Below are 144,179 nucleotides of genomic sequence, written 5' to 3' on the forward strand. Positions count from 1 at the left end.
TTGTATTGTAAAATTTATCTTCTAGATGCCAGCCAAGAGATTTTTTTATGAAGATGATGATGACTAGGATCATGAAAATGTTAGAGTTCCAAAAAAATGTATTTAAAATTGTAAATTTATGTACGAATCTTATTGGTTGAGTCGTAAGTTTATCTTTTGGTTATTATTAAAAGGTTTTTTCAAACTTGTAAGTTGATGTAGTAATCCTATCTACTGTGATGTAAAATATAGATGCCGTAATGTAATGTCTTGTTAAATATTTTGACTCCATCAAATTACATTAAAAAATAAAAACTAAAAAAAATAATAATTGTAATTACCAATAAAACATTTTGACTCTTTCTAATTAGATAAAAATAAAATAAAACAAAATAAAAAAACATAAAATTAATAATGTACGAATCTTATTGGTTGAGTTGTAAAGTTTATCTTCACGTTATTACTAAAAGGTTTTTCAAACTTGTAAGTTGACGTAGTAATCCTATCCTTTGTGATGTAAAATATAGATAACGTAATGTAAGGTCTTGTTAAATATTTTGACTCCATCAAATTACATTAAAAAAACAAAAAACAAAAAAATGCTAAAAAATTAATAATTATAATTACCAATAAAACATTTTGATTCTTTCGAATTATATAAAAATAAAATAAAAAAACATAAAATTAATAATTATAACTAATAGTTAAATTAGTCAAAAGCCATCTTAACCCTAAATTTACCTATCATCTGGAAGATCAAATATTTTAATATAAAGTAAAAAAAGTTTAATCCCTCTAAAAACTTGGTAAATGAAAATTTAAGATAAATATAATCTTATTTATTTATATATGAGTCAAAAACTTTTTAAAATATAATTATGAAAATGATGATAAAACCCTTGAAAATATTAGAATTCTAATTAAAAATCATTAAAAGCTGTAAGTCTACGTACCGAACTTCTCAACTACACTGTAAAACTCATCCTCTCATAATGGTGAAACTTATTTTCACTATTATAAATAAGAATAATGGATGGTTATTTTTCAAGTAATGAGGAACATATTTCTTCATTTCTTCCATGACCTTTGATCATCAGTTTGATCCTTGAATATCTTCTTGCACATCTCCTGTATTGCTTCCAGCCCTCCAGCCACAATGATTCCAATCGGATGGGCAACAGGGTTGGTATATTGCTCGCAATAATTTCTCGATTATCTGGAGTTAGACGGGAGCCAGACTAACGACCAGAAAAGTTAGAGATAATAACTGGGTGGCCCTCCTTCAAACCCAGGATACGCAGTTGCAAAATATAGACGTACCCACGCTGAGAATTCTGTTATAATTTTCCACAGGCTTTCTTGAACGTCACGATCAGTACTGTCGGCATTGATGACGGATCTGGATGGGAGGTTCAAGAAAGCCATGGAAAAATATAGAGGGATTCAATAACATTGCTTTAGTTATCAACGCCGTTTGTGGTTACCCAGGTCCAGAATTTCACAGTATTCAAGGCTCACAATGCTCACAGATGAAATATAGGCTCCGGCTACTGGTTAGTTATTTCTTATCTTAAATATTATTTCACTCTTTGTATTGTTACAGATGAAATAAAGAAGTACTCACGCCGAGAATCCTGTTATATTTTTCCACGGCTTTCTTGAACGTCATGATCAGTACTGTCGGCATTGATGACGGATCCGGATGGGAGGTTCAAGAAAGCCATGGCAAAAGATAGAGGGATTCAATAATATTGCTTCGGATATGAACCCGGTTTGTAGTTACCCAGGTCCATAATTGCACTGTATTTAAAGAATCTTCGACTCTTTGTATTGCTCCTTGTCATGCTGTGGCATAGATCTATAATATCATGTGCTTGCTTTATTAAGCATCTAGGCGGATTGATGAAATATCAGGTGCAAACTTGTGGTCAGTTAAAAAATACTTGTTAACGCAGATGCATCATAGGTTTTTCTGTCACTCCGAGGATCTGAATTTTATGATGCCCCCTAGGCCGTATGAGCACCTGCAATTAGGTTGCTTAGAACGCCTATCTCAACTAAGTCATATATTTGTATCATTAAAAGTTGAAAGAGAAAGTGCGTAAGAACTTGTGGGTTGAGTTCTTTTTCCCAAATTTCTTGTCTCTGGTATTACATTGTGTCTGGTATTATCTTATCTTTCTTGTTTTCTTATCTTTCCTTTTTCTATGAGAAATCTTATCATAGGTTTTATTTGGAAGTTTGATTTCATAGTTCCATAATTTGATTCATCTGTTGGTTTCATGTTTGAAGCTTAGTATCTGAATATCATATGTATATTAATATCCTATGTGAAGCTGAGAATTTTAAATGGTTGATGGGGTTGCACAAATTGAGTCACGGATGCTTTGCAGTAAGTTTTGCATACAAATAATACCCGCGATATCCTATGCACATCTCATTATGAATCGAAGGCAGAAAACAAGATCAAGTTGAGTGTATATCTATGGTAAAATTAGATTGCTTATTCTCAGATTGGTGAATCCTACCATGTCTGTTGATTGTGATCAAGAAGTGAAGAAGCAAAGGCTATGTCAAGCTTTAAACAAATTGCTGCAGAACTCGAACTTTGTGCTACATCTGTCTGTCAAACAGCAATTTTAGGTGTAGCACTGGTGACCAGTGTTGGCCTGCCTACCTTAGACTCGAAGTCTCAGTTCAGGGGTGCATTTGGTAGAGGAATTGAAACAACGCCGTTCCTGTGATGGAAGCCGCCATGGATGCGAATATGGGCAAGATTGTCGTTCTCGAGCAATGGAATGTGGATTTCAACCAAGAGATTTAATGGATGGCTGCATTCCACGCTTAGAAATATTTTGTGCAGAAAGAGGTGGCATGGTAACAGCCCTTGACATATGACAACCATGCCCATTGCCAGAGAAATGCTGTAAATTTTATGGCTCCAAAGAGCTCCCCGAATGAACAGAGTAATGTTGTGAAAAATCACTTGTTCTATCGTTGAAAACGTTTGCATTGAAATTTGGCTGCTAGACAAATCAATTAGAAATAAATCTCTATTTAGATTCACTGTTGTTGTGATTTAAAGCGAATGAATTATTCATGCTTTATAGTGGATATCCTGGATGAGAATCATCAAGACTGTGCTTTCAATTTAGACCCGAAAGAGTGAATTTCATTCCAAATTCTGTCCCCAATAGAGATACATTAGTTTTTCCGGACAGATAAATTCCAAGAAATTGCTGAATGTGTAGAAGTAGAAGGGTCTCTAACAATACAATGTTTTTGTAGACTAGACAAATATCTCTCTTTTCCCGGATCTCTCTTTCTCTATCCATACTCTCTTAATCTCCCTCCTCTCTTCTCTCTATCCTCCCTCCTTTCCCTCTCACCCTATACACATCTCTTTCTTCATTCCTCTATATTATCTCCATCTCACTCTTTGTCATCCATCCCTATGCATCCTCCATGTCTATCTCTATCTCCTTCTCTCTATCCCCCTCATTATGGCTCTTCCCTTCTCGCCCATCACTCTCTCTAGTCTCTCCATATCTCCCACTCTTTTTCTATCTCTTTCCTCTCCCCACTCCACTCTGTGGACATCCCTCCCTCTCTCCCTCTCCCTTTGTCTTTATGCCCACCTTTCTTTCTTTTTTCCTTCTCTATTTCTCTCTTCTTCCACTCCCTCCCACTCACTATCACTCCTTTCGTAATCTTAGTACCATTTGTACCATCCTTCTTTCCTTCATTTATTCATATATCGTTGTCTATTTCTATTGGTCCAGTACTCTCCATTTGTCTATTTCCATTATCATATTCATGTGTTTCTCTTTATCTCTTCTTCCATCTATCTATCTATATCCCTCCTTCACTGCCCCCATCTCTTTCCCTCATTCCTTCAATCTCACTATATGACTCTCATTATCTCTCTCTCCATGTATCATCCCCCCCTATCCTCTTCTTTATATATTATCCTCTCCATATCTATATCTCTCGCTCTCCCTATGTGCCATCATTGTCTCTCCATATATTTACCCCTCCCTCTCTCATTTGTCTATGTTTTATTCACCTTCCACTCTCTCCATCCTTTCCTTTCTCCTCTCTCCATCCTTTCCTTTTCTCTCTCTCTCTCTCTCTCTCTCTCTCTCTCTCTCGTTTTCCTTCTCTATCACTTTCTTCTTCCATGCTATATCCCTATTTGTCTATCCTTCCCCCCATCCAGTTCCCAATTTCTCTCTTTCTTCACCCCCAACTCGCTATCTCTCTATTTTCATTTAAATATTTTTGTGTATCTCTCTCTCTCTCTCTCCTTCCTCATTTTTATCTCTCTCCATGTCCCCTTTTCTCTTTCCCACCCTAGTTCTTTCACCTTTTTCTATTTGTCTCTATCTCTTTGTTTCTCCTTATCCCTCAACTCTGTCCATTCGTCCTTCTCTTACTCTTTCTCTCAACCTCACTCTCACTTCTTCCCTCTTTGTCTCTCTCTTCTTCCACTCTCTCTCCCTCTCTCTTCCCTCTCTCAAGCTCCCTCCCTTCTAGAAATTTCCTTCCCCTCCCTATCTCCTTCCTTGTCTCTCTTTTTCTCTCCCCCCACTCTCCATCTATCTAATTCAACTAATATAATTTCTATGTGTCTTTTCTATCCTCTCTGTATTTCTCTCCCTCCCTCCCTCCTTCTCTCTCCCACTCTCTCCATCACCATCTATTTCCCTCTCTCCACAATCACTCTCTCTCTATCTACCACTCATTCTTTGTCATTGTATCTCTTCATCTCTCTCTCTCTCTTATTCGCTCTCTCCACCTTCCATCTTTATCTTTATATCTCTCTTTCCCTCCCTCACTCTCTCTCCATCACTCCCTCCCCCTCCATCACTACCTACCCACCAACATTTCTTCTATCGCCTCCTCTCTCTTTCTCCATATCTCTCTCTATCTCTTATTCCATCCTCGTCTCACTTTTTCACACACTCCATCCCCTCCTAATTTGTTTCTATCCCCCTCTCCCCCCACCACTCTCGCACACACACTTCACCACCCCCTACTCTCTCCCCCTCATCCTCTATTTCTATATCCCTCACTCCCCTACCACATTGTTTATATCCCAACCACCCCCACCCCGTGCCTCCTCATTCATACATGCACACACACTCTCTCCTTATCCCACTCTCTCTCACAGTCCATCTCGTCATTCTCTCTTCCCCATCCTCTATTTCTATACCCCTCCCTCCCTCACATAGTATGTTCTTGAAAACAACTCTCTCTCTCTCCCTTTCCCTTTCTCACACACTCACTCTCTATCTCTCATTATCCTTCCCTACCTCTCCCTTTCTCACTCTCTCTCATTCTCTTGCCCCATATCATTTCATTGTCTTTAACTCTTCCTCCTCCTCCTCCTCTCCCTCCCCACTCCACTCTCTCTTTCTCTTTCTATATCATCCTATGCATTACTCTCACTAACATATCCTCCCTCTCTCTCACAATCACGCATTCACAACATCCCCTCCAACTTTATCTCTCTCTTCCTCCATATCACTTTTAGATTATCACTCACTCTCTCCTCACTCACCCAATCATTCTTCCCCACCCTTCCCCTCTCTTACTCGGCCCCTCTATCCTACTCACGCTACCCATCACTCAAAACCCAAATGACCCATTTTCCATCTTTTAAAGTCACCAGGTAAACGAATAAGTGCATATTCATACAACAAGAAATCCGCATGCATTTTTTAGGCGAAGAATACACACACTCTTAACAAACACACACCACTAACATGGACACATTTTTTTTTAATTTAATTTTTTCGAGTAAAAATGCTACGTGCACAGAGACTTTGTTTCTTCGCATATAGATTTGAGATTATTTACCTCGTGGTTTGGTTCTCACAACGTGAAAACATCAAATTTTGAAACATACATATTTTTATTTTTCACATCATTTTTGCCAGAAATTAGTTATTTATCAAACTATATAACCATATAAAGTCTACTTTTCACATTCTAAATATAAAATATTTTAAAAATAATTTTCACTTATTTTAATATATTTTTCTTTTTACATAGGTTAAAATATTAAATACACCCCTAATCTATTTCCACAATAATCTTTTGAGGAATTAATCATTTGGAAAAGAATTATAATATATAGTAGAGGACATTAAAATGTAAAATCCAAAAACAAAATGAATGTTTCATAATAGTATGATCTCTCTAGCTTGCATTGATTAAATTTTTTGTAAATTCAAGTATATAATGCCTTTCATAATTTGAAAAAAAATAAAAATAAATAAATAAATAAAAATAAAAAATAGTACAATTACAAAAGTTTATGTTAAAAATTCCATCATTTATACAATCAAAATTCCATATAATGTCTACTTTTCATATTCTAAATATAAAATATTTTAAAATAGTTTTCACTTATTTTAATACATTTTTCTTTGACATATGTTAAAATATTAAAATACACCCCTAGCATATTTCCACAATAATTTTTTGGGGAATTAATCATTTGGAAAAGAATTATGATATGTAGCAGAGGACATTAAAATGTAAAATCCAAAAAAAAAAATGAATGCTTGATAAGAGTATGATGTGTCTAGGTTGTATTGATTGAAATATTTGTAACTTTATGTATATAATGCCTTTCATAATTTGAAATAAAAATAAAAAATTACAATTACAAAAGTTTATGTTTAAAATTCCATGATTTATACAATCAAAATTGCATCAACAAAATAATATGGATTATATTTTGTATGAAAATTAACATACTAATGTTCAAAAAATAAAAAATTTCATAGTTAAAAGCAATTTCCACAAATAAAATTTACATATTTGGAAAGTCAATTCATATTCTTATATTTCATTATATTACACCATCTTAAAATTCACCAGGTAAGTACCTATAATTATTCTATCTCTCCACGTTTACATATTGTTTTTTTCCAATTTTGTATATAGATTTTAGCTACGGGTCTAGGGTTATGGATCTAGCAAACCCTGAAAAGAGTAGAATCTCTTTAGGTGAGAACATCTTTTAGAGTGAAAAACTTGAAAAAATGTTTACATATTCAGGGATTTGATCACTTTTGTCCATTTTTCATTGTTTAAATTATATATTTTAATAAATAAATCGATTAAACTTCTTGAAATCTTCATGGACACTTGGATTGTGGACTATATGTCTTAAACTTACAATTCCAACAAATTTTTATTGCTTTCAAAACTCTTAAAATTTGACAAAATTATAAAATAATTAACCTATTTGAAATGTTTTTACCTTAATAAACTATTTCTTTAGTTACATTATATAATATATGTGTTGTTCTCTTTTAACAATATATAATATATAGATAATTGACATTGGAATATTTTACTTAACATAAGCATTGAAACATTTTATTCACGGATTATATTGACCAGACTAAAATAATTTTTTAATTATTCTTATATTTTTAGACACAAATTAATATTACTTAACTATAACATTAAAATATTTTATTTATAACCTACATTGGTTTCTTTATTATAATTGATACTTTTTAAATGTTACATATTAAATTTTTATTAATAATTAAATGAATTATACATATCTTCCTATTATTTTTAAAGTTAATCTTCTTTACTTTCAATTATATCTTTTTAGTTATTAAAATAATTTGTTAAGATTTATATATATTTTATATTGAAATAAATTAATAATATAAATATTCAAATAATTTATTTATGTTCGATAAGAAAACATATTTTAAAAGTATGAAATACTTTAAAAAAAAATATTATATATATATATATATATATATATATATATATATATATATCCTTAGACTCAAAACTAAAAAATATAAGATCGTTTTATTTTTAATTACTTTATCTTGATTTAAATTCGATAAAAAAAACTATATTATGTTTATACTTAAAAGTCAAAGTAGGCATTTTCTTCATAATTTTAATATTATCATTCAGCATTATAAGAATGAAATTAGTATTTTTTTGTACTAATAATTAATGCTAATAAAAATTGTATATTCATTTTTATTTTTCGATTATAGTTTTTAACGGCTTTTTTATTTATGATTGAGAACAAAACAAATTACACCTCCCTTGTATCAGCAACAACCATTGGATCGATTGCCTAGCAGATCAGCGACGTAGAGGTAGCCACCTAGCCCGCCTATCCCATCAAACGTTCTACCCTATGGTACATAAAAGGAATTACACCTCCGTGGATGGTAGAATAAATGAATGGGATAGAAATTTTGTTCTTTATGTTATTTTGTTTGCCCCGCCTAATGGATCTGAAAGGCCCCTCCATTTTAAATTTACAAAAGAATCTAACTATAGGAGGAAATATATATTTAAATATATATGTTAGTTGGATTTGGATTCTATTTAATCAAATAAAAGAAAAGAAATTAGGAATTTGAAATAAAAAATAAATTAACTTAAATTTTTTGTTAATACTATAAAAGAGATAAATAAATATTATTAATATTTTTTTGATGCGTTGATAATGGAGATTTAAAGGTTTCTTCTAATTTGAAGCTTGTCACTTTACAGTTAGAACAAGCATTTATAGAGGTGGAGGATAGATTTAGAATTATAAATATTGGTTGAAATTTTTCCTTAGAGCTTTCTAGGATTTTATTCGGTCCTTGGGTGATTAAAATCAAGGGTTTTGTAGTAGTGGGGTGGTTTTGTCTTTTCAGATAATAAAAGATCCGAGTCTTGGCTTCTCTATTTGGAGGTTCAATGATGTATGTAGTTAATTCTAGGGAGGATATCATAACTCTTTCTCTGTCAAATTCAAAGTGTGTCTGGAGTTGGGTCCAATTACATGGAGGTATTGGGATGACCTAGCTTGTTGTTTCATTGGTTATGCCATCTTTGGGTCCAATCTAGTTTTTTGTCCCTATGGAGGTAGAGGCTCATACAGAAGGTGCTAAGTCTTGGGTCGTGCTCCTACCATGGAAGCGAGATAAAATGGGAGTTAGTGGGTGTGCCTTGCATGGGCAACATGGTGCTCAACGTTTTTTCCACCATTTTTAACATTGTTCCACCAGAAACCTGCATAGGAATATGCAAGTTTGAGACAAAGGCCAACATAGAGAAAATCACTTTCAAATTCAGAAATGATGTAGGAAATGCCAACTTGGGTTCTTGACCATAGGCTTTCCAAGGACATGAAGAAGTAATACCTCAATTCGATGGCACTCCTGTGGCAAATGAAGACACTCCTTGGCCTAGTCTTGAGGAATAAACAATTCGAAAGATATGACATCTTCAATTCTATGGACAAGATGAAGAGAATGTTAAAGAATGATAGGTTTTGTTTAGACATATTCAAGTCTCAACTCGCCCATACTGAAAGTCATATTCCATGTGAATATGATGGCATGGACTTGATGGATCCTATTGGATCTAGTGCAAGGCCTCTTGCTATTATTTCTTCATTTGAGAATGATGAGAAAATGCATTTGGTTGAGCGGTGGCATGGGGAATCTTCGCACTACATACTAGTGGGTTAGGATGGGAATTTAGTGTGCCTATTCAACTCTTGTTTGCATGGTGTTCTCTATAGTTACCTTTGAGTTCATTTTCTAGTCTTTTTAGTTTGCAAAATATTGGTTATGTTTTGCTTTGGATATTTAGTTCGGTATAAACTTTTCTTTTTCCTTTTGCTTAATGACATAGCTTTAGGAATGTCCCTTTTAACCTTAAAGCATGGAACCTTATGGGTTTTTTTTTGTATGTATGTATGGCCACTTCGACAAGAGACTTTAGAAAATTTATTATCCCTATTTATTTGAGTGACTCCCGAAAAATGAGGATTTGGTGTGTTAGTCTCTATGGTTCTGAGCTTCCCCAGGTAATGGTGATTGTGAGATTTTGCTCAAGATCCATGAATCCTCCACATATTGTTTGGATATCTATGTAACATCATGTATTTTAGATGTCTGGTAATATAAGTGCATTATCTTAACAAAGAAAGAATATAATTAATATTACTTATTTTCTACTTAATCCATTTTTACGAAAGAAGATGAACTAAAATAGGAAATATTCTTCAAGATAATATTTTTCAAGTTAATTTTTTCTTTAAAAAAATTGAAATAATTTATTAGAAAATACTTCATAAAATAAAATATGTTATTGTACCAAGAGGTGCTTTACAATTCAATATTGTGATATAAGGATATGTTGTAGTGGCACTGGACATGAAACAATGAAGCATTAAATCAATAGCTAATAATAAAACAACATAATGTCAGCTAGTGTACTTCAACATTTACATAAAAAAATAATAATAAAATATAATGCTGACTACATTTGAAATGTAATAGAAGTAAAAAGTAATCAAAATAATAAATCAAATCATTTATGTTAGATACCTAATATATTTGAGTTGTTGTGGGAGAATGTGAACCATCACAGGGATTTAAGATTCATTAGAAGTTGAAACTAGTGAACACAAGAAATATATATATATATATATATATATATATATATATATATATATATATATATTGTAAGCTCGGTAGGACTACATATTAATCATATCCAACTTCTCACCCGATCACGATGATAGCACAAGATTTGAACGTAAGACTTCTTCACCGAGGCTTCATTTCTACGGCCAATGCCGATTGAGGTATCTAATTGAGCTATCTGATTACCACAAGAAATATATTAATTTGTATACCACTTGAGTAAAAAACGAAATATGAACTTTGCTAATCCATTGTCAATTTTCAATAGTGGGTAGCATTGAAATCTCATACATGTCCCTATGCATGTCATTTTCTCCCTTTCTTTTCATGAGAATTTCCGCCCTTGGCCATTTCACTTAAGTTTTTTTTTTTTTACTTTCAATTATATCTATAGTTGATATTGGAATAAATTAGTAATGGGAACATTCAAATAGTTTTTTAATATTCTATAGTGAAACACTTTTTAAATGTATCATACATATTTCTTAGACTTTTTGACATTAATTACGTTACATCTCTCTAAAATTGGTAAAAAAGATCATGTTATTTTATATGGAGGTCAAAATAATTTATTTATACTTCATGAGTCTATGCTTCATGGTAAACCTTTATGTCATGCCTTCTATTGTTCAATGGATCCACCTATCCTCTGCTTGCTATATCAACCATCGATCATATACTTCCATCATTCCCTATCTCTGTTTGACCCATTGCTCAAAATTTATCTCCAAAACAAATCATTCTTGTCTTGTTTCATTTCGAATGATGTAGGACACCTTATTTCCTACCTTTAAACATGTCTCTTCCTATCGACTTAAACACTCTATCTGGGAAGCAGATCCAAAAACATATAATTACCTTGGAAATTACAGTTATTAGTCGCAGGTTACCTTGTTTTTTATTGGGGGTTTTCATCATTGGCTCCCAATTGAATGATTCTATGAGTGTTTGATGAAAACATCATTCTTCACACGTCAGATTGTATTGCACATCTTGGAGACCATCATCATTACCAATGTCCATCCTTGCATTTGTTAATAATTTTCATTATTTACTGCTAATCAGACAATTTCTCACATGTTTGACATCAACTCCTTTATTCACATGTGCCAAAATATTATGTTCAAATAAATCCATGAATAAGACCTTGGGTAGAGGATCGCTTCACACAAACGTTTTTCCACTCCCAAGCTGTGTATATTGTTTTCCGAGATAGCTCCTCAGGATCATCATATTATGAAACAGTTCCACATTATACTTATCGGTGGACATGATTGTCATACCTCTTTTGAGAAATCAGTTTGAAATAGCTACTGAGCATGGGAATGCCTGACTGAAGACATGATACTATATTTTTGTCATATGTGGTTTGTTTCAGGTTTCCCGCAGTCCTAAAGCTCTGATCCTCTCTATCCTTTTCCAAACAAAATTTATAAAGTATTTTAGCCATTGTCTTCATCTCTAACCTCACACTTTAGGGGGCATATGTTATATAGGAAAATGACCTCCTCGTTAGCTTAGAGGAGAAATAAAGTTTGGTTAAAGACATGACCTAATTCACAGGCCTATTTTCTAAGGTAACGCCCTTCAGAAACAGGAAAGAGGAGTTAGGATGCTCCCCATGCACTAGCCAAGGGAGTTAGTCCATAGGTTTAATCATTGTTTTGCCTAAAGGGCAGGGTTAACCAAGATTCGTGAGATTCTGTAGGTCAAAGAATGAGTTGACTGACTAGAACTCCAGTTTTCACTCAAATGTTAGCCCCAGAAAGTAGGACTAGAGGAAGGAGAGAGAGAGAGAGAGAGAGAGAGAGAGAGAGAGAGAGAGAGAGAGAGAGAGAGAGAGAGAGAGAGCTTGAGGACTAGAGGAAGGTTGATCCAGCCAAGATGTTTGTAATCATTATTCTTCAGTCTAATAATATATATCTCTTATTGTGTTGTCTACTTGATGGTGTTAATGTAGTGTTTATATACATGTTGATTAAATACCATAATTTATAAGTAGCTTAGATGCATGTTGTTTTATATTTTTATATATGAATGCCTTGATTACCAGAGTTTATATGTTGTAGGATTACTCTCCATCTTTTTTATGTGTAGCTTCTGTTCTAGGAGATAGCAAAGGCATCTTCTACTTTGCTACATTGTGTTCTTCAGTAGGGTTGCACCAAGGACTGAGGTAATATCACTTCTTATTTTTGATTATTAAGCATTGATATAGATATATTTATACTACTTTGTGAAAGTTTCACTTAATCTGAAATAGTCTACCTTGGATCCCAAGAAGATCCTTGATGGTATTCTAGCCACAACTAACTGTCCGTTAATCCCTATAGCACTAAAACCATGTGAAAGGAACTAAGTGTTGTATAATTTAGAGTTGGCTATTCTGGTATGTGCTTAAAATATGTGGAGGCACTACCTATTGTCTAAAAAGTTTAGCTTGATAACATATCACATTAGCTTAAAATATTTGTTTCAATCAACTAGGTCTTAATTCTAGACTAGCTAGGTGGATGGATTTTCTGGGTGATTTTGAATTTGATATAAAGCACATTAAGGGTATAGAAAATAAACTAGAAAATATCTTACGTAGACATGCAAACGCTATTATGGAAATTTTTGCTAGCAGTGCCATTACAAATTTCACTGAACAGATCCGAAAGTCAATACAGGAAGATCAAATCTATCAACAAATTCAACATGAATTGAAATTGGTAGAAATTACAGGTTATACTAAAAATTTAGAAAATTTGTTAACCTAGAAAAAAAATTGTTTGTTTTAGATGCAAGTGTTCTAAAATAAATGATATTAGATGAGCATAAGAAATACTACGCTAGATGAATGTCAAAAGATGATAAGGACACTAAGGAAGGATTTTTATTGGCTTCGCATGAAAAGGGATACAATAGAATATTTGTCTAAATGTTTAGAATGTTACTAGGTGAAGGTAGAACACAAACACCAAACTAGACTATTGAATCCACTACCCATCCATGAATGTAAATGGGAGGTGATCTCGTTAGAATTTATTACAGGATTCCCAAAAACTAGATTTCAACATGACTCCATCATGGTGTTTTTGGACACACTAAGGAAGGCAACACACTTTTTATCTCTATAGTCTACCTGTCAAATAACTCAGACTGCAAATATTCTTATGAATAAGATTTTTCGACTACATGAGATACCAAAAACGGTAAAATCTGATACAGGTGATAAATTTACTTCCAAATTTTGGAAGGCTTTGTTTGGAGGAATGAGGACACGACTTAATTTTAGTACTGCTTATCACCCTTGAATTGATGGACAGATGAAGAGGATCAATCAAATATTATAGGATATGTTAAGAATGTATTTAATGGACACACCAAGTAAATACGAACAATTCATACACTTAGTCTGATTTTCCTACAACATTTATCAGGACTATATAATCATGATTCCCTTCGAGGCCTTATACCACAAAAAATGTCACACACCTTTCAACTAGATTTAGTTGGAGGACAAGTTAATTTTGGCACTAGACACATTACAAGAAATGGAACAAGTAGTGAAAAAAATTAAGTAGAACATAAAAACTGCACATGGTAGACAAAAAAATTACACTAATAGAAGGAGAACCCACAAGGAATTTAAGGTTGGAGAACATGTATACAGAAGAGTTAAACCAAGGAAAAACAACCTTAAGGATGGGAACCTCTGCCAAATTTGCACCACAGTTTTGAGGGTCTTTTGAGATTCTGGATAGGGTTGGACCAATAGCATATTAGCTGGCATTTCCTAGCCATATAAAGTACACAATATCTTTCATGTATCTTTACTAAAAAAATATGTCCATGATAATTCTCATATAATTGATTGAAACTTGTTAAAGGTGGAACTTGAAGGATATTTCCTCGTAGAACCACTTCTTATATTATATAGGAGATAGATCTTACTATGGAAATGAGCCATCACTCATGTTAAAGTGCAGTGGACACACTTTACACCTAAGGAGGCCACCTAAGAGATTGAGAGAAAAATGTAGGAGGCCTTTCCAAAACTATTATAAAAGGAATGAAATTGAACATCTAACACTAAGGACATTTTTGAATAAAAGGGGGGAAGATGTAATACCCCTTTGTTTTCTATGTTAATGATTGTCTATTTTTCGATATGGGTTGTTTTAGATTGAATGGCTAGGAAGGCATTATAGACTTGTGAAATGAGGTGATCAATAATGTTATTGTGATCTAATTAATAGATTATTATCAACAAATATAATGCTGGAAATTACTCAGAAAGTAAGAATTATAGTTATAGGATTCTTTCCAAGAAGGAAACAATTATTGGTTGTTAAATTTCAAGATATATATTCCCCTAAATATCTCCAAAAAAAAATCCCTAGGAAAAATAGACAAGATTTAATATGATGGGAAAGAAATATCTATTAAATGACATAGTTGGAGAAAGATAATAATTGGGGGTGAAAAAAGTGTTGTGGGAGAGAAAGGTAGACCTTAGGAAAAGGAAAATAACCTTTTTTCAAAAAAAGAAAAGACAAAAAGGACTAGGAAAATGCATTGAAAGACCCAAAAGGCAAGACAATGATAAATGAAAATCTACTCGAAAAGAAAATTATAAAATAAATAACTGAGGAATCAATGTGGCTTGTTGATTCCATTGGCAAACATAACATAGCTTGGGGAAATTGGTGGAGGTGGTTCATGGCTAGGAGGAACGTGTTTCAATCTTGGGTAATTTTCAAGTAGTGAATATGGTTACAATTCTAGCTATACTATTTTATTAAAAGTCTTTGACAATTGTTAGGCATATTTTATATGTTTTATTTATTCTTTTTAGATGATCATCAATAAATGAATGTGTATTCTAGAAGTAGAATCGTATATGTACTCAATCAATTATGCATGCATGGTAAACACCTTACTTAAGATGTTTTGATAACTACTATGTAGTTCTCGGTTAGATTTCACTGCTCGTTGTGGATTTTCTTAATTTCCTTACATACGCAAGTGCATGCATTCAATATTAGATGGTTCTATAGAATTTCAGAGGTATTAAATAAGTTGGAGAAATATTATTAGTATGTGATCATGCCTAGAATTATTGTTTATGCATACAATAGGTCTGAAAGATTTAACATCACTTATACAGGTTGTAACTCCACTAGGACTTAAGATTGATGAGAATACATGTTATCCCCTTTAGAAGTAGGTATGACTTGAGAGAGGAAGTAGGGTCAGGTAATAAATTAATCCCATAAGAATTCTAAACTATGTGTTCAATATTCAATGTAGGACAAACCCATCATACCCTTAATAATGCTTGGGGAAGAGATAATTAAGAAAAAAATCTTATTTAATACTACACTTAATATTGGACTACATGACCATGTGCTGTGAAAATGAAGATAAATCATATCGACAAAACCTATAAGCAATGCAAACCATAAATACTATGAAATTTGTGATCAAATAAGAAAAAGAGGTTCACAATTTGTTACAACATGTAAGAAAAAGAATCAAAATCCAAAATCCTAGTTGTGGCATACTACCAACATACTGAATATAAGAATTCCTCATATTCTACCATATAACTCATATGCGATGCAAATAACCAGTAAATAATGTGTGCTAAACTTGTATAAAAGAGAATATAAAAGAAAACATTGAAACTATCAATACTTAGTTGCTCTAAGAACTGTGGATACAAGAAAATGGTATAACAAACTGTGAATATACTAGATATACAAGTACCGCCAAATACGTACAATATATATTTTATATTATAGTCAAGTAAGAACTTACTATCAACAATAATATTTATCAAGAGTGAGTTACCTTCTAGTGCCATTAGTTGCGAAAAAAGTAAGGAAACTAGTAATTTCATTTAAATACGAAACTTAACACAAATTGTATAATTATTCACTAGGTTATAAAACCCCTTTGTTCAAATATTCCAAAATACATGTCTAAATACTATCGTCAGAATTGGAGCGTCTATTTTATTTAAATAATAGAGTTACAGTTTATACACACAACCCACTTTAATGAAACTCATTCCTAACATTTTGAATCCGCTAGGATAGATGTAATATGAAAATAACTAACACGTGTATTGAATGCACTATTGAAACAAAAAGAACCTCGACATAGTAGGCTGACCTCGGAACCAAAAGAATGGAGAAACTATTTCAATACAGGAGGGAATATGGAAGCTCTTACAATTTCATTTTATTTGTGCCTTGGTAATGAAAAATTTCATACTAGTAAAAAATAAGCAAGAGTTCTGGTTAAAGAAAACTAAACTATGTAGAAAAGAACTAGTATGTGTGTAAAGGTAAGAAGTTATTTTATTACATGGGATGTAGATGAATGCATCCTATCCAAAGAGCGTGTAGCACCAAAATAGAAAGAAAAAAATGACTTCAATAACTTTCGCGCCAAATATATATATGTAGGCATGAAAAAAAAATAATTACAACATGTTATTATTCAAGGAAAAAAACTGACTAAAATAGTTGAGTACACTCTATTGCATGAAAAAGGTTGGTGCCCCACCATGGCAACAACATAGTTGGGTTTGTTTCTCACTATGAGGAATTGGAACAAAAACAATGAATTTCCATTTTTCCTTAGAAGCAGGTATGAAACCTGCTACCATAATTTAGGAAAGGAATAGGGGGAAAATGAAGAGAAAATATCTTAAAATGAGTGGGAGAGGATGCACTATATTTTTGGTAACACCAAAATGAAAACCCATAATTTCTATAAGCTAAACTGCAAATTGTTATACCAAGATAAAAATTATGTTAAGTACGAAAGTGGAAGTCCGAAGAGTACCTCCATTCATTTAAGCCAAGGAAGCCTGCGTTCCACTGGAACAAGAAAGGTAAATCTCAGAAACCCAAGGTGAACCCCATGAAAAAAAAACACGTAGAAGAAAAAGCAGAGAAACTAGTCAAACCCAGGTGGAAGGGGTAAAATAAGGGGAAGGAAGCAATACAACCAAAGTACTAGCTAGAGTAGGGTACCAACTGACACATTTTGCAAATTTAAAGAGCTGATGCAGAGAGAAATTTACAATTTCTACTTCAATATGTGGTGTGATGGTTTTGGTGAGTGCCAAGTGCTGGAACATTATCTCTCCAGGTGGTAGGGAAGTGGATATCCTCTGTAATACATCACAATTGCAAGGAATCCTTTCTTCCCTATAATAGTGCTCTACATAGTGACAAGGATGGAATAGAGGGAAAGGAGCTTCAGGAAAACAAATTTAGGGTTAGATGGAAACCCCAAAAATAACCTCGACCTTTCAATGCAAACTAGGCCACCCTCACCGTTGATCAGAACCATGAGTGGGGGAATGTGAACACCATGTGAATTCCAGTGATGGAGCTAGTAAAAAATCAGCATGTGTGCCATAATAATATTATAAATACAATTAAAAAAGTAAATCTCTTAAGATCTAACATTATTTCTTTCATATTCAACTGATTTCTAGGTAGGATGAAGTTAAATAGGTGAATGACCAATACATTATACAACAATACAATTCAACATAACCCATAACACAAATAAAAAATCATTTTAATAAATTTGTCATTTAGTTAGTCATTAGGCCAGGGAAACACATGATCATGATACCCCCATATGGATTTATTTCCACTAGTCACAAACCATAAAGGAATTAATGCACCACCATTTCCATTTCACAAACTATCCTCTGTGATAGGTATAGGTCAAACTAAAAGAAATAAACAAAAAAATATTGTGGAGAATGGGGATGCAACTCTCAAGGAAAATAAGCTATTCGATTGAGCACTTGGGAAGGAAGTTGCACATGCCTCTATTTTGAGTAGATTGTTTCATTGTATTACATTTAACATTAAGATTTATTTGTGACTCAAATTCGCCTATAGTTAGATCACATAACATATCACATCTATTTTATAATATAATAGAGGCGGAGGCAAAATGCGTGGGAAAAAGCTGAATGGGTAAGTGAAAATGGCAGCAGAAGAGTTGAATGAGGTTGCGCGAATGACATATTCCAAATATATGACACAACAGAACAAAGCTTTGGATTATCTCACTGATCATGTCGAGGATAGACAACTTAACTCCATGAGAGTTCACGATGGTTCAAACACTGCTGTACGGGATCTCTTATGAAGAGGGGAACACAACCTGTGGGCATGATGGGGCCAGGGGTTTCATGCTAGCCTGGCACACAAGTATAAATTCATGAGAGAATTCACTGTGCCTACTGACTGCAATGTAGAGCCCATTTCTACTACCTATCAAGATGGGGTGCTGACTGTTATAGTTCCCAAGCTTCTTCCACCGGAACCGAAGAAACCTAAGGATATTGTAAGGCACGTGTTTTTACACCATTAGATAAGTAGTTGCATTCCTTATAGAGAAGAATAAGTTGTTTTTTGGATTGTTAGAAAATATTATGTTAATGCATGCAGTAAAAGATTGAATATTTTATATGTTTTCTTGGTAAAGAAAAGTATTTTAATGCATGCAGTAAAAGACGATTATTTTATACGTTTTCTTGGTAAAGAAAATATGTTAATGCATGCAGTAAAAGATTGAATATTTTATATGTTTTCTTGGTAAAGAAAGTATTTTAATGAATGCATATAAAATAAATAGCAGTTAAGTTGGATTTTATTGAGAAGGGATATATGCTTTATTGCATTGGGATATTAGCTAATTTCAAAGTTTTTGTGAAATAGTTATGCATTGCATGCATAATAGAAATTGCTAATGATGTGCTTCTAGGCACATAGGTAATCATACTAACTTTCTTGAAGAAAGAGTATGTTTTATGTACACATAAATATAGTTTAATTTTAGGAAAAGAGTGCATTCTTCATGTGTGAAAATAATGGCTTTTATGAGAGATCTCTTGAAACAAAAATAGGGATTCTTTTCTTAAAAGACACATATGAATAGTGTTCATACAAGAAGAAGAATCCATACTTGTTTCATGAAAATATTATGTGCATTGAAGTAAAAGTAATTGTGTTAGGAAAAACACATGTTGCATGCACATAAGGGTAGCTATTGTGACATTGGGAATATGATTTGGTGTGTACGTAGAGAAAGTATTATGTTGAATTTCTTGTAAATAATGATAATTGATGTTAACATTCTTGGAAATATTAATCTCTTGAAAAGATTGTCTTGCTAGATGAGAATTACGTTGACTTTCTTGTAAATAATGATAATTGATGTTAACATTCTTGGAAATATTAATCCCTTGAAAATATTGTCTTGCTAGATGAGTTGGATCGATTTCTTGATTTTGGTGCATAAAGGGTTAAGTTAACATTGTTATTGTTTCTTGATTTTTTTAAACATAAAGATGGGCATCTATAAAATTTCTTGAAAGGGAAGCATGAGAAGCTTACATATAGGAAGATAGAGAGATGAGGTTATAAAGACTTTCTTTAAGAAAGAAGTATGTGAAATGTTACATGAAATGATGGTAGTATTCTAGTGAAGGGAACATGTGTTGCATACATTAAAGAAGGGCTATTATGATAAGCTATTGTATGCACAAAGAATAGTCATTGTGATATAGAGTTATGTTCTTTGTATATTAGAGAAACTATGTTGAGTTCTCGAAAAATAACTATGTGAAAAGAACACATGTGCATAAACATAGGAACAACAGTTTATTACATATATGAATATATAACTATTGTGTTATACATTTTAGTAGAACTAATGGGTTAGATCTCTTAAAGAGAATTATGCATTAATGTGAATAAACATTGTGGAAGTAAAACAAGTATTTACTTGAACATATGTACTAGTTAATTAGTATGACATGCTTGCTCATGCACATGAGTATATGTTAAAAGATCACTTTTAGAGGTTGAGTATTGATTGATTAATGTTGTATCTAATCTTATTAACAAAGCTTGTTGACGTCAACATTGACAGGAAACGAAGGCAGTTGGTGCCAAAGGAAAGAGATGTTTAACATTGTGGCAGGAAAAGGATTAATGCTCCATGCAGATGAGTACGAGCTGCAGAATCATACATTGCTAGAACAATCATGCCACAAGGAATATTGCACGTGGTCGTACGTAAGTAAAGGGTTACATGGAAAATGTATTAGATTTTAGCTAGTTATGTGACAACTTAATGATAATTCATTGTAATAATTTTATCACAATGGTTAAGGGATGGAATCCCTTATAAGCCATTGAGTGAGGGGTGAAAACCCTCACGAGCATTTAATAATAAGATTAAGCGTTTGCTAGTTTTCACCCTACGGGGTTTCCAGGGTATATCAGTGTTCAATGTTGTGATTGCTTATTGTGTCAGTTGATGACGTTGAATCCTTGATGATGATGATTCTTTATTTGATGTGATAATCATAATGTCCAAGTAAGTGATTAATTAATATGGTTAAGGAAATCATGAAATGGATGCAAGGTTCATGAGACAGTTTATGTTATTACACTACAACAGTGGTTGTTAATGGTTATGTATCTTAGTGACGCTCTATTGTAATTATTTTATGTACTAATGAACATTATATCTAATGGTTAATGAGGAATGTGGAGTTTTGATTTGGATAATTACTTGTGGGACATATGCTATTTCCTTTACAACATCTAGTGCAAATGCTAGTTTTAAATCTCTCATTAATCGATTTTAAGGAACAAAATTATTTTTATAAATATTACTAAATTTTATTGTAGAGAATTATTTTATTGTATTATTCAAAGCTCCACATGGTAAGTACTTAGTATGAAGTATAACATTGGTTTTAAAGCATCTTAGATTTTGTTTTTATAACATCCATCCAAAATATAAAATCTTTTATCAAAACATATTGTCACGATCCTACCCTAGATATAAAAAAAATTATTAATCTTTACCTTCATAAACTTTACCATATCCCTTTTAATCGCACACACTCAGCCACATCAAACAATCTACTCGGATCATCAAATATCGTTAGGGAATATTCGGATCATCGAAAGTCTAGTCAAATGTCTATATTTATGGTTTTGTTTGTATGCATCGGATATGTTACTTGGCAACTGGATAAATGTGCTGGAATGTTTACATGGTGACCGGAGTCATAATCCGGCGTTGAGTTGTTGAGCTGCAATAAATTTTAAGGACAGTTGTTTATTACTCTTCAGTACAACTGGCCTGCCTTTTCTGCTCGGCCATGTGAACGGGCAGGGCCCCGTACCCTCATTCCCCGTGCCTTTGGTTCCCGCTCCAATTCAACGGTGTGGATCAACCAATCTGGATCCAAGGGTGGAGGTTTGCGGGAGGGTTTTAGAGTTCATATTAAGTTGTTTTGAGTCTTCGTTCGGCTCATTTGGACCTGGCGCTGCTCCCAGGTTTGGCTTGTCTCTCTGCGCACAGGGGATTCTCCTATTCACTCATCCACTGAGGCTCCATCCGCTGCACAAGAGTTATTCAACTGTTTCCCGGGATTTACCTGTGCAGGTAATGGCATTCTTTCACAGTCAATTTCATGGTTGTTTCTATTATGAATACTCTTTCCCTACAGGTTACACCGATGAATTTGTATATGTTAATGGTTTTCGTATTTCTTTGTTGTGTGAAGGTGGATGCTACAACCATGGAATTCTCCAATATGCAGAACGACAGGTCCTCGGCAACCTGGCCTACCTCGCCGCATATCAGGTAGGCATCCCTGTTCGATTGATTCCTGGTGCGGGTATTTGGGTTTTCCTTTTTGACTGCTACTGCTACGGGATTTATACATACTCGTTTTTCTTTGCTTTCTTTCAGATTTCCATAATTTGAAAGAAGTACCCAGGAAAGGGTCCTTGGGGTTTGCCTCCGAGGCTACTCGTGGTTTTATTACTCTTAGACTTTGTTGTCTCGACTGGCCCTGATTGGGTTGTGAGGAAGTAGTCAGTTCCTTTAAAACGGGAGGTGCCTTGGCAGTCCTAGTAGTTTAAGTTATCCCGATTTCCTTTCTGTGTTTCATATACCATTTATCCAGTTGTAATTATTTAAGAAATAGAGTAGTAAAGACTACTAGCTTGGACCGAGTCAAGAATTATGGAACCTCTCTGTTTTCCAATGAATGTTATTGTTTATTTTGGATTCGCAGCTCCCTGGAATGATTACTTAACTCTGTATATGTAAATTTATTTCTTGGGTTCTTCAGGAAAGTTTAATAGCAGACTAAACTTTACTCTTGAGAGCCTTGGCTCCGGTACTTTGTGAACTCAACTTTCTGAAAGTAATTTATGTGTTTATAATATCATTACAGTCGTATATTTTCTCATAGTTCTATGTTACGGCGTAACTGCCATTGTCTTTAAGAAAAACGTAGGCTTTCTGTTCTGTTTCGACTTAATGTTATTCTTCGAACTGCTAGGGTTCCTTACTATTGAGATATAATAATTATGATGAAAGGGTTATGTTTATTACTGAAAATAAATGTACAGTTGGTTTCGAATGGTAGATTTCCATACTGCTGTCGCATTTTGCTACTGTGATTATGGTGATAACATGCAGTTTGCAACTTCGATGTTTTATTAAATAATGATACAGTTAGGGTCTGGTTCATTGCTTTCTCGAACCTCCCCCTTAGGATTACTCATCCCTTCGCTGTCTACCAGTTACCTCTGTCTAGCGGTATGTATTTTTTGTTTATGTTATTTATATCCACTCTACAGTTTGTGCATACTCCCATATATGATAAAATTTCATATGGGCTCCCGAACTCTTTTAATGGACATCCACTCTGTGGCCGTTAAGGTTATTAGTTCCGATGAGTTTTTCTACCACAGTTCTGGTAATCCCGGCTCGAGACCCGCTACCTTACCCTCTGCTAAACTTAACAGACTCATCTTCACCGAAAACTTGCTTATTTGTTTTCTTTATATGTGTAAATTAACTCTTCAGTATTCTATACAGTGATGATTGATCTCTGTTTTGTGTTTTGAAGTACCAATAACTGTAATAGAATTAGGCCCTTCTTATCAGTCATTTATTGGTACCTCTGTAATATTTGTTTTAAGCAGATAGCATCACAGCATGCATAATAACGATAAAAGAAATGTATATTTTCAAATAACTTCACTGCTATTCTACTGTATTTTGGCTACTGTAATTTTCAGTTCACAATAATATCATGGAAGTATATTCACTATTGAAAATAATTTCTCCAGAAGCTTCTACTTACCTGGTCCGCCTGGGTTTCTAGATGCGCTACAGAAGTTCACCTGTATCCTTTTTTTACTCTTGACCACCCAACCATGAGATCCGTCTCCAGGACTGGGATCTCCCCCGAGCTATCTTGCAGGCCCACAACCCTCAACAAGATGCATGCAACTTGTGCCTGGTTATCTGGTCCTTACCAGACTTAACCAATCTTTTTCTTTCTGCCTGTCCTTACAGCCCAGAATTTTGCCTCTCCCTTCCCTTTTTCCCTAGAGGCCTTTCCAGTTAGGGAAGGTAGTTTTTGTGCAGTTTTCACAACTGATTTCTTCTTCCAACTTCCTTTCAGAAGTTGCCAGCATTTCAAGAAGTATATATTTTTAATATATATTTTAATTCACAAATAAAAAAAATATGATTAAAGTTTTTAAAACAGTCTTCCAATTCTGTCTTTTACCACAGTAAAATTCCAATATTTATATTCTCCGGGGTCATCACATCTCCCCCTCCTAAGATTGGACATCGTCCCGATGTCTGATTTTCACAAACAGTTCCGGGTAAGCCTTTTTTATGAGCTCTTCATCTTCCCAAGTGGCCTCATCACGCCCATAGTGCTGCCACTGCACTTTAACTTGGGTAATAGCTCGCTTCCGCAGCTGTACTTCTCTCCAGTCGAGGATGCTCAGTGGCTCGACTAGAACCTCGCCTTCTGGTTCAACCTGCAATCAGCAACATTTCCAGTCATTTTCTTTCTAAAATAAATTTTTAATTAGATCAACTGGATTTAGTTCTTACCCATATGTCTTGCCATTTGATCACATGTTTAGGGTCGTAAATGTATTTTTTTAGTATAGAAACATGGAAAACATTGTGGATTCTAATGTGGCTTGGCAGAGCGAGTTGGTAAGCTACCAGCCCAACTCTTGCCAAGACCTGGAAAGGTCCAAAATAACAGGGTGCAAGCTTGGCACAACCGCTCCATTGCAGGGTACTCTTTCTGGCTTGGATCCTCACATAAACATGGTCACCGACCTGGTATTCTTTGAACCTTCTTTTCCGATTAGCAAAGCTCTTTTTTCTGTCCTGAGCAGCCTTTAAATTAGTACGTACCCTTTTCACCATGTCCTCCATTTCTTTGAGCATTTCTGGCCCCAATCTTAATTTGTCCTCAGGTCCACCCCAGCTTGAGGGTGTACGGAATTTCCGCTCGTACAAGACCTCAAAGGGGCTCATTTGTATTGACGTGTGATACCCATTATTATATGCAAATTCAACCAAATGTAAATATTCCTCCCTCTGCGTTGGTTTCTGCATTATGCATGCTCTTAACATGTCCTCCACCACATGGTTCACTCGCTCTGTTTGACCATCGGTCTTGGGATGATAAGCTGTGCTGAAATTCAGCTGTGTTCCCAGTTCTGTAAACAATGCTCTCCAAAAGGTTGACGTGAATTTTTCATCATGGTCAAATATTATTGTCTTCGGAATTCCAGGCAGTTTAAACACATTCTGCATAAAAATGTGGGCAATTTGCACAACCCTGTAGGTGGATTGCACGGGTATAAAGAGTGCTGCCTTACTCAGTTTGTCTACCACTACCATAATAGAATCATTGTTCTTCTTTGTCCGAGGCAGCCCTGTTATGAAATCCATAGAAATAGTTTCCCATTTCCATTCCGGAATGGTTAAAGGTTGTAATAACCCCGCTGGGTGCAGATGCTCTGCTTTGATCTGTTGACACTCCAAACACCGCGCTAAATATTCAACTACATTCTTTTTCATTCTTGGCCAATGGTATTCTCTTCGAAGTGCGGTGATCATTTTCTTGGTACCCTGGATGTCCCGCATAGTGGCTGATGTGAAACTCATCCAAAATCAGATTTTTAAGACTGTTTTTACTAGGTACGTACAACGTCTTTTTATAATGCAGCATTCCAGCATCATCTAATTCATATCCCTGCTGATTTTTTTCACTGGAAAATTGTTGTACCTGTTATTTTATTTGCTGGTATTCAGCATCTTGATCTGCTGCTGTTTTATCATTTCTTTCAAGGGATTCTTCCATTTACTGGACAAAATTTCATACAAACATTGCACCTTCCGACTTAACGCGTCGGCTACGCGGTTTTCCTTCCCTTTCAAATGCTTAATATCAAAATCAAATCCGCTAAAAAATCTGCCCAGCGGGCTTGTCTCGTATTTAAGGTAGGCTGGCTGAAGTAATTTGTTAAACTGTGGTGGTCTGTTAACAACAGAAATTTTCTCCCCATGAGATAATGCCGCCACATTTTCAGTGCGTGTATGACAGCTGCTAATTCTAAATCGTAGGCAGAATATTTCTGCTCATGCTCCTTTAGCTTTCTTGATTCGTAAGCGATCACTCTTCCTTCTTGCATCAGCACACCGCCCACACCCTCCTTACTTGCATCAGTACATACCACGTAATCCTTATTAGGATCAGATATACTCAAGATGGGTGTTGTGGTGAGGAAATGCTTAAGTTGCTCAAAGCTTCGCTGACACTCTGAAGTACATTTGAATGCCCTTCCTTTTTTCTGTAAGGAGGTGATAGGGTATGCTACCCTTGAAAAACCTTCCACGAATCTTCTATAATAACCGGCTAATCCCATAAAGGACCTAATGTCTGCCACATCCTTTGGTACGGGCCATTCCATTATGGTCCTTATCTTTTCAGGTTCCACTGCAATCCCCTCTTTTGTGATTATATGGCCCAAATACTGTATTTCCTCTTTGAAGAAATCACACTTGCTGAACTTAGCATACAGCTGGTGTTCTTGGAGAGTTTGTAGTACTAACCTGAGATGCTCCTCGTGCTCCTCCTTAGAATGAGAGTATATCAGAATATCATCGATGAATATCAGCACAAATTTATACAAAAATTGATGAAACACGCTGTTCATTAAACACATAAAAGTGGCGGGGGCATTGGTCAACCCGAAAGGTAGCACTACAAACTCGTAGTGCCCATACCGTGTTCTGAAAGCTGTTTTAGCGATATCTTCCTCCTTAATCCTAATCTGGTGGTAACCTGATCGCAAATCGATCTTAGAGAACATTGTTTCACCCTTCACTTGATCGAAAAGTTCATCGATCCGAGGTAAAGGATATTTATTTTTGATTGTGAGCTTGTTCAGCTGACGATAATCTATACACATTCGAAGAGTTCCGTCTTTTTTCTTGACAAATAACACTGGGGCTCCCCATGGAGATACACTGGGGCGAATATAATTTTTGTCTAGTAGTTCTTGTAGTTGCATTTTTAATCCTGTTAACTCAGGTACGCTCATTCTATAAGGTGCTCGCGATACTGGTGCTTCCCCTGGTGTCAATTCGATGGTAAAGTCTATATCCCTTTTAGGTGGCAGCCCGGTTATCTCCTCTGGAAGTACATCCGCAAATTCTTGTATTACGGGAATGTTATCCAGCGTGGCTGTTTTATCCTTTGAATCTGCATAGCCTACCTGAATGGCATAAATTTGACATCTTTTTCTGATACATTTAGCTAGTTGGGATGTAGTGATCGGTCGGACCTGCACTGGTCGCTTAATCCCTTGCATTTCCTGCTTCTCTCCAAAGTCATCTTTGTAATAAATGGTTTTCGTCTTGCAGTTCACTAGTGACCAGTGCTTTTCTAGCCAATCCATCCCAATCAGAACATCATATGAACCAAGAGGGAGCACATTCAAATCTGCCACTACTGGCTGTCCCGCTATTGTTAAAGGGCAGTTATTAATTTTTGCCAACACTCGTCTCTTGGCCCCCGTAGCTAACTGTACCAGCCATGGATTCTTGAATTTTTCAGGTTGTAGCTTACAATGTTCTACTATCTTTGGGCTAATATAACTTAAAGTAGCTCCTGGATCAATTAGAACAGCTATAGAAAGATCTGAAATTTTACCTTCAAACTCCACCATGGTCGGCTGGTATTCCGCCTGACGATCGTCCAGGGCTGCGTTAATCCTTGGCACGCTACGTCCCACATCGCCAACGGTCGATGCCTCATGGATCTGGGATATCTGATCAGTTCCCTTCCGCTGCGGGCAATTTTTGACGTAGTGTGGTCCTCCACAACCCCAGCATTGAACTGGGGGTCTGGCTATTCCTTCGCCCTCCAGCCTGACAGACTGTTCGCTCACTCTGGATTCACTGATTGGCTTGGACCTGAATGAACCTCTTTGTACAGTTCTGTTGTTCTGCCCTTTACTAATTCCCTTACCTCCACTGCTGCGACTTCCTTTACTGTTCCCAACTGTTTTATTACCCCTTTTTTCATTCCATCTTTTGTTTGGAGCATCTCCTTTCTGTTTATTCAGCTGGTAGCAAATTCTGGCTTTGCGGATAGCTTCATCCATCGTCCTAGGATTGTCAAACTCAATCCTTTCTCGTATGTATAGGGGTAAACTACTGACAAATATTTGCACCTTACCCTTTTCTTCTTTAATATAGGGCACATAGCGAAGTAGGGAGGTGAAATGGTTGATAAAATCGTCCATAGTCTGCTGTCCCAACCGTAAATCGTGGAATACCCTTGCCTTTTCATCATAAAAGCGCTCGGTCAGATATCTTTCTTTGAAGTACTTCTGAAACTTCTCTCACGTTATGGTCCGTTCGCTTACCCCCTTGACGATATTAACTTCCTCCCACCACAAGGTTGCTTTTCCTTGTAACTGAAAGATGGCCAGTCGTGCCTTCAGGTTGTGGTCATATTCATACAGCTAAAAATATTTTTTCATGTTAATTAGCCATGCTTCAGTCGCTTCCTCCTGTTCCCCATCAAAGTGTGGGGGTTTAATTTTTTGAAATTCTCCCTGTAGTTCCACTCTTTGACGTTTTGAAGTCTACTGTTCAGATGCATTGTCAGAATGGTCCTCCCCTCTTTTGATTTTTCAGGCTCTGTTTGATAGTTTTGTTCTTCTGACATCCTCTGTTGTTCCGCGCTCGGATTAGCTAGTGGTGGGTTCTGCCTGTCAGACAAACTCTTTAAAATTCTTTCTTGCTCCACCGTCAGTCATGCATTATCCTCTCGTAATCATGCCATCTCATTCTTCAGTTCCTGGACCGTCTCTAATATTGCAAGGTTCGTGCTACGTGTCTCCTCGCCAAGCTGTACCCACAGCTCTGGGTTATCCCTAGGATTTATTGCAGGTTCCTGACCTGCTATCAATCTGTGCAGAGCGTTGCCAACTCTCTGCATACTTACTGTTACTGTCTATTGTCTATTGTCTTGCTGTTGTTTTCTTTTGTCTCAACCTAAGAAATGGAACCAGAAGAGGAGTTAGCAATATTAGTTGTTTTTCTTACAAATATAATAAGATGGTTAACTGTACATTGCTTGTTTATTTTTCCTCCAGTTTTTTTTTTGTTTAAACTTCTTTACATGTTGTCCTAGAGGTCACAGTATTGTAACCTCGCTCTGATACCAATTTGTCACGATCCTACCCTAGATATAAATTTTTTTTATTAATCTTTACCTTCATAAACTTTACCATATCCCTTTTAATCCGCACACACTCTGCCACATCAAACAGTCTACTCGAATCATCAAATATCGTTAGGGAATATTCGGATCATCGAAAGTCTAGTCAAATGTCTATATTTATGGTTTTGTTTGTTTGCATCGGATATGTTACTTGGCAACTGGATAAATGCGCTGGAATGTTTACATGGTGACCAGAGTCATAATCCGGCGTTGAGTTGTTGAACTGCAATAAATTTTAAGGATAGTTATTTATTACTCTTCAGTACAACTGGCCTGCCTTTTCTGCTCGGCCATGTGAACGGGCAGGGCCGCGTACCCTCATTCCCCACGCCTTTGGTTCCCGCTCCAATTCAACGGTGCAGATCAACCGATCTGGATCCGAGGGTGGAGGTTTGCCGGAGGGTTTTAGAGTTCATATTAAGTTGTTTTGAGTCTTCGTTCGGCTCATTTGGACTTGGCGCCGCTCCCAGGTTTGGCTTGTCTCTCTTCGCACAGGGGATTCTCCCGTTCACTCATCCACTGAGGCTCCATCAGATGCGCAAGAGTTATTCAACTGTTTCTCGGGATTTACCTGTGCAGGTGATGGCATTCTCTCACAGTCAATTTCACGGTTGTTTCTATTATGAATACTCTTTCCCTACAGGTCACACCGATGAATTTCTATATGTTAATGGTTTTCGTATTTCTTTGTTGTGTGAAGGTGGATGCTACAGCCATGGAATTCTCCGATATGCAGAACGACAGGTCCTCGGCAACCTGGCCTACCTCGCCGCATATCAGGTAGGCATCCCTGTTCGATTGATTCCTGGGTGCGGGTATTTAGGTTTTCCTTTTTGACTGCTGCTGCTACGGGATTTATACATACTCATTTTTCTTTGCTTGCTTTCAGATTTCCATAATTTGACAGAAGTACCCAGGACAGCGTCCTTGGGGTTTGCCTCCGAGGCTACTCGTGGTTTTATTACTCTCAAACTTTGTTGTCTCGACTGGCCCTGATTGGGTTGTGAGGAAGTAGTCAGTTCCTTTCAAACGGGAGGTGCCTTGGCAGTCCCAGTAGTTTAAGTTATCTCGATTTCCTTTCTGCGTTTCATATTATCTAGTTGTAATTATTTAAGAAATAGAGTAGTAAATACTACTAGCTTGGACCGGGTCAAGAATTATGGAACCTCTCTGTTTTCCAATGAATGTTATTGTTTATTTCGGATTCGCAGCTCCCTGGAATGATTACTTAACTCTGTATATGTAAATTTATTTCTTGGGTTCTTCAGGAAAGTTTAATAGGAGACTAAACTTTACTCTTGAGAGCCTTGGCTCCGATACTTTGTGAACTCGACTTTCTGAAAGTAATTTATGTGTTTATAATATCATTACAGTCGTATATTTTCTCGCAGTTCTATGTTACGGCGGAACTGCCATTGTCTTTAAGAAAAACATAGGCTTTATGTTCTGTTTCGACATAATGTTCTTCTTCGAACTGCTAGGGTTCCTTACTATTGAGATGTAATAATTATGATGAAAGGGTTATGTTTATTACTGAAAATAAATGTACAGTTGGTTTCGAATGGTAGATTTCCATACTGCTGTCGCATTTTGTTACTGTGATTATGGTGATAACATGCAGTTTGCAACTTCGATGTTTTATTAAATAATGATACAGTTAGGGTCTGGTTCATTGCTTTCTCGAACCTCCCCCTTAGGATTAATCATCCCTTCGCTGTCTACCAGTTACCTCTGTCTAGCAGTATGTATTTTTTGTTTATGTTATTTATATCCGCTCTACAGTTTGTGCATACTCCCATATATGATAAAATTTCGTATGGGCTCCCGAACTCTTTTAATGGACATCCACTCTGTGGCCGTTAAGGTTATTAGTTCCGATGAGTTTTTCTACCACAGTTCTGGTAATCCCGGCTCGGGACCCGCTACCTTACCCTCTTCTAAAGTTAATAGACTCATCTTCATCGAAAACTTGCTTATTTGTTTTCTTTATATGTGTAAATTAACTCTTCAGTATTCTATACAGTGATGATTGATCTATGTTTTGTGTTTTGAAGTACCAATTGTTAGAGTCGGTCTAGTTATCCCTCCGTCAGAGATCAAAGCTCTTTTTTTGCATTTCATGTTTAGGTGTCCCATCAGTTTCGATTAGTTGCATTTCGTTAGGCATGCCATAACTCTGACGGAATGGTTTGTGTTACTCATTCCCCTCGTGCTTGGCACTGCTGGTTCAGGTCTATTCATAAAAACAAGTCTTCAAAGGTCATGTACAGTCTTGTTTCAAATTTCTGGGTCATAACAATGGTTCTTGGTCATTAGGTCTTGGGTTGAGTCAGTCTTGTTTTGCAAAGTCTAAGAAGACCAGCAGGCCAGAGGGATGTCCTCGATAGGTGGTTACTTCAATAATTTTCATCATTATACAGATAAATTAGGACTTCTCTTCAAAAATCCATTTTGAAGATAAGTCGTCATCTCATTTTTGTAAAAATCTTCAAAAATTTCAATTCTTGAATCATCCAAGCGCAGCCTTGGTCTCCTTTGCCAGATCATATCAAAGCTATCCCTGCAAAAAATTGCAAAGAAAATCATCATTTCAATCAAATTTAAGGAGGAAACTAAAAAGGTCAGAAGCCTATTAATCTTGAAAAAGTGTCAACGACAAAACATTACAAAATGGGTCATGGACCAAGCAAAAACCAAAAGGGAGTCTTTATAAAGATATTTCATGACATTTTCAACTCATTTTTCATGCCAAGAGTGAAGAGCATCGTTCCAAAGAGAAATTGTGAATTTGTAAGGAAGTTGGAGCAGTTTCAGGCGCGCGCGACGCGTTGGACTAGGCGCGTGACACATCAGGGGCATGCGCCGCATCAGGCAAGAAATTGCAGTGCAAAAATACACGCGTGCAGCGCATCAGAGGCGCGCGGCGTGTTGGGTAAGGCGCGCGGCGCACTGGGGTTTAAGCCCAAAATTTGATTAGAAGCACATGAACTCGCCTCCTCTCCGCACAAATTTGCAGGTAGGCTTACATCCACCACTTGTGCTTGGCTTTTGAAAGATAAATGTAATGGGTTCATGATATGTTTGCCTTAGAAATCCAAGTGGAAAGCCCTCCTTTATCAATGAAATGGCTGCAGGGTTTGAATGAAAAAAAGTGTTGTAGGGTTTCAAAAACAGAGTGTAACCAAGGTTGTCATTATTTCCCCATTTCCCTTTGTTTCCCATTCCCAAATTCACCCTTATTTTTCCCCATTAATTCCCTCCTTCATCCTACACTATAATCCCTCAAATCCTAGTCCCTCACCTCCTAAAACACATTATCCTTACCTAACATCCCAAAACCCTAAAATCCAAGATTTTCATTTCCCTTCTCTAAGTCCCTTGTTTTTATTTCCAAATTCCCTAATTCCCTAATGTTTCCCCTTTCCTAATATTCCCTTGTGCATTTGTGTCCCCTTGGTCACAACATTTTTAGAGCCAAAGAACAGTTTACAAGCGATTGAGCAAGGCACTAAAACGGCGAAAAAGCCCGATCCACTCCAAATTTTGGTCAAAGCCTCTTTGGCTGAGCATGGTACTTGATTGGGGACCCCCAACCCAAATTTCAAGGAATTTGGAGGAAATTTTGTCAATTTTCAATTTTTTGGCTCTAAAAACAGGATTTTTGGCTCAACGCGTAGCGCGCAGCGCGCGACCCATAAGATTGGGAGGTCCAAATCACAAATGGTTTGCATTTTTGGATTTTTCATGATGAAATATACCTGCTCAGCTATTTCCAAGGCATTTCATCAAGGTTTTGGTCCCCAAAAGGTCAAAAAACATGCAAAAAATGACCTCACTGCCCCTTTTTGGACACACAGGAAGCAGCCTTGGGAGAATGCACTTTTGGAGAGGCAAATGGACACCAAATTGGAAAATTCCACTTGGGTTGGACAGTAGAAATCCAGGGCTTTCCAACAAGCCAACTTGAGCTTAATTTGGATGCCGGGAAGTGCCCCAAAAGCAGGTGTAAAGGCGCGCGGCGCGTTGGGTCAGGCGCGGCGCATCACGGTTTTTTGGCACAATTTTCATCTTCAGCTCAGGATACGAAGCCAGTTTGACCAGTTTTGACTTGTGATGGATTTTTTCACTCCTATTGATGTAATTAATGAAACATGATGTAATTTTGGCACTTTATTACTTGTTCTAGAAGATTCATTCACTAAAAAGTGAAAATTAAATGAATGAATCAGTTTCCTACCTTATAGAGGCAAGTTGTTTTGACTGCCTAGATTGTAGTGCTTTGTTTAGAATTGGTTGAAACAGCTCCTAGGATGATGAGCTCGACCCCTAGAGGCAAGGGAATGGGTTGGCTTGCCTATATTATGTATTTTCTTAGTCATTTTCATGGTTGGACTCTTGCGGAAAAAGGTTTTGAGACTCTATTGTACATTTTACTTCAACATTTTGGCAAAGGAAAGACTAAGGTTTTGCAGCACTGTTTGGAATTCATGTGGCTTTATGTCTTGATGGTGTGCTTCTTTCAGTACTTGTAAGTTGTTATGTGTATCATTTTCCTTCTCTCATCTTCTGCAATTGAACAAATGAAGTGTTAAGGTGGAATTCATAAGCTGTAATGCTCTGCCTTTAAGTTTGTTTGATCTCCTATGTGTTCATCTGTTTAAGGAGAATCCTTGAGGTTTTCTTGCTCTCCTTAGCTCCTCACTTGTCTGATCTACCCACCTCATTAGCTTTTAAGGCATCAAACAATTGCCTACCTTGCTCCAATCAGACCTCTGCAGAAACTGTGTCTCATCCCCGCACCCAAAATTGCCTTTCCCTTTGATCCAACAAAAACCCCAAAAAATCACCTTTAAACCTCTGCACTTAATACCTAGCCTAAGATTAGTTACAATTTCAGTCATCTCGAGCCTCATTGATTATATTTTTCCGAGATTGACACGGAGAGAGCCCTCTCCTGTCCTCGTAGGGCTAGCTACGAGGCTGAGCGTGGTTTGATGTTGCCTTGAGTTTTGCCTTCCTCAGCCTGGGGAAAATTCGAGCGTTAACATAGTGGCGACCATACTGGGGAAGAAAAATGGTTTACTTGTTGATGTCATTTGTTTTATAAGCTACAGAGGGAGCCTGAAGTTATGCCAGGTAGCCTTCGAAACGCTTTTGCTTTGCATTAGCGGAAGTAGATAAACGCTGCTTCAGTCAATCTCAGGTCTAGCTTGTAATCGTGACATCTAACTTATTAATTGCCCCAATACATGTATCAAGTTCATATCTGATTGTTGATGGTGGACAACAATCAGACACTGGAAAGGCTGAAATCATTCACCTGGCGACTCTAAATCATTTTCGAGATCAGATCCAAAGACTCCACTGGAGGATGATCCCAACCAGCGAAAACATGAAAGGACAACATGGACAAATCAGGTATTCAAGTTGGAATTTCATCCAAGACATTTTGTTCTTTGTCATAAATTATTTCTTCTCTTTTCCCAAGAATGTCAAGAAGGCTTTGCAAAGTATACTGTATTTGAGAAGAGATCCTCGGCCTGCAGTTGATTCTTTCCCTTTGAGGATGGTAAATACCAAAGTTTTTCATACCTTTGAGCTTGATCAAGACCTTTCTTCTAAATGTTGTGATGACCGTCTTAAAACTGATGAACCTCAAGAGACCAAGACTAATTCTATACCTGTTGTACATACCCCTACACCTTGTAAAATTCCAGATCGGTATAAACCTCTTCTTTTACCTTCTGTTCTCCATGCTTTCCCCAAAAACTATGATCTATACTTGCCAAGGTTTGATGGTGAAAGTAAGAATGTCAACGCTGAGCAACATGTGCAGAATTTTGAGTCTTTTCTTGACCTTTTTGAAGTTGATGAAGAAGATGTCAGTATAAGGTTTTTTGCTCTTTCTTTGCAAGCTAAAGTGAAGAGTTGGTTCAAAACCCTGCCTGATACGAGCATCTCAAATTTCCAGCAGTTCGTCAAAGTTTTTCTCGACAGGTGGATGATCGGGCAGAACCTTTTCTTGATTGTAGAAGAGTATAACCAGCTGAAAAGATTGCCAGGGGAGACAGTACAACAGTTTTCGGCCAGATTTAATCAAGTTTATTATTCAATGCCAGTTGAGATAAGGCCTACTCCTAGATCTGCTCTCTTGCACTATCCGGGTGCCTTTGATCCAGAAATGGAGTTTCAACTGAGAGAAAGGAATATTGCAACACTTCACGAGATGCAGAACAGTGCAGTAAATGTAGAGGCGCATCTGCTGATCCGACGGGCAAGGTTGAAGGAAGAAGAGATGAAAAACATAGATCCGGAGGAATCAACATCTCTAGAGGTGAAGCTTGACATTTTGGTAAGTGCAGTGGAAAAGATGATGGACAAGATCAATGCAAGGAATGATTATGATGTTCAAGCCCATGGCTTGTTGATTGAAGAAGAACAAATGGCCGCTCCAAAACATTTTGTTTCTTATCCTAGTTGTCATAGATCTGATAATGATTGTTTTGTAGATCACCTTGGCGAAGAAAGAACTGTTGACATGACATGTATGCTTGATGATGTCATTCATACTGATGATTTGCCTCAGTTTGATCAGTATGATGATGATTATGTTCTCCAAACAGAAGCTAATCTTGCAAACAAATCAGCAACTAGTTTGTGGGAGGAGGAAGTTCACTTACAACAGATCGAGTACAATGATCAAATGATGCATATCAGCTATGACATTGACGAGGAAAGTGCAGCAAAGTTTGAAGTAAGTGAAGGATCTTTACCTTTTTGCTTTGATTCATGTCAGTTCATCAGAGACAACTTCCATGTAATCAGAAATCAGCTATCAACTAGTCTTGATTTGGATCCTCTTGAGCGCGATGAAAACTTTGTTCCAGACTTTTCATATTCAGATTTCCAGCCCCCAAATGCCATTGATTGTCAAGATGCACATGAAGATATGGAAGCTGACACATATGATCAAATGATACAAGAAGATTCCCTACCTTTCTGTTTTGAATCATGTCAGTTTTTGAAGGGTAAATTGTATAGTAAATCTTCAAATGAGCAACCTGTAGGAAATCAACAATCACGCAGTTTTAATGTTGAGGATGAAGGTCAGATTACAGATGAAGGTGTGGCAGCCAAAATACATGATTTAATGATGCAAGAGGATTCTATACCCTTTTCTTTCGAAGTATTTCAGTTTATAAGGCAGAATCTTCGTAAAATCTCTCAAGAAAAAGATGAATAGCTAGAAGGATGTCATACATTTTCAATGGATACATTACAACAGTCTTTTCAAGTTTTTCATGATCCAATAGCTGATGTTTTGGATGAGGTTTGCAGTCAAAGTCTTTCTCCATTGACTACATGTGAGCTTGAAACATGTGCTGATATGAATTTGATCCGGCAGCTGGTTTCTTTCTCATTTTCAGCAGAGGTCTCGTCACAAGGCTCAGATCAAAGTTTGCATTCATGGTATGAGGAAACGAGAAGTAATCCATTAGATGAGCTAAGTTCCAGTGTGCTTGAATTTCAAGATCCTTATGCAGTGTTTTTGGAGGTGGATAGAGAATTCATATCATTCTACGGATCTGTTTCCAAGTTTTCATGGGAGTTTCCTTTCAGTAGTTCTCTCTTGTTGTTCATAAGCGAGAACTTGTGGAGAATTCAACCAGCAGACAGAATACTTACTTGGTTGCATTGGTTGTTTCATTTCACTTGATCAGGTGATGAATGAAACTGTTAGAGTAGGTTTTGATGAATAAGCTCCACTTTGAGCATCATTTCTAGTTTGTTGGTTGTGTTTAAGTATTGAGTCAGTTTTTAGTTGAGTGAGAGTCAATTTGTGTCATCGAGTCATCAGTTTTCAGTCATGCATTTTAGTTTCAGTTTTTGACTCCATTGCCCAATGGACAAAGGCACGGTCTGCTCTCCCAAAGATCTGCGGTTCTTGGCATCCCCAAGGAGCTACCATCGCCATTGGAGCCAATGTTAGAGTCAGTCTAGTTATCCCTTCGTCAGAGATCAAAGCTCTTTTTTTGCATTTCATGTTTAGGTGTCCCATTAGTTTCGATTAGTTGCATTTCTTTAGGCATGCCATAACTCTGACGGAATGGTTTGTGTTACTCATTCCCCTCGTGCTTGGCACTGCTGGTTCAGGTCTATTCATAAAAAGAAGTCTTCAAAGGTCATGTACAGTCCTGTTTCAAATTTCTGGGTCATAACAATGGTTCTTGGTCATTAGGTCTTGGGTTGAGTCAGTCTTGTTTTGCAAAGTCTAAGAAGACCAGCAGGCCAGAGGGATGTCCTCGATAGGTGGTTACTTCAATAATTTTCATCATTATACAGATAAATTAGGACTTCTCTTCAAAACTATGTTTTGAAGATAAGTCGTCATCTCATTTTTGTAAAAATCTTCAAAAATTTCAGTTCTTGAATCGTCCAAGCGCAGCCTTGGTCTCCTTTGCCAGATCATATCACAGCTATCCCTACAAAAAATTGCAAAGAAAATCATCATTTCAATCAAATTTAAGGAGGAAACTAAAAAGGTCAGAAGTCTATTAATCTTGAAAAAGTGTCAATGACAAAACATTACAAAATGGGTCATGGACCAAGCAAAAATCAAAAGGGAGTCTTTATAAAGATATTTCATGACATTTTCAACTCATTTTGCATGCCAAGAGTGAAAAGCATCGTTCCAAAGCGAAATTGTGAATTTGTAAGGAAGTTGGAGCAGTTTCAGGGGTGCGCGACGCGTTGGACTAGGCGCGCGATGCATCAGGGGCGCGCGGCGCATCAGGCAATAAATTGCAGTGCAAAAATACACATGCGCGACGCATCAGAGGCGCGCGGCGCGTTGGGTAAGGCGCGCGGCGCACTAGGGTTTAGGCACAAAATTTGATTAGAAGCACATGAACTCGCCTCCTCTCCGCACAAATTTGCAGGTAGGCTCACATCCACCACTTGTGCTTGGCTTTTGAAAGATAAATGTAATGGGTTCATGATATGTTTGCCTTAGAAATCCAAGTGGAAAGCCCTCCTTTATCAATCAAATGGCTGTAGAGATTGAATGCAAAAAAGTGTTGTAGGGTTTCAAAAACAGAGTGTAACCAAGGTTGTCATTATTTCCCCATTTCCCTTTGTTTCCCATTCCCAAATTCACCCTTATCTTTCCCCATTAATTCCCTCCTTCATCCTACACTATAATCCCTCAAATCCTAGTCCCTCACCTCCCAAAACACATTATCCTTACCTAACATCCCAAAACCCTAAAATCCAAGATTTTCATTTCCCTTCTCTAAGTCCCTTGTTTTTATTTCCAAATTCCATAATTCCCTAATGTTTCCCCTTTCCTAATATTCCCTCATGCATTTGTGTCCCCTTGGTCACAGCATATTTAGAGCCAAAGAACAATTTACAAGCGATTGAGCAAGGCACTAAAACGGCGAAAAAGCCCGATCCACTCCAAATTTTGGCCAAAGCCTCTTTGGATGAACATGGTACTTGATTGGGGACCCCCAGCCCAAATTTCAAGGAATTTGTAGAAAATTTTTTCAATTTTGAATTTTTTGGCTCTAAAAACAGGTTTTTTGGCTCAATGCGTAGCGCGCGACCCATAAGATTGGGAAGTCCAAATCACAAATGGTTTGCATTTTTGGATTTTTCCTGATGAAATATACCTGCTCAACTATTTCCAAGGCATTTCGTCAAGGTTTGGGTCCCCAGAAGGTCAAAAAACATGCAAAAAATGACCTCACTGCCCCTTTTTGGACACACAGGAACCAGCCTTGGGAGAATGCACTTTTGGAGGGGCAAATGGACACCAAATTGAAAAATTCCACTTGGGTTGGAAAGTAGACATCCAGTGCTTTCCAGGAAGCCAACCTGAGCTTAATTTGGATGCCCAGAAGTGCCCCAAAAGTAGGTGGAAAGGCGCGCGGCGCATCAGGGTTTTTTGGCACAATTTTCATCTTCAGCTCAGGAAAGGAAGCCAGTTTGACCAGTTTTGACTTGTGATGGATTTTTTCACTCCTATTGATGTAATTAATGAAACATGATGTAATTTTGGAACTTTATTACTTGTTATAGAAGATTCATTCACTAAAAAGTGAAAATTAAATGAATGAATCAGTTTCCTACCTGATAGAGGCAAGTTGTTTTGACTGCCTAGATTGTAGTGCTTTGTTGAGAATTGGTTGAAACAGCTCCTAGGATGATGAGCTCGACCCTAGAGGCAAGGGAATGGGTTGGATTTCCTATATTATGTATTTTCTTAGTCATTTTCATGGTTGGACTCTTGGGGAAAAAGGTTTTGAGACTCTATTGTACATTTTACTTCAGCATTTTGGCAAAAGAAAGACCAGGGTTTTGCAGCACTGTTTGGAATTCATGTGGCTTTATGTCTTGATGGTGTGCTTCTTTTAGTACTTGTAAGTTGTTATGTGTATCATTTTCCTTCTCTCATCTTCTGCAATTGAACAAATGAAGTGTTAAGGTGGAATTCATAATTTGTAATGCTCTGCCTTTAAGTTTGTTTGACCTCCTATGTGTTCATCTGTTTAAGGAGAATCCTTGAGGTTTTCTTGGTCTCCTTAGCTCCTCACCTATTTGATCTACCCACCTCATTAGCTTTTAAGGCATCAAACAATTGCCTGCCTTGCTCCAATCAGACCTCTGCAGAAACTGTGTCTCATCCCTGCACCCAAAATTGCCTTTCCCTTTGATCCAACAAAAACCCCAAAAAATCACCTTTAAACCTCTGCACTTAATACCTAGCCTAAGATTAGATACAATTTCAGTCATCTCGAGCCTCATTGATTATATTTTTCCGAGATTGACCCAGAGAGAGCCCTCTTCTGTCCTCGTAGGGCTAGCTACGAGGCTGAGCATGGTTTGATGTTGCCTTGAGTTTTGCCTTCCTCAGCCTGGGGCAAATTCGAGCGTTAACACCAATAACTGTAACATAATTAGGCCCTTCTTATCAGTCATTTATTGGTACCTCTGTAATATTTGTTTTAAGCAGATAGCATCATAGCATGCATAGTAACAATAAAAGAAATGTATATTTTCAAATAACTTCACTGCTATTCTACTGTATTTTGGCTACTGTAATTTTCAGTTGACAATAATATCATGGAAGTATATTCACTATTGAAAATAATTTCTCCAAAAGCTTCTACTTACCTGGTCCGCCTGGGTTTGTAGATGCGCTACAGAAGTTCACCTGTATCCTTTGTTTACTCTTGACCACCCAACCATGAGATCCGTTGCCAGGACTAGGATCTCCCCCCGAGCTATCTTGCAGGCCCACAGCTCTCAACAAGATGCATGCAACTTGTGCTTGGTTATCTGGTCCTTACGAGACATAACCAATCTTTTTCTTTCTGCCTGTCCTTACAGCCCAGAATTTTGCCTCTCCCTTCCCTTTTTCCCTGGATGCCTTTCGAGTTACGGAAGGTAGTTTTTGTGCACTGATTTCCTCTTCCAACTTCCTTTCAGAAGTTGCCAGCATTTCAAGAAGTATATATTTTTAATATATATTTTAATTCACAAATAAAAAAAATACGATTAAAGTTTTTAAAACAGTCTTCCAATTCTCTCTTTTACCACAGTAAAATTCCAATATTTACATTCTCCGGGGTCATCACACATATAAAACAAGTAATAAAATGGAAAGAAAAGCAAAAGGTGTTAAAAGGAAATGAATATGATAAAATATAAAAATATTTTCAAGAAAATAGAAATGACAATCGTAAAGATTTTGGAAATGTTTGAGTTCCAATAATAAATAAATTTAAATAAATTTGTATGTTTGAGTAGTTATTTTTTTCTTTTCTTGAGATTAGGTGACGGTTAGGACCAATGTTGAATGGTCATTAAAACCTGTGAGTTTATATGGTAATATTACATGTTGTATTGTAAAATTTATCTTCTAGATGCCACCCAAGAGATTTTTTTTATGAAGATGATGATGACTAGGATCATGAAAATGTTAGAGTTCCAAAAAAATGTATTTAAAATTGTAAATTTATGTAAGAATCTTATTGGTTGATTCGTAAAGTTTATCTTTTGGTTACTATTAAAAGGTTTTTTCAACCTTGTAAGTTGATGTAGTAATCCTATCTACTATGATGTAAAATATAGATGCCTTAATGTAATGTCTTGTTAAATATTTTGACTCCATCAAATTACATTAAAAAATAAAAACTAAAAAACTAAAAAAAAATAATAATTGTAATTACCAATAAAACATTTTGACTCTTTCTAATTAGATAAAAATAAAATAAAACAAAATAAAAAAACATAAAATTAATAATGTACGGATCTTATTGGTTGAGTTCTAAAGTTTATCTTAAGGTTATTACTAAAAGGTTTTTCAAGCTTGTAAGTTGACGTAGTAATCCTATCCTCTATGATGTAAAATATAGATACCGTAATGTAATTTCTTGTTAAATATTTTGACTCCATCAATTTACATTAAAAAAACAAAAAACAAAAAAATGCTAAAAAAAATTAATAATTATAATTACCAATAAAACATTTGGATTCTTTTGAATTATATATAAAAAAAAAAAAAAAAAACAAAAAAAAAAAATAAAAAAACATAAAATTAATAATAATAACTAATAGTTAAATTAGTCAAAAGCCATCTTAACCCTAAATTTACCTACCATCTATCCTCTGGAAGAATAAATATTTTAATATAAAAACAATTTTTAAAGTAAAAAAAGTTTAATCCCTCTAAAAACTTGGTAAATGAAAATTTAGGATAAATATAATCTTGTTTATTTATATATCAGTCAAAAACTTTTTAAACTATAATTATGAAAATGATGATAAAACTCTTGAAAATATTAGATTTCTAATTAAAAATCATTAAAAGCTGTAAGTCTACGTACCGAACTTCTCAACTACACTGTAAAACTCATCCTCTCATAATGGTGAAAATTATTTTCACTATTATAAATAAGAATAATGGATGGTTATTTTTCAAGTAATGAGGAACATATTTCTTCATTTCTTCCATGACCTTTGATCATCAGTTTGATCCTTGAATATCTTCTTGTACATCTCGTGTATTGCTTCCAGCCCTGCAGCCACAATGATTCCAATCGGATGGGCAACAGGGTTGGTATATTGCTCGCAATAATTTCTGGATTATCTGGAGTTAGACGGGAGGCAGACTAACGACCAGAAAAGTTAGAGATAATAACTGGGTGGCCCTCCTTCAAACCCAGGATACGCAGTTGCAAAATATAGACGTACCCACCCTGAGAATCGTGTTATAATTTTCCACAGGCTTTCTTGAACGTCACGATCAGTACTGTCGGCATTGATGACGGATCTGGATGGGAGGTTCAAGAAAGCCATGGCAAAATATAGAGGGATTCAATAACATTGCTTTAGTTATCAACGCCGTTTGTGGTTACCCAGGTCCAGAATTTCACAGTATTCAAGGCTCACAATGCTCACAGATGAAATATAGGCTCCGGCTACTGGTTGGTTATTTCTTATCTTAAATATTATTTCACTCTTTGTATTGTTACAGATGAAATAAAGAAGTACTCACGCGGAGAATCCTGTTATATTTTTCCACGGCTTTCTTGAACGTCATGATCAGTACTGTCGGCATTGATGATGGATCCGGATGGGATTCAATAATATTGCCTCGGATATGAACCCGGTTTGTAGTTACCCAGGTCCATAATTGCACTGTATTCAAGAATACGCTCACCGATGAAATATACGCTCCAGTTACTGGTTATTTCTTATTTTAAAGAATCTTCGACTCTTTGTATTGCTCCTTGTCATGATGTGGCATAGATCTATAACAACATGTGCTTGCTTTATTAAGCATCTAGGCGGATTGATGAAATATCAGGTGCAAACTTGTCGTCAGTTAAAAAATACTTGTTAACGCAGATGCATCATAGGTTTTTCTGTCACTCCGAGGATCTGAATTTTATGATACCCCCTAGGCCGTATGAATACCTGCAATTAGGTTGCTTAGAACGCCTATCTCAACTAAGTCATATATTTGTATCATTAAAAGATGAAAGAGAAAGTGCGTAAGAACTTGTGGGTTGAGTTCTTTTTCCCAAATTTCTTGTCTCTGGTATTACATTGTGTCTGGTATTATCTTATCTTTCTTGTTTTCTTATCTTTCCTTTTTCAATGAGAAATCTTATCATAGGTTTTATTTGGAAGTTTGATTTCATAGTTCCATAATTTGATTCATCTGCTGGTTTCATGTTTGAAGCTTTGTATCTGAATATCATATGTATATTAATATCCTATGTCAAGCTGAGAATTTTAAATGGTTGATGCGGTTGCACAAATTGAGTCACGGATGCTTTGCAGTAAGTTTTGCATACAAATAATACCCGCGATATCCTATGCACATCTCATTATGAATCGAAGGCAGAAAACAAGATCAAGTTGAGTGTATATCTATGGTAAAATTAGATTGCTTATTCTCAGATTGGTGAATCCTACCATGTCTGTCGATTGTGATCAAGAAGTGAAGAAGCAAAGGCTATGTCAAGCTCTAAACAAATTGCTGCAGAACTCGAACTTTGTGCTACACCTGTCTGTCAAACAGCAATTTTAGGTGTAGCATTGGTGACCAGTGTTGGCCTGCCTACCTTAGACTCGAAGTCTCAGTTCAGGGGTGCATTTGGTAGAGGAATTGAAACAACGCCGTTCCTGTGATGGAAGCCGCCATGGATGCAAATATGGGTAAGATTGTCGTTCTCCAGCAATGGAATGTGGGTTTCAACCAAGAGATTTAATGGATGGCTGCATTCCACGCTTAGAAATATTTTGCGCAGAAAGACGTGGCATGGTAACCGCCCTTGAGATATGACAACCATGCCCATTGCCAGAGAAATGTTGTAAATTTTATGGCTCCAAAAAGCTCCCCGAATGAACAGAGTAATGTTGTGAAAAATCACTTGTTCTATTGTTGAAAACGTTTGCATCGAAATTTGGCTACTAGACAAATCAATTAGAAAGAAAGAAATCTCTATTTAGATTCACTGTTGTGATTTAAAGCGAATGAATTATTCATGCTTTATAGTGGATATCCTGGATGAGAATGATCAAGACTGTTCTTTCAATTTAGACCTGAAAGAGTGAATTTCATTGCAAATTATGTCCCCAATAGAGATACATTAGTTTTTCCGGACAGATAAATTCCAAGAAATTGCTGAATGTGTAGAAGTAGAAGGGTGTCTAACTATACAATGTTTTTGTAGACTAGACAAATATCTCTCTTTTCCGGGATCTCTCTTTCTCTATCCATACTCTCTTAATCTCCCTCCTCTCTTCTCTCTATCCTCCCTCCTTTCCCTCTCACCCTATACCCATCTCTATCTTCATTCCTCTATATTTTCTCCATCTCACTCTTTGTCATCCATCACTATGCATCCTCCATGTCTATCTCTATCTCCTTCTCTTTGTCCCCCTAATTATGGCTCTTCCCTTCTCGCCCATCACTCTCTCTGAGTCTCTCCATATCTCCCACTCTTTTTCTATCTCTTTCCTCTCCCCACTCCACTCTCTGGACATCCCTCCCTCTCTCCCTCTCCCTTTGTCTTTATGCCCACCTTTCTTTTTTCCTTTTCCATTTCTCTCTTCTTCCACTCCCTCCCACTCACTATCACTCCTTTCGTAATCTTAGTACCATTTGTACCATCCTTCTTTCCTTCATTTATTCATATATGGTTATCTATTTCTATTGGTCCAGTACTCTCCATTTGTCTATTTCCATTATCATATTCATGTGTTTCTCTTTATCTCTTCTTCCATCTATCTATCTATATCCCTCCTTCACTACCCCCATCTCTTTCCCTCATTCCTTCAATCTCACACTATGACTCTCATTATCTCTCTCTCCATGTATCATCCCCCCCTATCCTCTTCTTTATATATTATCCTCTCCATATCTATATCTCTCGCTCTCCATATGTGCCATCATTGTCTCTCCATATATTTACCCCTCCCTCTCTCATTTGTCTATGTTTTATTCACCTTCCACTCTCTCCATCCTTGCCTTTCTCCTCTCTCACTCTCCATATCCTCCCATCTCTTGGTCTATCTCTCTCTCTCTCTCATTTTCCTTCTCTATCCCTTTCTTCTTCCATGCTATATCCCTATTTGTCTATCCTTCCCCCCATGAGTTCCCAATTTCTCTCTTTCTTCACCCCCAACTCGCTATCTCCCTATTTTCATTTACATATTTTTGTGTATCTCTCTCTCTCTCCCCTTCCTCATTTTTATCTCTCTCCATGTCCCCTTTTCTCTTTCCCACCCTAGTTCTTTCACTTTTTTCTATTTGTCTCTATCTCTTTGTTTCTCCTTATCCCTCAACTCTGTCCATTCATCCTTCTCTTACTCTTTCTCTCAACCTCACTCTCACTTCTTCCCTCTTTGTCTCTCTCTTCTTCCACTCTCTCTCCCTCTCTCGTCCCTCTCTCAAGCTCCCTCCCTTCTAGAAATTTCCTTCCCCTCCCTATCTCCTTCCTTGACTCTCTTTTTCTCTCCCCCCACATTCCATCTATCTACTTCAACTAATATAATTTCTATGTGTCTTTTCTATCCTCTCTGTATTTCTCTCCCTCCCTCCCCCCTTCTCTCTCCCACTCTCTCCATCACCATCTATTTCCTTCTCTCCACAATCACTCTCTCTCTATCTGCCTCTCATTCTTTGTCATTGTATCTCTTCATCTCTCTCTCTTATTCGCTCTCTCCACCTTCCATCTTTATCTTTATATCTCCCCTTCCCTCTCTCACTCTCTCTCCATCACTCCCTCCCCCTCCATCACTACCTCCCCACCAACATTTCTTCTATCTCCTCCTCTCTCTCTTTCTCCATATCTCTCTCTATCTCTTATTCCATCCTCGTCTCACTTTTTCACACACTCCATCCCCTCCTAATTTGTTTCTATCCCCCTCTCCCCCCACCACTCTCGCACACACACTTCACCACCCCCCTACTCTCTCCCCCTCATCATCTATTTCTATATCCCTCACTCCCCTCTCACATTGTTTATATGCCAACCACCCCCCTCCTTATTCGTACATGCACACACACTCTCTCCTCATCCCACTCTCTCTCACAGTCCATCTCGTCATTCACTCTTCCCCATCCTCTATTTCTATATCCCTCCCTCCCTCACATAGTATGTTCTTGAAAACAACTCTCTCTCTCTCTCTCCCTTTCCCTTTCTCACACACTCACAATCTATCTCTCATTATCCTTCCCTACCTCTCCCTTTCTCACTCTCTCTCATTCTCTTCCCCCGTATCATTTCATTGTCTTTAACTCTTCCTCCTCATCCTCCTCTCCCTCCCCACTCCACTCTCTCTTTCTCTTTCTATATCATCCTATGCATTACTCTCACTAACATATCCTCCCTCTCTCTCACAATCACACATTCACAACATCCCCTCCAACTTTATTTCTCTTTTCCTCCATATCACTTTTAGATTATCACTAACTCTCTCCTCACTCACCCAATCATTCTTCCCCACCCTTGCCCTCTCTTACTCGGCTACTCTATCCTATTCACACTACCCATTACTCAAAACCGAAATGACCCATTTTCCATCTTTTAAAGTCACTAGGTAAACGAATAAGTGCATATTCATACAACAAGAAATCTGCATGCATTTTTTAGGCGAAGAATACACACACTCTTAACAAACACACACACCAATAACATGGACACATTTTTTTTTTTTTAATTTAATTTTATCCAGTAAAAATGCTACGTGCACAGAGACTTTGTTTCTTCGCATATAGATTTGAGATTATTTACCTCGTGGTTTGGCTCTCACAACGTGAAAACATCAAATTTTGAAACATACACATTTTTATCTTTTACATTATTTTTATAATAGTTAGAGAAATTAGTTATTCATCAAACTATATAACCATATAAAGTTTATTTTTCACATTCTAAATATAAAATATTTTAGAAATAATTTTGACTTATTTTAATACATTTTTCTTCTTACATAGGTTAAAATATTAAATACACCCTTAATCTATTTCCACAATAATCTTTTGAGGAATTAATCATTTGGAAAAGAATTATAATATATTAGAGGACATTAAAATGTTAAATCCAAAAACAAAATGAATGTTTCATAATAGTATGACCTCTATCACATACCCCGGTAACCTCGCAGGTAAAAGTAGGGAGTTAGAATTAATTTATACAATTACCACAAGTAATTAATCAATTAACAACTCCACAAATCATCACTAACCATTAGATATAACATTCACTAATACATCAAGTAAATTGCAGTGAAAGACAATAAGTTATATATCCATTTTCATAACTGTTAACCATCCATGTGGTAGTGTTCTGACATAAGCTGTCTCATGAATCCCTGCATCCATTACTTGATATCCTTAACCATATTAAATAATCATGCACTAAGACATTATGATTGTCACAGCAAATAAAGAACCATCATCAAGGACCCATTATCAACAACGGACACATAAGGAAATCACATCAATCACACCATTGAACACAGATATACCCTGGAAACCCCGTAGGGTGAAAACCAGCAAACGTTTAATCTTCTTATTAAACACTCGTGAGGGTTTTCACCCCTCACTCAATGGTTTATAAGGGATTCCATCCCTTACCATTGTCTTAAAATCTTTACAATGAATTATTATTAAGCTATCACATAACTAGCTAACAGCTAATACAGCTTACATGTAATCTCTTATTTACATAACGCCACATGCAATAATACTTGTGGCATAATTGTTCTAGCAAAGGACAATACTACAATTTGGACTCCTCTGCATGGACAAATAATCCTTATCCTGCCAATATTAAACATCACGTTCCTTTGGCACCAACCGCCATCGTTTCCTGTCCATGCTGTTGAAAACAAGCTTGGCAACAATATTAGATACATTATCAATAATTCATTAAACAACCTTTAAAAAGGATCTTTTATCGTCTACTCATTTGGATGAGCAAGCATGTCATAATAACAATCTTGGCAACAAGATTAGCTACAATCTTATTCAATCAATAATCAACATGTAAAGAAATCTTTTCATTAGTTTTTGCCAGTCCATATTTCCTTTTTTAAACATATAACACATTGCTTATGTTTACATACCAGGTAATAACTATTGTACTGCTCCCTTGCGCATGTATTTCTTTCACAAAGTTATATCTCAACAGTTTCACATAGTTTTGCTATCATGCAGACAACATGCATAGAACACAAACCTGAAGTATGCACTCTATAACGAGATTTTCCAAACATAAAACGCTGCCTGCTGCAGTAATAATAGACATCCGAGGGATTGAAGGGCTGGAAATCTTGTACCAGCGGTTCATTTCAAAGTCAGAGGTGCATGAGAACTTACCTGTTTTGCAGAGGAAGAACCACGCAGGTCTCTTCTTGATCTTGATTTTCACCCATCCGGTATCTTCTTCTCCAATACTGGATGGTGTTGGCCATAGGCAAACACAACAAGATCCTTTCTATTACGTTCTTTTGGAAGCCCACTCCATGGCTCTGCGTTTCTAATGTTCAGGTAAACTGCCGAGAGAAGCTACTTCTCATTTGGGTTTGGACTCCGCAGTATTTGTCTGGTTTGGAATCTTAAAAGCTCCTATGGCCCGTGGAAGGATGAAGCCGGAAAAACCTCAACCAAAGTCTCATCGAACCTCAAGGAGATGCTCGCTGCGTTTCCGAGGATGTTAGTAGAGGAAAGCAACCCCAGGATGCGTCCATGTTGCAGAAATCGGCATGGCTCACAACGGTAACAAACCCAACTCTGCTAACATCTATTCCTTACCATTACGTTGCAGTCATAAGTAATGGATAACAGAATCGGAAGTGGCGACCTAATGTTCAGGAAAGTAGAGTTTCCAGATTAACTGGCCCTTCTGCAACTCGTAAACAAGGATATCGTTCCGCCAATCGTTGCACCACATGAATCTGAGCACTCCCTTCCGATGCTAATCCCCCCAATCTCCAACTGCAATACGCTTTCTAACCTTTTCCTCTCATGCCCTTGCGGCCACCTTCTCGTTCCGTTTTACCATCCGAGAATCGGTTCCCATGCCAAGAATCAGTTATTATGCCTGGCACCGTCGTTAAAGGTGGGTACATGGTTATTATCGTTACATGGGTTGCGGGTTCAAACCTGCGGTCGCACGTGGTTTTGCTTTGACATATAATCATCACGTTGATTGTCAGGTTTATCACCTCTTACCCACCGTCGGAAATCATCAACTATTATAGTTATCGCGTTGTTCCATTTCTCGTGAAGTTTGGCTACCCGCCACTCTACATTGGTCTATTCACATGTAACCGTTCGGTTCTGACCGCTTGACCCACCACGAGTTTGGTGTTTGTCAGTCATGATATAATTTGCCAAAATTCCCCTCAATTAGTTTTCCGCACATCGTGATGCCATCCACGACACGTTTCCTTTTATCACGATCCTCTGCCTATCATTTCAATTCCGATATCCAAATTCAAGAATTAGTTCTGAGTGTTAAGGATCAGCTCCGATACTAAGTAATTATTCATAACTGTTAGTTATGATGAGTTACCCGGTAGGGATGTTACATACTCCCCCCCTTAACAGGAACACCGTCCTCGGTGTTCATCCTTCATTGGAACTTTAGACTTTACTCATGGTATTATCATCTAAACCACACCAAATGTGATCCTTTCTCTTTGAAATCAACGATTCCATTCCAAGAAAAAACGACAAACAAAATAGTAACGATATAGACATAAGAAATATCATCAGTTATAAGCATCAATAGTTGCAAAAATATGCAACTTCTAATCGCCACCACTTCCCTTATTCATTTATGATAACAATTCTCTGTGTTAACTTACCATTACTTACCATCTATTCTTGAAAATCATGAATACCTTCATGTAGACATTTAATAGTGGTTGGACAACTCTTCAACCTTCCATGGTAAGTAACTCCTGTAATATATGACTAACAATTCAATCACATTAGTCACTATATTTTGAGTCAAATGAGATACTTTTGACTAGCAATCAATTGTGCAATGTTAGATGCTTCTAAATCACAGTACTTTTACAAGTACTTAAAGAGCACTAATACTAATCATCAAATGATAAATTACTGTTCCACGTGCATACTGAACGAATTCTCACTAAAGACATCCGCAAAGTACTTCGAGAAGTACCAAAAGAGCACCTAGCTCTCTAAACATCAAAATAGTCAATCACTACATTAAGCAAAAACTGTCTTAGCTCTCACTAAGATGTTCACAAAATTAATAATACAATAAAGGAATTAAAATTCCCAATTACTCCTTATTGAGCACTAAGCTCGTTTCTTGTTAAATGTGCATAACATATTTTACACAACCATATGTAAAATTCATTTTTAACGTAACATATAGCTGATTAGTTAATTCCTTTAGCCATGAAACCACAATGGACTAAAGAATTCCCAACCCATGGGAACTGGTTTCCATAACCAAACCGAGTCATTTTCACATCCAGACAGTTTCTTCGCTAGAGACCTTACCAGGTCTAACATAGAATCCCACTGGCCAACCAGCTCAAAAATTCTAGGGAGAGGAGATCTGGGCAGACAAGTACCATCAACCCTTCCGGGCAGGTAGCTACCATCAACCCAACTCCGGGCAGACTAGTACCATCAACCCCTCCGGGCAGGTAATTGCCATCAACCCAACTCCGGGCAGACAAGTACCATCAACCCCTCCGGGCAGGTATTGCCAGCAACCCAAGCACTTGCATGTCCTACTCGACCGCAATTACACTGGTCTCGCCAGTAAACGCTATCTGATCCTAACCAGACATAGCGTACACAGGAAAATTCTTTTCCTCTTATGCCATCTGATCCTAACCAGACATAGCATGAATATTTTCTCTTTTAATACTCTTTCTCAAAGTAATTTACACAATGAACCATATGAACATTATCATTAGCACAACAGACATGCATGTATACCATGCATTTACACTTAACCCCAACATGGGTCCACAACATCAAGATTGATGGAAACATATACATCATTCACGTTGTATGCATGCAAATTTTCCAAATAACATAATTCATGCATTTCATATAACATGATTCTTTCTCATTTATAATTGTATTTCACATTGCAGCAATTTATGTGATGAGTTTTCTTGTTGCCGTTAAGCTGCCACTACTTAATCTCATCAGCAACGTTAGTTATAAATATGCATCAGTTAACACGTATTCCATTTCCAAGAATGTTCATGCATACAATATTGTCATGTATAAAAGCATATGCAAATACTCATTAATGTATAAATGTCAACAACAGTTGAGTTAATACTCTCAGCATTCCCAATTTTGCCATAGTGTGTTGTTCCAATTCAAATCATCATTAATGGAGTATTATCTTACGTTTACTATGGCTAGCTTTAGTCATGCATTGTTAGTGTAATTAAACATAATCTCTCTAACATACAAAGATCAAAACTCTATATCATAATGACTAATCTTTGTGCATACCATTGCTTATCATATAAGCCTTTCACTAGCATACTACCATCATCACATACAACAAACCACACACCTCTTTCTTAAAGGAAGTCATTTTAATCCTTATTTCTCTATCCTCAGATGTGAGGGTTTCTCAAGATTCCCTTTCCAGAATTTATTAAAGATATCTTTCTTTAGGCATAAAAATCAAGATACAAAAACAAGGATTAATTATCCTTTATGCATCAAAATCAAGCAACCAACACAGCTCATCCAACAAGACAATCTCTCCAAGAGATTATTAATTTCAAAGAAGCTAACATGACCACTTTCTCTAAGTACACACCGACTTACAATTCCAAAGTCACAATAGCTATCAATATGCAACATGTGTTCTCCTAACACAACTACCTTACTTCAATGCTCATAGTTCTTTTCATGAAACAAGTAAGGATTTTGGTTCTTGCATGAACACTATTCTAATGTGTTTTTCAAGAAAAGAACCTCTATATTCCATTTTCAAGAACTCTCATAAAATCCTGCATCTTCATACATGAAATATGCATACTCTTTCCTCAAGAAATTGGGGATAAATATCTATGTGCCTAGAAGCACATTCTTAGTTATCTTTTATCATGCATGTAATGCATAATCATTTCACTAGAACTTAGAAACTAACTAGAATCATAATGCAATTATCATATAAAATAACCAATTCTTTTACTGCAAGTATTATCATATTTTCTCTACCAAGAAACATATAAACAATCAATCTTTAACTGCATGCCTTAACCCATTTTCTTTACCACGAAAATCTATAAAAGAACCATTCTTTTATTGTATGCATTCAAATACTTCCTCTACTAAGAAATCATATAAAACATTCATACGTGTTCTTCAAGTAAGTGAACAAGACACTTATCTTATCCTTGGGTCAACATGCATAACTTAACAAGTTAAACTACTCTTACCGGAAGCAATTGCTCTGCTTATGCAATTAGAAGCATAATCTCCTAAGTGTCACACACGCACCAGAGTTACCACTTGATGCTAGATGCAACAACTATCATAACAGTACTATGTATCCATTTCAGAATAATGACTTCAAGGAGACATTACGAAAATCATTAACAACAACACACTATAGTTATCATTTTCCAACTCCTTAAGCATGGTCAAGGGAATACTCACATGCACATCAAGCTCTATCTAGTCATTCCCAGACTCTTTTTCCCATCTCCGTCTGTCCCTACAGCACGGTCTTCTTCCTTCTCCTTGCTTCCTTTTCCTTTGGAAGCATCTATAGTTGGGGAAGGTAGTTAGAGTTCACTGACAACTGTATTAACACAGGTAGTCTATTAATGAATAATTATCACATGTAGTTATACCATGAATGGGTCCTAGAAATGTTACCCAGTGAACATGCCTCTACAATTAACTTTACCCTGGAATGCAACATGCATAAGAAATCCATCATTCCCATAGTAGAGATAAATTCAACCATCATTAAATCGAGGCTCCAATGGTTTTTATCTCCCAACAAGTAATGATTAACATAAACAGATACCATGCTAATGGATTTCAATTAATTAGAGGGCAATCATCTTTAAATCTATTAGGACATAAGCATATACTATTCATCATGCATTCCCATGGTGAATAAAATTAAGAACTCTTCTCATAAACAACTAGAACTATAGCACATAGAGAGTAAGAATCTTCACACACACATTCCATGCATGCGACATCAATAAACTTCACTTGTTTACGGATTGTAGCAATCTTAGTCCAATTCAATTAATGCATATAAGTTCTATGGGTTAGTCATACAACACTAACCAATCTCAACTACCAATCATCTTCATGCATGCATGACAAGACTGAATCAAAGTTAGTTATGACAACCAAATCTCGCTGCTTGACTCATGACATGTTTTCAATATCTAAGGGGTTCTTCTAATGTCCTTTTTAAAACAATTTTTTCATCCTATTCAAGGATGTTCCCCCTGATTTATATTCATGCATTGGCTTATTAAGTTTCGTTCATTGTAATTTCAATCTAGTTCAATTTATGCATGGTTGTTATGGCCATATGTGCAAATCAAAAGTTGGTAGTTGGTTGTCACTTCCTCAATGAGTGTTCAATATTGTTCTTAAGTGTAATGAGTGTTCAAATTTTGTTTGTAAGTGCGACAAAAGTTTTCATTGTCTTTTCCTCATCAGGAATCCAATGTTATGAATGTAGTTATGCAACAACTTATTACCTACTTCTCAAAGAAGTTATAAACATGAATCACACCCGTCATGCCAAAAGTAGTGTATGACATAAATGAATATGCGAATGATTAAACTCATACCTGAGTTAATGCCTACTGATGGCGTACCTCAATATCCTTTCCGCTTACCAATTCCCAAAGGCGCCAGTGCTGCAACCTTTAGCTCTGATACCACTTGTCACATACCCCGGTAACCTCGCAGGTAAAAGTAGGGAGTTAGAATTAATTTATACAATTACCACAACTAATTAATCAATTAACAACTCCACAAATAATCACTAACCATTAGATATAACATTCACTAATACATCAAGTAAATTGCAGTGAAAGACAATAAGTTATATATCCATTTTCATAACCGTTAACCATCCATGTGGTAGTGTTCTGACATAAGTTGTCTCATGAATCCCTGCATCCATTACTTGATATCCTTAACCATATTAAATAATCATGCACTAAGACATTATGATTGTCACAGCAAATAAAGAACCATCATCATCAAGGACCCATTATCAACAACGGACACATAAGGCAATCACATCAATCACACCATTGAACACGGATATACCCTGGAAACCCCGTAGGGTGAAAACCAGCAAACATTTAATCTTCTTATTAAACGCTCGTGAGGGTTTTCACCCCTCACTCAATGGTTTATAAGGGATTCCATCCCTTACCATTGTCTTAAAATCTTTACAATGAATTATTATTAAGCTATCACATAACTAGCTAACAGCTAATACAGCTTACATGTAATCTCTTATTTACATACTGCCACATGCAATAATCCTTGTGGCATAATTGTTCTAGCAAAGGACAATACTGCAATTTGGACTCCTCTGCATGGACAAATAATCCTTATCCTGCCAATATTAAACATCACGTTCCTTTGGCACCAACCGCCATCGTTTCCTGTCCATGCTGTTGACAACAAGCTTGGCAACAATATTAGATACATTATCAATAATTCATTAAACAACCTTTAAAAAGGATCTTTTATCGTCTACTCATTTGCATGAGCAAGCATGTCATAATAACAATCTTGGCAACAAGATTAGCTACAATCTTATTCAATCAATAATCAACATCTAAAGAAATCTTTTCATTAGTTTTTGCCAGTCCATATTTCCTTTTTTAAACATATAACACATTGCTTATGTTTACATACCAGGTAATAACTATTGTACTGCTCCCTTGCGCATGTATTTCTTTCACAAAGTTATATCTCAACAGTTTCACATAGTTTTGCTATCATGCAGACAACATGCATACAACACAAACCTAAAGTATGCACTCTATAACGAGATTTTCCAAACATAAAACGCTGCCTGCTGCAGTAATAATAGACATCCGAGGGATTGAAGGGCTGGAAATCTTGTACCAGCGGTTCATTTCAAAGTCAAAGGTGCATGAGAACTTACCTGTTTTGCAGAGGAAGAACCACGCAGGTCTCTTCTTGATCTTGATTTTCACCCATCCGGTATCTTCTTCTCCAATACTGGACGGTGCTGGCCAGAGGCAAACACAACAAGATCCTTTCTATTACGTTCTTTTGGAAGCCCACTCCATGGCTCTGCGTTTCTAATGTTCAGGTAAACTACCGAGAGAAGCTACTTCTCATTTGGGTTTGGACTCCGCAGTATTTGTCTGGTTTGGAATCTTAAAAGCTCCTATGGCCCGTGGAAGGATGAAGCCGGAAAAACCTCAACCAAAGTCTCATCGAACCTCAAGGAGATGCTCGCTGCGTTTCTGAGGATGTTAGTAGAGGAAAGCAACCTCAGGATGCGTCCATGTTGCAGAAATCGGCATGGCTCACAAGGGTAACAAACCCAACTCTGCTAACATCTATTCCTTACCATTACGTTGCAGTCATAAGTAATGGATAACAGAATCGGAAGTGGCGACCTAATGTTCAGGAAAGTAGAGTTTCCAGATTAACTGGCCCTTCTGCAACTCGTAATCAAGGATATCGTTCCGCCAATCGTTGCACCACATGAATCTGAGCACTCCCTTCCGATGCTAATCCCCCCAATCTCCAACTGCAATACGCTTTCTGACCTTTTCCTCCCATGCCCTTGCGGCCACCTTCTCGTTCCGTTTTACCATCCGAGAATCGGTTCCCATGCCAAGAATCAGTTATTACGCCTGGCACCGTCGTTAAAGGTGGGTACATGGTTATTATCGTTACATGGGTTGCGGGTTCAAACCTGCGGTCGCACGTGGTTTTGCTTTGACATATAATCATCACGTTGATTGTCAAGTTTATCACCTATTACCCACCGTCGAAAATCATCAACTATTATAGTTATCGCGTTGTTCCATTTCTCATGAAGTTTGGCTACCCGCCACTCTACAATGGTCTATTCACATGTAACCGTTCGGTTCTGACCGCTTGACCCACCACGAGTTTGGTGTTTGTCAGTCATGATATAATTTGCCAAAATTCCCCTCAATTAGTTTTCCGCACATCGTGATGCCATCCACGACACGTTTCCTTTTATCATGATCCTCTACCTATTATTTCAATTCCGATATCCAAATTCAAGAATTAGTTCCGAGTGTTAAGGATCAGCTCCGATACTAAGTAATTATTCATAACTGTTAGTTATGATGAGTTACCCGGTAGGGATGTTACAACCTCTCTAGCTTGCATTGATTGAAATTTTTGTAAATTCAATTATATGATGCCTTTCATAATTTGAAGAAAATAAAAATAAATAAAAAAATATTACAATTAAAAAAGTTTATGTTAAAAATTCCATCATTTATACAATCAAAGTTCCATATAAAGTCTACCTTTCACACTCTAAATATAAAATATTTTAAAATAATTTTCACTTATTTTAATACATTTTTCTTTTGACATATGTTAAAATATTAAAATACACCCCTAGCATATTTCCACAATAATTTTTTGGGGAATTAATCATTTGGAAAAGAATTATAATATGTAGGAGAGGACATTAAAATGTAAAATCCAAAAACAAAAATGAATGCTTGATAAGAGTATGCTGTGTCTAGGTTGCATTGATTGAAATATTTGTAACTTTAAGTATATAACGCCTTTCATAATTTGAAATAAAAATAAAAAATTACAGTTATAAAAGTTTATGTTTAAAATTCCATGATTTATACAATCAAAATTGCATCAATAAAATAATATGGATTATATTTCGTATGAAAATTAACATACTAATGTTCAAAAAATAAAATTTTTCATAGTTAAAAGCAATTTCCACAAATAAAATTTACATATTTGGAAATTCAATTCATCTTCTTATATTTCATTATCGTACACCATCTTCAAATTCACGAGGTAAGTACCTGTAATTATTCTATCTCTCCAAGTTTACATATTGTTTTTTTCCAATTTTGTATATAGATTTTAGCTACGGGCCTAGGGTTATGGATCTAGCAAACCCTGAAAAGAGTAGAATCTCTTTAGGTGAGAACATCTTTTAGAGTGAAAAACTTGAAAAAATGTTTACATATTCAAGGATTTGATCACTTTTGTCCATTTTTCATTGTTTAAATTATATATTTTAATAAATAAATAGATTAAACTTCTTGAAATCTTCATGGACACTTGGATTGTGGACTATATGTCTTAAACTTACAATTCCAACTAATTTTTATTGCTTTCAAAACTCTTAAAATTTGACAAAATTATAAAATAATTAACCTATTTGAAATGTTTTAACCTTAATAAACTATTTCTTTAGTTACATTATATAATATATGTGGTGTTCCTCTTTTAACAATATATAATATATAGATAATTGACATTGGAATATTTTACTTAACATAAGCATTGAAACATTTTATTCACGGATTATATTGACGAGACTAAAATAACTTTTTAATTATTATTATATTTTTAGACACAAATTAATATTACTTAACTATAACATTAAAATATTTTATTTATAACCTACACAGGTTTCTTTATTATAAATGATACTTTTTAAATGTTACATATTAAATTTTTATTAATAATTAAATGAATTATACATATCTTCCTATTATTTTTAAAGTTAATCTTCTTCACTTTCAATTATATACTTTTATTTATTAACATAATTTGTTAAGATTTATATATATTTTATATTGAAATAAATTAATAATATAAATATTCAAATAATTTATTTATGTTCGATAAGAAAACATATTTTAAAAGTATGAAGTACTTTAAAAAAATATATTATATATATATATATATTGTTAGACTCAAAACTAAAAAATATAAGATCGTTTTATTTTTAATTACTTTATCTTGATTTAAAATCGATTAAAAAAACTATATTATGTTTATACTTAAGAGTCAAGAAGACATTTTCTTCATAATTTTAATTTTATCATTCAGCATTATAAGAATGAAATTAGTATTTTTTTTACTAATAATTAATGCTAATAAAAATTGTATATTCATTTTTATTTTTAGATTATAGTTCTTAACGGCTTTTTTATTTATGATGGAGAACAAAACGAATTACACCTCCCTTGAATCAGCAACAACCATTGGATCGATTGCCTAGCAGATCAGTAACTTAGAGGTAGCCACCTAGCCCGCCTATCCCACCAAACGTTCTACCCTATGGTACATAAAAGCAATTACACCTCCGTGGATGGTAGAATAAATGAATGGGATAGAAATTTTGTTCTTTATGTTATTTGTTTGACCTGCCTAATGGATGTGAAAGGCCCCTCCATTTTAAATTTACAAAAGAATCTAACTATAGGAGGAAATATATATTTAAATATATATGTTGGTTGGATTTGGATTCTATTTAATCAAATAAAAGAAAAGAAATTAGGAATTTGAAATAAAAAATAAATTAACTTAAATTTTTTGTTAATACTATTAAAGAGATAAATAAATATTATTAATATTTTTTTGATGCGATGATAATGGAGATTTAAAGGTTTCTCCTAGTTTGAAGCTTGTCACTTTACAGTTAGAACAAGCATTTATAGAGGTGGAGGATAGATTTAGAATTATAAATATTGGTTGAAATTTTTCCTTAGAGCTTTCTAGGATTTTATTCGGTCCTTGGGTGATTAAAATCAAGGGTTTTGCTATAGTGGGGTGGTTTTGTCTTTTCAGATAATACAAGATCTGAATCTTGGCTTCTGTATTTGGAGGTTCAATGATGTATGTAGTTAATTCTAGGGAGGAGATCATAACTCTTTCTCTGTCAAATTCAAAGTGTGTCTGGAGTTGGGTCCAATTACATGGAGGTATTGGGACGGCCTAGCTTGTTGTTTCATTGGTTATGCCATCTTTGGGTCCAATCTAGTTTTTTGTCCCTCTGGAGGTAGAGGCTCATACAAAAGGTGGTAAGTCTTGGGTCACGCTTCTACCATGGAACCGAGATAAAATGGGAGTTAGTGGGTATGCCTTGCATGGGCAACATGGTGCTCAACGTTTTTTCCACCATTTTAAACATTGTTCCACCAGAAACCTGCATAGGAATATGCAAGTTTGAGACAACATAGAGAAAATCACTTTCAAATTCAGAAATGATGTAGGACATGCCAACTTGGGTTCTCGACCATAGGCTTTCCAAGGACATGAAGAAGTAATACCTCAATTCGATGGCACTCCTGTGGCAAATGAAGACCCTCCTTGGCCTAGTCTTGAGGAATAAAAAATTGAAGAGATGTTACATCTTCAATTCTATGGACGAGATGAAGAGAATGTTAAAGAATGATAGGTTTTGTTTAGACATATTCAAGTCTCAACTCGCCCATACTGAAAGTCATATTCCATGTGAATATGATGGCATGGACTTGATGGATCCTATTGGATCTAGTGCAAGGCCTCTTGCTATTATTTCTTCATTTGGGAATGATGAGAAAATGCATTTGGTTGAGCGGTGGCATGGGGAATCTTCGCACTACATACTAGTGGGTTAGGATGGGAATTTAGTGTGCATATTCAACTCTTGTTTGCATGGTGTTCTCTCTAGTTACCTTTGAGGTCATTTTCTAGTCCTTTTAGTTTGAAAAATATTGGTTATGTTTTGCTTTGGATATTTAGTTCGGTATAAACTTTTCTTTTTCTTTTTGCTTAATGACATAGCTTTAGGAATGTCCCTTTTAACCTTAAAGCATGGAACTTTTTGGGTTTTTTTTTTTTTTTGTATGTATGTATGGCCACTTCGACAAGGGACTTTAGAAAAATTATTATCCCTATTTATTTGAGTGACTCCCGAAAAATGAGGATTTCGTGTGTTAGTCTCTATGGTTCTGAGCTTCCCCAGGTAATGGTGATTGTGAGATTTTGCTCAAGATCCATGAATCGTCCACATATTGTTTGGATATCTATGTAACATCATGTATTTTAGATGTCTGGTAATATAAGTGCATTATCTTAACAAAGAAAGAATATAATTAATATTACTTATTTTCTATTTAATCCATTTTTACGAAAGAAGATGAACTAAAATAGGAAATATTCTTCAAGATAATATTTTTCAAGTTAAATATTTCTTTAAAAAAATTGAAATAATTTATTAGAAAATACTTCATAAAATAAAATATGTTATTGTACCAAGAGGTGCTTTACAATTCAATATTGTGATATACGAATATGTTGTAGTGGCACTTGACATGAAACAATGAAGCATTAAATCACTAGCTAATAATAAAACAAGATAATGTCAGCTAATGTACTTCAACCTTTACATAAAAAAATATAATGCTGACTTCATTTGAAATGTAATAGAAGTAAAAAGTAATCAAAATAATAAATCAAATCATTTATGTTAGATACCTAATATATTTGAGTTGTTGTGGAAGAATGTGAACCATCACAGGGATTTAAGATTCATTAGAAGTTGAAACTATTGACCACAAGAAATATATATATATATATATATATATATTGTAAGATTGGTAGGACTACATATTAATCATATCCAACTTCTCACCCGATCACAATGATAGCACAAGATTTGAAGGTAAGACTTCTTCACCGAGGCTTCATTTCTATAGCCAATGCCGATTGAGCTATCTAATTGAGCTATCTGATTACCACAAGAAATATATTAATTTGTATACCACTTGAGTAAAAAAAGAAATATGAACTTTGCTAATCCATTGTCAATTTTCAATAGTGGGTAGCATTGAAATCTCATACATGTCCCTATGCATGTCATTTTCTCCCTTTCTTTTCATGAGAATTTCCGCCCTCGGCCATTTCACTAAAGTTTTTTTTTTTTTTTACTTTCAATTATATCTATAGTTGATATTGGAATAAATTAGTAATGGGAACATTCAAATAGTTTTTTAATATTCTATAGTGAAACACTTTTTAAATCTATCATACATATTTCTTAGACTTTTTGACTTTAATTACGTTACATCTCTCTAAAATTGGTAAAAAAGATCATGTTATTTTATATGGAGGTCAAAATAATTTATTTATACTTCATGAGTCTATGCTTCATGGTAAACCTTTATGTCATGCCTTCTATTGTTCAATGGATCCACCTATCCTCTACTTGCTATATCAACCATCGATCATATACTTCCATCATTCCCTATGTGTGTTTGACCCATTGCTCAAAATTTATCTCCAAACCAAATAATTCTTTTCTTGTTTCATTTCGAGTGATGTAGGACACCTTATTTCCTACCTTTAAACATGTATCTTCCTATCGACATAAACACTCTATCTAGGAAGCAGATCCAAAAACGTATAATTATCTTGGAAATTACAGTTATTAGTCACAGGTTACCTTGTTTTTTATTGGGGGTTTTCATCATTGGCTCCTAATTGAATGATTCTATGAGTGTCTGATGAAAACATCATTCTTCACACTCACCAGATTGTATTGCACATCTTGGAGACCATCATCATTACCAATGTCCATCCTTGCGTCTGTTAACAATTTTCATTATTTACTGCTAATCGGACAATTTCTCACATGTTCGACATCAACTCCTTTATTCACATGTGCCGAAATATGATGTTCAAATAAATCCATGACTAAGACCTTGGGTAGAGGTTCGCTTCACACAAACTTGTTTCCACTCCCAAGCTGTGTATATTGTTTTCTGAGACAGCTCCTCAGGATCATCATATTATGAAACAGTTCCACATTATACTTATCGGTTGACATGATTGTCATACCTCTTTTGAGAAATCAGTTTGAAATCGCTACTGAGCATGGGAATGCCTGACTGAAGACAAGATACTATATTTTTGTCATATGTGGTTTGTTTCAGGTTTCCCGCAGTCCTAAATCTCTGATCCTCTCTATCTTTTTCCAAACAAAATTTATAAAGTATTTCAGCCATTGTCTTCATCTCTAACCTCACACTTTAGGGGGCATATGTTATATAGGAAAATGACCTCCTCGTTAGCTTAGAGGAGAAATAAAGTTTGGTTAAAGACATGACCTAATTCACAGGCCTATTTTCCAAGGTAACGCCCTTGAGGAACAGGAAAGAGGAGTTAGGATGCTCCCCACGCACTAGCCAAGGGAGTTAGTCCATAGGTTTAATCATTTTTTTGCCTAAAGGGCAGGGTTAACCAAGATTCGTGAGATTTTGTAGGTCAAAGAATGAGTTGACTCACTAGAACTTCGGTTTTCACTCAAATGTCAGCCCCAGAAAGTAGGACACATCTACCTCCGACCTAACTAAGGACAATGTTATTTCTAACGGAGTCTCATGGAAAGGGAAAGAGTAATAAAGTGAGGAAACATCCTACCTTTTGACTTAATGGAGCCTGTGAGACAATTAGCAAGGATAAGTCTCTCATCATCTTTATATTGGAGGCTTGAGCATTGTGATGGAGGTCGAATGGTTGTCAAATGATTGTCAAAACTTTTTATGAGATATAGTTGTTATAATGCCAATAGGTTTAGAGAGAGAGAGAGGGAGAGAGAGAGAGAGAGAGAAGCTTGAGGACTAGAGGAAGGTTGATTGAGCAAATATATTTGTAATCATTATTCTTCAGTCTAATAATATATATCTCTTATTGTGTTGTTTACTTGATGGTGTTAATGTAGTGTTTATATACATGTTGATTAATACCATAATTTTTAAGTAGCTTAGATGCATGTTGTTTTATATTTTTATATATGAATGCCTTGATTACTAGAGTTTATATGTTGTAGGATTACTCTTTATCTTTTTTATGTGTAGGTGCTATTCTAGGAGATAGCAAAGGCATCTTCTGCTTTGCTACATTGTGTTCTTTAGTAGGGTTGCACCAAGGACTGAGGTAATATCACTTCTTATTTTTTATTATTATGAATTGATATAGATATATTTATACTACTTTGTGAAAGTTTCACTTAATCTGAAATAGTCTACCTTGGATCCCAAGAAGATCCTTGATGGTATTCCAGCCATAACTAACTGTCCGTTAATCCCTATAGCACTAAAACCATGTGAAAGGAACTAAGTGTTGTATAATTTAGAGTTGGCTATTTTGGCATGTGCTTAAAATATGTGGAGGCACTACCTATTGTCTAAAAAGTTTAGCTTGATAACATATCACATTAGCTTAAAATATTTGTTTCAATCGACTAGGTCTTAATTCTAGACTAGCTAGGTGGATGGATTTTCTAGGTGATTTTGAATTTGATATAAAACACATTAAGGGTATATAAAATAAACTAGAAAATATCTTAAGTAGACATGCAAATTCTATTATGGAAATTTTTGCTAGCAGTGCCATTACAAATTTCACTTAACAGATCCGAAATTCAATACAGGAAGATCAAATCTATCAACAAATTCAACATGAATTGAAATTGGTAGAAATTACAGGTTATACTAAAAATTCAAAAAATTTGTTAACCTAGAAAAATAAATTGTTTATTTTAGATGCAAGTGTTCTAAAATAAATGATATTAGATGAGCATAAGAAATACTACACTAGATGAATGTCAAAAGATGATAAGGACACTAAGGAAGGATTTTTATTGGCTTCGCATGAAAAGGGATACAATAGAAGATTTGTCTAAATGTTTAGAATGCTATTAGGTGAAGGTAGAACACAAACACCGAACTAGATTATTGAATCCACTATCCATCCATGAATGTAAATGGGAGGTGATCTCGTTAGAATTTATTACAGGATTCCCAAAAACTAGATTTTAACATGACTCCATCATGGTGTTTTTGGACACACTAAGGAAGGCAACACACTTTTTATCTCTATAGACTACCTGTCAAATAACTAAGATTGCAAATATTCTTATGAATAAGATTTTTCAACTACACGAGATACCAAAAATGGTAAAATCCGATACAAGTGATAAATTTACTTCCAAATTTTGGAAGGCTTTGTTTGGAGTAATGAGGACAAAACTTAATTTTAGTACTGCTTATCACCCTTGAATTGATGGAGAGATGAAGAGGATCAATCAAATATTATAGGATATGTTAAGAATGCATTTAATGGACACACCAAGTAAATACGAACAATTCATACACTTAGTGTAATTTTCCTACAACATTTATCAGGATTATATAATGATGATTCCCTTCGAGGCCTTATACCACAAAAAATTTCACACACCTTTCAACTGGATTTAGTTGGAGGACAAGTTAATTTTGGCACTAGACACATTACAAGAAATGGAACAAGTAGTGAAAAAAATTAAGTAGAACATAAAAACTGCATATGGTAGACAAAAAAATTATACTAATAGAAGGAGAACCCACAAGGAATTTAAGGTTAGAGAACATGTATACATAAGAGTTAAACCAAGGAAAAACAACCTTAAGGATGGGAACCTCTGCCAAATTTGCACCACAGTTTTGAGGGTCTTTTGTGATTCTGGATAGGGTTGGACCAATAGCATATTAGCTGGCATTTTCTAGCCACATAAAGTACACAATGTCTTTCATGTATCTTTACTAAAAAAATATGTCCATGATCGTTCTCATATAATTGATTGAAACTTGATAAAGGTGGAACTTGAAGGATATTTCCTTGTAGAACCACTTCTTATATTATATAGGAGATAGATCTTACTAAAGTTAAAGTGCAGTGCACACACTTTACACCTAAGGAGGCCACCTGAGAGATTGAGAGAAATATGTAGGAGGCCTTTCCAAAACTATTATAAAAGGAACAAAATTGAACATCCAACATTGAGGACATTTTTGAATAAAAGGGGGGGAAGATGTTACACCCCTTAGTTTTCTATGTTAATGATTGTCTATTTTTCAATATGGGTTGTTTTAGATTGAATGGCTAGGAAGGCATGATATACTTGTGAAATGAGGTGATCAATAATGCTATTGTGATCTAATTAATAGATTATTATCAACAAATAAAATGCTGGAAATTACTCAGAAAGTAAGAATTATAGTTATAGGATTCTTTCCAAGAAGGAAACAATTATTGTTTGTTAAATTTCAGGATAAATATTCCCCTAAATATCTCCAAAAAAAAATCCCTAGGAGAAATAGACAGGATTTAATATGATGGGAAAGAAATATCTATTAAATGACATAGTTGGAGAAAGATAATATTTGGGGTGAAAAAAGTGTTGTGGGAGAGAAAGGTAGACCTTAGGAAAAAGGAAAATAACCTTTTTTCAAAAAAAAAAAAAGACAAAAAGGACTAGGAAAATGCATTGAAAGACCCAAAAGGCAAGACAATGATAAAAGAAAATCTACCTGAAAAGAAAATTATAAAAGAAATAACTAAGGAATCAATGTGGCTTGTTGATTCCATTGGCAAACATAACATAGCTTGGGGAAATTGGTGGAGGTGGTTCATGGCTAGGAGGAACGTGTTTCAATCTTGGGTAATTTTCAAGTAGTGAATATGGTTACAATTCTAGCTATACTATTTTATTAAAAGTCTTTGACAATTGTTAGGCATATTTTATATCTTTTATTTATTCTTTTTAGATGATCATCAATAAATGAATGTGTATTCTAGAAGTAGAATCGTATATGTACTCAATCAATGATGCATGCATGGTAAACACCTTACTTAATATGTTTTGATGACTACTATGTAGTTCTGGGTTAGATTTCACTGCTCGTTGTGGATTTTCTTAATTTCCTTACATACGCAAGTGCATGCATTCAAGATTAAATGGCTCTATAGAATTTCAGAGGTATTAAATAAGTTGGAGAAATAATATTTGTATCTGATCATGCCTAGAATTATTGTTTATGCATACAATAGGTCTGAAAGATTTAACATCACTTATACAGGTTGTAACTCCACTAGGACTTAAGATTGATGAGAATACATGTTATCCCCTTTAGAAGTAGGTATGACTTGAGAGAGGAAGTAGGGTGAGGTGATAAATTAATCCCATAAGAATTCTAAACTATGTGTTCAATATTCAATGTAGGACAAACCCATCATACCCTTAATAATGCTTGGGGAAGAGATAATTAAGAAAAAAAATCTTATTTAATAGTACACTTAATATTGGACTACATGACCGTGTGCTGTGAAAATGAAGATAAATCATATCGACAAAACCTATATGCAATGCAAACCATAAATACTATGAAATTTGTGATCTAATAAGAAAAAGAGGTTCACAATTTGTTACAACATGTAAGCAAAAGAATCAAAATCAAAAATCCTAGTTGTGGCATACTACCAACATACTGAATATAAGAATTCCTCATATTCTACCATATAACTCATATTCGATGCAAACCAGTAAATAATGTGTGCTAACTTTGTATAAAAGAGAATATAAAAGAAAACATTGAAACTATCAATACTTAGTTTCTCTGAGAACTATGGATACAAGAAAATGGTATAACAAACTGTGAATATAATAGATATACAAGTACCGCCAAATACATACAATATATATTTTATATTATAGTCAAGTAAGAACTTACTATCAACAATAATATTTATCAAGAGTGAGTTACCTTCTAGTGCCATTAGTTGCGAAAAAGTAAGGAAACTAGTAATTTCATTTAAATACGAAACTTAACACAAATTGTATAATTTTTCACTAGGTTATAAAACCCCTTTGTTAAAATATTCCAAAATACATGTCTAAATGCTATCGTTAGAAGTGGAGCATCCATTTTACTTAAATAATAGAATTACACTTTATACACACAACCCACTTTAATGAAACTCTTTCCTAACATTTTTAATCGCCTAGGATAGATGTAATACGAAAATAAATAACAGATGTATTGAATGCAATATTGAAACAAAAAGAACCTTGACATAGTCGGCTGACCTTGGAACCAAACGAGTGGAGAAATTATTTCAATACAGGAGGGAATATGGAAGCTCTTACAATTTCATTTTATTTGTGCCTTGGTAATGAAAAATTTCATACTAGTAAAAAATAAGCAAGAGTTTTGGTTAAAGAAAACTAAACTATGTAGAAAAGAACTAGTATGTGCGTAAAGGTAAGAAGTTATTTTATTACATGGGATGTATATGAATGCATCCTATCCAAATAGCCTGTAGCACCAAAATAGAAAGAAAAAAATGAGTTCAATAACTTTCGCGCCAAATATATATATGTAGGCATGAAAAAAAATTAAAATTGAAAAGTAGAGCCAAGTTGAATTAATTACAACAGGTTATTATTCAACGAAAACAACTGAGTAAAATAGTTGAGTACACTCTAATGCATGAAAAAGGTTGGTGCCCCACCATGGCAACAACAACAATGAATTGCAACAAAAACAATGAATTTCCCATTTTCCTTAGAAGCAGGTATGAAACTGCTACCATAATTTAGGAAAGGAATAGGGGGAAAATGAAGAGAAAATATCTTAAAATGAATGGGATAGGATGCACTATATTTTTGGTAACACCAAAATGAAAACCCATAATTTCTATAAGCGAAACTGCAAATTGTTATACCAAGATAAAAATTATGTTAAGTACGAAAGTGGAAGTCCGAAGAGTACCTCCATTCACTTAAGCCAAGGAAGTCTGCGTTCCACTAGAACAAGAAAGGTAAATCTCAGAAACCTAAGGTGAACCCCATAAAAAAAAAACACGTAGAAGCAAAAGCAGAGAAACTAGTCAAACCCAGGTGGAAGGGGTAAAATAAGGGGAAGAAAGCAATACAACCAAAGTAGTAGCTAGAGTACGGTACCAACTGACACATTTTGCAAATTTAAAGAGCTGATGTAGAGAGAAATTTACCATTTCTACTTGAATATGTGGTGCGATGGTTTTGGTGAGTGCCAAGTGCTGGAACATTATCTCTCCAGGTGGTAGGGAAGTGGATATCCTCTGTAATACATCACAATTGCAAGGAATCCTTTCTTCCCTATAATAGTGATCTACATCGTGACAAGGATGGAATAGAGGGAAAGGAGCTTTAGGAAAACAAATTTAGGGTTAGATGGAAACCCCAAAAATAACCTCGACCTTTCGATGCAAACTAGGCCACCCTCACCGTTGATCAGAACCATGAGTGGGGGAATGTGAACACCATGTGAATTCCAGTGATGGAGGTAGTAAAAAATCAGCACGTGTGCCATAATAATATTATAAATACAATTAAAAAAAGTAAATCTCTTAAGATCTAACATTATTTCTTTCATATTCAACTGAGTTCTAGGTAGGATGAAGTTAAATAGGTGAATGACCAATACATTATACAACAATACAATTCAACATAACCCATAACACAAATAAAAAATCATTTTAATAAATTTGTCATTTAGTTAGTCATTAGGCTAGGGAAACACATGATCATGATACCCCCATAGGGATTTCTTTCCACTAGTCACAAACCATAAAGGAATTAATGCACCACCATTTCGATTTCACAAACTATCCTCTGTGATAGGTATAGGTCAAACTAAAAGAAATAAACAAAAAAATATTGTGGAGAATGGGGACATTACAATATGAGGGTGAAGGGTTTAGTATGGTTGAAGCGATGAAAGACAAAGGCCTGGTCTAGGATGCAACTCTCAAGGAAAATAAGCTATTCGATTGAGCACTTGGGAAGGAAGTTGCACATGCCTCTATTTTGAGCAGATTGTTTGATTGTATTACATTTAACATTAAGATTTATTTGTGACTCAAATTCGTCTATAGTTAGATCACATAACATATCACATCTATTTTATAATATAATAGAGGCGGAGGCAAAACGCATGGGAAAAAGCTGAATGCGTAAGTGAAAATGGCAGCAGAAGAGTTGAATGAGGTTGCGTGAATGACATATTCAGAATATATGACACAACAAAACAAAGCTTTGGATTATCTCACTGATCATGTCAAGGATAGACAGCTTAACTCCATGAGAGTTCACGATGGTTCGAACACTGCTGTACGGAACTCTTACGAAGAGGGGAACACGATCTATGGGCATGATGGGGCCAGAGGTTTCATGCTAGCCTGGCACACGAGTATAAATTCGTGAGAGAATTCACTGTGCCTGCTGACTACAATGTAGAGCCCATTTCTACTACCTATCAAGATGGGGTGCTGACTGTATAGTTCCCAAGCTTCTTCCACCGGAACTGAAGAAACCTAAGGCTATTGTAAGGCATGTGTTTTTACACGATTAGATAAGTAGTTGTATTCCTTATAGAGAATAATAAGTTGTTTTTTGGATTGTTAGAAAATATTATGTTAATGAATGCAATAAAAGATTGAATATTGTATTTGTTTTCTTGGTAAAGAAAGGTATTTTAATGCATGCAGTAAAAGACGATTATTTTATATGTTTTCTTGGAAAAGAAAATATGTTAATGCATGCAATAAAAGATTGAATATTTTATATGTTTTCTTGGTAAAGAAAGTATTTTAATGAATGCATATAAAAGAAATAGCAGTTAAGTTGGATTTTATTGAGAAGGGATATATGCTTTATTGCATTGGGATATTAGCTAATTTCAAAGTTTTTGTGAAATAGTTATGCATTGCATGCATAATAGAAATTTCTAATGATATGCTTCTAGACACATAGGTAATCATACTAACTTTCTTGAAGAAAGAGTATGTTTTATGTACACATAAATATAGTTTCTTTTTAGGAAAAGAGTGCATTCATCATGTATGAAAATAATGGCTTTTATGAGAGATCTCTTGAAACAAAAATAGGGATTTCTTTCTTAAAAGACACATATGAATAATGTTCATACAAGAAGAAGAATCCATACTTGTTTCATGAAAATATTATGTGCATTGAAGTAAAGGTAATTGTGTTAGGAAAAACACATATTGCATGCACATAAGAGTAGCTATTGTGACATTGGGAATATGATTTGGTGTGTACGTAGAGAAAGTATCATGTTGACTTTCTTGTAAATAAGGATAATTGATGTTAACATTCTTGGAAATATTAATCTATTGAAAATATTGTTTTGCTAGATGAGAATTATGTTGACTTTCTTGTAAATAATGATAATTGATGTTAACATTCTTGGAAATATTAATCCCTTGAAAATATTGTCTTGCTAGATGAGTTGGATCAATTTCTTGATTTTGGTGCATAAAGGGTTAAGTTAACATTGTTATTATTTCTTGATTTTTTTAAACATAAAGATGGGCATCTATAAAATTTCTTGAAAGGGAAGCATGAGAAACTTACATATAGGAAGATAGAGAGATGAGGTTACAAAGACTTCCTTTAAGAAAGAAGTATGTGCAATGTTACATGAAATGATGGTAGTATGCTAGTGAAGGGAACATGTGTTGCATACATTAAAGAAGGGCTATTATGATAAGCTATTGTATGCACAAAGAATAGCCATTATGATATAGAGTTATGTTCTTTGTATATTAGAGAAACTATGTTGAGTTCTCGAAAAATAACTATGTGAAAAGAACACATGTGCATAAACATAGGAACACCAATTTATTACATATATGAAGATATAACTATTGTGTTATACATTTTAGTAGAACTAATGGGTTAGATCTCTTAAAGAGAATTATGCATTAATGTGAATAAACATTGTGGAAGTAAAACAAGTATTTACTTGAACATATGTACTAGTTAATTTGTATGTCATGCTTTCTCATGCACATGAGTATATGTTAAAAGATCACTTTTAGAGGTTGAATATTGATTGATTAATGTTGTATCTAATCTTATTAACAAAGCTTGTTGACGTCAACATTGATAGGAAACGAAGGCGGTTGGTGCCAAAGGAAAGAGATGTTTAACATTGTGGCAGGAAAAGGATTAATGCTCCATGCAGATGAGTATGAGCTGCAGAATCATACATTGCTAGAACAATCATGCCACAAGGAATATTGCATGTGGTGGTATGTAAGTAAAGGGTTACATGGAAAATGTATTAGATTTTAGCTAGTTATGTGAAAAATTAATGATAATTCATTGTAATAATTTTATAACAATGGTTAAGGGATGGAATCCCTTATAAGCCATTGAGTGAGGGGTGAAAACCCTCACGAGCGTTTAATAATAAGATTAAGTGTTTGCTAGTTTTCACCCTACGGGGTTTCCAGGGTATATCAATGTTCAATGTTGTGATTGGTTATTGTGTCAGTTGATGATGTTGAATCCTTGATGATGATGATTCTTTATTTGATGTGATAATCATAATGTCCAAGTAAGTGATTAATTAATATGGTTAAGGAAATCATGAAATGGATGCAAGGTTCATGAGACAGTTTATGTTATTACACTACAACAGTGGTTGTTAATGGTTATGTATCTTAGTGACACTCTATTGTAATTATTTTATGTACTAATGAACATTATATCTAATGGTTAATGAGGAAGGTGGGTTGTGATTTGGATAATTACTTGTGGGACTTATGCTATTTCCTTTACAACATCTAGTGCAAATGCTAGTTTTAAATCTCTCATTAATCGATTTTAAGGAACAAAATTATTTTTATAAATATTACTAAATTTTATTGTAGAGGATTATTTTGTTGTATTATTCAAAGCTCCACATGGTAAGTACTTAGTATGAAGTATAACATTGGTTTTAAAGTATCTTAGTTTTTGTTTTTATAACATCCATCCAAAATATAAAATCCTTTATCAAAACATATAAAACAAGTAATAAAATGAAAAGAAAAGAAAAAGGTGTGAAAAGGAAATGAATCTTATAAAATATAAAATTTTTTTCAAGAAAATAGAAATGACAATTGTAAAGATTTTGGAAATGTTTGAGTTCCAATAATAAATAAATAAATAAATTTATATGTTTGAGTAGTTATTTTTTTCTTTTCTTGAGATTAGGTGACGGTTAAATGTTGAATGGTCATTAAAACTTGTGAGTTTATATGGTAATATTACATGTTGTATTGTAAAATTTATCTTCTAGATGCCAGCCAAGTGATTTTTTTATGAAGATGATGATGACTAGGATCAGGAAAATGTTAGAGTTCCAAAAAAATGTATTTAAAATTGTAAATTTATGTACGAATCTTATTGGCTGAGTCTTAAAGTTTAGTTTATCTTTTGGTTATTATTAAAAGGTTTTTTCAAACTTGTAAGTTGATGTAGTAATCCTATCTACTGTGATGTAAAATATAGATGCCGTAATGTAATGTCTTGTTAAATATTTTGACTCCATCAAATTATATTAAAAAATAAAAACTAAAAAAAAAAAATAATTGTAATTACCAATAAAACATTTTGACTTTTTCTAATTAGATAGAAATAAAATAAAACAAAATAAAAAAACATAAAATTAATAATGTACGAATCTTATTGGTTGAGTTGTAAGGTTTATCTTCAGGTTATTACTAAAAGGTTTTTCAAACTTGTAAGTTGACAAAAAAAGACAAAAAAATGCTAAAAAATTAATAATTATAATTACCAATAAAACATTTTGATTCTTTCTAATTATATAAAAATAAATTAAAACAAAATAAAAAAACATAAAATTAATAATTATAACTAATAGTTAAATTAGTCAAAAGTCATCTTAACCCTAAATTTACCTATCATCTGGAAAATCAAATATTTTAATATAAAAACAATTTTTAAAGTAAAAAAAGTTTAATCCCTCTAAAAACTTGGTAAATGAAAATTTAAGATAAATATAATCTTATTTATTTATATATGAGTCAAAAAATTTTTAAAATATAATTATGAAAATGATGATAAAACCCTTGAAAATATTAGAATTCTAATTAAAAATCATTAAAAGCTGTAAGTCTACGTACCGAACTTCTCAACTACACTGTAAAACTCATCCTCTCATAATGGTGAAACATATTTTCACTATTATAAATAAGAATAATGGATGGTTATTTTTCAAGTAATGAGGAACATATTTCTTCATTTCTTCCATGACCTTTGATCATCAGTTTGATCCTTGAATATCTTCTTGCACATCTCCTGTATTGCTTCCAGCCCTGCAGCCACAATGATTCCAATCGGATGGGCAACAGGGTTGCTATATTGCTCGCAATAATTTCTCGATTATCTGGAGTTAGACGGGAGGCAGACTAACGACCAGAAAAGTTAGAGATAATAACTGGGTGGCCCTCCTTCAAACCCAGGATACGCAGTTGCAAAATATAGACGTACCCACGCTGAGAATCCTGTTATAATTTTCCACAGGCTTTCTTGAACGTCACGATCAGTACTGTCGGCATTGATGACGGATCTGGATGGGAGGTTCAAGAAAGCCATGGAAAAATATAGAGTGATTCAATAACATTGCTTTAGTTATCAAAGCCGTTTGTGGTTACCCAGGTCCAGAATTTCACAGTATTCAAGGCTCACAATGCTCACAGATGAAATATAGGCTCCGGCTACTGGTTGGTTATTTCTTATCTTAAATATTATTTCACTCTTTGTATTGTTACAGATGAAATAAAGAAGTACTCACGCGGAGACTCCTGTTATATTTTTCCACGGCTTTCTTAAACGTCATGATCAGTACTGTCGGCATTGATGACGGATCCGGATGGGAGGTTCAATAATATTGCTTCGGATATGAACGCGGTTTGTAGTTACCCAGGTCCATAATTGCACTGTATTCAAGAATACGCTCACCGATGAAATATAGGCTCCAGTTACTGGTTATTTCTTATTTTAAAGAATCTTCGACTCTTTGTATTGCTCCTTGTCATGCTGTGGCATAGATCTATAATAACATGTGCTTGCTTTATTAAGCATCTAGGCAGATTGATGAAATATCAGGTGCAAACTTGTGGTCAGTTAAAAAATACTTGTTAACGCAGATGCGTCATAGGTTTTTCTGTCACTCCGAGGATCTGAATTTTATGATGCCCTCTAGGCCGTATGAGCACCTGCAATTTGGTTGCTTAGAACGCCTATCTCAACTAAGTCATATATTTGTATCATTAAAAGATGAAAGAGAAAGTGCGTAAGAACTTGTGGGTTGAGTTCCTTTTCCCAAATTTCTTGTCTCTGGTATTACATTGTGTCTGGTATTATCTTATCTTTCTTGTTTTCTTATCTTTCCTTTTTCTATGAGAAATCTTATCAAAGGTTTTATTTGGAAGTTTGATTTCATAGTTCCATAATTTGATTCATCTGCTGGTTTCATGTTTGAAGCTTAGTATCTGAATATCATATGTATATTAATATCCTATGTGAAGCTGAGAATTTTAAATGGTTGATGGGGTTGCACAAATTGAGTCACGGATGCTTTGCAGTAAGTTTTGCATACAAATAATACCCGCGATATCCTATGCACATCTCATTATGAATCGAACGCAGAAAACAAGATCTAGTTGAGTGTATATCTATGGTAAAATTAGATTGCTTATTCTCAGATTGGTGAATACTACCATGTCTGTTGATTGTGATCAAGAAGTGAAGAAGCAAAGGCTACGTCAAGCTTTAAACAAATTGCTGCAGAACTCGAAGTTTGTGCTACACCTGTCTGTCAAACAGCAATTTTAGGTGTAGCACTGGTGACCAGTGTTGGCCTGCCTACCTTAGACTCGAAGTCTCAGTTCAGGGGTGCATTTGGTAGAGGAATTGAAACAACGCCGTTCCTGTGATGGAAGCCGCTATGGATGCGAATATGGGTAAGATTGTCGTTTTCCAGCAATGGAATGTGGATTTCAACCAAGAGATTTAATGGATGGCTGCATTCCACGCTTAGAAATATTTTGTGCAGAAAGAGGTGGCATGGTAACCGCCCTTGACATATGACAACCATGCACATTGCCAGAGAAATGCTGTAAATTTTATGGCTCCACGGAGCTCCCCGAATGAACAGAGTAATGTGAAAAATCACTTGTTCTATCGTTGAAAACGTTTGCATTGAAATTTGGCTACTGGACAAATCAATTGGAAATAAATCTCTATTTAGATTCACTGTTGTTGTGATTTAAAGCGAATGAATTATTCATGCTTTATAGTGGATATCCTAGATGAGAATGATCAAGACTGTGCTTTCAATTTAGACCCTAAAGAGTGAATTTCATTGCGAATTCTATCCCCAATAGAGATACATTAGTTTTTCCGGACAGATAAATTCCAAGAAATTGCTGAATGTGTAGAAGTAGAAGTGTCTCTAACAATACAATGTTTTTGTAGACTAGACAAATATCTCTCTTTTCCCGGATCTCTCTTTCTCTATCCATACTCTCTTAATCTCCCTCCTCTCTTCTCTCTATCCTCCCTCCTTTCCCTCTCACCCTATACCCATCTCTATCTTCATTCCTCTATATTATCTCCATGTCACCCTTTGTCATCCATCGCTATGCATCCTTGATGTCTATCTCTATCTCCTTCTCTCTGTCCCCCTCATTATGGCTCTTCCCTTCTAGCCCATCACTCTCTCTAAGTCTCTCCATATCTCCCACTCTTTTTCTATCTCTTTCCTTTCCCCACTCCACTCTCTGGACATCCCTCCCTCTCTCCCTCTCCCTTTGTCTTTATGCCCACCTTCCTTTCTTTTTTCCTTCTCTATTTCTCTCTTCTTCCACTCCCTCCCACTCACTATCACTCCTTTCGTAATCTTAGTACCATTTGTACCATCCTTCTTTCCTTCATTTATTCATATATCATTGTCTATTTCTATTGGTCCAGTACTCTCCATTTGTCTATTTCCATTATCATATTCATGTGTTTCTCTTTATCTCTTCTTCCATCTATCTAACTATATCCCTCCTTCACTACCCCCATCTCTTTCCCTCATTCCTTCAATCTCACTATATGACTCTCATTATCTCTCTCTCCATGTATCATCCCCCCCATCCTCTTCTTTATATATTATCCTCTCCATATCTATATCTCTCGCTCTCCCTATGTGCCATCATTGTCTCTCCATATATTTACTTCTCCCTCTCTCATTTGTCTATGTTTTATTCACCTTCCACTCTCTCCATCCTTGCCTTTCTCCTCTCTCACTCTCCATATCCTCCCATCTTCTGATCTCTCTCTCTCTCTCTCTTGTTTTCCTTCTCTATCCCTTTCTTCTTCCATGCTATATCCCTATTTGTCTATCCTTCCCCCCATCCAGTTCCCAATTTCTCTCTTTCTTCACCCCCAACTCGCTATCTCTGTATTTTCATTTAAATATTTTTGTGTATCTCTCTCTCTCTCCCCTTCCTCATTTTTATCTCTCTCCATGTCCCCTTTTCTCTTTCCCACCCTAGTCCTTTCACCTTTTTCTATTTGTCTCTATCTCTTTGTTTCTCCTTATCCCTCAACTCTGTCCATTCGTCCTTCTCTTACTCTTTCTCTCAACCTCACTCTCACTTCTTCCCTCTTTGTCTCTCTCTTCTTCCACTCTCTCTCCCTCTCTCGTCCCTCTCTCAAGCTCCCTCCCTTCTAGAAATTTCCTTCCCCTCCCTATCTCCTTCCTTGACTCTCTTTTTCTCTCCCCCCACTCTCCATCTATCTAATTCAACTAATATAATTTCTATGTGTCTTTTCTATCCTCTCTGTATTTCTCTCCCTCCCTCCCTCCTTCTCTCTCCCACTCTCTCCATCACCATCTATTTCCCTCTCTCCACAATCGCTCTCTCTATCTACCTCTCATTCTTTGTCATTGTATCTCTTCATCTCTCTCTCTTATTCGCTCTCTCCACCTTCCATCTTTATCTTTATATATCTCTTTCCCTCCCTCACTCTCTCTCCATCACTCCCTCCCCCTCCATCACTACCTACGCACCAACATTTCTTCTATCACCTCCTCTCTCTCTTTCTCCATATCTCTCCCTATCTTTTATTCCATCCTCGTCTCACTTTTTCACACACTCCATCCCCTCCTAATTTGTTTCTATCCCCCTCTCCCCACACCACTCTCACACACACACTTCACCATCCCCCTACTCTCTCCCCCTCATCCTCTATTTCTATATCCCTCAGTCCCCTCCCACATTGTTTATATCCCAACCACCCCCACCCCTTGCCCCCTCATTCTTACATGCACACACACTCTCTCCTCATCCCACTCTCTCTCACAGTCCATCTCGTCATTCTCTCTTCCCCATCCTCTATTTCTATATCCCTCCCTCCCTCACATAGTATGTTCTTGAAAACAACTCTCTCTCTCTCTCTCCCTTTCCCTTTCTCACACACTCACTCTCTATCTCTCATTATCCTTCCCTACCTCTCCCCTTCTCACTCTCTCTCATTCTCTTGCCCCATATCATTTCATTGTCTTTAACTCTTCCTCCTCCTCCTCCTCTCCCTCCCCACTCCACTCTCTCTTTCTCTTTCTATATCATCCTATGCATTACTCTCACTAACATATCCTCCCTCTCTCTCACAATCACGCATTCACAACATCCCCTTCAACTTTATCTCTCTGTTCCTCCATATCACTCTTAGATTATCACTCACTCTCTCCTCACTCACCCAATCATTCTTCCCCACCCTTCCCCTCTCTTACTTGGCCCCTCTATCCTATTCACGCTACCCATCACTCAAAACCCAAATGACCCATTTTCCATCTTTTAAAGTCACTAGGTAAACGAATAAGTGCATATTCATACAACTAGCAATTGTCCCAAAAGGTACAAAGAGAGGCCGATAGGATTATTAAAGATGGTTCGTTCGGCATCAGTCGAAACAAAGAAGCAGAATTTAAACCAAAATGAAGAGAAAGAAAATAAGATCTGCGACTCAACAATTGCAACGAGCTCCTCCCTGAGCCACTTCCGATTTGTTGTGCATAGATCCTGAAATAATTCAAAATACCAAAAATAGTTAAGTATCAGTCAATCATAATACCAGTGTTGAATCTTGAACATGAGATTCAATGAATCAACAAAGTGACCATAAATAATTTCAAGATTTGACAAAAGTCTGACATAGGAACCTACAGTTGGCATTGATTGAGTAGCAAAACAAAAGGTCCTAATGTTTTCCAAAACTATGCACAACCTAGTAAAAAAGGTTAAGAAAACAGATAAGGAACGCAGAGTTGTACTAAAATCTTTCAAGATGCAAACAATGACAGAAATTAATGCACCCTGAAAATGATAGACATATGCCACAGTCTGAATATACTCTTTAAGATTATGAAGAAAACAAACAACTGTTATAATCAGTGAATGAATTCAGTCATAACACGGCCGTTTAATGCTGAACATGAGATCCAATGAATCAATAAAGTGTCCATGAATAATTCAAGAAGCCTACATCTGCTCCTGATAGAATGTCAAAGGTATCAGTCTTTTCCAAAACTATGCACCAACTAATAAATAGGATGAATGAAACAGATTAGGCTCCACTCCCCTAGAAAATGAAACAAGCCTAATAGAGGCAAAATATATTAGGAATGATTTTCCGAACAGAGACCCATCTAGGTAGCTATGTAACAAATTTATATAAGTAAAAAAGGCATGCTGTAAAAGGAATTTAGACAAATTATACAAGAAGCTTTTAAGATGCAAACAATGATAAGAGTTGAGATGTCCTGAGAAGGGCAGACAGATGCCACAGTATCAATTCACTATAGAAGAGTACAAAAGAAGAAAACGCTATTGATGTATGTGTCAAGGACTTCCGTCATAATTCCGGTGTCCAAATTCCGGTGTCCAATGCCGAAGATGAGATCTGATGAATCAACAAAGAGACCACAGTAAATTCAGGAAGTGGACAAAGTTCTAACTAAGAAGCCCACATCTGGCCCTGATAGAGATTAGAGTGGCAAAACAAAAGGTCTTAGTCTTTACCAGAAATATACACCACCTACTAAACAGAATTATGAAAGCATATCAGGATCCATTCCCCTAAAAGTTGAAACAACCGCAGTTGACCTGGAGATAAATTACATTAAAAAATGACTCACAAAAACACAGACCATCTATTCAGCTATCTAACAGACTTTAGTAAGTAAAGCAAACATTCTAGAAAATGACTGTAGCATTTCATCAAAATACCTCATGTGAATTTATTTCAACAGTCCACTTGTCAATAGTCCAATTGTCAACACCCTTGGCACCAAAGTATTCCGCTACTTTGAACTGGCTATTTAATTTAATCACCTCGAATTGCTGCATATTGCATAGAAAAGTCCCATTAGGCTAACTTTCTCCTCTTCTCCTTTTCTTCCCAAAAATATATTTCTAATGTTAAAGGTGGAATATGCATTACCTGCTCGACCAAGCTAACGGTGGGTGCTAGGAAAATTATAATTCCTTTTTCTTTTCGCTCAATCAACTCACACCCAATTTCCTTTATTAGCAGGACTGCGATCAATGTCTTCCCGTAGCCTGTTTCCAGATAAGCAATTGTATTATTCTCCGTGGCCAGCCGCAGAACTTCCAGTTGATACCTTCACTCAGCAAAACAATAAGGCAAACCCCTAAGAGAAATCCAAGCAACATCGACAGCATATTTAGCATTCAATAACAGATTTCTAAAAGGAGGAGATTTTATAGTAGGAGGAGGAATTCCAAACACCATAAACGAGGCATATCAGAATAAGCAGAGGGGAAGGACAAGCAGGCACACTTATCCCGCAACCAATTGCAACCAACGTTAGTAGGAGAAACTACTGTGGTTTACCCATAGAAATCAAAATATTCTTCAACACAGAATTAGTAGAAAGTTGCAGTTATTTATGAGAAGGATCACATGGAAATGCTACAACAAAATGAACAATTATGCCAGTGGGACTGCTGCCTAAAAATCAAAATATTCTTCATATATACAAAATTCGGAGAAGATTAAATTAAAAACTCAATAAGAACATAAAAGTTAAAACACATGAGAGAGAAGAGATATTTACCTTCTGGCAATCGCATACGGATTTGTTGGCAGAAGCTGATTTTCTTCCTCTTGGAGGTCCTCCCCATTGCAAGCTTCTGGAACAACTTCTTCGGTGGCTGCTGCTGCTGCTGCTTCTGCTTCTGTGCTCAACTCCCTCTTCTTCTTCTTGATCATAAGAGGATCCTCCACAGGCGGCTCCTCCTGGAGGTCCACCCCATTGGAATCTTCTGGAATAACTTCTTCCCCTGCTGCTTCTTCTGTTTCTGTGCTCGACTCCCTCTTCCTCTTCTTGATCACAATAGGATCCTCCACAGGCTGCATTTCTTGTTCTTCTTCCTCCTCCGTTCCCATCATTGAGGTTCTGAGCTATTCTGCTTCAGTAGAACCTGTAAATCCCTGTACTCCAACTGCCTGTGCTCACTATAAATCCCTGTACTCCAACTGCCTGTGCTCAGTCATTTCTCTCCTCCTCAACACGGTAACAGTGTGATTCATTCGGTTAACAGAGATTGGATGATCGAGCGAAAAAATAGAGATTGAAAGGGTAAAAACATTGAATCATGAGAAGAGCAGGGCTGTCAAAGCCATGCATTCCATAATAGCCCACTCCAATACTCACCACGTGCCAAGCTTTCCACGCTACTGTGAAGACACAGACAGAAACAAATTACTAAAAAAATAACAAACGCCGGTCAATCTGCCGAATCTTTGGGATGTTCGCCGTCGGACTTTCACGGCAAGAGAATATAGGGATCAGGGCTTCACGCCGACACTAATTCTTTTCTAATTTTAGAAAAATTGGATTCCTTCTCGTCTACGAACATTGCAACTTCGTCGCCATATAAAATTGCAAAGTTTTCACGGGAATAGCCGGGGAACGTGAAAAAATATACACAATTTCGCCACTAGATAAAATTGCAGAGTTTTCACGGGAATCGTGAAATCATGTCGCTTTCTTGACTTTCCATGTTTTTTTTATTTTCCGTTTTTTTCTTTTGTGGTTCACATCCACGGTTGAAAATGTCTCATCTGATCCAACGGCTCAGAATAAAAGTGTTGACGAAAAATTGATGCATAGGAAAGACCTATCGGCCTAACAAGAAATCTGCATGCATTTTTTAGGCGAAGAATACACACACACCACTAACATGGACAAATTTTTTTTTAATTTAATTTTTTCGAGTAAATATGCTACGTGCATAGAGACTTTGCTTCTTCGCATATAGATTTGAGATTATTTACCTCGTGGTTGGGTTCTCACAACGTGAAAACATCAAATTTTGAAACATACATATTTTTATTTTTCACATCGTTTTTGCAAGAGTTAGAGAAATTAGTTATTTATCAAACTATATAACCATATAAAGTCTACTTTTCACATTCTAAATATAAAATATTTTAAAAATAATTTTTAATTATTTTAATACATTTTTCTTTTTACATAGGTTAAAATATTAAATACACCCCTAATCTATTTCCACAATAATCTTTTGAGGAATTAATCATTTGGAAAAGAATTATAATATATAGTAGAGGACATTAATGTGTAATATTCAAAAACAAAATGAATGTTTCATAATAGTATGATCTCTCTAGCTTGCATTGATTGAAATTTTTGTAAATTCAAGTATATAATGCCTTTCATAATTTGAAAAAAAATAAAAATAAATAAATAAATAAAAATAAAAATAAAAAAAAATATTAGAATTACAAAAGTTTATGTTAAAAATTCCATCATTTATACAATCAAAATTCCATATAAAGTCTATTTTTCACATTTTAAATATAAAATATTTTAAAAATAATTTTCACTTATTTTAATACATTTTTCTTTGACAATTGTTAGGCATATTTTATGTGTTTTATTTATTCTTTTTAGATGATCATCAATAAATGAATGTGTATTCTAGAAGTACAATCGTATATGTACTCAATCAATGATGCATGCATGGTAAACACCCTACTTAATATGTTTTGATGACTACTATGTAGTTCTGGGTTAGATTTCACTGCTCGTTATGGATTTTCTTAATTTCCTTACGTACGCAAGTGCATGAATTCAAGATTAAATGGTTCTATAGAATTTTAGAGGTATTAAATAAGTTGGAGAAATATTATTAATATGTGATGATGCCTAGAATTATTGTTTATGCATACAATAGGTGTGAAAGATTTAACATCACTTATACAGGTTGTAACTCCACTAGGACTTAAGATTGATGAGAATACATGCTATCCCCTTTAGAAGTAGGTATGACTTGAGAGAGTAAGTAGGGTCAGGTGATAAATTAATCCCATAAGAATTCTAAACTATGTGTTCAATATTCAATGTAGGACAAACCCATCATACCCTTAATAATGCTTGGGGAAGAGATAATTAAGAAAAAAATCTTATTTAATACTACACTTAATATTGGACTACATGACCGTGTGCTGTGAAAATGAAGATAAATCATATCGACAAAACCTATATGCAATGCAAACCATAAATACTATGAAATTTGTGATCAAATAAGAAAAAGAGGTTCACAATTTGTTACAACATGTAAGCAAAAGAATCAAAATCCAAAATCCTAGTTGTGGCATACTACCAACATACTGAATATAAGCATTCCTCATATTCTACCATATAACTCATATGCGATGCAAATAACCAGTAAATAATGTGTGCTAACTTTGTATAAAAGAGAATATAAAAGAAAACATTGAAACTATCAATACTTAGTTGCGCTGAGAACTATGGATACAAGAAAATCGTATAACAAACTGTGAATATACTAGATATACAAGTACCGCCAAATACGTACAATATATATTTTATATTATAGTCAAGTAAGAAATTACTATCAACAATAATATTTATCAAGAGTGAGTTACCTTCTAGTGCCATTAGTTGCGAAAAAAGTAAGGAAACTAGTAATTTCATTTAAATACGAAACTTAACACAAATTGTATAATTGTTCACTAGGTTATAAAACCCCTTTGTTCAAATATTCCAAAGTACATGTCTAAATACTATCGTTAGAATTGGAGCATCCATTTTATTTAAATAATATAATTACACTTTATACACACAACCCACTTTAATGAAACCCATTCCTAACATTTTGAATCCCCTAGGATAGATGTAATACAAAAATAACTAACAGGTGTATTGAATGCACTATTGAAACAAAAAGAACCTCGACATAGTAGGCTGACCTCAGGACCAAACGAATGGAAAAATTATTTCAATACAGGAGGGAATATGGAAGCGCTTACAATTTCATTTTTTTTGTGCCTTGGTAATGAAAAATTTCATACGAGTAAAAAATAAGCAAGAGTTCTAGTTAAAGAAAACTAAACTATGTAGAAAAGAACTAGTATGTGCGTAAAGGTAAGAAGTTATTTTATTACATGGGATGTAGATGAATGCATCCTATCCAAAGAGCCTGTAGCATCAAAATAGAAAGAGAAAAATGAGTTCAATAAATTTCACGCCAAATATATATATGTAGGCATGAAAAAAAATTAAAATTGAAAAGTAGAGCCAAGTTGAATTAATTACAACAGGTTATTATTCAACGAAAACAACTAAGTAAAATAGTTGAGTACACTCTATTGCATGAAAAAGGTTGGTGCCCTGCCATGGCAACAACATAGTTGGGTTTGTTTCTCACTATGAGGAATTGGAACAAAAACAATGAATTTCCATTTTTCATTAGAAGCAGGTATGAAATTGCTACCATAATTTAGGAAAGGAATAGGGGGAAAATGAAGAGAAAATATCTTAAAATGAATGGGAGAGGATGCACTATATTTTTGGTAACACCAAAATGAAAACCCATAATTTCTATAAGTGAAACTGCAAATTGTTATACCAAGATAAAAATTATGTTAAGTACGAAAGTGGAAGTCCGAAGAGTACCTCCATTCATTTAAGCCAAGGAAGCCTTCATTCCACTGGAACGAGAAAGGTAAATCTCAGAAACCCAAGGTGAACCCCATGAAAAAAAATACACGTGGAAGCAAAAGCAGAGAAACTAGTCAAACCCAGGTGGAAGGGGTAAAATAAGGGGAAGAAAGCAATACAACCAAAGTACTAGCTAGAGTAGGGTACCAACTCACACATTTTGCAAATTTAAAGAGCTGATGTAGAGAGAAATTTACAATTTCTACTTGAATATGTGGTGCGATGGTTTTGGTGAGTGCCAAGTGCTGGAACATTATCTCTCCATGTGGTAGGGAAGTGGATATCCTCTGTAATATATCACAACTGCAAGGAATCCTTTCTTCCCTATAATAGTGCTCTACAACGTGACAAGGATGGAATAGAGGGAAAGGAGCTTCAGGAAAACAAATTTAGGGTTAGATGGAAACCCCAAAAATAACCTCGACCTTTCGATGCAAACTAGGCCACCCTCACCGTTGATCAGAACCATGACTGGGGGAATGTGAACACCATGTGAATTCCAGTGATGGAGCTAGTAAAAAATCAGCATGTGTGCCATAATAATATTATAAATACAATTAAAAAAGTAAATCTCTTAAGATCTAACATTATTTCTTTCATATTCAACTGAGTTCTAGGTAGGATGAAGTTAAATAGGTGAATGACCAATACATTATACAACAATACAATTCAACATAACCCATAACAAAAATAAAAAAATCATTGTAATAAGTTTGTCATTTAGTTAGTCATTAGGCCAGGGAAACACATGATCATGATACCCCCATATGGATTTCTTTCCACTAGTCACAAACCATAAAGGAATTAATGCACCACCATTTCCATTTCACAAACTATCCTCTGTGATAGGTATAGGTCAAACTAAAAGAAACAAACAAAAAAAGATTGTGAAGAATGGGGACATTACAATATGAGGGCGAAGGGTTTAGTATGGTTGAAGTGATGAAAGACAAAGGCCTGGTCTGGGATGTAACTCTCAAGAAAAATAAGCTATTCGATTGAGCTTTTGGGAAGGAAGTTGCACATGCCTCTATTTTGAGTAGATTGTTTGATTGTATTACATTTAACATTAATATTTATTTGTGACTCAAATTCATCTATAGTTAGATCACATAACATATCACATCTATTTTATAATATAATAGAGGCAGAGGCAAAACGCATGGGAGAAAGTTGAATGGGTAAATGAAAATGGCAGCAGAAGAGTTGAATGAGGTTGCGCGAATGACATATTCCAAATATATGACACAACTGAACAAAGCTATGGATTATCTCACTGATCATGTCAAGGATAGACAGCTTAACTCCAGGAGAGTTCACGATGGTTCGAACACTGCTGTACGAGATCTCTTACGAAGAGGGGAACACAATCTGTGGGCATGATGGGGCCGGGGGTTTCATGCTAGCTTGGCACACGAGTATAAATTCATGTGAGAATTCAGTGTGCCTACTGACTGCAATGTACAGCTCATTTCTACTACCTATCAAGATGGGGTGCTGACTGTTATAGTTCCCAAGCTTCTTCCACCGGAACTGAAGAAACCTATGACTATTGTAAGGCAGGTGTTTTTACACCATTAGATAAGTAGCTGCATTCCTTATAGAGAAGAATAAGTTGTTTTTTGGATTGTTAGAAATTATTATGTTAATGCATGCAGTAAAAGATTGAATATTTTATATGTTTTCTTGGTAAAGAAAAGTATTTTAATGCATGCAGTAAAAGACGATTATTTTATATGTTTTCTTGGTAAAGAAAATATGTTAATGCATGCAGTAAAAGGTTGAATATTTTTTATGTTTTCTTGGTAAAGAAAGTATATTAATGAATGTATATAAAAGAAATAGCAATTAAGTTGGATTTTATTGAGAAGGGATATATGGTTTATTGCATTGGGATATTAGCTAATTTCAAAGTTTTTGTGAAATAGTCATGCATTGCATGCATAATAGAAATTGCTAATGATGTGCTTCTAGGAACATAGGTAATCATACTAACTTTCTTGAAGAAAGAGTATGTTTTATGTACACATAAATATAGTTTCTTTTTAGGAAAAGAGTGCAGTCTTCATGTATGAAAATAATGGCTTTTATGAGAGATCTCTTGAAACAAAAATAGGGATTCTTTTCTTAAAAGACACATATGAATAGTGTTCATACAAGAAGAAGAATCCATACTTGTTTCATGAAAATATTATGTGCATTGAAGTAAAATTAATTGTGTTAGGAAAAACACATGTTGCATACACATAAGGGTAGCTATTGTGACATTGGGAATATGATTTGGTGTGTACGTAGAGAAAGTATTATGTTGACTTTCTTGTAAATAATGATAATTGATGTTAACATTCTTGGAAATATTAATCTCTTGAAAAGATTGTCTTGCTAGATGAGAATTATGTTGACTTTCTTGTAAATAATGATAATTGATGTTAACATTCTTGGAAATATTAATCCCTTGAAAATATTGTCTTGCTAGATGAGTTGGATCGATTTCTTGATTTTTGTGCATAAAGGGTTAAGTTAACATTGTTATTGTTTCTTAATTTTTTTAAACATAAAGATGGGCATCTATAAAATTTCTTGAAAGGGAAGCATGAGAAACTTACATATAGGAAGATAGAGAGATGAGGTTATAAAGACTTCCTTTAAGAAAGAAGTATGTGAAATGTTACATAAAATGATGGTAGTATTCTAGTGAAGGGAACATGTGCTGCATACATTAAAGAAAGGCTATTATGATAAGCTATTATATGCACAAAGAATAGTCATTGTGATATAGAGTTATGTTCTTTGTATACTAGAGAAACTATGTTGAGTTCTCGAAAAATAACTATGTGAAAAGAACACATGTGCATAAACATAGGAACAACAGTTTATCACATATATGAAAATATAACTATTGTGTTATACATTTTAGTAGAACTAATGGGTTAGATCTCTTAAAGAGAATCATGCATTAATGTGAATAAACATTGTGGAAGTAAAACAAGTATTTACATGAACATATGTACTAGTTAATTAGTATGTCATGCTTGCTCATGCACATGAGTATATGTTAAAATATCACTTTTAGAGGTTGAGTATTGATTGATTAATGTTGTATCTAATCTTGTTAACAAAGCTTGTTGGCGTCAACATTGACAAGAAACGAAGGCGGTTGGTGCCAAAGGAAAGAGATGTTTAACAATGTGGTAGGAAAAGGATTAGTGCTCCATGCAGATGAGTATGAGCTGCAGAATCATACATTGCTAGAACAATCATCCCACAAGGAATATTGCATGTGGTGGTATGTAAGTAAAGGGTTACATGGAAAATGTATTAGCTTTTAGCTATTTATGTGACAACTTAATGATAATTCATTGTAATAATTTTATAACAATGGTTAAGGGATGGAATCCCTTATAAGCCATTGAGTGAGGGGAGAAAACCCTCACGAGCATTTAATAATAAGATTAAGTATTTGCTAGTTTTCACCCTACGGGGTTTCTAGGGTATATCAGTGTTCAATGTTGTGATTGCTTATTGTGTCAGTTGATGATGTTGAATCCTTGATGATGATGATTCTTTATTTGATGTGATAATCATAATGTCCAAGTAAGTGATTAATTAATATGGTTAAGGAAATCATGAAATGGATGCAAGGTTCATGACACAGTTTATGTTATTACACTACAAGAGTGGTTGTTAATGGTTATGTATCTCAGTGACGCTCTATTGTAATTATTTTATGTACTAATGAACATTATATCTAATGGTTAATGAGGAATGTGGAGTTGTGATTTGGATAATTACTTGTGGGACTTATGCTATTTCCTTTACAACATCTAGTGCAAATGCTAGTTTTAAATCTCTCATTAATTGATTTTAAGGAACAAAATTATTTTTATAAATATTACTAAATTTTATTGTAGAGAATTATTTTATTGTATTATTAAAAGCTCCACATGGTAAGTACTTAGTATGAAGTATAACATTGGTTTTAAAGCATCTTAGTTTTTGTTTTTATAACATCCATCCAAAATATAAAATCTTTTATCAAAACATATAAAACAAGTAATAAAATGAAAAGAAAAGAAAAAGGTGTGAAAAGGAAATGAATCTTATAAAATATAAAAATATTTTCAAGAAAATAGAAATGACAATCTTAAAGATCTTGGAAATGTTTGTGTTCCAATAATAAAAAAATAAATAAATTTATATGTTTGAGTAGTTATTTTTTTCTTTTCTTGAGATTAGGTGACGGTTAGGACCAATGTTGAATGGTCATTAAAACTTGTGAGTTTATATGGTAATATTACATGTTGTATTGTAAAATTTATCTTCTAGATGCGAGGCAAGAGATTTTTTTATGAAGATGATGATGACTAGGATCATGAAAATGTTAGAGTTCCAAAAAAATGTATTTAAAATTGTAAATTTATGTACGAATCTTATTGGTTGAGTCGTAAAGTTTATCTTTTGGTTATTATTAAAAGGTTTTTTCAAACCTGTAAGTTGATGTAGTAATCCTATCTACTGTGATGTAAAATATAGATGTCGTAATGTAATGTCTTGTTAAATATTTTGACTCCATCAAATTACATTAAAAAATAAAAACTAAAAAAAAATAATAATTGTAATTACTAATAAAACATTTTGACTCTTTCTAATTAGATAAAAATAAAATAAAACAAATAAAAAAACATAAAATTAATAATGTACGAATCTTCAGGTTATTACTAAAAGGTTTTTCAAACTTGTAAGTTGACGTAGTAATCCTATCCTCTGTGATGTAAAATATAGATACCGTAATGTAATGTCTTGTTAAATATTTTGACTCCATCAAATTACATTAAAAAACAAAAAACAAAAAAATGCCAAAAAAAATTATTAATTATAATTACCAATAAAACATTTTGATTCTTTCTAATTATATAAAAATAAAATAAAACAAAATAAAAAAACATAAAATTAATAATTATAACTAATAGTTAAATTAGTCAAAAGCCATCTTAACCCTAAATTTAGGTATCATCTCGAAGATCAAATATTTTGATATAAAAACAATTTTTAAAGTAAAAAAAGTTTAATCCCTCTAAAAAGTTGGTAAATAAAAATTTAAAATAAATATAATCTTGTTTATTTATATATCAGTCAAAAACTTTTTAAACTACAATTATCAAAATGATGATAAAACCCTTGAAAATATTAGAATTCTAATTAAAAATCATTAAAAGCTGTAAGTCTACGTACCGAACTTCTCTACTACACTGTAAAACTCATCCTCTCATAATGGTGAAACTTATTTTCACTATTATAAATAAGAATAATGGATGGTTATTTTTCAAGTAATGAGGAATATATTTCTTCATTTCTTCTATGACTATTGATCATCAGTTTGATCCTTGAATATCTTCTTGCACATCTCGTGTATTGCTTCCAGCCCTGCAGCCACAATTATTCCAATCGGATGGGCAACAGGGTTGGTATATTGCTCGCAATAATTTCTCGATTATCTGGAGTTAGACGGGAGGCAGATTAACGACCAGAAAAGTTAGAGATAATAACTGGGTGGCCCTCCTTCAAACCAAGGATACGCAAATATAGACGTACCCACGCTGAGAATCCTGTTATATTTTTCCACAGGCTTTCTTGAACGTCATGATCAGTACTGTCGGCATTGATGACGGATCTGGATGGGAGGTTCAAGAAAGCCATGGCAAAATACAGAGGGATTCAATAACATTGCTTTAGTTATCAACGCCGTTTGTGGTTACCCAGGTCCAGAATTTCACAGTATTCAAGGCTCACAATGCTCACAGATGTAATATAGGCTCCGGCTACTGGTTGGTTATTTCTTATCTTAAATATTATTTCACTCTTTGTATTGTTACAGATGAAATAAAGTACTCACGCCGAGAATCCTGTTATATTTTTCCACGGCTTTCTTGAACGTCATGATCAGTACTGTCGGCATTGATGACGGATCCGGATGGGAGGTTCAAGAAAACCATGGAAAAATATAGAGGGATTCAATAATATTGCTTCGGATATGAACCTGGTTTGTAGTTACCCAGGTCCATAATTGCACTGTATTCAAGAATACGCTCACCGATGAAATATAGGCTCCAGTGACTGGTTATTTCTTATTTTAAAGAATCTTCGACTCTTTGTATTGCTCCTTGTCATGCTGTGGCATAGATCTATAATAACATGTGCTTGCTTTATTAAGCATCTAGGCGGATTGATGAAATATCAGGTGCAAACTTGTGGTCAGTTAAAAAATACTTGTTAACGCAGATGCATCATAGGTTTTCTGTCACTCCGAGGATCTGAATTTTATGATGCCCCCTAGGCCGTATGAGCACCTGCAATTAGGTTGCTTAGAACGCCTATCTCAACTAAGTCATATATTTGTATCATTAAAAGATGAAAGAGAAAGTGCGTAAGAACTTGTGGGTTGAGTTCTTTTTCCCAAATTTCTTGTCTCTGGTATTACATTGTGTCTGGTATTATCTTATCTTTCTTGTTTTCTTATCTTTCCTTTTTCTATGAGAAATCTTATCATAGGTTTTATTTGGAAGTTTGATTTCATAGTTCCATAATTTGATTCATCTGCTGGTTTCATGTTTGAAGCTTAGTATCTGAATATCATATGTATATTAATATCCTATGTGAAGCTGAGAATTTTAAATGGTTGATGGGGTTGCACAAATTGAGTCACGGATGCTTTGCAGTAAGTTTTCCATACAAATAATACCCGCGATATCCTATGCACATCTCATTATGAATCGAAGGCAGAAAACAAGATCAAGTTGAGTGTATATCTATGGTAAAATTAGATTGCTTATTCTCAGATTGGTGAATCCTACCATGTCTGTTGATTGTGATCAAGAAGTGAAGAAGCAAAGGCTATGTCAAGCTTTAAACAAATTGCTGCAGAACTCGAACTTTGTGCTACACCTGTCTGTCAAACAGCAATTTTAGGTGTAGCACTGGTGACCAGTGTTGGCCTGCCTACCTTAGACTCGAAGTCTCAGTTCAGGGGTGCATTTGGTAGAGGAATTGAAACAACGCCGTTCCTGTGATGGAAGCCGCCATGGATGCGAATATGGGCAAGATTGTCGTTCTCCAGCAATGGAATGTGGATTTCAACCAAGAGATTTAATGGATGGCTGCATTCCACGCTTAGAAATATTTTGTGCAGAAAGAGGTGGCATGGTAACCGCCCTTGACATATGACAACCATGCCCATTGCCAGAGAAATGCTGTAAATTTTATGGCTCCAAAGAGCTCCCCGAATGAACAGAGTAATGTTGTGAAAAATCACTTGTTCTATCGTTGAAAACGTTTGCATTGAAATTTGGCTACTGGACAAATCAATTAGAAATAAATCTCTATTTAGATTCACTGTTGTGATTTAAAGCGAATGAATTATTCATGCTTTATAGTGGATATCCTGGATGAGAATGATCAAGACTGTTCTTTCAATTTAGACTTGAAAGAGTGAATTTCATTGCAAATTCTGTCCCTAATAGAGATACATTAGTTTTTCTGGACAGGTAAATTCCAAGAAATTGCTGAATGTGTAGAAGTAGAAGGGTGTCTAACTATACAATGTTTTTGTAGACTAGACAAATATCTCTCTTTTCACCGATCTCTCTTTCTCTATCCATACTCTCTTAATCTCCCTTCTCTCTTCTCTCTATCCTCCCTCCTTTCCCTCTCACCCTATACCCATCTCTATCTTCATTCCTCTATATTCTCTCCATCTCACTCTTTGTCATCCATCCCTATGCATCCTCCATGTCTATCTCTATCTCCTTCTCTCTGTCCCCCTCATTATGGCTCTTCCCTTCTCGCCCATCACTCTCTCTATGTCTCTCCATATCTCCCACACTTTTTCTATCCCTTTCCTCTCCCCACTCCACTCTCTGGACATCCCTCCCTCTCTCCCTCTCCCTTTGTCTTTATGCCCACCTTTCTTTCTTTTTTCCTTCTCTATTTCTCTCTTCTTCCACTCCCTCCCACTCACTATCACTCCTTTCGTAATCTTAATACCATTTGTACCATCCTTCTTTCCTTCATTTATTCATATATCGTTGTCTATTTCTATTGGTCCAGTACTCTCCATTTGTCTATTTCCATTATCATATTCATGTGTTTCTCTTTATCTCTTCTTCCATCTATCTATCTATATCCCTCCTTCACTCCCCCCATCTCTTTCCCTCATTCCTTCAATCTCACTATATGACTCTCATTATCTCTCTCTCCATGTATCATCCCCCCCTCTCCTCCTCTTTATATATTATCCTCTCCATATCTATATCTCTTACTCTCCCTATGTGTCATCATTGTCTCTCCATATATTTACCCCTCCCTCTCTCATTTGTATATGTTTTATTCACCTTCCACTCTCTCCATCATTGCCTTTCTCCTCTCTCACTCTCCATATCCTCCCATCTCTTGGTCTCTCCCTCTCTCTCTCTCTCACTCGTTTTCCTTCTCTATCCCTTTCTTCTTTCATGCTATATCCCTATTTGTCTATCCTTGCATCCTTCTCTATCCCTTTCTTCTTTCATGCTATATCCCTATTTGTCTATCCTTGCCCCCATCCAGTTCCCAATTTTTGTCTTTCTTCACCTCCAACTCACTATCTCTCTATTTTCATTTACGTACTTTTGTGTATCTCTCTCTCTCTCCCTTTCCTCATTTTTATGTCTCTCTATGTCCCCTTTTCTCTTTCCCACCCTAGTTCTTTCACTTTTTTCTATTTGTCTCTATCTCTTTCTTTCTCCTTATCCCTCAACTCTGTCGATTCGTCCTTCTCTTACTCTTTCTCTCAACCTCACTCTCACTTCTTCCCTCTTTGTCTCTCTCTTCTCCCACTCTCTCTCCCTCTCTTGTCCCTCTCTCAAGCTCCCTACCTTCTAGAAATTTCCTTCCCCTCCCTATCTCCTTCCTTGACTCTCTTTTTCTCTCCCCCCACTCTCCATCTATCTACTTCAACTAATATAATTTCTATGTGTCTTTTCTATCCTCTCTGTATTTCTCTCCCTCCCTCCCTCCTTCTCTCCCACTCTCTCCATCACCATCTATTTCCCTCTCTCCGCAATCACTCTCTCTCTATCTACCTCTCATTCTTTGTCATTGTATCTCTTCATCTCTCTCTTGTATTCGCTCTCTCCACCTTCCATCTTTATCTTTATATCTCTCTTTCCCTCCCTCACTCTCTCTCCATCACTCCCTCCCCCTCCATCACTACCTCCCCACCAACATTTCTTCTATCGCCTCCTCACTCTCTTTCTCCATATCTCTCTCTATCTCTTATTCCTTCCTCGTCTCACTTTTTCACACACTCCATCCCCTCCTAATTTGTTTCTATCCCCCTCTCCCCCCCACCACTCTCGCACACACACTTCACCACCCCCCTACTCTCTCCCCGTCATCCTCTATTTCTATATCCCTCACTCCCCTCCCACATTGTTTATATCCCAACCACCCCCACCCCCTGCCTCCTCATTCATACATGCACACACACTCTCTCCTCATCCCACTCTCTCTCACAGTCCATCTCATCATTCTCTCTTCCCCATCCTCTATTTCTATATCTCTCCCTCCCTCACATAGTATGTTCTTGAAAACAACTCTCTCTCTCTCCCTTTCCCTTTTTCACACACTCACTCTCTATCTCTCATTATCCTTCCCTACCTCTCCCTTTCTCACTCTCTCTCATTCTCTTCTTCCATATCATTTCATTGTCTTTAACTCTTCCTCCTCCTCCTCCTCTCCCTCCCCACTCCACTCTCTCTTTCTCTTTCTATATCATCCTATGCATTACTCTCACTAACATATCCTCCCTCTCTCTCACAATCACGCATTCATAACATCCCCTCCAACTTTATCTCTCTCTTCCTCCATATCACTTTTAAATTATCACTCACTCTCTCCTCACTCACCCAATAATTCTTCCCCACCCTTCCCTCTCTTACTCAGCCCCCCTATCCCACTCACGCTACCCATCACTCAAAACCCAACTGACCCATTTTCCATCTTTTCAAGTCACTAGGTAAACGAATAAGTGCATATTCATACAACAAGAAATCCGCATGCATTTTTTAGGCGAAGAATACACACACTCTTAACAAACACACACACCACTAACATGGACACATTTTTTTTTTAATTTAATTTTTTTTGAGTAAAAATGCTACGTGCACAAAGACTTTGTTTCTTCACATATAGATTTGAGATTATTTACCTCGTGGTTTGGCTCTTACGACGTGAAAACATCAAATTTTGAAACATACATATTTTTATTTTTTATATTATTTTTTCAAGAGTTAGAGAAATTTGTTATTTATCAAACTATATAACCATATAAAGTCTACTTTTCACATTTTAAATATAAAATATTTTAAAAATAATTTTCACTTATTTTAATACATTTTTCTTTTTACATAGATTAAAATATTAAATACATCCCTAATCTATTTCCACAATAATCTTTTGAGGAATTAATCATTTGGAAAGAATTATAATTTGTAGTAGAGGACATTAAAAAGTAAAATACAAAAACAAAATGAATGTTTCATAATAGTATGACCTCTCTAGTTTGCATTGATTGAAATTTTTGTAAATTCAAGTATATAATGCTTTTCATAATTTGAAAATAAATAAATAAATAAATAAATAAAAATATTACAATTACAAAAGTTTATATTAAAAATTCCATCATTTATACAATCAAAATTCCATATAAAGTCTACTTTTCACATTCTAAATATAAAATATTTTAAAAATAATTTTCACTTATTTTAATACATTTTTCTTTTGACATATGTTAAAATATTAAAATACACCCCTAGTCTATTTCCACAATAATTCTTGGGGGAATTAATCATTCGGAAAAGAATTATAATATGTAGCAGAGGACATTAAAATGTAAAATTCAAAAACAAAAATAAATGTTTCATAACAGTATGACCTCTCTAGCTAGGGTTGATTGAAATTTTTGTAATTTTAAGTATATAATGCCTTTCATAATTTGAAATAAAAATAAAAAATTACAATTACAAAAGTTTATGTTAAAAATTCCATCATTTATACAATCAAAATTCCGTATAATGTCTACTTTTCATATTCTAAATATAAAATATTTTAAAAATAGTTTTCACTTATTTTAATACATTTTTTTTATATATGTTAGAATATTAAAATACACCCCTAGCATATTTCCACAATAATTTTTTGGGGAATTAATCATTTGGAAAAGAATTATAATATGTAGTAGAGGACATTAAAATGTAAAATCCAAAAACAAAAATGAATGCTTGATAAGAGTATGATGTGTCTAGGTTGCATTGATTGAAATTTTTGTAACTTACTTTAAGTATATAATGCCTTTCATAATTTGAAATAAAACTAAAAAATTACAATTATAAAAGTTTATGTTTAAAATTCCATGATTTATACAATCAAAATTCCATCAACAAAATAATATGGATTATATTTTGTATGAAAATTAACATACTAATGTTCAAAAAATAAAAAATTTCATAGTTAAAAGCAATTTCCACAAATAAAATTTACATATTTGGAAAGTCAATTCATATTCTTATATTTCATTATATTACATGATCTTCAAATTCACCAGGTAAGTACCTATAATTATTCTATCTCTCCAAGTTTACAAATTGTTTTTTTTCCAGTTTTATATATAGATTTTAGCTACGGGTCTAGGGTTATGGATCTAGCAAACCCTGAAAAGAGTAGAATCTCTTTAGGTGAGAACATCTTTTAGAGTGAAAAACTTGAAAAAAGTTTACATATTCAGGGATTGTCGATTTTTCATTGTTTAAATTATATATTTTATTAAATAAATGGATTAAACTTCTTGAAATCTTCATGGACACTTGGATTGTGGACTATATGTCTTAAACTTACAATTCCAACTAATTTTTATTGCTTTCAAAACTCTTAAAATTTGACAAAATTATAAAATAATTAACCTATTTGAAATGTTTAACCTTAATAAACTATTTCTTTAGTTACATTATATAATATATGTGTTTTTCTCTTTTAACAATATATAATATATAGATAATTAACATTGGAATATTTTACTTAACATAAGCATTGAAACATTTTATTCACGGATTATATTGACCAGACTAAAATAATTTTTTAATTATTATTATATTTTTAGACACAAATTAATATTACTTAACTATAACATTAAAATATTTTATTTATAACCTACATTGATTTGGTTTCTTTATTATAATTGATACTTTTTAAATGTTACATATTAAATTTTTATTAATAATTAAATGAATTATACATATCTTCCTATTATTTTTAAAGTTAATCTTCTTTACTTTCAATTATATCTTTTTAGTTATTAAAATAATTTATTAAGATTTAAATATATTTTATATTGAAATAAATTAATAATATAAATATTCAAATAATTTATTTATATTGGATAAGAAAACATATTTTAAAAGTATGAAATACTTTTAAAAAATATATATATATATATATATATATATATATATATATATATATATATATATATATTATATTCTTAGACTCAAAACTAAAAAATATAACATCGTTTTATTTTTAATTACTATATCTTGATTTAAAATCTATAAAAAAGACTATATTATGTTTATAATTAAGAGTCAAAGTAGACATTCTCTTCATAATTTTAATATTATCATTCAGCATTATAAGAATGAAATTAGTATTTTTTTTACTAATAATTAATGCTAATAAAAATTATATATTCATTTTTGTTTTTCGATTACAGTTCTTAACGGCTTTTTTATTTAAATAAATGTCATTTCATGATTGAGAACAAAACAAATTACACCTCCCTTGAATCAGCAACAACCATTGGATCGATTGCCTAGCAGATCAGCGAAGTAGAGGTAGCCACCTAGCCCGCCTATCCCATCAAACGTTCTACCCTATGGTACATAAAAGGAATTACACCTCCGTGGATGGTAGAATAAATGAATGGGATAGAAATTTAATCACATAAAAGAAAAGAAATTAGGAATTTGAAATAAAAAATAAATTAACTTAAATTTTTTTGTTAATACTATTAAAGAGATAAATAAATATTATTAATATTTTTTTGATTGTTTGATAATGGAGATTTAAAGGATTCTTCTAATTTGAAGCTTGTCACTTTACACTTAGAACAAGCATTTATAGAGGTGGAGGATAGATTTAGAATTATAAATATTGGTGGAAATTTTTCCTTAGAGCTTTCTAGGATTTTATTCGGTCCTTAGGTGATTAAAATCAAGGGTTTTGCAGTAGTGGGGTGGTTTTGTCTTTTCAGATAATACAAGATCCGAGTCTTGGCTTCTGTATTTGGAGGTTCAATGATGTATGTAGTTAATTCTAGGGAGGAGATCATAACTCTTTCTCTGTCAAATTCAAAGTGTGTCTGGAGTTGGGTCCAATTACATGGAGGTATTGGGACGACCTAGCTTGTTGTTTCATTGGTTATGCCATCTTTGGGTCCAATCTAGTTTTTTGTCCCTCTGGAGGTAGAGGCTCATACAGAAGGTGCTAAGTCTTGGGTCATGCTTCTACCATGGAACCGAGATAAAATGGGAGTTAGTGGGTGTGCCTTGCATGGGCAACATGGTGCTCAACGTTTTTTCCACCATCTTTAACATTGTTCCACCAGAAACCTGCATAGGAATATGCAAGTTTGAGACAAAGGCCAACATAGAGAAAATCACTTTCAAATTCAGAAATGATGTAGGACATGCCAACTTGGGTTCTCGAGCATAGGCTTTCCAAGGACATGAAGAAGTAATACCTCAATTCGATGGCACTCCTGTGGCAAATGAAGACCCTCCTTGGCCTAGTCTCGAGGAATAAACAATTCGAGAGATATGACATCTTCAATTCTATGGACGAGATGAAGAGAATGTTAAAGAATGATAGGTTTTGTTTAGACATATTCAAGTCTCAACTCGCCCATACTGAAAGTCATATTCCATGTGATATGATGGCATGGACTTGATGGATCCTATTAGATCTAGTGCAAGGCCTCTTGCTATTATTTCTTCATTTGAGAATGATGAGAAAATGCATTTGGTTGAGCAGTGGCATGGGGAATCTTCGCACTACATACTAGTGGGTTAGGATGGGAATTTAGTGTGCCTATTCAACTCTTGTTTGCATGGTGTTCTCTCTAGTTACCTTTGAGTTCATTTTCTAGTCTTTCTAGTTTGCAAAATATTGGTTATGTTTTGCTTTGGATATTTAGTTCGGTATATACTTTTCTTTTTCTTTTTGCTTAATGACATAGCTTTAGGAATGTCCCTTTTAACCTTAAAGCATGGAACTTTATGGTTTTTTTTTTGTATGTATGTATGGCCACTTCGACAAGAGACTTTAGAAAAAATATTATCCCTATTTATTTGAGTGACTCCCAAAAAATGAGGATTTGGTGTGTTAGTCTCTATGGTTCTGAGCTTCCCCAGGTAATGGTGATTGTGAGATTTTGCTCAAGATCCATGAATCCTCCACATATTGTTTGGATATCTATGTAACATCATGTATTTTAGATGTGTGGTAATATAAGTGCATTATCTTAACAAAGAAAGAATATAATTAATATTACTTATTTTCTATTTAATCCATTTTTACGAAAGAAGATGAACTAAAATAGGAAATATTCTCCAAAGTTGTTGCCAAAGTTGCTCAGTTCCACCATCGTAAATTGAGGGAATCTATTGAGATTGAAAAGAAGCCGAACAATCTCAAAAGAGATGATGGCTGGAAAATCAGTAGGTGCTGGATTCCAGCACTCTCTTCTTAGTCGATTTTTTTGTCCCCTCCTTTTTTTTTTCCTAATTTTTTAATTAGAATATATATGTATGTATGCAACATTAACAATATTTAATAAATAATTTAATTAAATAAATTAATTACCTTTTTAAACTAACCTTTGAATTATTCTATTTATTTATATAATATTTTATCCAACTTTATAATTTTTATTATAATATATATAAATTAATTATATATATATATATATATTATTATAAATAAACTATTAAATTACTTTTCAAACTAACCATTATAAATTATTGTTAAATTAATAAATGAAAAGTCTCAACCTATTATTAATATATATATATATATATATATATATATATATATATATATATATATATATATATATATATATAATTATTACTAAATAATTTAAGTAAATAAATAAATTATCTTTTTAATCTAACCATTAAAATTATTTTATTAATCCTAATTTTGATCTTAATAACCTAATATTATAACTTTAATTAAAGAAATATATATATATATATATATATATATATATATATATATATATATATATATATATATATATAATATATATATAATAATTTAAATAAAAATAAATTACTTCTTTAACCAATCATTAAAATTATTTTATATATTTTTAACTAATTTCCATAAATAATAATAATTAAAAATAAACTAACCATTATAATACTCGTCACTATTATGATTTTAATTAAAATATATAAATATATATAATTATGAATTAATTTAAATAAATAAATAAATAAAGTATTATTATTATTATTATTATTATTATTATTATTATTTATTATTATTATTATTATTATTATTATTATTATTATTATTAACTTTATTATTTATATTATATTATTATTAACTAACCATTGAAATTATTTACTTATTAATCCTAATTTATCTTATTATAATATTATATAATTTATATATATATATATATATATAGTAATAATTAATTGAAATAAATGATTAAATGTCTTCTTAAACCAACCATTAATATTAATTTATTTATGTATTTTTACCTAATTTAACTTATTTCCATAAATAATATTAAGATAAATAATAATAATATTAAATTAATAAATATTAATTAGACGTGGGTCCTAAGGTCAAAATTAGCCGTTAGTCAATTTAGCCGTTGGAGACTCTGCTCAGACTATTTATCATGCTAAGCTGGAGCTGGATCTGTTTCTTCAACTTGTCGTGACGATGAACCACACTAGTTGGTTCGAAACGCATAGACAAATCTCTGTCTACATGTGATTTATGCCAAAGTTATTCTTTCAACTATTATGGATCACAGAAGCCTCAATTCAATATTTTTCAAGTTAAATATTTCTTTAAAAAAATTGAAATAATTTATTAGAAAATACTTCATAAAATAAAATATGGTATCGTACCAAGAGGTGCTTTACAATTCAATATTGTGATATACGGATATGTTGTAGTGGCACTTGACATGAAACAATGAAGCATTAAATCAATAGCTAATAATAAAACAACATAATGTCCGCTAATGTACTTCAACATTTACATAAAAAAATAATAATAAAATATAATGCCGACTTCATTTGAAATGTAATAGAAGTAAAAAGTAATCAAAATAATAAATCAAATCATTTATGTTAGATACCTAATATATTTGAGTTGTTGTGGAAGAATGTGAACCATCACAGAGATTTAAGATTCATTAGAAGTTGAAACTAATGACCACAAGAAATATATATATATATATATATATATATATATATAGCTCGGTAGGACTACATATTAATCATATCCAACTTCCCACCTAATCACAATGATAGCACAAGATTTGAATGTAAGACTTCTTCACCGAGGCTTCATTTCTATGGCCAATGCCGATTGAGCTATCTAATTGAGCTATCTAATTACCACAAGAAATATATTAATTTGTATACCACTTGAGTAAAAAACGAAAGATGAACTTTGCTAATCCATTGTCAATTTTCAATAGTGGGTAGCATTGAAATCTCATACATGTCGCTATGCATGTCATTTTCTCCCTTTCTTTTCATGAGAATTTCCGCCCTGGCCCATTTCACTTAAGTTTTTTTTTTTTTTTTTTACTTTCAATTATATCTATAGTTGATATTGAAATAAATTAGTAATGGGAACATTCAAATAGTTTTTTAATATTCTATAGTGAAACACTTTTTAAATGTATCATACATATTTCTTAGACTTTTTGACTTTAATTAAGTTACATCTCTCTAAAATTGGTAAAAAAGATCATGTTATTTTATATGGAGGTCAAAATAATTTATTTATACTTGGGAGTAAAAGTAGACATTTTCTTCATAATTTTTATATTATTATCCAACATAATAAGAATGAAATTAGTAATTTATTATATTTCTTATAACTAAAACTCAGCAATGATATATATGCGTTTTTATTTTTCTATTATAGTCCATATTGCATTTTTTTTAGAAAATAATTTATTTTCAGTATGGGTTTCATTTCAATATTGGGCATAAGACAAATTACACATCTCCCTCATACTAGATTGTATAATGAATGAACGAGATAGATATTTTGTTCTTTATGTTATTTCATTGGCCCACCTAATGGAGGTGAAAAGCTCCATTTTAAGTTTATATATGTATCTAATAATAAAATAAAATATATGTTTAAATATGTATGTTTGCTTGATTTGGATTTTCTTCAATCAAATTGAGGAAACTAGGAAATTGAGATAAAACTAAAGTTAAGAAAAAGTTATTTTTTATAATATTGAAGAGATCATGCAATAAATAAATATTGTTAATACTAATAACTATGTTAAAAACTAGGAAATTGAGCTAAAACATAAATTAAAGTTAATTTGTTTTAATAATATTAAAGAAATATGAAATAAATATTATTAATATTCCCCTGATGCGATGATAATGATTGGGTGATAATGGGGGTTTAAGGGTGTATGTGGATGTCAAATCTCCCACCTTATAGTTACGTTGTGTATTTATGGAGGTGGGGTATATCCCCCTTTGGATACATGCACATGTAGCGAACAATTGGTGAAAAAGGTTTATTTATGTGGATAGCATGAGAAGGAAAACAACTTTTGTGACAGAAGGAAAGCCAAGGATCAGACATTGGCCTCTTGGTTCTGTTGTGTGTCTATAATTGAGCATTTAAATGATGTTGGTTTGTGGTGGGTATATGTAGTTGTAAACTTGGACCATCTATATTCTGTTTCGAATAAGTTGAGAGGATTTGAATTTAGGGCTTGAATTTATGTGGGGTCGTTGAAGGATTTATTTGCTCGAGGGCTGACGGAAATTCTTAGCGAAATTCAAAGAGTTAAACTTTAGGAGAATTATAAGTTTTTCCTGGCATATGTGTTTTGGGATGTACTTGTGGTTGGTCTTGTGTATTTTGGTTGTCATTCTATGGTTTTCTATAGTTGTTGGGTGGGACTAATACCTCAATCTATTGAGTATAATTTCTCTTGAGTTTGTGTCAAGTGTTTCTGTGCTAGATATAAATATGGAATTGTAAATATTTTTTGATCTTTTTCATTGGAGCTTTATAGGGTTTTCTTCAGTCCTTGGGTGATTAAAATCTAGGGTTTCATAGTAGTTGGGTGGTTCCATCATTTGAGATACTGCAAGGTCTTAGTCCTAGCTTGTGTATTTGGAGGTTTAATTGTGTATGGACTTGTTTCTAGATAGGAGAACATAGCTATTTCTCTATCCAATTCATAGTTAGTCTCTAGTTGGGTTAAATTACATGGAATTATTGTAATCACCTAGGTTATTGTTTTATTGGTTGTGTCAAATTTTGGTCTAGTTTAGCTTTTCTTCCCTTTGCAAGTAGAGGCTCGCATAGAAGGTGTTGTGACTTGGTCATGCTTCCAACATGAAACCAAGATAAAGGGGCAAGGAAAAAATGTGAGATGGTGGGCATGCCCTACATGGGTAGAGTGGTGCTCAACTTTTTTCCCACCACTCAGTCGGTGCCATTTTTAACATTGTTCCACTGGAAACTTGTAGAGAAATCAACAAATTCGAAACATAGGCAAACATAGAGAGACAATCAATTTAAAATTTCAAATTGATCAAGGAAATGTCAACTTGGGTTCCTTACCCTTGGCTTACCAAGGGTAGGAAGAAGAGATATCTGAATTCAATAACTCTCCATTGGAAAATGAAGACCCTCGTTGGCCTAACATTGAGGGATAAAAAAGTGGAAGGGTATAACATCTTTTCCTCTATAGAATATGTCATGAGAATGTTAATAAATCATAGGTTTTGTTTAGACATAATGGAATTTAGGCTGGCCCATAATAAAATTGATATTCTATGTGAATATGATGGCATGGACCTGATGGATCCTCCTCGAACTAGTTCAAGGTCTCTCGCTAATATTTCTTCATCTAACAATGATGAGAAAATGAAGTAGTTTTAGTGGTGGCAGGGGGACGCTTCACACTATATACAAGTGGGTCGATTTGGGCACTCAGTGTGCCCCTTCACCACTTATTTTCATTATGGTTTCTCTAGTTAGGTTTTAGTTCCTTCTCGAGCCTTTTTCATTTCCAAAGTATTGGTTATATTTTTCTTTGTATATGTAGTTAGGTATTAACTTATGTCTCAATTTTTGAGTAGATAGCTATAGGAATTTCCCTTTCAACCTTAGAGCCTGGAACTCTACGGGTTATTATTTGTTTGTATTTATGGCTACCTGAGCATGGTACTTTAGAAAATTTAGTATGCCAGATTATGTCTCTGACTCAAAAAATATGGGGATTTGGTGCGATAGTCTCTATGGTTCTAAGATTCCCTAGGTAAAGGTGCTTTGGATATTTTACTGAGGATCCATGAATACTCCACATGTAGTTTGGATATTTATGTAACCTCATGTATTTTAGATTTCTGGCACTATAAATGCATTAGTGTATGCAAACGAATTATTATTAATATTAGGTATTTCCATTAGTTTCTATTCAATCATTTTTACAAAAAAAAAATGAAGGAAAGTGAGCTAAAAGAGGATACGATATTCTTTAAGATAATATTTCTCAACTTAAATATATCTTTAAAATTTTTGAAATAATTGATTAGAAAATACTTCATGAAATCAAATATGATATTTTACCAAGCGGCGCTTTACAACCCAATATTGCGATATATGGGATATGGCACATTACATGAAGCATTAAATCAAATGATATTAATAATAAAACATAATGTCATCTCATGTACTCAAACATTTAGATCAAAAAATGATAATAATAATATATAGGGCCGAATTCATTAAAAATGTAATAGAAGTAAAAAGTAATAAAAATAATAAATCAATTCAATTATTTTCGACACCTAATATATATTATTGTTGTTATGGAGGAATATGAACCATCACATGGAGTTTAAGAGGCCTTGGATGTTGAATCCAATGGCCAAAAGAAATGTATTAATTTATGCACCGCTTGAGTTAAAAAAACAAATGCATTTTTTTAATCCACTACCTATTTTCATCAGGTCCTAATAGTGGTATTGAAACATTGATAACTTAGACATGTCCCTATGCTTGTCAATTTTTTCCTTTTCTTCTAATAAGAATTTGCACCCTCAACCATTTCACCATTTTCCCATATATTTTCTTATTTCATGCCTTTCACATGGCATCTAATTGTTTCATTAGTGAGTACCTTACTCCATAACATATCTTACCCTATTGAGCCTATTGTAGTCTTTGATTTTGGTCAAAGATATATCCATGCATTGCAATAACCATTAAGAATCCTATGTTTAATAGTGAGCATATGCTTTTTATATCCTATTAGCTCTGCACGCCATCCACAAAAAACCTCTCTATTTTGCTTTATGTATTCATATCTTGAATTGAAAATAAATAATTGTCATTGCATCAAAATATGTATTAGTCATCAATCCCATTCTCATTTCTAAAAATCCTATATAAGGAATAGGAAGAAGTATTCCAAAGCATTTGACTAGGTCGCCCAACACAACATTGCTCAATTTTAATGTTCTATATCACATATTGTGTTTTCCTTTTGCATTATTTGTCTTGTAATAATTTGGTGGAAATTACAAAGATAGCATGATAGTATGAGATATAAATTCCTGGAATATTTCAAATTTTCATTACTTAGAAGTATAGATGACAATCTACCTCAATGGCTTCACATCTAAAAAATAATTAATAATACCAACCATTTTAATTACATTAAATATGTACTCAATTGGGCAAATTCTACAATGAAATATTCAAGGGAGTATTATTGTGGAGTTTTGATGTTGAAATATCATGGTGAGGCCAAGAAAAGAGACAAAATGATTTATGAGGATAAGTTTAGGAATTAATTATAGTGTTCTTTTCCATCTCAAGAAATTTGATTGCAAGTTTGAGTCACTAAGCTTTCCCATGGTGCTAGCAATGATCTATAAATTATCACTGTGATTCAGGAGCCAATCATGAAATGATATATGACCACAACATCAAACTAATAATGGCTCACATATGTCATTATGGGGAAATTTTGATGTGACCAAATGACCTAAAATTTAATTCAATCCTCATAGAGAAGAGAATCCTAAGCATAGAAGAGGTTATCTTCATCATGCTACTAAGGGACCTGATTATCTAAGAGAAGGATTTTGATCACACAGAGATGAATGATAGGGAAATGATGAACTTATCTAGTTTCCACAACTTCGGGAGATGTCATCTGTGTTTAAAACAACATGAACCTCTAACCCTCTTATATTTGACAAACATTATTGCATGGAGATTCTTACTAGAGAGAACGAAGGCTTGCATTAGTTTCCATCGAATAAGGCACAACTTGTTGATCCTACTCTTAAATTTTATGTTCAAAAGTTTGCACAAGATGAAGATGACTTCTTTGTTGACTATATAGAATCTCACCCAAGGATTTCAAAAAATGTTTGTGCTAACATGTATTTTCATACCTAGGGGAGAGAATACTCCTGAAAATATATATTTGTTATGAATCTCATATTTTCTATTATAATTTGTTATGTTAAAGAGCATATATTTATATGCATATGGGTTTTTGATGATTGTTGGTTCTCTAGAAGATGAGGCACATGGTGGAACATTGATCAAATTTTATTGTGTAATTTGAACCTTTTTTAGGTTTTCACAATTTGAAACTTTGTCCCTTATATTCCCATGCATGGCTTCTTCCATGTTTCAATTCCCTCAAATCCATGAAATTTATGTGGGATATTGTCATGATATTTCAGATGCATTGGTGCATGTTGTGGAAACATCATGTTCATTATTAATATCTTCGAACACTTCTAATTGATCTTATCATACTAATGAAACATTTAGGGAAATTTCTACTACTTGTCCAAATATTCTCCTTATTGATGAATATTTCTTCCCAAATACCACTCAAGAGGTTTTTTGAATTCCTATGTTGATTGATATGGAACTCCATAGTTGGGAGGGGATTACCACTCCATATCAAATTGATGAGTTTTTAAAGTTACTAGAAACATTAATAGTCTATATTGTAGAGAATATAGTCAAAATTGGAATATTCATTCTCATAGATATTCAAATCTAATTACAAAATTCACAAGAAAAAATTGAGTTTGTTCAACTTTAGTCATGGCTACAATGATCTGAGTTATAGCGAGGGAATGAGAATTGTAAAGTACATATCATTTAGAACAATTCTTAGTTTTCAATTCATTCCCATTAGAAGTCACTACTTGATCAAACCAATGATGCCATGTCAAAATTATATTCACATGAACATACAGAGACTCTCCTTGCACTTTCTAAGCCCATCATTAGACCTTGGGAAGAAGGCATTAATAAAAATCACAAAACTAGTTTGTGATATAAAAGGAATTGCACTTTTGCATTTTAGACTACTCTATACCGATAAAGCTTTAGAGTGTTAGCTTTCTTTAAGGAAAATCATATTCACTTTCTCTTGTTTCACATCAAAATCGACATCAACATTCACTTAATACTCTCAAATGAAAATATTGTGATCAAGTTAGCCACCTCAGAGATCAATATTTTATTATTCACTCTTGTGATAATTATCGAAAATATAATCACCATTCAGGTAGAGGTTCTAGACATATGATTCCTGTAAGAAAAATTTTCATGTCAAATGCATTTCTTCTTGGAAATCATCTTCAACAACCAAGAAGATATATCAAGCATACCATAGGTTTTATTCTTGAGCTTTCAAACATCTTGCATTGGAGAGATTGTCATATTATCACATTTTATCTAATAGGAATGGAATTGATAGTCAACTTCTAGATTCGAAGTTATATCAATTGAGCCTACACCATAGCTTGAGTGAGAGACATGTACGAGAACCTAAACCCACAATTTTCCAAACATAGATTCATAGTTGTGGCTAGCCTTATAGCTCCATCGATATAGGACTTTAACTTATACTACCCATTGTTTGGATATCCTCAAAACATCATTAGGAAGGACTTCCATTTTGTAGAGGTATTTAGTGTCTAGCTAGATTCTAAATTGTTCCACATATTGCTTTGATCCAAGCTCTAGAGTTGGTGTTTAGCCTTAAACCACCACTGGTAGAAGAATTCTAGGTTTTCTACCTCATTTGGTTTGTTGTCTTCCTTAAACAACCATTTTAGTGAGTACATTTAGCCATTGCTTACTATACACCTGTATCTTTCATCTATCTTCTTGGACTCATATACGCCAGTTCATACTAAAGGGGTGAATGTTTGACAGCTAATCCATTAGGGATGGTGCGGAGGAATGTTTTTGGGTTGTGTTATATTCTTTCTAAGACTAGCTCCCCTAGTTAACTGGGGGTTGGGGGAGGGGCGGGGTGGGGTGGGGCCGCGAGTCCCCCCCTTCGTTCCGCCGACTGCGTAGCGGGGCAAATCATACGGGGAGGGGGGGAAGAAACCTCCCCTATATGGGGGATTTGAGGGGGGAGGTTAGCCCCCATCTACGGGGTCCACGAGATCGCCCCAGGGAATTTTTTTTTTTTGGGCCTTATATTAGGTAGGTAGACCTACCTATGGTTTTGTGCATGGTTTACGCACATGGTTTTGGGTGCAATGGTTTTCGGTACATGGTATTATATGCTTCAAAATGTATATATATGTAAACATTGAAAGGAACATAATGAAAAATCAAGTTGGTAGTCCCGGTTTTAGGATCCAACGGAAAATGTCTATGTATATGTGTTTTATGTGTTATGCTTGCATTTTTTACTTTCTGTGTTTTAGAATTCGTATATAGGTAATTTTTGTACGGGGTTAAAACCTACATTTAGTATCAGAGTTGTTTTGGCTTCAAGGGGATGCCTTTGTTGCTTAGGGATTTCGCTCGGGCCTATGGTAGACCCTGTTCAGTGGGAGATATGTGGGATCAATTCTGGTGGTGAAAGTAGATGGCAAGAAGTGGAAAGATAGGGATAAAGAGATTTAATGGTTAGATTTTTTAGTTATGGAAACTCAAGATGGAGGATCTGTTGGTAGATAAAGATCAGTGGATCGTGGTAGCTTTGGGTACTAAACCAACAGGAGTGTTTAATGAAGAATGGAAGAAGTTGGAACAGAAGGCAAAGAGGATAATACGATTGTGTCTTAGAGTCAGTATTATTGAATTGATCAGTGGAAGCTACGGCTAAGGCTATGTGGGACAAGTTAGGGAATTTGTACCAATCTAAGTCTCTGGTGAATAAACTGTTCCTATGGAAAAATATGTATAGCTTGAGGATGAAATATGGAGACTCAGTGACAGAGCATATGAACGCATTTAATACTGTGGTAAGTCAGTTATTATCTTTTTATATTCAAATTTCAATTAAGGGTAAGTGCATCAGTTTGTTGTGTTATCTACCAGATTTATCGGATAGTCTAGTTATTGTAATAGGTAGCAATGCAATTGCCTTGCATTTTGATGAAATAGTCTCATCCTTATTGATGGAGGAGACAAGATGAAAAAATATGGAGAGCTAGAATGGTGATGCCTTGTCTGTACGAGGAAGGTCCCAAAACAAAAACAAAAATAAGTCATCGAGTGGGAGATCTAAATCTCCCGGAAAACCTTTAATGGTGTGCTGGAAATGCGGGAAGGAAAGGCACTAAAAAAGGGGATTGTAAATCTAAAGCTCCTGACAAAGGAAAGGGATCTGATGATGCTCATTCTGCAGAGGTGAAAACCACCTCAGATGAAGGTGGGGATGTGTACCCATCATCCTCAATTACACATGTAGATCATGAGGCATGGTTGATTGACTCAAATGCATTCTTTCACTTCCCTCCCCATATAGAGTGGTTCTGCAAGTATGAGAATTATGATAGTGGCGATGTCTTCTTAGGGGATGAGAGGAAGGCTAAAATCATTGGTCGTAGAAATTTAAGTTGAATTTGAAAGGTGGAAGGATTAGTAAACTTTTAGGTGTTCTACATATTCCTGCATTGGCCAGAAATCTGATTTATGTAAGTAAGCTAGATGATGTAGGTGTAAAAATAGTGTTCGAGAAGGATACCTACAAGATGGTTCAGGGAGCACTGTTATTGATGTGGGGAGTTTGGATTGGAACTCTGTACAAGATGCAAGGTAGCACTGTTGTTGATGGGTGCAACAGTTCTCTGTTTCCTAAAAGTGGAGCAGAAAATCTTGTGGTCTCTAGAGAAAAGACCATTCTATGGCATCAAAGGCTTGGACATATTGGAGAGAAGGTCCTCCAAATACTTCATGGTAAAGGTATGGTAGAAGGTATGACTAATAGCTCTCTGGATTTTGATTTCTATGAAAATTGTGTATATGGGAAGCAGAATCGAGTGACTTTCCCCTTGTGTTGTTGTGCACAGTGATGTGTTTGGACCTGTTAAGGTTCCATCACTGGATAAGTCTGTGTACTATGTATCATTTATAGATAACTTCTCAAGGAATATATGGATACATTTCCTTAAGAAGAAATCTAAAGTCTTTGACAGGTTTAAAGAATTTAAGGCTCTGGTGGAAAACCAGACAGAGAAGAAGATAAATGTGCTGAGGACAGAGAATGGTGGAGAGTTTTGCATAAAGGAATTTGAAGAATTCTATAAGAAGTGTGGTATAACATGACATAAGATTATTCCATATGCACCTGAGAAAAATGGAAGAATGAAGAAGATGTTGATGGAAAGGGAAAGAAGCATGCTTAGTGGTACCAGGTTAGGACAGGAATTCTGGGCAGAGGTGATAGAGACTGCATGTTACCTGGTCAACAGATCACCTTCATACCTGTTGGAGGATAAGATTCCATAAGAGGTATGGACTAGTATGAAAACCCCTCTTTCACATCTGATGGTATTTGGATGTGATGCATATGTACATGTTCGAAAGGAGAAAATAACAAAGTTGGATAGTAAATATGAAAAGTGCATATTTATTGGGTATAATAATGGTTTAAAGGGTTTTAAGCTTTGGAACCTAAGAACAAGGAAGGTTATGTACAATCGAGATGTGGTGTTTAGAGACGTGACAGATGTTATTAAACATGAAGTCCCATCAAGGGAACTTGAGAAGATAGAGTTTTAGCTAAAGGAGGAAGAATTGGACTCTACAGCAGAAGAGGAATCAGAAGATGAAGAGCCACAAAATTTGATTATGAGAAGACACAAGAAGAAGACAAAGATGAAGACAAATAATGAAGAAGGAAAGGTGGAGAAATACAATGCTCAATTGGTAGAAGAAGGTTATTCCCAGGTAAAGGGAATTGATTTTGGTGATATTTTTTCCCGTGTTTCCAAGGTAGCTTCTACTAGATTACTTTTATCTATTGTTGTTTCTTTTGATTTTGAGGTAGAATATATGGACGTGAAGATAACATTTCTTCATGGGGATCTGGAAGAGGAGATCTACATGAAGAAACCTGAAGCCTTTGTGGTGAAAGGTAAGAAAGAATTGGTATGCAAGTCAAAAAAGTCTCTGTATGGGTTAAAACAGTCACCGAGGATGTGGTATCAGAAATTTGATACATTTCTACGGGGACTTGGCTTCACCAGAAGCAAAACAGATCATTGTGTGCATTTCAAATTAATTGTTGACCATGTTATTTATCTAGTATTGTATGTGGATGATATGTTGTTGGTTGGAAATGACAAAGAAATTATCCAGGATTTGAAGACCCAATTATCCTCTGAATTCGACATGAAATATCTTGGTGCTGCAAACTATATTTTGGGCATGGAAATTAAGCGAGATCGGGCAAAGAGGAAGCTCTGTTTAAACCAAAGGAAGCATGTTAAGACAATATTGTAGAGGTTTAATATGTAGGATAGTAAATTAGTGAAGGTATCTATTCGTGTAGGTATGAAGTTATCTGTTGAACAATGTCCCAAGACACAAGAAGACGAAGATGACATGTCCCGTGTTCCATATAAAAGTACAGTCGATAGCTTGATGTATGAAATGATCTATACTAGACTATACATTGCACATGAAGTGGGAGTATTGAGCAAGTTTATGTAAAAACCAGGGAAGGAGCATTGGACAAAAGTGAAGCAGGTTTTCAGGTATTTGCATGGCACTAGTGGTTATGGTTTGTGCTACCAAGGAAGACCATGATTGGATAGAGTGTTGGATATTTGTGGCTTTCTTGATGCAAACTGGGCTGGAGATCTGGATCATACAAGATCCACAAGTGGGTATGTGTATAACCTTTTTGGAGTAAGAAACAATCTGTAGTCACTCTATCGACTACAGAGGCATAATACATGGCAACCACTCATGCAAGCAAGGAAGCAGTTTGGTTGCAGAGATTGTGTTGAATTATGGGGTTAGTATAGGGAGCTATAAGGATAGACTGTGATAGCCAAAGTGGAATTTTCTTGGCAAAGAACCTTGCAAAGAGGGTATGTCTTAAAAGATAAATCAAAATATAAAAATAATAAGAAAAAGGTAAAAAAATGAAAATATATGAACCCCAAAAGACAAAAAGAGACCATGAAAGTGAGCAAGTCAAAATGCCACTACTATTTACTTTTATGCATAATAAAAGATTGTGTGCAGCTTGTTACTCATGCCACAATCCATGATAGTCAAAATGCTTAAACTTGGCTATTTCTTGTTTTAAATTTAATGTTTTTAGTTAGAGAATAAAATCTAACCAAACAGTGTAATCTTGGCAGATTATTAGATAGGTAGAGTGAATAAAAGGAGCTCATCAGTTTAAGCTGAGCCCTTGGATGACATAAGGTTAGAATTAGATATCTTACTTTGTAAAGAAAATAAAAAGATTGATAAGGGTTTTCTAGTCTAAATGCACCCTAATAAAGTGAAGAAAAATGGTAGGATGAGTAAGTGGGTAAGTAGTAGAAAGGTTGTAGAAATATCATGTGATTACATAAAAGCACTTATGTCATTATCTAAAATCCAATTTTCAAATATGCATCAGTAGTAGGCAAAGAAAAAACAATGGTTCACAATATGGTTTATTAAACACCCCCTCACTTATTTCACCCCTTCACTTCACTAATTTCCCATAAATACTAGTACATAAAACCTACAAGTCAAAAAGGCTCAAAGCATTTCTCTCACTTTTGGAGGAACCAGACACTCGGCTTAATGACTTAGGGGGACAAGTACTATAACCCCCTTCATAAAAACACATTCCCCCTTCATCAGATCCATTTCCCCTCAATAACCTAAGAAAAGCCCTTTTCCTAAGGTTTAAACACCTTTTTCCTAGGAAAAGTGACTCACCCCCATGTAAAACACTTGCACACAAAAGACCCATCAAAAGTTTTATCCCAAGTGTAAATCAAAATGCGCAATCGCATACACTTAACCCCTTTCTCCTTAAGAAAATCAAATTTTCCATCACTTTCATACTAATTAAACTAACTTTATTATATAAATTCCCAAAAAACCCATTGGCCCATATATGTTTAACTCCTTTATATAAAGTAGTCCCACCCCTTAGTTTATTCATAAATTATATGACAACCCCATATCCCACAAAATATATTAAAACCGCACTCTTAGTTGTTAATCCTATATTAAAGTGCCCCCGATGAGTATAAGTTTTAATTTAATCCTATACCGCTAGTGATTAGACCCATGCCCCCCCCCAAAAAAAAACTTTTTGTGTAAATCGCCGTGCTACTCAATTGCCCAAATCCTGTTGATCATCCCTTCCCCTCATCCTACGACTCACGTCCATATTGATCCGGACTGATGTCGATCCTTTACCCGCCCGATAAGGCAGTTTTCCCCGACCCCAAAAATGCTACGTATCACGTGCTCGACTAGATTGGGTGAGCCTCCCTCAAAACCACTTCCCCCTCAAAAGCTCTGTGTTGACCCTATTAAACCACCTTCCTGTATAAATGAAAAATTTCCCATTATTCATCAATTAATTAACCCACCACAATTAACATTTTTTCTATATGAGCCGAATTACCCCTCTTTTCATTGTTTTTACGCATCCCTGTAAACAAGGAATTTGCTCAAAGACCTCTACCATTGCTCCACAGATGCTACAGATAGCCCAACTCATTCATCAGCCTATACCAGAACCGTATGAACCTCTTCCAGAGCCATCGACCACCATTTACAGTCAACTTCGCCCCATTCCAGGTATTTAGCGATGGACTGCCAAATCCAACGTTAAACTCCAAGTAAATTCACCCTCATAACATTGTTAATTAAGTAAAAAAATATCAAATTTACTTTAATTTTAATGCTTTGAGCAATAACAATCTGCAAGACCTCCGTTGCCCTAAAAAATTTGAATTACCCCCTGTAAGTCAAATCCACAAGAAGTGAATTATGGTTGCGCTTGTTGCCATGGACGTTAGACCCATTACTACTCCACACCTAGACCTGGACCACCTTCCCCTAGCTAATAGGGGATTTCCAAATCAAAGACACAACTGCAATAGAGCTCCTGGTTAAAATTCATTATTAAAGCAAAGATAGACACCTGAACCATATAGATGATATTGGCCTTTGGGGATCCAATTTACCTAGATACCAGTTCCCCCAAGTTTATAGCTTACCAAAAATTGTTCATATGTGCTATGCATGCTATGTCGCCAACCATATAACCATAATGTCTCACGACCAGAAGGTCCTATTCACTATCAGAGCTGAGTCCATTAATGAAATGTTATAGTTCCATCCGGGGCCAAACCTAACCCCACTGTCAATTGGAGACCTGTTGGACTAGTATCCTAAGCTAAGCCCTGCAAAATTGGCCCAGGTATTCCAAACCTTCATTAGAGAGGAAAAACACATCCCCAAGGACTCCCCTCCATATATATGAATCATTTTCTCTCCATGGGGCCAGAACATTGTGACGATGATATCCTGTGTTTTGGGTTACTCTATCAGTGAATATGTTGATGAGCTTATTCTTGCTTTCATGTCCATCTATACCGGAGGGCAGCCTTCTGCAATCATATATGACTTTTCCAGTTTTATAGATGATAGAATGCATGAGTAGTTCACAAGAATGGGCAATGAGAGTGCATTCAAATGTTCTTTTGTATTATACCATCTATTTCTGTACTATCAGTCAGATAAGTTTCCTTCTAATCTCTAGAAGCTTGACACTGGGGGCCAAACCAGATCTGTCATTTTTTGGACCCCACTTTTCCATGAGTACAGAACCCCATATACATACTTAGACTTTATAGATTCTTTTGTGCATCTAGTCATGACCGTGCTCACTAGGAATCCTCCACCTAGGATAAGCCCACAAATAAAGAGAGTCCTCCAGCTGTCCAAGTAGACCAAAGTGGGTGACTGGTACCTTTATCAGAACCACACAGAAATCAAAATATATGGTTGCATGCTTGCACTATATAAGTTGCCAAGATACCTCCCCATGAGGTGGTTTTCCTTAGAGTATTATAGACAGATCATCAATGCAGATGAAGTCAACTTTGTCAATCCCAAGGAGAAGGCCAATTTCAAAATGAAAGACCAATTAGGTCCATTCATATGCAATTCTAGAGAAGCAGGGAAAGGGGAAGACCTAATCCTGCAAAGAATGAAAGTCCAAAGGAGTTTTCTATGGAGATATGACCCTTTAGAATTTATTACCAAGAAAAGGCAAAAGTTCAAGCTAGGACCTTTTATTCACCACCCCATACTAGAAATAGAGGCATATGCCAATCAAATAGAATGGGTGGATAATACCTTAGTAGACAGTGACAACACCAGGGTAGATGTATAAAATGCTCTAATATATTTGGAAAAGCAGCTTGATGAGAGCTCTTTTCTGCAGCTACCGAAAGAGCAGGGAAGAGTCATGAACACCCCTCGAGTCACACAAACTCCTCAGAATGAGGAGAAAAATCCGAAAACAAACAGAGAGGGAACTTCCATGTTAGGAATGGACACCTCTAATTTGTAGTAGGAAACAAGTTACAACAAGAGGCAAAGGCTTAATCCAGCCTCTGAACAGGAATACAGAGAAGGGTTAGCACTAGTTACCAACACATAGATAGATAGAAGCAGGCCCACAACTCCATATGAAAACATACAAGAGCCTTCCTCATCACAGACTCAGATGTTGGAAAGGTTGTTTAGTGTGGAAGTGTCTTCCTTCAGTAGGCCTGCTAACAAAGACTAGGACATAAAAGACAAATATAAGGAAATTAAAATAAGGAATGAGAAGCTTAAATCCCAAACATATGCTCAATACCTAAAGCTCACTCCCACAAACCAAACAAGGCCAATGTCAACCTTTGACATAAAGAAGGGAAAGCTACAAATTTCCTTCATCAAACCTACAATAGAGCAGCACAAAACAACATCAGATTTCAAGAAGGTTGACTTTGAAGTAATAGCAATGGATATTCATCCCATAGACCAGATAGAACTGCCTAAATAGGCTCGAGAGATGATATACTCCACCCTCACAGGTAAAGCCATAACTGCCCATCAGCTACAAAATTCATTGAACAACATCTCAACATAGTTTCAATTAGAGAAGACCTCCTCATAGGCCAAGGATATAAGTATTAAGTCATTAGAATACTTGATTATTGAGTTGGGACATTATCCCAAAGATATAAAAGCTACTGAGAAGCTAATAAAGAAGAAGAACGATGATATTGTTGCATTGAAGAAGCAGTTGGAGATACCATAGCTACAACATCCTCAAATACTTTAAGTCATAGAGAACCAAACCAAACATGAAGATTTGATGGACTTGGTCCTAAAACTCAATAATCAACTTAGGGAGACAAAGAAAGAATTGGATAACTCAATCCAATTGAAACAAACTGACATTGCATCAACTTCTGCAAACGTCATCCCTACTATATCTACAACAGTCCATTCTACACTGGCAACTTCACTTGCACAAACAATTCCATCTGTCACATCATTGCCAATTACAACAGAGTCTACAACAACAACATGTGCATCAGGAGAAAAGGTAGAAGAATTAGTTAGAGTCATGGAAGAGATGTCAATTTAGGCTACATAAATGAATAAAATGAAGGAAAAGGTGCTGAGTTTAGAGACTGATTATAAACTTGCACAGATTATGCAAAAAGAAGAAGCACAGAAAGCCAACCAGATGAGTGAAAAGGTCAAAGCCTTGGAAAAGGACCTAACATTGAAGAAACCCCTTGGGCAAGCCAAGGAACTGTTATGGGCCAATATCATTGACTCCCTCAAGGATATTTGGCTCTCTATTCAGGTTATGTTTGAGTAAAAAAAATTGATAAAGGTAGCTACAGAAGCTATTTAGAAAGTCAAAGAAGAATTGGGTGAAAAGCCAGAGGATGCCAATAGACTCATCCACTTCCTCAACAACAAATTATATATGATCTTCAGGAGCTCAATAAAGAAGATAGGACTGAAACCACTTTGAAATAAGGAAGTTCCTTTCCAAGAGGAACCTAACGCTGAACTTAGAAGAAAAGTGCCACAACATGCAGGTGTCCATTGATAGATTCATGGCCAAATTCCAAATTTTAATGGAGAAATGATTGCCTAATCCATTGGACATCAATGACAAACTTATGACACAGTCGGACCATGATGATAGATTAAGGCAGTTGGCTGAGGAACAAACTAGCACTTCATCTATAAAAGCACTACTAACAAGCAAAGTTTTGTATAACACCTTCGAGAACTTGTTTTTTCTCCAGCATGAGATTAAAAATTTGTTCATCACTAAGCCCAATTTTGCCAAGTATACTGAGGCTGATAAGATATATAGGAGGATGATGAATGTCAAATTACCTGATGCAAAATGGTGGGTAATCATGACTGATTTACTGTGATAAATTTACAATAAAAAGTCACTACCTAGTAAAAATAGAGCAGCCATGTAATTAGATGAAAGCAGGACAACGGGGTCAAAGAGTATCAGGGTCAAAGAGTTTCAGGCAAGAGATAAAAGACAAAGAAGATGCCAGTGTAAGAGACCTCAACTACTAGCCAGCATAAAGGAACCATAAAAGCCAGCAGTACCACAATAAAAGGGACAACATGAAACAGTTTAGTAGCTGTCTCTATCTTCTTGCAAGAAGATATTTGTATTTCCTAGGTGAAATCTTAATTTTGTTTTGAGATATTTTAATAATTTTCTGTATAAATATTTCACAATTCGAAGTATGTAGTGTGGATTCTTAGACATTTCTATAGACTTATTAATCAAAATCCTGTAAGACGTTGGAGCATTGACTGAGCCATCAAGCTGGATTGATGAATAAAGACAAGACATTTCACTGGATTCATGTGTAGTGTGAAGTACAGAAAAGTATTTTATCTTGTTTTCTTATCTTTCTTGAAAAAAAATTCCACAATCTTTCATGTATCTGAAATTTGAATCCTATAATATGGAATGATATCTTAGAATTTTCTTCATTGCACTTTGTTTTAATTATCATGCATTTTAATGTTTTCTACTAATTATCTAAGTTATGGAATTCCTGATCACTCGTTAGTTTAGGTTCTCTCCCTTTGATCTATAGCAAAGGATTCTAAATTGCCCTTTTCTCATGATTATCCTCTGTTCCTCATTTTAATCCTGGTTTGAGAATTCTTAAGTGCTCTCTCACCCTGGTTAAGATCGCTTCAACCATCCGACCCAAAGACCTATGCTTCATTTTGCTAGCTTTCCCTTTGAACACTCCCTTTAGTGAGTTAATTCCAGTTCTACTACCCTTATTTGACTCCATAGCCCAATGGTCTAGAGACATCAATCTATCCATCTGTTTTAAGAATTCCACCATCCAACCTTCAACACAAATTACCTAAACTTTAAAAACTAGCCTAAATCCCAACAAACAAAGCTAAATCATAAAGAGAGAGCCCTATGTGGACTTAGGTTGGCTGGAACCTAAGCTGGTGACTTTACTGGGGAACCAACAATTCCTCAAACCTAATAAAGCTTTAAGAAATTTCTGATTCTATATTTTAAGCCTCTTAAAGTCGTTTGTTAGAAGTTATATTGGAAATTCTTACAAAAACAATTGAAAATTTGAAATTCTGGCTTCTAGGAAGACTCATTTTACTAGGGCTAATCTGTAGGTTTTAACCCTGTACAGAAATTACCTACATACAAATTCTTAAACAAAGAAAATAAACAATGCGAGAGCATAACCCATAAAACACATATGCACAGAGATTTTTCCCTGGATCCCAAAACCAGGACTACCAGCTTGATTTTTCATTATGTTCCTTTCAATGTTACAATACATATTTATACATGCCGAAGCATCCAATACCATGGACCGAAAACCATCGCGTCCAAAAAACATGTGCAAAAATCATGCACAAAACCATAGGTGGGTCCGCCCAACCTAACATATGGTCCGGACCCCATAAAGTGGGGTTACGGGTGCCCTTCAAACCCCCTATTAACTACGTGGAAAGAATATAACGCAACCCAACAATCTCCCACTTGTTGTTTTCTTTCCACAGGGGGCCACAGGAGAGCTTAGTCATTTTTCAGCCCTGAGATTCCCATTGCTTCTCTACACCAAGAGAACTTCTCAGAGCTCACAGATTTTGTCAATGCATCTGCAGTATTCTTCAAAGTGTCCACCTTTACCAGCAACACCTTTCTGTCTTCTATCATATCCCTCACAAAGTGATATTGAACATCAATGTGCTTTGTCTTTGAATGATAAGTAGGGTTCTTTGCCGAGAAAATTGCACTTTGGCTGTCACAGTCTATTCTTATAGCTCCCTATACTAACCCCATACTTGAACACAATCTCTGCAACCAAACTGCTTCCTTGCTTGCATGAGTAGCTGCCATGTATTCTGCCTCTGTAGTTGATAGTGCCACTACAGATTGTTTCTTACTCATCCAACTGACTGCACCTCCAAATAGGTTAAACACATACCCACTTGTAGATCTTCTCTGATCCAGATCTCCAGCCCAGTCTGCATCAACAAAGCCATGAATATCCAACACTCTGTCCAATCCTGGTCTTCCTTGGTAGCACAAACCATAATCACTAGTGCCACGCAAATACCTGAAAACCCGCTTCACTGCTGTCCAGTGCTCCTTCCCAGGTTTTGACATAAACCTGCTCAATACTCCCACTACATGTGCAATGTCTGGTCTAGTACATACCATTGCATACATCAGGCTACCCACTGCACTTGCATATGGAACACGGGACATGTCCTCTTCCTCTCCTTGTGTCTTGGGACATTGTTCAGCAGATAACCTCACACCTACAGGAATAGGAACCTTCACCGGTTTACTATCCTGCATATTAAACCTCTGGAGTATTGTCTTGACATACTTCCTTTGGTTTAACCAGAGCTTCCTCTTTGACCGATCTCTTTTAATTTCCATGCCCAAAATATAGTTTGCAGCACCAAGATCTTTCATGTCGAATTTGGAGGACAATTGGGTCTTCAAATCCTGGATAATTTCTTTGTCATTTCCAACCAGCAACATATCATCCACATACAAGACCAGATAAATAATACGGTCACCAATTCATTTAAAATACACACAATGATCTGCTTTCCTTCTGGTGAAGCCAAGTCCCCGTATAAATGTATCAAATTTCTGATACCACATCCTTGGTGACTGTTTTAACCCATACAAAGACTTCTTTAACTTGCACACCAGTTATTTCTTACCCTTCACCGCAAAGCCTTCAGGTTGCTTCATGTAGATTTCCTCTTCCAAATCCCCGTGAAGAAATGTTGTCTTTACATCCATCTGTTCTACCTCAAAATCAAAAGCAGCAGCAACAGATAAAAGTAATCTAATAGAAGTTACCTTGGCAACAGGAGAAAAAATATCACCAAAATCAATTCCCGGCACCTGGGAATAACCTTTTGCTACCAACCAAGCTTTGTATTTCTCCACCTTTCCTTCTGCATTTATCTTCTTCTTGAACACCCATTTGCTGCCAATGGGTTTCCTTCCAGCCGACAACTCCACCAGATCCCAAGCCTCATTTTTGTGCAAAGATGCCATTTCATCGACCATGGCCTCTTTCCAGAGTTTTCCATCCTCTGAATCAACTGCTTCCTTCACAGTTCTGGGATCATTATCAGTAACAGACAAAGAAAAATTTGAACTGAAAGCAGATGGACTATACCTTTCTGGCTGCCTTCTTTCTCGAACTGATCTTCTCACAGCCGGAGTTTGTGGCTCTTCATCTTCTGATTCCTCCTCTGCTGCAGAGTCTGATTCTTCCTCCTTTGGCTCAAACTCTATCTTCTCAGGTTCCTTTGGTTGGACTTCATGTTGAATAACATCTTTTACCTCTCTGAACAACACATCTCGGCTGTACACAACCTTCCGTGTGACTGGGTTCCAAAGCTTATAACCCTTTAAACCATCCTTATACCCAATAAAGATGCACTTTTCAGATTTACTATCCAACTTGGTTCGTTTCTCCTTTGGAACATGTACATATGCATCACATCCAAATACCCTTAGATGTGAAAGAGAGGGTTTCTTACCAGTCCATACTTCTTGTGGAGTCTTATCCTCCAACGCTGATGAAGGTGATCTGTTGATCAGGTAACATGCAGTATCCACCGCCTCTGCCCAGAATTCCTGTCCTAACCCGGCACCACTGAGCATGCTTCTTGCCCTTTCCATCAACGTCTTGTTCATTCCTTCTGCGACTCCATTTTGCTGAGGTGTATATGGAGTAGTCTTCTGCCGTGCTATACCACACTTCTTACAAAATTCTTCAAATTCCTTGCTGCAAAATTCTCCACCATTATCTGTCCTCAGCACCTTTATCTTCTTCTCTGTCTGATTTTCCACCAGAGCCTTAAATTCTTTAAACCTGTCAAAGACTTCAGATTTCTTCTTAAGAAAATATATCCATGTATTCCTTGAGAAGTCATCTATGAATGATACATAGTACACAGACTTACCTAGTGATGGAACCTTCACAGGTCCAAACACATCACTGTGCACAAGCTCTAATATCTGTTTCGTCCTCTTACCACCAGAGGGGAAACTCACCCGATTCTGCTTCCCATATACACAATTTTCACAGAAATCAAAATCGAGAGAGCTATTATTCATACCTTCTACCATACCTTTACCATGAAGTATTCGAAGGCCCTTCTCTCCAATATGTCCAAGCCTTTGATGCCACAACATGGTCTTCTCTCCAGAGACCACTAGATTCTCTACTCCATTTTCAGGAACCATAGAACTATTGCACCCATCAACAACAGTGCTACCTTGCAGCTTGTACAGAGTTCCAATCCGAACTCCCCGCATTAATATCAGTTCTCCTCGAACCATCTTGCAGGTATCTTTCTCGAACACCATCTTTACACCTGCATCATCCAACTTGCTTACAGAAATCAGATTTTTGGCCAATGCAGGAATATGTAGAACACCCGGAAGTGTTCTAACCCTTCCACCTTGCAACTTCAACTTTACTTTTCCCCGACCAATGATTCTAGCCTTCCTATCATCTCCTAAGAAGACATCACCACCATCGTATTTCTCATACTCGCAGAACCACTCTCTATGGGGAGTGAAGTGAAAGGATGCACCTGAGTCAATCAACCATGCCTCATGATCTACATGTGTACTTGAAGAAGCCAAGTACACATCCCCACCTTCATCTGAGGTGGTTTTCGCCTCTGCAGAAGGAGCATCATCAGATCCCTTTCCTTTATCAGGAGCTTTAGATTTACAATCCCTTCTGAAGTGCCCTTCCTTTCCGCATTTCCAGCACACCACCTTTGTAGGTTTTCCTGGAGATTTAGATCTCCCTCTAGATTTAGATCTCCCACTCGATGACTTTTTTTTTTCTTTTCTGGGACCGTCCTCGTACAGACAAGGCATCACCATTCTGGTTGTCCATATTTTTCCGTCTCATCTCCTCCGTCAGCAAGGCTGAGACTATTTCATCAAACTGCAAAGCAGTTGCATTGCTACCTATTGCAATAACCAGACTATCCCACGAATCTGGTAGAGAACACAACAGACTGATGCACTTATCTTCATCTGAAATTTTAATATCAACAGATAATAACTGACTTACCACAGTATTAAATGCATTCATATGCTCTGTCACCGAGTCTCCATCTTTCATCCTCAGGTTATACACCTTTTTCCGCAGGAACAGTTTATTCACCAGAGACTTAGATTGGTACAAAGTCCCTAACTTGACCCACAAAGCCTTTGCCATAGCTTCCCCTGATACATTCAGCAATACTGAATCCGAGACACACAATCGTATTGTGCTCTTTGCCTTCCGATCCAACTTCTTCCATTTTTCATCGGTCACTCCCGATGGTTTAGTACCCGGATCTACCGCGATCCACTGATCTTTATCCACCAACAGATCCTCCATCTTGAGTTTCCACAACTCAAAATTCTGACCATTGAACTTCTCAATCTCTATCTTTCCACTGCTCGCCATCTTCTTTCGCCACCAGAATCGATCTCGCAGATGTCCCACTGAATAGGGTCTACCACAGGCCCGAGCGAAACCCCTCAGCAACAAAGGCGTCCCCTTGAAGCCAAAACAGCTCTGATACCAAATGTAGGTTTTAACCCTGTACAAAAATTACCTGCATACGAATTCTTAAACAAAGAAAATAAACAATGCGAGAGCATAACCCATAAAACACATATGCACAGAGATTTTTCCCTGGATCCCAAAACTGGGACTACTAGCTTGATTTTTCATTATGTTCCTTTCAATGTTACAATACATATTTATACATGCCGAAGCATCCAATACCATGGACCGAAAACCATCGCGTCCAATACCATGGACCGAAAACCATCGCGTCCAAAAAACATGTGCCCTTCAATCCCCCTATTAACTACGTGGAAAGAATATAACACAACCCAACATAATCCAGATCCCAATCCTCCACTAGTAGTTGATAATCCCAACCTGATTTCAAGAAAATCCAAAAAGGAAGAAAGTTCAGCTAGTCACACACCATTAGTTAAAGCTAATTCATGTCCTAATGAGTGGTTGTTTTTAGAAGATTTACCCTTTGATGAGCAATTTAGTCTATCATTATTTAAAGAAAAGTCTGAAAGTGAAATATACAATACTCTTCTAGACCCTGAGTTCATTGCACTCCTTGAAGTCCAATAGGCCAACAGATCCATTGACGCGTATATTTTGAAACCTCCACATCATCAATTACCACTACTACCCCTGAGTTGTCTGAACAGATCTCCACTACTTTAAGTTCACCATTATTCCCTTCAACTTCAATACCTTTAGAATCCCATTCTACACCACCATTTACACCTTCACTCCCTCACTAGCCTATCATTACTCATTCGCCACCAACTAGTCTTGATTCTTCATCTACTACTATATTAGTCCCAATTATATCAACCCCACAATTTATCCCATCCCAATCAACAACAATGACAAACAGATATGCTCCTCTATTTTTAATTGTCCAACTTCATGCTATGCCTGCAAATTATCAGAGTGAGTTTCCCTTGTTTTATGATATTGGTTAGTATACGACCCAACAACATGTAAAGAGGATGTCTGACTTCTTTGAACTACACGAATTAGATGAAGTCGATGTTCAGATGAGACTATTTGCCCAATCTTTGACTGGAGATGTCAAGAAGTGGTTTGAAGCCTTCCCAGCCAATCACATAGCACACCTAGCAAACTTCTGAAGTTTGTTTACTGATAAGTGGGAAAAGAAAAAGAATCCTTTACAAATCCTTTCAAAATATGAAAATATTAGGAGAGGACCTAACACAACAGTTCAAGATTACTGCACTAGATTTAATGGTATATATAATGTAATCCCAGTTAACCTTAGACCCCCACCTGACATAGCCTTAACAAACTTCCCTGATGGTTTTCATACTGATATGTCATACCAGCTTAGGGAAAGAAAGCCCCCTACTTTAGAAGAGATACAAAGTGTAGCTGTTAGTGTAGAAGCAAACTTGTTAGCTAAGGGGGCTAGAGTAAGAAATGAAAAAAGAACTGCTAAGGAAGAAAATTCACCATCTGATATAAAAATAGATAACTTGGCTAAAAACATGGAAAGACTAATGGAGAGAATAGGTAACATGGAAAGGAAACCCCAATGGGATAACCAACAAGCACCTTCAATTAGAAACCCAAATTTCGGAAATAACCAAAACACAGGGAAAAATGTACCAGATCATAACATAAGGCCTCCCTTTCAAGAAAATTATGTAGAAACATCCAATCCAGAAAATCCAGAGCATGACACACAAATTAACCTAACGGGAGTAAATGGAAGACACTATTTTTCTAATTCAAGATGAGCAGGAACTGTATATGCTGCAGCAATTACAGGTACAACCTGGTGAATCATTTGACTATAAATAAGGGTATGACTCTGCTATTTTCAAAGTCCACAAACAATACAATCTAAGAAATAAAAAGAATTAAGATGTTCCTAACCAAACAAAGAAAACAACACATAATCAGTCTAACAAGATAAAAGAAGCCCCTGTCTCAAAGGTACTTCAAATTCTCCCTAGGTAGAACCCAAATCCTTCTAGGCCCACAATTATAGATATAACCCGTGATCAACCTTCTGATGATCAGCCATCCACTTCAATTCCACCTATAAATCCACAAAAAGAAATCCCCAATAAATAAAAAGAAAACAATCCTACTCAAATCCCTGCTACTAAAACTCCAAACCTTCAATCAGAAAAAGCTTCTTTACCTTTCAATTTGGGAGCAGAGATAGCTAAGTTGAATATTCCAGTCCCTTTAACATAACTAATTAAGAATGAACCTTACAAATCTCATGTAAATTAGACCTTAAACTTTGTTGGAAACAAAGATTTAGTTAACTTGTTTGATGATAAACCAGAACTTATATTCGGTCCTAATGTTAATGGAAAACCATTAGAAGGAGGAATTCCACCTTTTTATATAAACCTTAGTATCCATAACAAGAGTTTACCCAATGTGATGTTGGATTCTGGGGCTTCTCACAATTTAATGCCCAAATCAGTAATGGAAAAACTAAACCTAGATATAACAAGGTTCTACAAAGACTTATTTTATTTTGAATCTACTCATGTAAAGTGTCTAGGATTAATAAAAGACCTATGTGTTACTTTAGTCCAATATCCTGCCAAGAGCATCCTAATGGACATTGTAGTTGTTGACATCCCACCGAACTATGGCATGATTTTATCTAGATCATGGGGAGCCAAACTGCAGGGATCTCTTCAACTGGATATATCTTATGCAACAATTTCTGTTTTTGGACAACCTAAGAAACTATACCGGGAAACCTTAATGAAATATATGGTAAGTGGCCAAGATTGGCCTCAAAACTTTCCCGTTTACTCCATACACTCATACATTGAATATTTTATTTTGTATAATGTTGATCAGACATAGGAAACACTTTTAGACAACACTGATACAGAACCAAAAGAAGTTACAGTTTCTACACCAGATGAGACTAATTACACCATAGAGATATTCAATGAAGAAGAAGGTCTAATTTTTGTGAATGATAAATAGTTTATTCCACCAGATAGTGAAAATTATGATCATGAAATCTTATGGCATTTAGAGTTTGATGGATGAGTAAATAGGTTATGAGCAGGAGCAGGAGTATGGATATATAACTTAGAGAATAATTATTCATAAGGCCATGCCTATAGACTAAATTTTAAATGTACAAATAATATAGCTGAATATGAAGCATTAATTTTAGGTCTTAAGTTAGTTAGGAATTTAGGAGCCAAAAGAGTTTCTATTATGGGAGACTCTGACTTAATTGTGAAACAAATAGATGTTGTATATATGACTAAAAACCCTAGATTAAGTTGCCATAGAGATACTATTGTACAAATATTAAATACTTTCTTAGAAACCAAGTTTGCAGTTGGTGAACACCAGTATTGTAGCAATAATGCTGCAACTCTTGGGGCTTCCTACTTTACTTTTATCAACCTAGTAGTTCATAACAAACTTGGAAGCGACAGTGCTATATGCGCAAGTACTAGTTGTTATTGTAGGCTGTCACTTCGTTAGCTGGCGCAAGATCACTAGGAGCTCAAGCCAACTTCTATGAAATCCATAAGAAGATTTAAATGTGATGAAAGAAAGCTAACTCTGCAGAGGCTATTCTACTTGCAGAAAGAGAAAGAAGACTGAAATGTGCAGTAAACCTAGCAAACCCTAAATTACCAACTAACCCTACTTTTGCAGAAAGAGAGATGAAAACATATGCAATGAATGTCATTACCTAATGAGGAAGTAAAATACACTGATTCAAGCTATTTCTACAAGGATATGAGGAAAAAATTTCTTTTTGGGACTTTTATGTATTTTATGTGAAATTGTTGTGCATGTAGTTTATTCATTTATGGATGTGGTAGCAATTAGGTGGCGATGGAGGGTGACCTTGGGATCTACACAGGTGTAGGAAGGTGTGGAGGGGTCCCAAGAGGCCTCTGGCAACCTTCTGGAGGCTTTCCCTACAATCATACTTCAAAAAGTCACTCACAAGAAATTATACACGAGGCTGCAGGGGATCTATAGGAGGTTCTACAGGAGGATCTACAAGAGGATGCCGAGGACTGTTTTAGAGGTTTTAAAGGTGGAAAAATGGTGGGAAAGGGGAGTTTAGGACTAGAGGGATGTGTTAAGGTGTCTGAAGTTCACCAAGGACATTTAGGAAAGAAAATGATGGTTGGATTTGTTCAAGAGACAAGAGGAAAGTTTATGAGAAAAGTGCAGATATTAGGGCAGATTTACGAAGGGTTGTGCATGACCTGTGAACATGTAGCAGAGGAGATGGCGATGGATGATTTATTGATTTATTATGAGCAAAGGCGTACTGTAATAGAGCTGCAAATCAAAACACTGAAACTGAGCAAGAAAAGAACTAGCTGCACCAAAAAAACAAAACTATATCTCAAGTTAACCTAAACTCTGATCTAGGAAAATAAAATGTTGAACACTACTATATGGAAAGGAAATCATGGAAAGATATTTATTGCAGAAATAGAAATGAGCATGACAAATTGGATCTAAAGCAAAGGATTAACCTCAAAATCAAATTATAACACTAGAAATTGCATGGGGAAAGCAAAACTGTGTTTTTATAGGAACAAGCAAATCTTGACCTCAATTCATGGTCCCCAAAGGAGGAAGAGAGGTCAAGCTCCATTGATGTCCTCTTTGTATCTTTCTCTTACCACTACTTAACCTACTTCAACAACTGAAATGGAAACAGCTATGTAAACCACCAAAAGCAACCTATTCTACTAAGGAAAAAATCTATCTAACAGCAACTAATTCATGAACTGAAGCAAAACATATAAATACAAAACAAGAGGTGTTGGGCAGCTTGAGTTGGGCTCCAACCCAAGAGGTTTGGCCCTTTGGAAGGACTCAGTGCTGGCTAAGAAAATATTTCATCTCCATTATTAAAATAATAGTCACATTACATAAAACTGTCCACAAAAAGTAAGCTCGAAATGAGCTGAGCAGGAGCTGCAAAAAAAGTGTGAAAATTTGACAAACATCCAACTAAAATACTGAGGCCCTAAGCCCCCCTATTTATAGAAGTAGAGCCCAAACAAATCTCCTAAAATCAAGGAGGCTTGGCTCCTAAGACTAGAGATAGACAACACTTCTTCTTCACTTGCTCGGCTGCCCTTTTGATGCACTGATGTGGCTGCTCGTGCTCTGAGCCTTCTGAAGGAGGATTCAAAGTAGGGATTCATAAATGAGGGGTAAAACCTCCTACAAATCCTCTCCCTTGTTTTCCTCGAATATTGGCTGCCAAATGCTCATTAAACCTTTGACTTTGTCTCAAAATTGACCAAAAATCTGCATAAAGCACACATTAGACTTCATGGCATAATGACTAACCCAATTCACTCCATTAGCATAGATATAACCAAAAACAGGCAATAAAATAATGAAAATGGTGGATTAAGTTGAGTTAGGAGGCCAAATGAGCCCATATAATTACCGATTTATGGGGCTCATCATCACCCACCTACTGAATGTGTTGCTCATCCTCTGAGCAACTAGTCCATCTCTTCATCTTTGATGGCCCTGATGGCCCCCCTAACATCCCATGCCTTTTATGTGAGATCCTCTTCCCTATCATGGAATCTAGCCTTGTTGTCCACCTCTTTCCACTGTTGTCTTTCTTCTTCTTCATTTGTGCCCTCTAGCAATCCTAGCAGCAATGGAGGACTCAACTTGAGCCAATCAAATTGACCTTCAAACTTTGCATAGAGTGCTTGTACAGTGGCACTCTCCTCAATGCTTCTCTCATCCTGTTTGGAGAGTGATACTCCCAGATCTATAAGCTATGTGGCAATGTGTTCCACCTTCTCATACATGCATGAATGCAGTCATCTCCAAGCAATCTCTCCATGTCATCAAAATGTGTGCCTAGGCTTGATCATTGATGTACTTAGGGGCACTTTGAGGATCAGCTGCAAGTTTTGGTGTGTGCCAATGAGAGCCATATGGTCTGATGGCTCTGCCCTAATCATCAGGGGCTCATTTTGTTGTTTTGCCATCAACTTCTTGATTTCTGTGGTCCTTCTCTCCTCATGACCCATCCAAGATGCCATAGCCATCAGCTGCAAGTCCCCTAATCCAGCATTGTGGTCCCATAGGTTCATATCAGTAAGGGCCATGTTATGCAAATAATACTCTACCAACTTTGCCTTGTTCTCCGTTGAACTGTGATCACATAGATCCATTGTTATCAGGAAAACTAGTTTCCATTCAGAGTTGTTAGTCCCACTAAGAAGGGTAGCTATCTTAGAAACAAACAAACTAAAGTTACTTGTGTTTTCCTTTATGAGAGATAGATGAGAGAGAAGCAGGGAGTACCAACCTCAGTCTTTCGCTTGGCTCCTTGCTTGTTTCCTCCCTCCTTTGATAGAGCTTTACCACTCCTTCCTCACTTTTCCTGCTTCAAAGAACATCTGTAGAGTCAAAGCAACATAATACCATCAAAGCATAGAGATCTATAACCATAAATAATATAGGATCAGATGTATATGAACCATACAAATGCATATATCAATACAAGATTCAGAGATATACAAGAATATGGAGGAAAACTCAAATAGCTTTATTGATAGAAGTAATAGAAGAGAGGATTACAACCCATTGGTCTGACCCAACGCCATCCTCCAAGCATGAAAGCCCTTTTCACCTCATGAAAAGCTTAGGTCACCCAACAATACAATGTTGCACAGAGAAACCAATAGCACTTCCTTACAAAATGCAAAATTCCAGCCATTGGATCTCTAGGATGAGGGATCCATATATAGATGTTTGCAGGTGGGTGAGTCACCTTTTGGGATTTTCACTAGTCTCCTCTCTCTGATAGTTGTTGGTTCCACTTGGAGATTTCATGATCTCTTACTCATCCCTGGGCGAATTCAAAGAGGCAAGTGTCCAATGAGCAGTTTCTAGAAGATTCTCTGGGTTTCCACCTAGCAAACTGCTTCTGCCATTTTTCTGCTCTCACTCATCTTACCCTATAGAAGGGCTTTCCAGTATGCATCACACCTTTTGCATGTGACAGGTGAGATGCATCGCACCCTTAGCACTGAGCAGTCTGTATGGTCCAGTTTTGACGAGTTTTGAGTAGTTTTTCAGGGAGAACTTCTGGGAGATGATGTAATTAGTTGACCTTATTCCTTTAGGGTATAAAAAAACACTTTTAGGGACTTAGAAGCCCTTGGTTTATGGACATATGAGGTTGGGGTTGCGGTGCCCAAATATGTCTATAACAATTTCCCCCTAAAGCATGAGTTCGTAAATCTTTTGATGTCGGGTGAAATGCTTTATCATGAAGATGTGAGGTTTTTCGAACTGGAAGGTGACTTGTAATAAGATACAATACAATACATTATCTTCATAATATTTTCATGATTTTGCTGAGGCGGGCATTCCCATGCTTAGCTTTATAAATTCATTTTCATGTACATAGGACAGACAATCGTCTGTGTCGCAGACTGATGATTCTGGTAGAGCCATCATCCTTTGGCTTGGATGATTATCTGTGCAGCAATGATTTACATTTGATGTCTTCATTCTCCTAAATATATCCAAGCCCGGATGGAGGAAACTAAATCCCGAGTCTTCAAACTCGTTCAGTCTTCACCCAAAGTACAAGTTGATCCATGTAAAAAGATGCTCTAGCATTGAACATGGAGAGACATTCTCTGATTACCAGCCAATGTTGTAAGTTGTTAACAAGCGCGAGAGGAATCACCAATAATGATAATGACCCTCAAGGTATTGTAGTACAATTCATGTGGTGTGAATACATGAGTCGATGTCGAACACCATGCAAAATCTTTTGGTCGAAGGTCATTGATGTAAGCCTATCGTCGGAAGTGAGAAACTTGCCATTGAGGCATGCAAGCTTCAAAGTACTGAAAGGGTTGTTCCTAAGTTGACTTCTTGGATAATGAGTTGATGTCAACAAGAAGTGACCCGTCGTAGGAGGGCCTTAATGAATCCCACATCTACGACATGAAAAGGAGAAAATTATTCTATGGAGGTGAAAATGATCTGATAATACAAGGTTCAGGGTGGCGGTCATTAAAGAATGAAGGTATTGCAATGGATGAGACACAAGCTGGGTTGGTGAATTCTCTGAGTGACTTATCTTTAGCATATCGGTGACATTGAAATGGATTGGTAGCATCAACCCCAAGATGGATGGTACGGAGCACCAATGGCGATATGACTGGTGAATGGAATAACCCAACCCGACTCAATCATGGTGACAGATTGAAAGTGTCATGCTCTAGAGCGACCTGCTACCAATAAAGTTTCTTTAAGTTTTCTTCCCAATTTTTCCCCAGTCATTGATGACCATCACCTCCTTATTTTTTTCAACCTTGAGGAGGATAACATATGCTTGTTCTATAATTTGCCCTTCGGGCAAACCTATCGCTATGTTTTAATGAGCCTAGCGACAATGAAACTCACTCTTGTCTGCATGGAGAAGTTTACCGCTATCATTTTAACGAGTTTAATGACAAAGATAACTCGGTCCTTTTAAGTTTTAGAGAGTCTATAAAGAGATGGAAAGGAAACTCCAGTATTCCTTTTTCATAATATAATCCCTTAAGTCCGAAAAGGTATAAAAAAATATGAAAGGGATGACTTTTCAATAGTTTTAACGAGCGAAACAAGACAAACGCTTGATCTTTTTGTGTAATGATCCCTCAGGTCCAAAAATATTAAAATCTAGAGGACAGGTAACACTTCCAATCACTTTAACGAGCTGGAGAGGCCAATCACTCGGCAATATTTTCATATTTTACAAGTCAGATGAAAAGAGCTTAAAGGAGACTCATTTTCTGAGGAATGAGTGATGTTTTCAGATAGCAGCTAGTTGCAGGTAAGGTTTGGAACATTTTCAATCATGGCAATGTAAAGAAGGTGGCTAATAGAATCACTCATCGCAGTTGTTCCTCAAAAGGGGTAAACAGTCAAATGGAGGCGTATGATCGGCTAAAAAAGAGTGGAGGTGATGGTAAGAACACGACCAAGGTTCAAAAGCTGATAATTATGTGATCGCAATGGTTATTTACCAAAGGTGGGTTCATTTCTTAATGAGCTTAAAATCTGGTGGAACATATGCTCATTGCTAGGTTTATTTTTTAACGAGCTTGAACTTCGTGTAAAACTACTCGTGCCAGTCATATAATAAGGATGTCTCATCGATAGGTTTAATTTTTAAAGAGCTTTCCCATTTCGAAAATTTGCTCCAAAGCCTTTTGTATGCAAGCTAGGAATGACCAACTACTGTCCTAGGGGTTAAAGAACTACTAATGTTAGGTGGGATAGCTTCTCGGTGAGAAACATCTGCTTTACTTTTCCGTTTCTGTTTGTCCTGGAAAAGGTGAATGGTTGATCAGACCAATCACCTAACTTAAGTGGTTGAAGTTAGTAAAAACTACAGGGTTAGAGTTACGCTGATCACTTTTCACTTGCGTACAAAAGGTTTGCATGCCCCCAAGTATAAAGAAAAGTAGAGTTTCCAGGTTACCATATGAAAGTTCTCGCATTTGCAACATTGCTCCATCCGCATTTGAAGACAAAACACTTCCTTAGCTCTGTCCATCGAAATAGATAGAGGTGAATGGTGGGATACATCACTCACATAACTTTGACAGGGGAATCTTATTCTAGTCTAATCCCACTTTCCTAAATGGATGGGTGTGTCAGACTAGTCATATATCCTCTGCGGAAACATACCCTATACCTAAGGTTTTCCTGCCAAAGCAGACCAGGGAACATGCCCCCTAGGTTTCAGTCACAATCACCAAATCACTCGCGCTCATCAGGTGGATGGATTAGAGATTGTTGAGACATTCCTTGTGCAAAAATACCAATTAGGGATGGCACTTGACTAGTAGCTATGTGTGAACTGGGGAAAAAAAGCTGGTCTACGAGCTGGACCACTCTGCCTTAGATGAATGGTTTTCCTTCTCAAATTTATAGGCAAATTTGGAAGGATCCCTAACGGTCGACTGGTTCCTTCGTTGAAGCCTGTCAGATTTTGAATCTCAGGCAGAAGTGATGGCGAACCAAGCGCTTTCCAAGTAGTTGAGGAAAGGATACTCACAGAAGCCACTTCATCTATAATAGTACCAACCATGATCATTCTGTAAGCTTGTACTATGATTCAGAATGGTACATTAGATGGTAGGGGGGATCTGCCTAGTAGATTCTAATTGAAGGAAACGACTAGATTGCTTGGAGGTGGGACCAAATAAACGGCCAGATAAATCTTTGATGAACTTCCCTCCTCTGTTAAAGGAATGGGTAGATTGCCCCCGTGTTCATCGGATTCTATGTTAACAAAAAATAATTTGAATGGTGTCGTCCTCATTCTCTTTGGAGACTTTATCATCTAAAGGTGGACTTTCTGAAGACAAGGCTGGGTTGACTACTGTCTCGACCTGTTGACTTTGGCTTGGTGTGGACTCAGAGGCTTCGACCAACAACAAAGGTGTGTCAGTCGGATTTTCAACTAGCGATGGACTCGGTAAGAGCTTCTTGTATCCAGGAGGAAATCGCTGGGGTGACGCAGGACGGTTATCCAAGACTCTTTTAGCTTTGTCCAAGAGAGGACAATGGTGGATGGCATGATCGCCCTGACACAGTCTACAAGGGAATTTAGATCTTCCTTTTTTTCCACTGACTTCATTTTCACTAGTTGAAGGTGTACTTTCAACATGATCGTCAGAGGTTGAGGACACCAGATTTTGCAAGCGGGGAGACCAGTCCCTTAAGTTCCTTGGGATGCAAGGACAATCTCGATGATAGTAGTCCCCTTTGCAAATGACACATGGAGATTTAGGTTTAAACAGTGCAGTGTGTGGATTTTCGCTAGATGATGCATGATTTCCCCCTTTTGTCGTTGGCTTCTTCTTCTTCTTCTCCTTCTCTTTCTTCTTCTTCTCAGTTGGTTTTTAGTTCTACTAGCTTTACCAAGCAAAGAGGAAGAAGGAGAGGGAGAAATAAATGAAGTAGAAGGTTGGGGGGGAACTCCAGTATCATCTGGTTGCTGATTTGATTGCTCAAGAATCACGATGTTTTGAACAACAGAGGTCAAGAAAAGCCATACCAGCAGGCCAATTGCAAGCCCTGGAAGGGACAATGTAGCCATATGAGGTGCACCAACATCCCCCCAAGAGGAGAAGGGACCAGCATTTCCCCCAAGGGGAAATTCTTGATTGGTGGACTCCATTTTGTCAACCTAAGACCAACAAGGGAATAGTGATGTTATTCAGATTAAAATAAATTTTATGACGCTTTGACACAACTCGCTTTTTCAATTTTTAAGAGTCGAGAAAAAGCTAAAGATGACTCTAGTCGCCTTCGACTTTTAATGAGCTTGAAGTGACAAGTCCTCAGATGGACCTTTTCTTTTAAGGAGTCTGAAAAGGAATGAAAGTGACTACTCTGGAAATCTAGACAGAGGGATTATGAAACCAATCGCAAAAATGCAGAATACTTTTTACGGTCTGGCAGTCAATCTTTCCGAATGCTATGTTCAGTGCATTGCAATCGATAGGGCGGCAGACACGGTTTCATAAGGATAAAGGATATAGCCTATTGTGGTCTCCCAATATATACTCGACAGTATATGGGAGCACAAGTCCATACTGGCACTTGTCATCTCAAAGGGGAGGAATCACCCAACCTACAATGAAAGTGATAGTTACCAGGCTTTATGACGTCGAAATATGTCTCTAGCCTAGACTTCTAAATGTTGTGCATTAGGTTCCAAAGCATTTTTATGTTCATTAAGATTTATTTTACAGTTGATCTTTCTTAAGAAGTTTTCCTTTAAGTTTCACCATGTGATGTAGATATACAATTCTTAAATATGCAATCTAAGATGATAAACAGTCGTTTACTCTCTTTTTGCAATGAAAATCCTGGCTACTAAGGAAAGAGAAATAGAAATCTTACAACATAGAGCAAAGAGCACACACTAGATGCACTTTTCCTAAATCAACTTCACAAGTAGTCTAAATGCAAATGCACATTTATGTATTTGTTTTCTGCTTTCTTAATTTGTGAATGGCAAAAAGAATGCTAAGTACAGATCTGAATTGTTTTTATTTCAAAGCGACAATACTAACAATTTTCTTTTCAAAAAACAAAAGGAAGACTATGATGACACTTTGCGATTTTGAATTAAAATTACTTTCAACACTTGAAATACTAATAATTCAAATCAAATACAATGGCAAAAGTTTAATCGACTATCAACAAGAGGAAGACTCTTTTCTTTGACTGAAAATGACACTTGCGACACTTTCAAATCAACAAATGGCAGTTCGATTAAGCTACCGTTTGCAAAGGAGAATTACAAATAACGAGAAATACATAAAAAAATTCACAATTCTTTATCAATGGAGGCTGAATAATGTAAAGGAAGGGAGTTTCAACAGTGATATACTGATCACAAACAACAAAACTCCTAAATAAAGTTGAATACAATGTAGAAAGAAACCAAAATATAGAGGCAGAAACAGTCTTATCTGATCATCGCACCTGTAACACAGGGAAACAATGATTCATCTCACCTACAGCACACGTGAGGTGCGATGCATCAGGATTGCTAATGAGAGATAGTGCGATGGTCCAGGGACGAGACTGAGCTTGGTTTTTGCTCATAGTTTGTAGCTATGTTCAAGGGTTTAGGCTGAGCTAATGATAGTCAATATACACAAAGTATAGGGGTTAATCTAATGAGGTTACTCGAGCTACCACAAGGGCTCTTAGGATGTTTGCAAGTCGGTTGTTTAGTTCATAAACAAACTTGGAGATTGACTGAAGTAGCGTTGATATACTTTGCACTTACACAGCAAATGCAGTTCGAAGGCTAGCTGACTTAACTTCAGGCCTCGTATATAATTTATAAAGAAAACAAATAGAAAAAAGCAAACAAGTTATTCGCTCCCCAGTGGAGTCACCATTTTGTTATTGGGAAAATTAGTGTCCATTCAGAGCCGCTAGTCCCACTAAGAAGGGTAGCTATCTTAGAAACAAACAAACTAAAGTTACTTGTGTTTTCCTTTATGAGAGATAGATGAGAAAGAAGCAGGGAGTACCAACCCTAGTCTTTTGATTCTCTCCTTGCTTGTTTCCTCCCTCCTTTGATAGAGATTTGCCAATGCTTCCTCACTTGTCCTGCTTCAAAGAACACTTGTAGAGTCAAAGCAGCATAATACCATCAAAGCATAGAGATCTATAACCATAAAAAATATAGGACCAGATGTATATTAACCATACAAATGCATATCAATACAAGATTCAGAGATATACAAGAATATGGAGGAAAACTCAAATAGCTCTATTGATAGAAGTAGTAGAAGAGAGGATTACAACCCATTGGTCTGACCCAGTGCCATCCTCCTAGCATGAAAGCCCTCTTCACCTCATGAAAATCTTAGATCACCCAACAATACAATGTTGCACAAAGAAGCCAACAACACTTCCTTACAAAATACAAAATTCCAGCCTTTGGATCTCTAGGATGAGGGATCCATATATAGATGTTTGCAGGTGGGTGAGTCAGCTTCTGGGATTTTGATTAGTGTCCTCTCTCTGATAGTTCTTGGTTCCACTTGGAGATTTCATGATCTCTTACTCATCCCTGGGAGAATTCAAAGAGGCAAGTGTCAAATGAGCAGTTTCTAGAAGATTCTTTGGGTTTCCACCTAGAAAACTTCTTCTGCCATTTGTCTGCTCTCGCTCATCGCAACCTACAGAAGGGATTTCCAGTATGCATCACACTTTTTGAATGTGACAGGTGAGATGAATCACACCCTTAGCACTGAGCAGTCTGTATGGTCCAATTTTGACTAGTTTTGAGTAGTTTTTCAGGGAGAACTCCTGGGAGATGATGTAATCAGCTGGCCTTGTTCCTTTAGGGTATAAAACAACACTTTTAGGGACTTAGAAGCCCTTGGTTTATGGACCTATGAGATTGGGGTTACAGTGCCCAAATATGTCTATAACATCCATGAACCGTCTATAATCCTGGAAGGGCATGGTGGTGCTCTGTGCCAGAGTCTTGATTTCGAACTGTAGCCACTAGTCTTTGAGGTATACTCCATATGATTTGGCTAGTTGTCTACACTGTAGTGCCTCCATAGCCCAGCTGGCCATGCATGCTAGTTATGGTTTCCTTTCTTGCAGTTGTTTCCTTAACATTTCATTTTCTGCTTCCAAGTTAGATCTTCTAATTTCTTTTGTATGTCTTATAGTGCTCAATTCCTTACCCATCTCTCTCAGCTTGTTCTCCATGTGTCCAGTTTCCTCCACCCCTTTGGACTTGGCAATCTGCATCCATCTATGGCTCCTTACCCTTTATTTTCTTAGTTCAAAGAAATGTGGGACAACAAATTTCTGTGGAATAATTTTTTCCCCTTCAATAAGGTTGTAATAAGAGCCTAAACTAGGTTGGGGGTCAGGTTCTAGAATATTTTTTATTTCACCCTTCCCTTTGGTCTACTCTTCTACCCTTTTCTCAAGTTTCTCAGCCTCTTGTAGCTTTGTTAGGGTCTCTTGTAGAGAAGTCTATGCCTCCTGTAGGACTGTTTTTGAGTCCTGTAGTTTTGTTCTCTCCTTCCAAGTGGAAGATCTAGGGCTGCCTCTTTCATAAGTGATGGGGGTTTGGAAGGTGATTCTTATCCTTTGATAGTAGGGGAATCTTCAATGATGATAGGCTCTTTTGAGGGTGGTTGTGGCTTCCCTGTTTTTATTCTTGTACTTTTTCGCGCCCTGAAATACATTGATGGTTGCCCTTTTCTCTTTTCTTTTTGTCATCACTAGGCCGCCTCAAAAGAGGTTTTCAACCCAATGATGTGACTCAAGCGCCTCATAGAGGTTTTCACCTGAGTCATTATTTTTTTTCAGTGAGTGGGTGGAGTGGAGGCTGACACTTGCTCCACTACCAACACTGTTTTATTCATATCTTCAATGAACTCTCACTTGGAGAGGTGCTTCTTGTAAATTTTTAATCTATGCCCATTGACAAGCATGGGGATGGCTTCCTCATCAATGGTTCTGATCAGAGTTGAACCATTGTCATTGCATTTTTCTATAGTGTAGGGTCCTAGCCATCTTGTCCTCAGCCTACCTTTGAAATCTTTATACCTTGAGTCATAGAGCAACGTCCAATCTCCTTCTTCAAATTTCTTCTCCTTGATATTTTTCTCGTGCCATATTTTCCTCTAAAACTAGATTACCTCTGTGTGAATAAGGGCCTACAATGTTTGTTCATCCAATCCATTGAGCTGGATTAGCCTTTCCCTCTGTGCATGGCTGAGATCTAGGTCCAGCTGAGTTGCCAACCTTAGTGTATTGTATTTAAATTCTATTCACAACAAAGCCTTCTTCCCATAGACTAGTTCATAGGGTGTGAACCCTGTGGTGGTCTTCCATGTCGTGTTGTACGCCCAGGTGGCCTCAACCAATCTATCTGCCCAATCTCTTCTACCACTGCTCACTACCTTGGTCAAAGTTCCTTCCAAAGCTCTGTTAGTGACTTCCACCTGTCCATTTGCTTGTGGATGGTATGGGGTGGAAGTTCTGTGCTTGACTTTATGATGTGTGAGCAGGTCTTCAACCAGATTGGAAGTGAACTGATTCCCTTGATCTGTAACCAGTTCTCTTGGATACCTGAACTTATAGAAGATGTTCTCTCTTAAAAACTCAGTTACTTTTTCTTCTGTTGCTGCCTTGATTGCCTTTGTCTCTGCCCATTTTGTCAGATAATTGGTGCACACAATGACGTATTGTTTCTGTTTTGAAGGAGGGTTGATAGGACCCACAAAGTCCACGTCTCACTTCTCAAATGGCTCAAAAGTCGCTTGAGGCTGCATGGGCATCTCATCCTTTGGAGTAGGTTTCCCCATCCTTTGGCATCGATCACAATGGTTGATATATCTCTTCACATCTTGATGAAGAGTGGGCCAATAGCAACCTTCTTGCAGAATTTTGAAGGCAGTCCTCTTTGCTGCAAAATGGCCTCCACAAGGCCCATCATGACAGGTCAGGAGGATGTCAAAAACTTCCTCCTCCCTCACACATCTTCTCAAAATCTGATTTGGGCCAAGTTTGAAGAGATTGCCCCCAATCAACAATGGTTAAGTCAAACTGCTGCAATAAAAGCAACCATCTAATAATGCGAGCATTTACATCTGGTTTATTCATTAAATACCTAATTGCAGCATGATCGGTGTGTACAAAGGTTTGATAGCCTATGATGTAATGTCTGAACTTATTTAAGGAATGCACTACAGCTAGGAGTTCCTTCTCGGTGACCGCATAGTTTAACTCTGCCTTGGACAAATTTTTACTTATAAAGTATGTGGCATAAGGTAACTTTTCATCAATTTGCCCCAAGGCTACACCTATTGCTTTTTTCGAGGCATCTGTGTGAATGTGGAAAGGTAGGGCCCAATTTGGGCCTCTCAAAACCGGGGTGGTCACAAGTTTATTTTTCAAGGTATCTAGTGCTTCTTGACAGGTTTCAGTCCATATGAACTCAACATCTTTTCCGAAAAGACCAAACAATGGAGATGCTAACTTAATGAACTCTTTAATGAATCTTCTATAATATCTCGCTAAGCCTAGGAAACTTTAGACATCTCTCACCTTTTGAGGAGTTGGGACCCTTTGGATGATGGAATTTTGCTGAGGTTCACGTGTAATCCTTGTTGAGATATTGCATGATCTAGCATGGTCCCTTCAGTCATCAAGAATTCACATTTTTCTGGACATAGGGACAGGTTCATTTAAATACACTTGTCCAAGACATTTCCCAGGTTAGATAAAGCTTCCTGAAAGTTAGAACCATAAGGAGTAAAATCATCCATATATATTTCCACTGCATCATGAACGAGTTCAGAAAATATACTCAATACTACTCTCTAGAAAGTGGAGGGAGCATTGCACAAACCAAAAAGAAGGACCTGATACGAAAAGGTACCCCAAGGAAAAGTGAAAGTGGTCTTATCTTGGTCTTCCCGATAGATTTGAATTTGATTGTACCTGCTAAACCCATCTAGGAAGGAGAAAATATTTTTCCCGCCAGACCATCTAACACTTGATCTATGAAAGGCAAAGGAAAACGGTCCTTTTTAGTGGCCTTGTTTAGTTCCTAATAATCGACACAGATCCTCCACTTACCATTTTTCTTTGGCACTAGCAGCAAAGGAGAGACCCATTCACTGTCGGAGATGGAGTAGATGAATCCTCCATCTAGTAACTTTTACAATTCTTCCTTGACAATGTCCTTAAGGGCTCGATTCATCCTCCTTTCAAGCTGCCTAACTGGTTTGCAATCTTCCTTCATGTAAATGTGCTAAGTACAGACTAAATGGTGCAGTCCCTTCATCTCCTTATAGCTCCAAGTGAAGGCATCTAAATGTTTTCTCAATAGGCTACATAGTTCCTTCTCCTGGAAGGTGGATAGGGATGAGTTGATTTTCAAGGTTCTTTTAGGGCTGAACTCTATATTCTTAACACGGAGAGAGGTTGGTTCGACCACACAAAGATCAATTAAGGGGTTGTCTTGGGTGTCTTTCACTAGATCTTCTAATGGCAAAATACTAGGGGCTGGATTCTGAATTAGATTTTCAATGATGTCGTCCTCGTTTTGCGGTTGCCCCCTCATAACAGTTTCTACTGCACATAGTGGTGCAGAATAGACTTCATCCTCATCGTCCTCCTCCAACCGGAGAGATAGATCATGTTCTAGCAAGGGTTGGGCAGGAGGGTATAGGATTTGCTTCTTGGACATATGCCCGTTCTTGACTGTCATTTTCCCAGCTCGACAGCTGATGTAGGCATCTACAGTAGCCAACCAGGGTCTTCCCAGGATGAGAGGATACCCAGTGAGCTTTGCTTTTAGCTGGAGAACTAGGAAATCAGTAGGGTACTCCCAAGAATCAATTGAGACCATCACATCCTCCACAATTCCCTCAAGGGTCACGGTGGAGTGGTATGCTAGCTACAGTACTATTATGGTCTTTCTCAAGGAGCCCTGGAGTTTGAGCTTGAGCATGGTATCCTTGGTTATCACATTAATGGCAACTCCCAGATCAATCAAGGTATGTGGGATCACGGTGCCATTGATGTGGACATCAACTACTGGGCTTCCTGGCTCTAGATATTTCAGATAAATTACCTACCCCAACATCAGCTCGGATAGTTGTCCTATGACATTGATAGTTGGGGCATCTCTCTTGCACCTGCCTGTATGCCTGAAGCACTTCTCTTTGATCATATTATTGTATATAGGCACATCCTTTATGGCTTGGAGAAGTGGTATCTTTACACAAAGATGTTTCAATTCTCCCAAAAGTTCAACTTCTTCTGGGGTAGGTTGTGTTATTCTGGATAATCTCTCAGGAAAGGGTAGATTTGCTTTTGGTTCACTTTCCTCTTTATCTTCCTCAACCTCCTGAGGGGGAGGCTAGCTATCTGGAAGGACCCTCTAATATCATAGGTTAATCTCCTGAATCTCCATAGCATATGTTAGGCATGATGGTTCCCCACTGTATACTTGCTGAGCCTATCTATTATTCGGGTTCAGGTTCAGTTGAGCAGGCATTTGGGGTTGCCTTGGTGGAGCAGGAGGAAATGGTTGCGGTTGAGCAGGTGGTGGAGGCAAAAGAGTGGGAGGAATGTTGTACTGGGGCCTCCACACCTGATGAGATGCATTCCATTGAGGTTGTGGCTGAGTATAGGAGTGGAATGAATGAGTGGCTGGTTGGGCATGATATTGAGATGGATAGGACCAAGGAGGAGGTGTGGACCAGGAAGGATGAGAAGGGGGACCCAAAGAAGGTATGGAAGTGGCTTGGTTCTTGTTGTAGCATGCCTGATATGTCCCTTGCATTCCCTGCTGGTATGGTCTAGGTCCATGCGGTCTCCTTTGGTTCATGAAATAGAGTGGTTCAGTGGCTCCTTCAGCCCCTTGATATACAGCTTTAAGTCTGGGTAAGGAAGGGCACTTATCTGTAGAATGATCTTCTTCACAGACTGAACAAACCTTTATAGAGTTTATTGGACATTCATTCCTAGGATACCTTCTGGTGCACCTAGGACAAAAAATGTCCAAAGCCCTCTCTGCTTCCTCTTGTTTCCTTTTGATGTGAAAGGTATCCATTTGCATGGCAAGAGTCTGCAGCATCTCACTCTTGAAGTCTTCCAGCATGTTTCCAAGTTCACCTTTGAGGGATGAACTAGCTAAGGAGGTATTGGCTATGGGTTGACTCCGCCTACCTCCGTTTTTGGCTGCCCTAGAATGGTTTCTAAAAATAGTCTTTATGTCTTCATAAGGTAGTTGGTAGATGTCTCCCCCAGCCAGTAAATGGAGCATGTCTAGACGGTCTTCAAGAATTCCTTTGAGCAAGAGCAACTTCAGAGATTCGGGGTCAAGTGTGCACCTGGCCCTTTTATAACTGAGCTGGAACCTCTCTTCATAATCTTCCAAGGATTCATCACTTCCCATGGTCATTCAGAAGACTTCTTCCTTGGTATCTTTTGACCTACAGTAGTCTCGATATTTGTTATTAAAGGCTTGCTGCATCTAAGCCAAAGTTGTGATGTTGTTGCCAGGTAACCCCATGAACCAGTGCAATGCTGCTTCCTTGAGTGTAGAAGGAAACCGTTTCAACTTCTTCTCATCTTTGGCATAGTCATAGGTTCAACCGATAACAGCAAACTCAAACAAGAAGGTGTCAAGATCTTTTGTAGTCAATCCATGGAAGTGAGGTAGGGCTGAAGGGCTTATGTTCTTCATTTTAGTGTCCCCATTGGTCTCTCAGTTGGGAAAGCTACCCTTTACTCTTTCTCCATTCCCCCTAGCATTTCTGTTTTCAGCCATTGTCTTAGGAGGGATTTTTTCTTCCTCTTATTCTCCTATAGGTTCTTCAAATATCTCAGGTTATTCTCCTAAAGGTTCTTCTGGATCACTTCCACCAAAGAAGAGAGAGGGGTGGCTTTGTGATGTGGTGGGGGTGTTGGGTAAGAATTTCCCTGAATTATCCCTGTTCCTATGAGGCATGAATGGAAATCTCTTATTGGGTGATTTTTGATTTTGCTTTTTTTTTGTTTTTGCTTGTACCTGGAAAACTAAAATTGATTGAACAACAAATTGCAACTACTCAAATGAACTTGCTAAAAGGAAATTGCAAATTTGAAATGAAAGCAAGGAAATGAATAATCTGGAATGAAAATTGTAGAATTGAAAGAACTAATCTACTTTTACTGAAATGGAAATTGTAGAATTGAAAGGACTAATCTACTTTTGCTAAAATGTCAATTGCAAAATTGAAAATACTAATCTACTTTTGCTGAAATGGAAATTTCAGAATTGAAATGAAAGCAAGGAAATGTAGAAATTGAGAGAAACAACTACTCTACTTTTGCTGAAATGAACTATTTAGGAGAATGTTGGAGTAGAAAATAGAAGAAAAGCAGTAATCACAAAATACTCTGATGCTTCCTCGGCAACGACACTAAAAAGTGGTGAGCAGGAGTATTGCATCAATAATGCTCCAACTCCTGGGGCTCCCTACTTTACTTTTATCAACCCGGTAGTTCGTAACAAACTTGGAAGTGATGGTGCTGTATGCACAAGTACTAGTCCTTACTGTAGGCTGTCACTTGGTCAGCTGGCACAAGATCACTAGGAGCTCAAGCCAACTTCTATGAAATCTAGAAGAAGATTTAAATGTGATAAAAGAAAGCTAACTCTACAGAGGCTATTCTACTCACAAAAAGAGAAAGAAGACTGAAATGTGTAGTAAACCTAACAAACCCTAATTTACCAACTAACCCTACTTTTGTAGAAAGAGAGATGAAAACCTATGCAATGAATGTCATTACCTACTGAGGAAGTAAACTACACCGATTCAAGCTATTTCTAGAAGAAAATGAGGAAAATTTGTCTTTTTGGGATTTTTATGTATTTTATGTGAAATTGTTGTGCATGTAATTTATTCGTTTATGGATGTGGCAGCAATTAGGTGGCAATGGAGGGCGACCTTGGGATCCAAAGAGTGTAGGAAGGTGTGGAGGGGTCCTAAGAGGCCTCTGGAAACCTTCTGGAGGCTTTCCCTACAATCAGACTTCAGAAAGTCACTCACAGGAAATTCTACAGGAGGTTGTAGGGGATCTACAGGAGGTTCTATAGGAGGATCTACATGAGGATGCTGAGGGCTGTTTTAGGGGATTTAAAGGTGGAAAAATGGTGGGAAAGGGGAGATGAGGACCAAAGGGATGTGTTAAGGTGTCTAAAGTTCACCAATGAGGTTTCGGAAAGAAAATGATGGTTGGATTTGTTCAAGAGATGAGAGGAAAGTT

This window comes from Pinus tabuliformis, chromosome 2_2, assembly GCF_031772625.1.
Source record: "Pinus tabuliformis cultivar Carrire ecotype Pingquan chromosome 2_2, CPIR1, whole genome shotgun sequence".
NCBI classification, from domain to species: Eukaryota; Viridiplantae; Streptophyta; class Pinopsida; order Pinales; family Pinaceae; genus Pinus; species Pinus tabuliformis.